The 121,896-nt window shown below is 43.5% G+C and overlaps 2 protein-coding genes, 1 non-coding gene and 1 pseudogene across 3 annotated transcripts; 2 read left to right on the plus strand and 2 right to left on the minus strand.

Moving 5' to 3' along the window:
* Positions 1–3,478: 3,478 nt before the first annotated feature.
* On the minus strand, positions 3,479–30,786 carry ZNF333 (zinc finger protein 333). Its single transcript, XM_052642722.1, has 12 exons — positions 30,727–30,786; positions 24,890–24,933; positions 23,729–23,852; positions 22,668–22,763; positions 17,209–17,291; positions 15,945–16,052; positions 14,371–14,458; positions 9,534–9,622; positions 8,664–8,790; positions 8,153–8,248; positions 7,384–7,460; positions 3,479–6,297 (listed from the first exon to the last, which is right to left on the minus strand). The coding sequence occupies exons 2-12, from the start codon at positions 24,890–24,892 to the stop codon at positions 5,200–5,202; spliced, it is 1,989 nt and encodes a 662-aa protein (XP_052498682.1). The 5' UTR covers positions 24,893–24,933; positions 30,727–30,786; the 3' UTR covers positions 3,479–5,199.
* A 4,820-nt stretch (positions 30,787–35,606) lies between these two features.
* LOC128050474 (group XIIA secretory phospholipase A2-like) lies at positions 35,607–36,103 on the minus strand (annotated as a pseudogene).
* Positions 36,104–50,367: 14,264 nt separating this feature from the next.
* Positions 50,368–113,481, plus strand: ADGRE3 (adhesion G protein-coupled receptor E3). The gene is made up of 16 exons (XM_052642724.1): positions 50,368–50,392; positions 59,284–59,334; positions 61,376–61,498; positions 65,769–65,924; positions 71,688–71,725; positions 81,610–81,775; positions 87,680–87,796; positions 100,286–100,470; positions 102,565–102,729; positions 104,187–104,384; positions 104,655–104,890; positions 105,607–105,673; positions 106,088–106,179; positions 108,918–109,086; positions 111,140–111,235; positions 113,419–113,481. Exons 1-16 carry the CDS (start codon positions 50,368–50,370, stop codon positions 113,479–113,481), a joined length of 1,947 nt encoding a protein of 648 aa, XP_052498684.1.
* Positions 89,498–89,570, plus strand: TRNAR-CCU (transfer RNA arginine (anticodon CCU)). The gene has a single exon. It is a non-coding gene; the product is annotated as a tRNA-Arg (tRNA).
* Positions 113,482–121,896: the final 8,415 nt, after the last annotated feature.

Here is a 121,896-nt window from a genome sequence, read left to right on the forward strand (position 1 = left end):
AGACACGTGTATGATAGAGAATCTGGAAGCCTCACACACAAGGCAAGTTCTAACCCACTCGAGATTCTTCTTGCACCACCAGGCACTCATAAGGAAGATTATGGAGAGGGCTAGAGATGGGGAGAAAGTCTCCCTCCTCAGGCAGATCCACATCACTATGTTCTATCTTCTAAGTTACTACAGACATTACCACCAGTGGTTTCCCTACCACATAATCACAAAGCCTTTTCCTAACCCTCTAGCAGCAGTTTTCTCACCATATTTCCAGCCACTAAGTTTCCTCACCCTTCTCATCTGCTTTCTTGCTGCAAAGTTCTGAAGTCAATGCCACACTTCAAGCTTTTGTTTCAGCCACATCCTATTTCTGATACAAACGTCTGTGTCAGTTATGTATTGCTGCCTAACCAGCTTATATGTCACAATTCTTTGCGTCAGCATCTGAGATGAACTCAGCTGGGCAGTTCTGATACCCAGGGTCATTCATGAGACTTAAGTCACCTGATGGCTTGTCTGGAGTCAGATGGTCTAAGAAGGCCTCACTCACCTGTCTGAGGATTGTTGCTGACCATCACCGAATCCTCTCTCTCCATGTGGTGTCTACTCCTGGAGGAGGCTGGCCCAGGCTTCATCACACTGCCAAGAATCTAATCTTGAGCTAAAAGATGGAAAAGCCTCATGTGTTTTTCCTCTTTTTTTAATTATTTACTTTGGCTGCATTGGGTCTTCACTGCTTACTCTCGTTGCAGTAAGCAGGGGCTCCTCTCTAGTGCAGTGCACAGGCTTCCCATTGCGGTGGGTTCTCTTTGTTGCAGAGCACAGGCTCTAGGATGGGCAGTTTTCAGTTAACTGCAGCTCCCGGGCTCTAGAGCGCAGATTCAATCGTTGTAGCTCACAGAGTGAGTTGCCCCATGGCCTGTGGGATCTTCCTGGACCAGGGATCAAACCAGTGTCCCCTACACTGGCAGGTGGATTCTTAACCATTGGACCACCATGGAAGTCCCTCAATGTGTTTTTCTAGCTTCTCTCATGTTTGATAATGTTTCACTGACCAAAGAAAGTCATGTGATCAAGTTCATCTTCAAAAGGTAGCGAAATAAACTCCACCTCTTGATAACAGGAGCATCAAAGTCACACTGAAGAGAAGTGTACATAAGAGAATGGATGAAATTACCATGTAGCAATCTACAACATCACTATTCACACACACAAAACAAAGCAAGACAAAACATAAGAAATCACTTACCCACTAATACAGCTATAAATAAATTGACAGTAGCATGTGCTGTCAAGGATATGAAGCAAATGAAACTTTAATCTACTGATGTGGTGGTTGGCTGTTTAGTCAGTCATGTCCGACACTTTCTCAACCCCATGGACTGTAGCACACCAGACTCCTCTGTCTATGGGATTTCCAAGGCAAGAATACTGGAGTGAGTTGCCATTCCCTTCACCAGGGGATCTTCCCAACCCAGGAACTGAACTGGCAGCTCCTCCACTGCAGGTGGTCTGCTCCTTTACCACTTCACCACTGAGTCACCAGGGATTCCCAATTGATGATGGAAGTATGAACTGTTTCAACCACTCTGGAAAACTGTTTAGCAGTTATCTACTGAAGCTAAAAAATATGCCTATGCAATGACCCAGAAATTCCATGTCTAGGTTTTATACCCAAGAGAAATAAGATATGTTCACAATAAGATGTACACAAGAATACTCATAGCAGCTTTATTCATAACAGCATTGGGAAAGAACCCAGATGTCCATGAACAGAGTGAAACTTTTTAACTGTAGTGTATTCAGACAATGGAATATTACACAGCAATTTTAAAAGAGATCTACTGATAATGTGACAAAGTTCATAGGCACTATACTAAGTGAAAACATCAGACACAAGAAGGTGTACTGTGTGGTTCTATTTTTCTGAACAGGAAAAACAAATCTACGGTGCCAGAAGTCAGAATACTGGTTAACTCTGGAGATGGGGCTCATTGACCTGGGTCGGGCCCAAGAGAACCTTCTGGGAAGATAGAATATTTTCTTTTTGATGTGGGTGCTGTGAAAGTGTCACTCAATCATGTCCAACTTTGTGACCCTGTGAACTGTAGCCCACCAGGCTCTCTGTCCATGGACTTCTCCAGGCAAGAATACTGCAGTGGGTAGCCGTTCCTTTCTCTAGAGTGGTATAGATATACATATAAAATTCACTGAGGTGAACACTGAGACTTACGGACTTTTATATAAGTTATGTCTCAATTAAAGAACTTTAGGGGAATTCCCTGGCAGTCCAGTGGTTAGGATTCTGCACTTTCACTGCCAAGGGTGTAGGTTCAATCCTTTGTCAGGGAACTGAGATCCCACAAAGCCTTTCAGTGTGTGGGGAAAAAAAAAAAAAAAAAAAAACAAGAAAACTTTAAAACACAAAAACAGAACTCTGAGTACAGGGAAAAATAGAGAACAGCTCCCTGTAGTGAAGTTCTGTAGAGAGAGCCAGACTGTCACTTACCACCTGCAGGACCTCAGTTAACTCAACTTATCAGGCCTCAGTTTCCTCATCTGTGAATTGGGGATAATAACAGTACCTTCCTCAAAGTGTCATTGTAAGGACTAAATAACTTAAAAGATACAAAGTTTAGGGTAGTAGCTCTAATACTATCTAGCAATAATAAGCACTAAATAATCATTTGCTATTATGATGATGAATGGCTGAATACTCATTGCTAGGGGGAAAGATGGCCACTATAAGAATAAAAGGAATAATTAACTGAAAGCTTACAAGATGTCAAAAATCTTTTAATTCCATTGCTTCAAAATATATGAAATTTAAAACTAACAGAATTAAAAGACTCATTCAGCAACTCATACATATGGTGGGAGAGTTTAATGTAACTTTCTCAGTAAATGATAGACTGGAAATTGCTAAGGACTGAATGTTGGTGTTTTGACATCTCCCAAGGGGATGGTGTTAGATGAGGCCCTTGGGAGGTAATTAGGTTGTAGGGATGGAGCCCTCATGAATGGGATCAGTGCCCTTACAAAAGAGACCCCAGGGAACTCTCTTGCTCTCCTTCTGCCATGTGAGACATGGCAAGAAGATGGCCATTTATGAACCAGGAAGTGGGGCCTCCCCAGACATAAAATCTGCCAGCCATGATCTTGGACTTCCTACCTCTAGGAACTGTGAGAAATAAATTTCTGCTGTTTGTAAGCCACCCAGTATTTTTGTTATAGCAGCCTGAGCTAAGACAGAAACCAGTATTTTTAAATGGGTAAAAGACTTTTATACACAAAGAGCATGCTCCATCTAGTGGACATTTGTAGTATACAATACATTGATTTCTACCATCCAAGAAGCATTTATAAAAATGAACCATATATTAAGTGCATCCGTTAGAGACTGCATTCAGCCACAATAAACCCATCCCTGCCCTCCCCCAGACTTCCCTCCCCCAAAAAAAGACAATGTCATGTACCAGTAAGAAGTGCATCATTTTCATGTAAACAAGATGTCCAGAAACAAACAACCCAGGGCTGGTACACCCACACAAGGATACCAACTGGGGAACCAGGATGGTTGTAGCTCTGGCCACAGTCTCTTCTTTTTTAATCTATTATTTTTATATGTTTAATTTGGCAGCACCATACAGCTGTGGGATCTTAGTTCCCTGACCAGGGATCAAACCCTCAGCCCTGTATTGGAAGCTCAAAGTCCTAACCACTGGACCACTAGGGAAGTCCCCCACACTCTAGACTGTGGCTTTCGCCCTCATGGTCACAGAACGCCTCCTCTAGCACCAGATATGGTGCCCGCTTGTACAAAAGGCAAGGAGAGAAAGTGAAAGTGTTAGTCACTCAGTCGTGTCTGAAGACTCTTTGTGACCCTGTGGACTATAGTCCGCCAGACTCCTCTGTTCATGGAATTCTCCAGGCAAGAATACTGGAGTAGGTAGCCATTCCCTTCTCCAGGGGATCTTCCTGACCCAGGGATTGAAGCTGGGTCTCCCACATTGTGGGCAGATTCTTCACTGTCCGAGCCACCAGGGAAGGAGAGGGATCTGGCTAAATGAAACCATTCCTTTCTGAAATCTTCCCCAGGACTCACACTCAATGATGTCTCTTGCTGGCCAAGAGAGCGTGGCCTCCCCTGCCAGCAAGGACAGGGAGGTGGAAGTATTTTAATCACGCACATTCCCTGATGGTGTAGTGGACTGAATGCGGCCCCCACCACCACCATCACCAAAAGACATGTCCACCCAGAAACTCTGGTTGTGAACTCAGTTGGGAAAGGGTCTTTGTAGATGTCATTAAATTAAAGATCTTGAGATGAGGCCATCCTGGATATCTGGGTAGACCCTAAATCCGATGATGTGTCCTTATAAGAGACACTTAGAAGACACAGGAGAGGACACAGACACACAGAGGAGAAGGCCATTTGAAGATGGAGGCAGCGATGGGGACGATGCTGCCACAAGGCAAGGCACACCTGGGGCCACCAAAAGTGGGAAGAGGCAAAGAAGCCTCCTCTCCTAGAGACTTTAGAGGGAACGTGGCCCTGCAGACACCTTGATTTCAACTTCTGCCCTCCAGAAGTATGAGAATAAAATTCTCTTGCTTTAAGCCACAAAATATATATATACATTGCATAGTCCCAATCTGAACAAATAAAACCTAGGTGATTTTGCAGGTAAGAAGGGGAAGTTTTGGCAGGCAACTACCAAGACATGCCATTTTCCAGGCAAGAGTACTGGAGTGGGTTGCTGTTTCCTTCTCCAGGGGATCTTCCCAACCCAGGGACTGAACCCAGGTCTCCCGCAGTGCAGGCAGACGCTTTACCGCCTGAGCCATCAGGGAAGCCCTAGCCCTAAAAGCAAATCTTCACAAATACTTAACATTCAACAACATAAAGATCACACACTCTGCTTGTGGTGTGTTATGTGTGTGTGTGCACGTGCTCAGTCATGTCTGAGTCTTTGTGACCCCAGGGACTGCGGCCCACCAGGATCCCTGGGATTTCCCAGGCAAGAATACTGGAGTGGATTGCCATTTCCTTCTCCAGGGGATCCTCCCAACCCAGGGATACACCCCTCCTCTCCTACACTGGCAGGCGATTCTTCACCACTGAGCCACCATATAGGATGTCGCTAAAGGAGTACTGTGAGAGATGATTACGTCCCCAGATGCTGAGTCTGTAGAAACAGGAAGTTAATCAGCAAGGGGCCCTTCCATGGGAAGAGACACAGGTAAAGGCAGGTCGCCACTCCTGACGTTTTCTCCCCTGGCGTGAATCCTCTTGTGTACGCTGAGTGAAGAGCTGTGTCGGAAGGCTTTGTCACACTGAGTGCATTCGTAGGGTCTCCCTGTGGTGTGGGTTCTCACGTGGACGATGAGGTGCGAGGACTGGCCGAAGGCTCGCCCGCACTGCGGGCAGACGTAGGGCTTCTTGCCGGTGTGGGTCCTCGCGTGTTTCCTGAGGGAGGAGGGCTCCCCGAAGGCTCGCCCGCACTCCGGGCACGGGTAGGGCTTCTCGCCGGTGTGGATCCGCATGTGACTCTTGAGGGTGGAGAGCCGACTCAGGACCTGCCCGCAGGTGGCGCACTCGTACAGCTTCTCACCAGTGTGGATCCTCTTGTGCACGTTCAGGTTGGTGCTCGTGCGGAAGGGCTTCCCGCAGTGGTTGCACTGGTAGGGCTTCTCTCTGGTGTGGGTCCGCACGTGCGTCTTCAGCGACGAGTGCTCCCGGAAGGTCTTCCCACAGTGGCAGCATTCGAAGGGCTTCTCTCCGGTGTGGGTCCTCATGTGGCTCCTCAGGGAGGATGGCTGGGTGAAAGCCTTCCCACAGTCCTTGCATGAGTAGGGCTTCTCACCCATGTGGTTCCTCTGGTGCAGGATCAGGTTGAAGTTCCTCGTGAAGGTCTTCCCACACTGGCTGCACTCGAAGGGCTTCTCGCCGCCGTGGGTCTTCAGGTGGCGCCGCAAGTTGGAGAAGTACTTGAAGGCCTGCCGGCACTCCTGACACTCGAAGCACTTCTCCGCGGTGTGCGTCTTCTCGTGACGGATGAGCTCAGAGCTGTACCTGAAGGATCTTGCACATTTGTCGCACGTGTAGGTTTTATCCCCGCTAGGGACCTTCTCAGGCACGATGAGGCGGGTGGTCCGGAGGAAGGATTTTCGGCTCTCTCGACCTTCAAACGGGTTTCCCTCAGTAGGAAATTGCGGGTACTGAAAAAGCGGTTTGATGCTGTCAAAGGGCTTCCCAAGCTCATCATATTTATAGAGGTTTTCTCCGACCTGAGGTGGCTCCTGTCAATTGAGGAAAATGGGAAGACCAGAGGCTTTACTTCAGTCACAGGTATTCTCCCACAAGCAAACTGTGTGTAGGAGAGAGGCGGTCCTATAGCTCAAACGTTTACCGGCCTCGTGTATCTCTGCCATTGCTACCCTGAGTTCCTTCAAGAGGTTTCTCTGCCACAAACAGCTATCATTTTCATTACCTTCATGGGACTTCTTAGAAAAAGATTTTTTTTTTAATTGTTCAAGGCTAAATTAAGTCTTGAATGTTCTACATTTATGTCAGATTTACAAAAATGGTAAACTTTGCACTGTTTACAACAGCCAAGACATGGAAGCAACCTCAATGTCCATCGATAGAGGGATGGATAAAGAAGATAAAGTAATGGTCTACTATTCAGCCATTAAAACGAATGAAATAATGCCATTTGCAGCCACACAGATGGACCTAGAGAGTGTCACATGGAGTGAAGTAAGTCAGAGAACTATCCTATGACGTCCCTTATACAAGGAATCTAAAAAGAAATGATATAAATGCCCTCACTTGCAAAACAGAAACAGACTCATAGACAACAGTACAAACTTATGGCTGCTGGCTGGCAGGGGGGTGGGGGGGACATGAAGGGACAGTTAGGGAGTCTGGGTTGGGATGGACATGTGCACACTGCTATATCTAAAATGGATAACAACAAGGACCTGCTGTATAGCACAGGAAACTCTGCTCAGTGTTATGTGGCAGCCTGGATGGGAGGGAGTGTGGGAGAGAATGCAGACATGTCTCTGTATGGCTGAGTCCCTTTACTGTTCACGTGAAACTGAACATTCACCTGAAACACAGCACTGTTAATCAGCTATACCCCAATACAACATACAAAGGTTTTAAAAACGGCTAGCTTTGGGGACTCTGTGAAGATACATCTTGATCTACATTTAGAGTTTTTTTCCCCCAATTCATGACATTCACAGACTCCCAACAAACTGCTTTCTCCTAGGTGAGTGCCACTTGCCTTGAATCTCTCTCTTCTGGAGTTTCTAGCCTACAGCAATCCCAGGCTTTTCCTACTGCAGATGACCAAGAATAATCCCTTTATGTCTTACCCTTTTCATGCCAATGGATGGAATTGCCGCCAAAATATCTTGATTAGGAATTGAGTCTTGGTATTGAAGATGAGGACCTGGAATGAATTAAGGGGGAGGAAATATCAAGTGCACAGGGAAGGAAACTCTGGGATCAAAAGGACCAGTAAGCTAGCTACATGCAGATTTTTTTTTAATATTGATCCTAAATATGTGAAGAAACTGAATAAGAGGAACATATCAGGACTTCCCTGGTCCAGTGGTTAAGAAACCACACTTCCAATGCAGGGGGTCAAGGTTCGATCTCTGGTTGGGGAACGAAGATCTCACATGCCACATGATGTAGCCAAAAAATAAAATTTTTTTTTAAAAAGGAACATATTAAGGAGCAAAAAAAATTTTTAAGGTGTTTGGCTATGTGAAGAGTTAAGTAATCACAGAAATAAGGAGTGGAAATAGTAGATAATTTTCTAAGAAAAGATTCCATGAAGACTGAGCCTGATGTGGAGAGAAAGTTTTAGTTAAAAACAGAGTGGGGAGGAACTGGATGAAATATACACATGAAAGTGCTAAATGTAAAAAGGAGGTAGGATAATTTAGTCTATGCTCTATGAAGCCAGAGTAAAGTATCAGAGGTAAAAAGGCAAGGGAAAGAGGAAAGAAAGTGAAATTTACTGAGGAAGCTCAACCCAACAGCCTTCCCCATCAAGGATACTGAAAGTGTTTCTAAATCTAACACACTCATCTTAGCGACCAGAGCTGGTGCTCCCCTCGCCTGCCTGGTGCTCACCTAAGTGGGCTCCTGGGAAGATCCCTCTCTCGGTGACGCAGAGCTCTTCTCTTTGCTCCAAACGGGAAGACATCCTGGTTTTGCAGAGTTGATCACCTGCTCATGGGAAAAGATGCAGGGTGTGAGCAGACTGTGCCTGCCACGCAACAGGGGCTGATACTCTGAAGTCTTCAGGGTCATTGGAGATGGGAACAGCAAAAAGGGCATGCCTACATTCTGATGTAGGCTTCCTTCACAAAGAAACTAAAGTACAAGCTCCCTCAATGGATCCCGAAGAACGGTAGAACTCTCTAACGCCCGCAATCCAGGGCCTGGCTCAAGAAGGCACTTAAGAAGCCCAGGAAGGGCAGACAGGCCTTTCATTTCCATGAGGAAGCCACAAGACTATAACAAGCACCATGAGGGCAGGACCTGTCTGTCTCTTCACCTCTGAATTCCCCAGACCAGCACAGTTCTGGGAGCCCACAGTGGCTGCAAGAATGTGTGCATGAAGCAGCAAGGCTGGCCTTACCCACAGAGGCCAGGTTCCTGTAGTTCTCCAGCATCACATCTCTGTAGAGGCTTTTCTGGGAAGAGTCTAGAAACAGCCATTCTTCCGGTGTGAACAGCACGGCCACATCTGCGAAGGTGACTGGCTCCTAAAATGCACATCCAGGGGCTCAGCCAGAGGCCAGCTCCCCCCCAGGACTTGAGAGGACAGTGAGGGGTTTGCAGGCCTGGGGAAGGGAGACTCCTGTGCACAGGATGTTCAGATATGGTTCTAAGGTCCCTCAGCTCAGGCCTCAGAACTGGAACTTTTCTCCATCTATTCTTCCCTCCAAAAATGAGAGCATCCCGAAGTGTGGCAGCTAAGGACCTCAACTTCATGACAGGACTTAGCTATTAACAATTAGCCAGGACTTCCTGGTGTCATCTGCCTGCCAATGCAGGGGACACAGGTTCGATTCCTGATCCAGGAAGATCCCACATGCCACAGGGTGACTAAGCCCACATGCCACAACTACTGAACTCAAGTGCCACAACTACTGAAGCCCGTGCACCCAGAGCCCATGCGCCACAAGAAGAGACGCCACTGCAATGAGAAGGCCGTGCACTGCAACGAACAGTGGCCCTTGCTCACTGCAGCTAGAGAAAGCCTGAGCGCAGCTACAATGACCCAGTGCAGCCAGAAGAAAATAAATGATTTACAATAAAACAACTACTAGCCTGGAAATCCTTGCCCTTAACCCCAGGGTCCAGCAAGTGAGGTCACTGCTCACCCACCACTAGAGGCCCAGTGCCTGGAAGCCTGGACACCAGCCCTGTGGGGTTGAGAAGCTCCCAGACAGGGGGAGGGGACAAGGAGGCAAAGCAGGAAGAAGAGCAAGGAGTTCTTGCTTACCTGTGGACAGGTGGTCAGTCCCCCAGGAGTCATGGCTTCTTCTTCTGTGCTCCGCTTCTGGAGCCAGGCAGGGCTCTGAGCGGACAGAGCTGCAGGAGAATAGGAGAGCCATGAGGGTCTCAGCAGCAGGGCTGAGACTGCACACCTTGACTGTGAGTGACCACAGGTGCACACACTCCCTTGGACAAACACACACACACACACACATACTGTACACTGAGACGTGCATGCACATATGCTTGCACACACCCACAGCTACTTGGGCACGTGGGCACACTCACTCACACCAGTACACACACATGCATACACTACGTGCAGAGACACATACACAAGAGATGCACCACACATACACAAGCACACACACAAACACACAGAAATATACAAAAACACACACAGCTCTTTCATCTCAGCAGCCAGTATGCCATCCAGACTAAGGAAGACACGAAAACTTAGGGGCCACATGAGCCACGGCCACATCATGGGAAACACCCAGGAAGCTGAGCTAACACTGCTGGCCTGTTTCACCACAGGATCAACTTGAACGAATATCATGCAGGAGACTTTGGGAAGTCAGTACAAGGCATTACCACTTAAAGAGGAACTAGAGCCTCTGTCCAACTGTCAAACTTGATAAACAGTTAACCTTGGTCGGTGAGAAGATCCAGATAAGTGCTGTTGAGAACAAGACTGAAGCTGTCCCTATCACTGATGTGATGTGATCAGAAAGATCTGGGGAACAAAAAGCTCCCAAAGCAGCCTGTCATCATGAAGGCCAAATTCTACAGCAGAAGAGCTGAGAAGACTAAGGGTGTGGGAGGGGCTTGCAGAGAAGGAAATGGCAACCCACTTCAGTGTTCTTGCCTGGGAAATCCCAGGGACAGAGGAGCCTGGCAGGCTACAGTCCATGAGGGCAAGAGGGGTTGGACACGACTTAGCAACTGAGCAGCACCACGCCAGCTTGAAGCCACATGGTGGGAAATTCATTAAATGGCATCAAGTACTTCCACATGGAACTCTGTTCAATGTTATGTGGCAGCCCGGATGGGAGGGGAGTTTGGAGGAGAATGGATACATGTATACGTGTGGCTGAGTCCTATATATATATGACTCAGCTTCACTGTTCACCTGAAACTATCACAACATCATTAACTGTCTATACCCCAATAAAAACTAAAACGTTTTGATTTTTAACATTAACAAGTGCTTTAAAAAAAAAGAAAAGAAACACACACACATTTCCTCCATTCCAAATCTCTGGAGCCACAGTCTTGATTCACCAACAGACTCTGAGGTTTCTACAGCGCTGCCTCTTGACTCAGCCCTGGGTCAGTTGTTCCTCCCTGATTGCAGGGGCCCTTCCTCTGCCCTGACTCTGTAGGGTTGGTACCGCCCAGGACTTACCACAAGCCGAGCACAGAGAAACCACCACTTCCCTGGGAGCCTGCCTGAGAAGGAAGTGTCCTTCCTTTCCTGTCTTCAGATCGATAACATTCCTCCCCCACACCAGGCTCCTTACTCTGGCCTGTTACAGAAGAGAAGTGATGCCCCGCCATCCCATCTCTCTATACCCCCACTTCCTCTCTCAGTGGGACCTTTCCCTCGGTCATTAAATCTGAACCATGTCCAATCCTGATCCCATGTTATTAGTTTCCCAGAGCAGCTATTAAAAAAATAATAATAATACCACAACTGGGTGGCTTAAAACAACAGAATTGTATTCTCTCAGAGTTCTGGCAGCCAGAAGTCCAGGATTAAGCCATCAGTGGGGCCACACTCCCTCTGAAACTCCAGCTGAGTCATTCCTTGCCTTTTCTTGGCTTATGGTTGTTGTTGTGATTCAGTCCTTAAGTCGTATCTGACTCTTTGCAACCCCATGGACTGCAGCACACCAAGTTCCCCTGTCCTTCACTACCTCCCGGAGTTTGCTCAGATTCATGTCCATTGAGTCGGTGATGCCATCCAACCATCTCATCCTCTGTCATCCCCTTCTCCTCCTGCCCTCAATCTTTCCCAGAATCAGGGTCTTTTCCAGTGAGTCAGCTCTTCACATCAGGTGGCCAAAGTACTGGAGCATCAGCTTCCGCATCAGTCCTTCCAATGAACATTCAAGACTGATTTCCTTTAGGGTTGACTGGTTTCATCTCCGTGCAGTTGAAGGGACTCTCAAGAGTCTCCTCCAGCACAATTCAAAAGCATCAATTCTCTGGCACTCAACTTTCTTTATGGTCCAACTCTCACATCCATGCATGACTACTGGAAAAACTTTGGCTTCTGATGATGAAGGTCAATCCTGGGCTTGTAACTGCGTCCCTCAAATCGCTGCCTCTGTTGTCATATGACCTTCGCCCCCACGTGTCCCTGTCTTCACAAGGCATCTTCCCCTTCTTAAAATGGCACAATTCATATGGGATTAGGGTCTACTGTCATGACCTCATCTTAACCTGATGTCATCTGCGAAGACCCTATTTCCAAACAAGGTCACGTTCACAGGTACCAAGGGTTAGAACTTCAATATAGATAGTCTGGTGGGAGGGGGGCTCACAATACAGCTCTAATACTCCACCTTTCCCTCTGGCTACTGTTTTATCTCTTTGTTCCCCATCATGGGCAATCTCTGTATTCATTCCCTCACCTTGTATTCAGTTCCGAAACACTACCATTCAACAACCAGCACCTCACTAGGGTCCCCTGTGACCTCCATCTACAGGGAGGATCTAGTAGAAATGTTCAGTCATCCAATCCCTCTATCTTAAAACCCACCGCCCCGGGCTTCGGAGGGCTTCCTTGGTGGCTCAGTTGGTAAAGAATATGCCTGCAATGCGGGAGACCTGGGTCAGGAAGATCTCCCTAGAGAAGAGAATGGCAACCCACTCTAGTATTCTTGCCTGAAAAATCCCATGGACAGAGGAACCTGGCAGGCTACAGTCCTTGGGGTCACAAAGAGTCGGACATGAATGAGTAACTAAACACTTCCACTTTGCTGGGCTTCAGCACCCAACCCCCAGCCTCCTCCTCCACTCCTGTTCAAGTTCCTGCCCCGTCACTTGCTGGTGTTCCATAGGGATGCCAGCATGCTTCTCCTGCATTGGCAGGTGGGTTCTTTAATGGTGAGCCACCAGGGAAGCCCCCAGTCCCCCTCCCATAAGTGCCCCCAATTTTCTGGTAAATGAATGTATACATGACCCACCAAACTATCTCAACTTGACCTCCTGAATACATTTTACATAGTTCCATGCTTCCCTCCTGTGCAGACAAAAGTTAACATAGCCCTCCTGACTGCTCTCCTTAGCAAGGCCAGCTGGCAAAGCTGGCCCTTAGCTGGCCACACAGCATGTGGGATCTTAGCTCCCCAACCAGGGATTGAACCCATGCCCCCTACATTGGAAGCATGGGGTCTTAACCACTTGACCGCCAGGGAAGTCCCAGAACTTGGATTTCGAGACAGCTCCCTTGACCCTAACTGGTAAGAGGGGCTCCCTCTGCCTAAACTGTCTGTACAAACAACGCAGTCCATGCTGGATGGCTGCTTTCTTTCCAGAAGCCTGGAGTTTAGGTATGTGCTGGGCAGATGGTGCCTACATGACCAGCCCCCAGGGAAAACCCTGGGCTCTGAGTCTACAATGAACCTCCCTGTAAATTTCACTGTGCACGTGTTGTCACGGCTTGCTGCTGAAGGAATTAAGCACGTCCTGTGTGACTCCACTGGGAGAGGACTCCGAAAGCTTGTGCCTGGGTTCCTCCAGGCATCACCCCAAAAGCCTTTTCCCTTTGCTGGTTTTGCTTTGCATTCCTTTTCTGGACAAAATCAGAGCCATGAGTACAACTGTAAGCTGAGTTTGGGGCGTGGCATTAGGGACCCCTGTCACGCCTACTCCATACACACTCCCCAGTCAGACTGTGAGCCCCCAGTGGGAGGGTGTCAGGGGTTTGTCTGCAATTGCTTCCCAGTGCCCTTCTCACCACGAGATGACAGTCTAGAGCACTTCCAGGGTACTTTAAGAGCCAAGAGTACTCCAAGTACTCCATGAGTACTTTATAGCACAGATGGCCAAAAAGCACTTGAAAAGAGGCTCAACATCGCTAGTCATTAGAGACATGCAGATCAAAACTACAGTGAAGTATCACCTCGCCCCTGTCAGAATGGCCATCATCGAAAAATCTACAAACAAGAAATGCTGGAGAGGGTGTGGGGAAAAGGGGACCCTCCTTCACGGTTGGTGGGAACGCAAATTGATACAGTCACTATGGAGAACAGTATGGAGGTGCCTAAAGAAACTAAAAATAGAACTACCATATGACTCAGCAGTCCCTCTCCTGGACATATACATGGAGAAAATCATAACTGAAAAAGATACATGCACTCCAGTGTTCACTGCAGCACTATTTACAACAGCCAGGATACCAAACCAACCTAAATGTCCACTGGAAGAGAAACGGATAAAGAAGACATGGTACTTATATACGATGGAATATTGTATGTGCTACATTTTCAGTTGTGTCCAACTTTTGCGATTCCACAGCCTGTGGCGTGCCAGGCTCCTCTGTCCATGGGATTCTCTAGGCAAGAATACTGGAGTGGGTTGCCATGCCCTCCTCCAGGGGATCTTCCCGATCCAGGGATCAAACCTACATCTCTCTTGTCTCCTGCACTGGCAGGCAGGTTCTTTACCACGAGTGCCACCTGGGGAGCCCACAAAAAATAAGATGACTTTATATATTCTCTCCCTAAAACAACGACTGCAGTCAGAAGAAAGGAAGGTGGATCCAAGTTCCCAGACACAACAGAACACAACACAGCAGGGCCCTCAGGCTGTAAGTCCACCAGGCGCTCACTCACCAGCACCCCCAGCCCTCCACAGTCTGGGGAGGCCCAGCGCAGGCTCCGGCGTGGCCACCCTCTGCATCTGCACAGCCACCTTCAGCCCCTGGACAGAGTGACAGGCACAGATTATAGAGTCACAGCGTAGGTGGGATCCGCTCACACCTGCTCACCCAGACTGAACTGGTGTGACTGGCCCTGCTTTGGGAAACATGCTAAGAGGAGGGACAAGGCTCATTCACCATGTCCAGGTTTACAACTCCTCAACACAAAGCTACTCAGTGTCATGGAATTTCAAGTCCAAGACGGGACACAGAGAGGGGGCCTGGGTAAGGAAGGGCTCATATAAGCAGCCTCTGGGAGGGGGGGACATCCTGGGGCACAGAGGAGCAGTGGATGGCCAGTAGACTGAGGGGTGAGGCAGGAGGCATGGGTGGAGCCCTGCAAATGAGAGGGTGTTAGTAAACTATTCCCAAGGGGAAAATCCCTGCTGTGGGAGAAGGGACGGGAACCCTCCTACACCAACGGCCACTCCCTCAGGAAAGGTGTTTAAACCAACTTGTGTATTTTTTTTTTATTTCTATTTACGTTTGGCTGTGCTGGGTCTTCATTGCTGTGCCTGGGCTTTCTCTAGTTCTGGTGTGCAGCACTCTCTAGTTGTGGGGAGGGGATTCTCACTACAGTGGCTTCTCTTTTTGCAGAAAACAGGCTCAATAGCTGTGGCTCTTAGGCTCTAGAGCTCGGGCTCAGTAGTGGTGGTGCACGGTCTTAGTTGCCCCGTGGCACGTGGAATCTTCCTGGACCAGGGATCGAACCCGTGTGCCCTGCGTTGGCAGGTGGATTCTTAAACCACTGGACCACCAGGAAAGCCCCTGACTTGCTTACTATAGGATGTCTCTGGCCTCCATGTCCAGCAGGAGGCTGGGTCGAGAACTAACAGTGGCTCTGGGCAAGGTGGTGGCGCTAGGGCCAGGAGGAGCAGTCAGAGGCAGGTTTATATTTCGGAGGAAAAGATGGCAGGACTTGGTGGAGGATGGGAAGCAAATGTGGCTGGTCCCTCAGGGCCGGTGATGGGTGGGAGACAGGGGAGAATAGGCCCCTTCTCCTCAGGGCAGGGCTCCAAGCACACCTTAAAGTGTCCTTCTCTGTAACTCTCTCCACCTCAGAACCAAAACACAAGGCCCCAAGCCCAGAGCATGGTTACCAGCCTGGACACTCTCCACAAAGCCCTTGGGTCACAGGACCTGCTCATTCCTGCAGGTTTCCTGGCCGTGGAAAGGATGGAAGGATTGAAAAGGAAATCTGGACCCAGAGAGGCAAGACCTGGACCCTGGGTGCAACCCCCTCCCCTAGGACTGCCCTGGGCCTGACACCACACTGGGGATAATTACACTCAATGCAGAAACACCAAGGCCTGGTCAGTAGTTCTCACCAGGAGCTAAGCCTGAGCCTCCAGCATGTTCCCCATTTCCAATCTAGTTGGTCTTCCATTCCTCCCTCCCTCCGGCCTCCCCACTTACAGACATATCCTGAACCTTGGGCCTTCTTGGCAGGGGCTGGGACCCTCCTAGCAGACCACCTCCCAGACTTACTGCATATTCAGAAGACTGCTGGAGAGCTGACCAGTCCTCTGGAGCCGGAGGCATCACCTCCTCTTCCATCTCAGACTTGATCTCTATCTTCAGGTCCAGCTCTGGCCCCTGGGAAAAGGAATGGAGGGTGCTAAGCAGGAAGAGGTGGTATGGAGGCCGTCCTCACCATAAGAGACCCAAAGTTTGGGGGTAGTGCCATCAGAATTTGGGGTCCGTGGGACTTCCCTGGTGGTCCAGTGGCTAAGACTCTGCACTCCCAATGCAGTAGGCCTGGATTCTATCCCTGGTCAGGGAACTAGATCCCACTTGTCACAACTAAAGTGTTAATTGCTCAGTCATGTCTGACTCTTTGCGACCCCATGGACTGTAGTTCGCCAGGTTCCTCTACCCGTGATTCTCTAGGCAAGAATACTGGAGTAGGGTGCCATTCTCTGCTCCAAGGGGATCTTCCCGACCCAGGGATTGAACCTAGGTCGGTCCCACATTGCAGGCAGATTCTTTACTGTCTGAGCCACCAGGGAAGCCCATGTCACAACTAAGACCCAGCCAAATTAATTAATTAAGAAAAGAATTTGGGCAACGTGGTTCTGGCAGTTTCAGACCTGGCAACTCCCCTACTTCACTGTGGGCACCAGCCAACAAGGGTCTCTGAGGACCAATTGCACCAAGGACTTGGATGCACACACCTGATCCTTTTCTGGTTCTGGGGGACCCGTGGCTGGAGGGTAGACCACCAACCCTCAGAGGCACTGCGAGATATTTTACTACAAAGATTTTTGCTTTGTTCCGGGCAGCACTGCACAGCTTGTGAGATCTTTGTTCACCAACCAGGGATTAAACTTGAGACCCTGGCAGTAAAACTGCAGAGTCCTAACCACTAGACTGCCAGGGGAGTCCCTAAAAAGGTTTTTACAGAAAAGTTGGGAGCACTTAGTTCTGAATATGAACACTGTTCTGTGTTTTCCTAGGTTCTGTATCTGCCTACCTGGCATCTGTCAGTCACAGGGCCACAGTCAGTTATCCACATCTCCCGTGACCCACAGTCCACACTCTGAACCACCTCCTTTATGCAATTCTCACACATCAAGCCAATATTCCCTCCACCCTAAATCACCCAAGATGGGCGCTCCCTCCAGATACTTCATGTCCTGGAGGAAACACCTTGGCTCAAGTGTCTGCCTGGCCCTGGTGTGCACATCCAACTCAGCTACTCCTCACCTTCTCCTATGACAGGGAATGAAGAATCGTCCCCCATGAGTCTTACCATTTGGAAATCATAGGATGAGTTTTCCTCTGAAATATCCTGCAGAGGAGTAGGCTCTTTCGGTGTCAATTGAGATTCCCAGTCTAAAATGAATGGGGGAAAAAAAAAACTATCTTATTTCAGAAAGAAGTCATGGTATGAAACTGACACACACCTTTTTTTTTTTAATACTGACCCTAAACTTGGGACAATACTGAAAGGTAGAAGGTATCAGTGAGCAAGCTTGTGTTGTGCTGTGTGCCCAGTCGTGTCCAACTCTTTGTGACCCCCTGGACTGTAGCCCGCCAGGCTTCCCTGTCCATGGGATTCTTCAGGCAAGAATACTGGAAGGGGTTGCCATTTCCTCCTCCAGGGGACCTTCCCGATCCTGGGGATAGTCTCTTGTGTCTCCTGCATTGGCAGGTGGATTCTTTACTGCTGCAGTGAGCAAAGGGAGATTCTAAAGAGTAGGGCTGTGTGTAGAGCTGGGCAGTGACGGGATGAGGCGGAAACCAGAGGCTTTTCCTGGTAAAAGAATTCATGGAGACTTTTTTAATATTTATTTATTTTTGGCTGTGCTAGGTCTTCACTGTGGCCCGTGGGATCTTCACTGCAGCATGCGGGATCTTTCGCTGCCGTGCGTGCGCCTCTCTAGTTGTGGTCCACAGGCACATGGGCTCTGCAGCTCAAGGGCTCTCCAGTTGTGGCACTGGGGCTTAGTTGCCCCTCGCTATGTGGGATCTCAGTCCCCTGACAATGTATGGAGCCCACATCCCATACACTGGAAGGTGGATTCTTAACCACTGGACTACCAAGGAAGTCCCCTCCATGGAGATTTAGACTGATATTGCCAGAAAGAGTGTTATCAGAGAAACAAGATGTAATCAAACAAGAAATATATATATAGAAATGTTCAATATAAAGATGAACCTGGTATACCTCAATACAAAATTAAAAGTTTGAAGAAGAAAAAAATTTTTTTTAAAAAAAAGACAAACTTGTGACTTCCCTGGTGGTCCAGTGGTTAAGGCTCCACACTGCCAATGCAGGGGACCTGGGTTCAATCCCGGGTCAGGGAACTAAGATCCCATATGCCACTGCAAGTAAAGACCCTTTGTGCTGCAACTAAGATCTGCCACAACCAAATAAATAAATAAATATTTTCAAATTAAAAAAAAAACTAAACAAAAAGTGTGTGTGACATGCAGAAATCAGAATCCTCACCCACCACTGGGGGAAAGGTAAATTAGTGTCCTTAATCTCAAAAGAGGGTAACAGAGGATCAGAGGTTGGATGGCATCACCAAAACAATAGACATGGACTTGGGCAAACTCAGGGATATCGTGAATGACAGGGAAGCCTGGTGTGCTACAGTCCATTGGGTCACAAAGAGTTGGACATGACTTGGCGACTGAACAAGAACAACAAATCTCAAAAGCAGTTTGACTGAATTGAAGCTGTGATCAAAAATCTCCCAAAAAACAAAAGCCCATGACCAGATGGTTTCACAGGAGAATTCTATCAAACATTTAGAGAAGAGATAATGCTTGTCCTTCTAAAACTCTTTCAAAAAACTGCAGAGGAAGGAACATTTCCAAACTCATTCTACGAGGCGACCATCACCCTGATACCAAAACCAGACAAAGACAACACACAAAAAAAGAAAACTACAGGCCAATGTCACCGATGAACATAGATGCAAAAACCCTCAACAAAATTTTAGCAAACGGAATTCAGCAACACACCATAAAGATAAACTTGTGACTTCCCTGGTCAAGTTGGGTTTATTCCAGGAATGCAAGGATTCTTCAATATACACAAATCAATCAATGTGATATACCATATTAACAAATTGAAAGATAAAACCATATTATCATCTCAATAGATGCAAAAAAAGCCTTTGACAAAATTCAGCACCAATTTATGATTAAAACTCTTCAAAAAATGGGCATAGAAGGAACTTACCTCAACATAGTAAAGGTCATACATGATAAGCCTACAGCAAACATTATTCTCAATGGTGAAAAACTGAAAGCATTCCCCCTAAGATCAGGAACAAGAAAAGGGTGTCCACTTTCATCACTATTATTCAACACAGTTCTGGAAGTCCTAGCTACAGCAATCAGAAAAGAAAAAGAAATGAGGAATCCAGATCAGAAAAGAAGAAGTAAAGCTCTCACGGTTTGCAGATGACATGATACTGTACATGGAAAACCCTAAAGATAGTGTCAGAAAATTACTAGAGCTAGTCAATGAATTTAGCAAAGTTGGAAGATACAAAATCAATATACAGAAATCAGTTGCATTTCTATATACTAACAATGAAAAATCAGAAAGAGAAATTAAGGAATCAATCTCATGCACCATTGCAACAAAAAGAATTAAAAATCTAGGAATAAACTTACCTAAGGAAACAAAAGAACTGTACAAAGAAAATTATAAGACACTAATGAAAGAAATCAAAGACAGCATAAACAGATGGAGAGATATTCTATGTTCCTGGGTAGGAAGAATCAATATTGTAAAAATGACTAGACTACCACATGAAATCTACAGATTCAGTGCAATCCCTATCAAACTACCAATGGCCTTTTTCACAGAACTAGAACAAAAAAATTTCACAATTCATATGGAAACAGAAAAGACCCCAAGCAGCCAAAGCAGTCTTGAGAAGGAAGAATGGAGCTGGAGAAATCAACCTTCCTGGCTTCAGATTATACTACAAAGCTACAGTCATCAAGACAGTATGGTATTGGCACAAAAACAGAAATATAGACCAATGGAACAAGATAGAAAGCCCAGAAATAAACCCATACACGTATGGGTACCTTATTTTTGACAAAGGAGGCAAGAATATACAATGGGGAAAAGACAGACTCTTCAATAAATGGTTCTCAGAAAACTGGACAGCTACATGTAAAAGAATGAAATTAGAACACTTCCTAACACTATACACAAAGATTAAACTCAAAATGGACTAAAGACCTAGGTAAGACCAGAAATTATAAAACTCTTAGAGGAAAACATAGACAGAACACTCTCTGACATAAAGCAAGATCTTCTATGGCCCACCTCCGAGAGTAACGGAAATAACAAGAGTAAACAAGTGGGACTTGATTAAACGTAAAAGCTTTTGCACAGCAAAGGAAACTATAAGCAAGGTGAAAAGACAACCCTCAGAATGGGGAAAATAATAGCAAATGGAAGAACTGACAAAGAGTTAATTTCCAAAATATATAAGCAGCTCATACAATTCAATGCCAGAAAAACAAACAATCCAATCAAAAAGTGGGAAAAAGACCTAAACAGACATTTCTCCAAAGAAGACATACAGATGGCTAACAAACACATGAAAAGATGCTCAACACTGCTCATTATTAGAGAAATGCAAACCAAACCACAATGAGATATCACCTCACACCAGTCAGAATGGCCATCAAAAATAAATGCTGGAGAGGGTGTGGATAAAAGGGAACACCCTTGCACTGTTGGTGGGAATGTAAATTGATACAGACACTATGAAAGACAATATGGAGATTCCTTAAAAACTAAGAATAAAACCACCATATGACACAGTAATCCCACTCCTAGGCATATACCCTGAGGAACCCAAAATCGAAAAAGACACATGCATCCCACTGTTCATTGCAGCACTATTTACAATAGCTAGAACACAAAGCAACCTAGATGTCCGTTGACAGATGAATGGATAAAGAAATTGTGGTACATATACACAATGGAATATTACTCAGCCATAAAAAGGAACTCATTTGAGTCAGTTCTGATGAGGTGGATGGACCTAGAATCTATTATACAGAGTGAAGTAGGTCAGAAAGAGAAAGATAACTATCGTATTCTAACGCACATATACAGAATCTAGAAAAACAGTACTGAAGAATTTATTTACAGGGCAGCAATGGAGAAAGAGACATAGAGAACAGACTTATGGAGATGGGGAGAGGGGAGGAGAGGGTGAGATGCATGGAAAGAGTAACATGGAAACTTACATTACCACCCGTAAAATAGATAGCAAACAGGAATTTACTGTATGTCTCAGGAAACTCAAACAGGGGCTCTGTATCAACCTGGAGGGATGGGTTGGGGAGGGAGATGGGAGGGAGGTTCAAAAGGGAGGGGATATATGTATACCTATGGCTGATTCATGTTGAGGTTTGACAGAACACAACAGAATTCTGTAAAGCAATTATCCTTCAATAAAAAAATAAATTAAAAAGAAAAAAAAATGTTTTAAAAGCAAGTTGGCAGTTCCTCAGAAAGTTTAACAAAATGACCCAGCAATTCCACACCTAAGTGGAATTCTCACACTCAAGGGAAACGAAAACACATCCACAAAACTTCTTGCTCGCAAATGTTCAGAGTGGCACTACTCACAGTCACCAAAAGTGAAAACAAACATCCACCACCTGATGAATGGATCAACAGAATGTGGTCCTTCCACAAGGAGGACTGCCATTCGGCCTTAAAAAGCAATGAAGCCTCTCATGCTATGACATGAAGGAGCCTCAAAAAACATGATGCTGAGTGAAAGAAGACAGATATGGATGTATGAGTCCATCTGTGTGAAATGTCCAGGACAGGCAAATCCAGAGACAGAAGGTGGATTAGCGGTTGCTGGGGGCTGCGGGAGGAGGGATGGGAAGTGACCGCTAATCAGTAAAGGGTTTCTCTTTGAGGTGATGGAAGTGTTCCAGAGCTGGATAGTGGTGATGGTTGCACAACTTTGTGAATATACTAAAAACCTGTGAACTGTACACTTTAAAAGGGTGAAGTCTACAGTGTGTGAATATCTCAATTTAAAAAAAAAAAGACAAGTTGATTTGCAGGGCAGGAATAGAGACACAGACATAGAGAACAGACTTGTGTACACAGCGGGGGAAGGAGAGGGTAGGACGAATTGAGAGAGGAGCACTGAAACATATACATTACGTATGCAAAACAGATAGCAAGTGGGAAGTTGCTGTGTAACACACGGAGCTCAACCAGTGCTCTGACAACCTAGAGTGGTGGCATGGGGTCGGGGGGGTGGGACGGAGCTTCAAGAGAGAGTGGATGTGTGTATACTTGTGGCTGATTTGCATTGTGGAATAGCAGAAGCCAACACAACACTAAAGCAATTATCCTCCAATTTTAAAAACAGTATACACTTAAAAAAACCTTAAAAAATAGAAATTGAAACAGATCTTTTTTTCAACTCTTTTATTTATTTTTAATTGGAGGATAACAGCTTTACAACGTTGTGCTGGTTTCTGCCATACATCAACATGAATCTGAAACCAACAATTAGAGGAGAGTCAGAAAGTGAAAAAAGGAAGAGTTAAAGGAACTCACCCCAAACAGTCTTATTTCCCCTCAGAATAAAGAATCTTACAAATACTCTCAAACTGACACTTCCCAGCAGCACCCACCCCTCAACCCCAGTCTGGGTGGGTCACGACACCCTATGCCGCCGGGGAACTTACCCACACCCGTGGCATAGAGAACACCGTGCTCTGCTGCTTTCAGCTCTTCTCTTGGCTCCACCTGGGAGACAAGACTGGCTTTGCATGGTGGAGTCCCTGCTGCTGGAGAAGGACATATGGGCCAAGGGAGGAAGGGCTTGCAGAGGAAAATAAATGCTTCCCCAGCCTGCCCACTCTCCACCTGGGCCTTAGCTCCTGAAGCCAAGCAAGTAGGCGGGGACCTAAGCAATCACATTCAATTGTTTTTTAATGAATTCAATGAGGTTCCTTTACAAGGGCCCAAACCACAAACACTCTCCTCTCTGCCCTTCCGAACTGAGGTTCTCTAAGTTCCAAGGCCAAACTCAAGGAGACCCATGCAGGTCCTGACCATGGAGAAAGTATCAGTCGCTCAGTCGTGTCCAACTCGTTGCAACCCCTATGAACTGTAGCCCGCTAGGCTCCTCTGTAGTTCCTCTGTCCATGGAATTCTCCAGGCAAGAACACTGGAGTGGGTAGCCATTCCCTCCTCCAGAGGATCTTCCTGACCCAGTGACTGACCCTGAGTCTCCCGCAATGCAGGCAGATTCTTTACCATCTGAGCCACCAGGAAGCCCTGACTATAGAGAGAATGAAGTCCACTCGGTGCATGCAGCTGTTATCCTATGAAAGCCCATGAATGACGAACCTTATGAAACCCACATCGCATCACTGTGGCCACATGGCAGGCACTTAAAGGGCATTTGCAGGGTTCCCCGCCTACCAATGCAGGAGACGTGGTGGGTTCAGTGTCGAGTCCAGGAAGACCGCTCATGCTGTGGGGCCACTAACCCCATGCACCACAACTACTGAGCCAGTGCTCTGGAGCCAGGGAGCCACAACTACTGAAGCCTGCGCATCCCAGAGCTTGTACTCCACAATAAGAGAAGTGGCTGCAGTGAGAAACCCGCGCACCACAACCAGAGTAGGTCCCCCTCGCCCCAAGTAAAGAAAGACCCAGCACAGCCATAAATAAATAAATAATTTTTAAAAACAAAAAGAGCCTCTGCATACAGGAAGAACCAGAGTAGCGAAAGCCTTACCCCTGGCCGCTGGGGTCCTGCAGTTGTCCTGCAGCACGTGTCTGCACAGGTTCCTCCCAGCATCGTCCAGCAACGTCCACTCCTGGATCAGCTCCATCGCCACATCCTCTAAGGTGACTGATTCCTAAGGCAGCGCATGTATTGTGGCTCAGCAAGGACCACCCCCACCATTCTACAGAATGAGGGTTTATCCCTTGGGGAAGGCAGACCCAGTGAGAGAATATTCAGTGTTCTCTGCAAAGCTGGGCTCAGCAAACCTGGCCTGCCTCCTGTTTGTCTAAATAAAGTTTTATTGGCACATGGCCACACCCATCTGTTCATCTCTGTGGTTGTCACTGTGCTACTAGGGCAAAACTGAAGAGTTGCTGGGACAGAGCTCATATGGCGTACCCAACCAAAAATAATTACTTTCTTTTAACATTTGGACAAATCTGAAAGTATAAGCGTTGGCTCTCTGCTGCTGCACTATCCAGTGATGACAGAGCCTGTTCTTCTCAGCTTTACTGAGGTTTTCCTGAACTCTTTATTCAAGGCATCAGAAGTTTGAGCTTGCTCTTTTCATTTTCAAGAAGTCCCTAGGACGAGTCATTGTTTTATCCCTGTTAAAACTGGACTTCCATTGCATCTGGGAAACGTGATGGCCTTTTAATCTCGGAATTCTCTGGAACAGCACTGACTGGTAAAGCTCTCTGTCATGAATGGAATGTTCTATGCCTGCACTTTCCAAAAAAAGGCAGCCACCAGCACGTGTGGCTCCTGAGCACTTGAGAAATGTGGTTTGGTAACTGAGAAGCTAAGGTTTAAATTTTGTTGGATTTTAATTAACCTTAATTTTTAGAGCCATGTGTGTTTTCGGTAGGTCTCACAAGCGATGGCAGGGATGGCCGTGGAGGAGTTCTGTGGCTGCCGGCTCAATCTGAGCCCCCTCACTGCCATTAGACTCCGGAATTAGGTACCAAACCCCAGGATTGCTTTGGGAACCCTCCATCCAAGCCAGTTCCCTCTGGAACTGCAGGTCATGCACTGAAAGAGGCTAAAACGTCCCGGGGATGGGGCTAAAGATGCTCCACACTTCCCTCCCCTTTCCGAGAGAGCAGACAGGGCCCCCAGTACAAGATTATCCCACCCCTACAACCATCCAGACTCAATCTTCCCCCTCACCATGATACCAGCGCCAGGGTATAAAGTTTCAGTGTGTGTCCTTCCTGCAATAAGAAAGACGGAGGTAAGAGGAGAAACGAGAGGAAGCAGAACACCAAGCAGGGGTTTGGCCCGGGTGATTAATTCCCTTTCTGTGGACCATGAGCAGGGCGCCAAGCCAAACAGCCAAATTACTCAGAAATTTACTTCAATACGCAACATATTGGGCCCCTCATCATCTTTCACACCACAGGCCCTGACCATTTCTACCGACTCCTCTCACGTAATAAAAGGACCACCTCTCGTCTTTGTTGTTGTTGTGCGGTCACTAAGCTGTGTCCGACTCTTTGCAGCACCATGGACTGTAGCCCACCAGGCTGCTCCTGTCCGTGCGATTTCCCAAGCAAGGATACTGGGGTGCATTACCATTTCCTCTGAACTTGAGTCTCCTGCATTAGCAGGCAGATTCTTTACCACTGAGCCACCTGGGAAACTCCCTTAAAACACCTCAAGGGACTCCCCTGACAGTCTGGTAATTAAGACTTCGCCTTTCAATGCAGGGGGTTCGAGTTCTATCCCTGGTCAGGCAGCTAAGATCCCACATGCCCAATGGCCAAGAAACCAAAACAAAACAGAAACATCATTTTTAACAGATTAAATGATTATAAAAAGTCCACATCAACAACAACAACAAAAATTTTTTTAACAAAAAAACCTCTAACACTTTCTACTTTTCCTCCATTACCCTTATCAAGTTGGGATTTTTATATGTATTTGTTTAGGTGAGTTTGCCTCTCTCTCCAACAATAACGTAAATCCTCCAAGTACAGAACTGTGTCCTTAAAATTAAAAGACGCTTGCTCCTTGAAAGAAAAGCTGTCACAAACCTAGACAGTGACCTAAAAAGCACAGAAATCACTTTGCTGACAAAGGTCCGTGCAGTCAAAGCTACGGTTTTTCCAGTAGTCATGTACAGATGTGAGAGTGGGACCATAAAGAAGGCTGAGTGCCAAAGAATAGATGCTTTCGAGCTGTGGTGTTGTAGAAGACTCTTGAGAATCCCTTGGACAGCAAAGAGATCAAACCAGTCAATCCTAAAAAAATTCAACTCTGAATAATCATTCGAAGGACTGATACTGAAGCTGATGCTCTAATACTTTGGCCACCTGATGTGAAGACCTGACTCACTGGAAAAGACCCTGATCCTGGGGAAGATTGAGGGCAGGAGGAGAAGGGGGTGACAGAGAATGAGATGATGGATGGCATCACTGACTCAATGGACATGAGTTTGAACTAACTCCGGGATATGGTGAAGGACAGGGAAGCCTGGGGTGCTGCAGTGCACAGGGTCACAAAGAGTCGGTCACAACTTAGTGACTAAACAACAACCACCACTTTCTTCAGGACTCCAAATCCTGCCACCAGCACAGCACTTGATGTGTACTTTACATATTAGAGGTTGGCAAACTTTTTCTATAGATGGCTAGATAGTAAATAGCTTAGGATTTGTGGGCCACAGGACTTCCCTGGTGGTCCAGTGGCTAAGACTCTGCACTCCCAATGCAGGGGGCCCAGGTTTGATCCCTGGACAGGAACTATATCCTACATGCCACAACTAAGAGTCTACATGGTGGGCTTCCCTGGGGGCTCATGGTAAAGAATACACCTGCCAATGCAGGAGACACGGGTTCGATCCGTGATCAGGGAAGATCCCACTTGGCTCACAGCAACTAAGCCTGTGCACCACAACTATTGAGCCTATGCTCTGGAGCCTGGGAATTGCAACTACTAAGCCCACGTGCTACAACTCTGAAGCTCACATGCCTAGAGCCTGTGCTCCGCAACAAGAGAAGCCACCACAATGAGAAGCCCATGCACCACAACTAGAGAGTAGCCCCTACTTGCCACAACTAGAGGAAAGTCTGTGCAGCAACAAAGACCCAGCACAGTTAAAAATAATAAATAAATAATGAAATTAGGAAACTGAGGAAAAAAAGTCTGTGGCCACATGTATGGCAACTATTTAATTGTGACTGTAGCACAGAAACAGCCATAGGGAGCATGTAAACATATGGGGAGCATGTAAACATATGTGTTCCAATGAGTGAATGAGTGAGTCACTCAGTCGTGTCCAACTCTTTGTGACCCCATGGACTGTAGCTTGCCAGGCTCCTCTGTCCATGGAATTCTCCAGGCAAGAATATTGTGTTTTCTCGTGTTCAAATAAAACTTTATTAATAGAAACTAGCACTGGAGCAGTTTTGGCCCACAGGTCACAGTTTGCCAACCCCTACTCTGTATCATGGGCTTCCCTGGTGGTTCAGATGGTAAAGAATCTGCCTGCAATGCGGGAGACCCGGGTTCAAAACCTGAGTTGGCAAGATCCCCTGGAGAAGGGAATGGCAACCCACTCCAGTACTCTTGCCTGAAGAATTCCATGGACAGAGGAGCCTGCCGGGCCCCAGTCCATGGGGTCACAAAGAGTCAGACACAACTGAGCGACTAACTTATACACTTACTCTATATCATGTGGTAGAGAGAAAACATCAAACACCAAATACTCTAATTCTACCTCCTACACATCTTAAACATGCCAGCCTTTCCAATTTCACCATCATCACCAAACCCCAACTTTTTCAGCTCCAAAATCATCTGAGTTCTGAACTTACAAAAGCTTCTATACATGTGGACTCTGCATTCATTCTTATCCATCCTAAACTCCATGCTGAATCCAGAAGCTAGTGTTTTGTTTAAATTATCAACAAAATCATATTACTCCGTATTTAAAACTCTGATTCAACGGCTTCCAAATGGCCTTAGAACAAGGTCCAAAGCTTACCATGATCTTCCATGCCACTCAACACTTTCACTCCACACTTGGCTTTCTGTTTTAACTTTCTCCATCTTTTCTCAGCTCCTGGAACACACCAGGCTTTGTACTGCCTGAGAGATTATGCTTCTGTGGTTCTTTCAAATCTCCTCCCTACTCTGATTCCACAGCCTCTTTGTCTAGCTATATACAACGCATCTTTCAGGTTCAAACGTTTGTCTGTTTTAAGATACTTTTCCTGACTTTCTTAAGTTCTCCTGATTTGTGTTTTCTATTGGTTTGGCCAAAAAGTTCAAAAGGAATTTTGTGTAACATCTTACGGGTGTGTCAACTACAACTGGCACTTGTCAAGGGCATCAGCCATCTGCCTCTCCTGGGACTGTATCCTGTGATGCTGCTGGGGCTGCCACTGACTTTTGACATGCCCTGAAGAGAGTTCAGGGTGGAGAATACATGAGGTGATATGCCTCAGGAAAACTGGTGGGACAGGTCTTCAGATAAATATTTTTAGGAACTGGTTTTATGAACCCAATCTTTTCATCTCCTCATATCTAGTAAAGCACTAACTCCCTTCATGGTGACATCAGCGCCTCATGACTAGCAGAAAACTTTCTGTAAAGTAAGTACCTGGTTGCACTGAACTCTCCCTTCACCAAAATCTTATATATTGACCTTCCTCCCCTACCTCTTGGGAACAGTTTCTCAGAACTATCTGAGGTGCTATCTCCTGGGCTGCAGTCCTCAATTTTCCCCCAAATAAAACAATGCACAACTCTCAAGTTGTGCAATTTTTCACATTATGCAATATTTTTAAGTCGCCACACACATCACCCTTATTGTTAATTTAAAATCTATCTTCCCAGCCAGACTAAAACGTCTGCAGGGGCAAGTGCTAAATCTATTTGGGTCACATTGTTTCCCCTGTTCAGGGTCCAGTTCATCGGCCCCCCTCCAATGAAAATGTGCCCAAAAAATCAACTCAAGAATAAATCAGTATAGCTAAATTAAAAAGGCACGTGCCTACATCACACACACACAAACCCACCACCACCACCACCACCACAAAAATAAAAATAATTTTAAATGCCTGATATAAAATCACACCACCAAATTTTAGGTATCTTTAAGAAACATTGATTCTTTCTAAAAAGACACAGTGGGACATGAATTCTCTGAAAAGAAATACCTCACTCATTAAATCAAAATCTGACATTTAATTTTCCTCCAGAATTAATTTCTTCCTCATTTCTTATTAGAAGTGAGTCTTAAATGCAAATCAAAACCACAATGAGGTACCATCTCATGCAGGTCAGAACGACTGCCATCTACAAACAAAAGTCTACAAATAATAAATGCTGGAGAGGGTGTGGAGAAAACAGAACCCTGTTACACTGTTGGTGGGAATGCAAACTAGTACAGCCAGTATGGAGAACAGTGTGGATTCTCTAAAAAACTGAAAATAGAACTGCCATACAACCCAGCAACCCCACTGCTGGGCATACACACCAAGGAAACTAGAATTGAAAGAGACACGTGTACAATGTTCATCGCAGCACTGTTTACAATAGCCAGGACATGGAAGCAACCTAGATGTCCATCAGCAGATGAATGGATAAGAAAGCTGTGGTACATATACACAATGGATTATCCATTAAAAAAAACGCATTTGAGTCAGTTCTAATGAGGTGGATGAAACTGGAGCCTATTATACAGAGTGAAGTAAGTCAGAAAGAAAAACACCAATACAGTATATTAAAACATATATATGGAATTTAGAAAGATGGTAACAATGATCCTATGTGTAAGACATCAGAAGAGACATGGACATAAAGAACAGACTTTAGGACTTAGTGGGAGAAGACGAGGGTGGGATGATTTGAGAGAATGGCATTGAAACATATATATTACCATATGTGAAACAGATGACCAGTCCAAGTTCAATGCATGAAACAGGGCACTCAAAACTGGTGCACTGGGACAACCCAGAGGGATGGGATGGGGAGGGAAGTGGCGGGGGGGGGGGTTGGGACAGGGGACACGTGTACACCTGTGGCTGATTCATGTCAATGTAGGGCAGTATTGTAAAGTGATTAGCCTTCAGTTAAAATAAATTAATTTTAAAAAGTGAGTCTTAACCTATTATTTAAAAAAGACATTCAATTTACTGCCAACTCAACTTCAGTTCACAGGACTAACAAACCTTATGTTCTTTTTCCTGGCATCGCAAGTTTTGAAGCCTTCTGCTGATTTACAGGCTGGAGCCAACTTGGAAAGAACTAAATAACCTTAGTTTTCATTGATGTTAGTAAGACTTGTGACATAAGTGAAAATAGCTTTTATTAAGACTCGCTTCCTTTGCAGTAAGTAAAACTGATACAAAGTAAAAGTCACAAATTTAAAGCGCTTTTGAAGGAAAGAAAGGAAAGAAGGAAAGAGAAAGAAAACCAAAGGGAAAGGAAAACTAACAGGTCCTAAACTAAAGAACTGCAAATTATCAGTCGCAAAAAAAAAAAAAAAAAAAAAAAAAAATCATCTAATTCATCCTTCGATAGAAAGTACATTCCATTTTTCAAATCCACATGCCAAGTCACTCAAACGAATTTGCACAGGTAGACTCAGCCCTAAATTTCCTTGGGCAGAGCTGGATAATCTGAAACGCAATATGCAACAAACAGTGGTTAATTAATAAAAAAATTCTCCTGCATAAAAGAGATACAGTAGGCCTACAAATCCGGAAGGACAAGTGAATGCTGGAGCCAGCTGGTGCCCCACTCCTTCGCTGCGGGACCTGGACTATACTTCGTGATTTCCCGCGCAATAAGTGGATGACAGTCCTGTCTCCCCAAACAAGGAGTACCTGAGCGCGACAGACGGGAGAGGGGAAGCTCAGCTGCACAGCCAAGCTATGCGGTAGCCGCCCCAGCCCCAGGCGGACCGCGGGGAGGAAGTCCCTTGGCCAGCTAGTGCGTTCTAGACTCTGAGACCCCTCCCCGCTCCCGCCGAGCATTCCCGAGGGGATGGGCCGCACCTGCAGACTGGCCGGAGACACTCCCACCGCAAGGCGCCGCGCGGTCCAGCACAGCCACCTCCGTCCGCGACCGCAGTGCACTTCCGCTTCCGGTGTCAGGGCCCCCAGCAGCGGAAGTGGCCGAGGCACTGGCTCTCAGGGCCAAAGGAGCTGCGGACTGTGGCGGGGAGGTTGACTCCTCTTTTATGACCTTGGAGGAGAAATTCTAGTTTCTTTCCCCTGGTTGGGGGCAAGGTTAAGCTCTGGGGTGGGGTCTGACCGGACCTAGAGGGTGGAGTTAGGGGCGGGGCGTATGCCACATGGTCCGGGCTAGTTGTTATTGTTGTTTGTTCAGTTGCTAAGTCGTGTCCGACTCTGTGACCCCATGGACTGCAGCGCGCCAGGCTTCTCTGTCCTTCACTGTTTTCCAGAGTTTGCACAAATCTATGTCCCAGTCGGTGATGCTATCTAACCATTTCATCCTCTGCCGGCCCTCCTTCTTCTTTTGCCCTCAGTCTTTTCCAGCATCGGGGTCTTTTCCCAATGAGTCGGCTCTGCGCATCCGGTGGCCAAAGTATTGACGTTTCAGCAACAGTCCTTCCAATGACTATTCTGGGATGAGCTTAAGCCTGTGGAGTGGGGATTGGGGCGGGACCTAGGCTTGGTGGGTGGGGCGGCGCTTCGCTGGCACTTTGGGATGCTCAGTGTTTGACTTTCCTCTCCCCCTTCCTTCCGCTCCCCTCCCCTCGCCTGCCCCGCCCTGCCTTTCTCCTTTGTGTTTGGTTTGGTTTGGGGGTTTGGGGGGGTCTGTTGTTTTCTTTTTGGCTTTCTTAGAAGAGAATAGAGTTTTTTAGAGCGGGAGAGGATGTAAGAAGGGAGAGCCGACCTTTTTCGCTGGATAGTAGCCAGTTGTTTGGGGGAGGGTTTTTTTATGTTTTGATGCTTTATACACAGGAATGATATATTTACAAACTAGTCAGTTGCAACATTAGCCTGTAAAATCAAAAACATTTCTTAATGTGTCTCAAAGGGAAAGGGAACTTTATAATGACACGCTTTCACATTAACCAGTATGACAAACCATAAGAAACTTAACACCATGTTCAAAGTAAAATATACAGAACAAGCATTTTGAAGTCAGCTATTGTGTTTAACTCACGGTTAATATTATGTGTACACGTCTCATTATTTCCTCCAAGGTTATCAACCAATGAAGAAAATATTCCTTTGATGCAGAAGCACAAACACATATTTGTTTTTTAGTTGAGCAAGTTTTATTGTCTCATCACAATAATTTGGTATCTAAATGAAACATATATTTGCCTTTTTTTCCCTCCACATTACAAAAGAAAAACAGACTGAAAAAAACTTGTGAAAAAAACCCAAACTATGTATTACAATCACTTAATACCTGTTTTGAATTGTATCATTTCTTCCAAAGCAATTTTGGCTTACTAGCAAAAATCATTTTTTTTTAACTTTTTTATTTATCTGTAACATACATGTAGAAAATTGCTTTGCAGTGTACCTACAGAAACATACAGGAATATACAGAAATCGACATAGCTCAAAGAATTTTCACAAAGTGAACACACTCAGAATGTTCCCTCATGTCTGTTTCATTTACTGTCTTCTTCCTCAAAGGGAAATCACTATCCTGATTTCTACTACTATAGGTTGGTTTTGTCTATTTTATTATTTTATATAAATAAACATACTGTATAAATTCTTTTTTCTTTGATTTCTTTGGCTCAACATCATGTTTGTAAACTTTGTTCATGTTATTGCACGTTGAATAAATAATTCCATACAGTGCAATGTGGTGAAGTCATTAAAGTTTAAGTGGTATATAGGTTACAATAGCTAATCAAAATATGTCAGTGTTATGAGTTAACTACACAACAATGTCTTTATTTTAATCCCCTGGTGTTTATCTATTCCCAAATTTAATCTGCACCATCTGATTTTATTGCCTAGAATTATTTGCATGAAAAAAATATTTTTTAACAAGTAAAATCAAATTTTGTTAGTGCCATAAACATCTTTCCCCTAACAAGTAAATGATTTGGCAAGATTAACCTCACTTGAAATGTGATAAAACTGAGAGTGAATAAAATCAATCACCTTGACATAAAATCACTGAGCACAGAGAAGGTATTTCTTAACCATTTGTTGGATGGATGAGAAGATGATGGGTGAATGGATGGGTGGGTGGGTAAATGATGCATGGACAGATAGGTGGGTGGGTTACAGCTGGGTGGATGATGCATGGATAGATGGATGGATGGATGATGATAGGTGGAGGGATAAATTAATGTGATGACCAGGTTCCTAAATTCCATTTTAATGCACTTGTTACAAAAATTAGTATCCTTAGACCTGGATTTTCAAGGGCAATAAGAATATATTATCAGATTTTAAATGATGTGAAAGTCGCTCAGTCGTGTCTGACTCTTTACGACCCCAAGGACTGTGGCCCACCAGGCTCCTCCGTCCTTGGGATTTTCCAGGCCAGAATACTGGAGTTGGTAACCATTTCCTTCTCCAAGGGATCTTCCCAATCCAAGGATTGAACCCAGGTCTCCCGCATTGCAGGAGGATTCTTTACCATCTGCGCTACCAGGGAAACCCAAAGGAACTAGTTAATATATCTGTATGATTTTCTTCAGTTCCTTATACCCCAAGATTTAGACCTTTCATACCTCAATCCTGCTTCATAAACCCAGCTGCTTTGAATTTCTTATTCCTTAGTTTCCCCAGAAGATGGCAGTAGGGTGTAAAGACTAAGTGGGCTTCTCTGGTGGCTCAGCCGATAAAGAATCTTAAGTATTAACGTCCAAATAGGATTCAACCATCATTATTATCAATAAAATAATATTAATAACAAGGGATGGTTTTCCCAGGTGGCTCAGTGGTAAATAATCTGTCTGCCAATGCAAGACACATGGGTTCAACCTCTGGGTTGGGAAGATCCCTTAGAGGAGGAAATGGCAACCCACTCCAGTATTCTTGCCTGGAAAACCCCACGGACAGAGGAATCTGGCAGACTGTAGTCCATGGTGGTGGCAAAGAGTCTGATATGACTTAGCAACTGAGCACTTACACAGATAACAAGGGATCTTATTTGCACCCTGCCATAATCCAAGTACAGTATTTCTTTTTTCCAGGCATAAATGTATATTAAAATTTTTACAGTAAATAAACTGACTTCCTTTTTTGGAAGGCAGTCAAATTCCATTTTTTTAGTTCCCTGACAGCTCAGTTGGTAAAGAATCCACCTGCAATGCAGGAGACTCCAGTTCGATTCCTGGGTCGGGAAGATCCCCTGCAGAAGGGATAGGCTACCCACTCCAGTATTCTTGGGCTTCCCTTGTGGCTCAGCTGGTAAATAATCCGCCTGCGATGTGGGAGACCTGGGTTCAATCCCAGGGTTGGAAATATTCCCTGGAGAAGGGAAAGGCTACACCCTTCAGTATTCTGGCCTGGAGAATTCCATGGATTGTATAGTCCATGGAAAGTTATGACCAACCTAGACAGCATATTCAAAAACAGAGACATTACTTTGCCAACAAAGGTCCGTCTAGTCAAGGCTACGGTTTTTCCAATAGTCATGTATGGATGTGAGAGTGGGACTGTGAAGAAAGCTGAGCGCCGAAGAATTGATGCTTTTGAACTGTGGTGTTGGAGAAGACTCTTGAAAGTCCCTTGGACTGCAAGGAGATCCAGCCAGTCCATTCTGACGGAGATCAGCCCTGGGTGTTCTTAGGAAGGAATGATGCTAAAGCTGAAACTCCAGTACTTTGGCCACCTCATGTGAAGAGTTGACTCATTGGAAAAGACTCTGGGAGGGATTGAGGGCAGGAGGAGAAGGAGACGACAGAGGATGAGATGGCTGGATGGCATCACCGACTCGATGGACGTGAATCTGAGTGAACTCTGGGAGTTGGTGATGGACAGGGAGGCCTGGTGTGCTGCGATTCATGGGGTCGCAAAGAGTGGGACACGACTGAGCGACTGAACTGAACTGAACTGAACTGATAGTCCATGGGGTCACAAAGAGTGGGACACAACTGAGTGACTTTCACTAAATTCTATTTTATTACATTTGACCTTTTTTTCTTTTCTCTCTCTCTTTTTTTTTTTTTTTTTGGCCATGCTACATGGCATGTGGGATCTCAGTTCCCCAACCAAGGATCTAACTTGCACCACCTGCACTGGAAGCATGGAGTCTTCACTGGTCCACCAAGGAAGTCCCCTGTTGGGACTTCTAAGTGAAGTCACATACTTCTAAGTGAAGGTTCCCCCATACTTCCAAAATAAGATAATGTTGAAGATACCTTATAATGAATTTCACATTTGACCTTATTTTTTTTTGTAACAACAGTTGTGAAAATTGAGTTACAATCTTTTAAAAAAAAAATTCCTCCTTTAACATGCATCTTTTCTGAAACTTGTCAAGACAAGTAGACACATTACAACAGCAATATTCAGAAAGATAACCTTTTTTTCCTTGACTTTGAAATTTTAATGTCAAAATAAGTTCTTAAAATAACACTTTCACAAAAATAAGGTAGCTTTATGCTGTAAAAACATTAGTTCTTTTGTCAAAGGTTATGTTCATCTGTTTACATGTATGTTCTGCTGTCACCACCTGTCAGTATCATCTTTAATTTTTACGTATTTATTTATTTATTTGACCACCCAGGTCTTAGTTCCAGCACATAGGGTTTGGGGTTTGTTTCTTTTTTCCCACATGTGAACTCTTGGTTGCAGCATGTGGGATCTAGTTCCCCTACCAGGGGTCAAAGCCAGGCCCCCAGCACAGGAAATCTTAGCCACTGAACCACCAGGGAAGTCCCTAGCATCTTCTTTAAAGATCTTTTTTTCTTTTGCATGGAGAGCTACATGGTGGCTCGTTGGCTATCCAGGTATGCTTTGCAGCCTAAAGGTATAATACTGACAGTGAAGAGGTCAACTGTGGTTTCATGAACGTGCTGAGTTGGTCCCAGTGTTGTTTGCACATCTCAATAGATCTTGAAGGAACAGTACTGGTAACTCCTCATCACAGTCCTTTTTAATTTTGCCACAAATCCTATAGCACATACCACATTGGCTGCAGCACTTTGTCAGGGAAGGAAAGCTAATATTGGACACAAAACAGTGAAGAGCCATACCCATTTGGCGGGGAGGATTTATCATCATAACATGGGAAAGGCTTAGATCCATCCCCTCATTTATACTTGCAAAGCTGGTGCTCACCTCCCAGGAAGTTCAAGATAGCATTCAGGCGTTTGTCTGTCTTGTGAATTCCCTTCTGGTTAGTCTGCAAGGTAGCCCTCCAGTCAGTAGCCTGGGCCTGCTCCTGGCACCTGAAAGCTGTGGTCAGGAGAGGGATGAGGAGGGTGGGAGGCAAAGGTCATCAGTGCAGTGCGGATCCCCACGGGTCTCCAGAGCCTGCAAGGTGGGTGCCCCTCCCCAGAGCCCCCAGGCCACCCTCCGTAGCAGCCCCAAACCGGGTTCGATGACCTTGTGCATGCGTGCCAAGCCACTTCAGTTGTTTCTGACTCTTTGCGACCCTACGGATCATAGCCAGCCAGTTTCCTTTGTACATGAGATTCTCCAGGCATGAATGCTGGAGTGGGTTGCCATGCCCTTCTCCAGGAGATCTTCTGAACCAGGGATCAAACCCAGATCTCTTATGTCTCCTGCAGTGGCATACGGGTTCTTTGATCCATATCCATGTGTCCTTCCTGGCTGGAGGCTGGTCCTCACAGCCTCCACTGGGCTTCCACCAGGGAGGCAATCTCACTGTACAGTATTTCTAAATCTTGTTTCAGAATAAAACCAGAAAGAGCTGGAAACTTTGAATTCTGTTTTCCTGTGTTGATGACATAACCAAATAAGGGAGAGATTGTGTTAGGTCAGGTTCCTGTAGTGGGGGGCTGAGTGGTTGGGATTTGTTGGGAATGCTACCAGGAGAGGGAAAGAAGGAAAACAGGATGATGGAATGGAACAAAGATGTAGTTTCAGCCGGAGTCAAAATCACCTTGTGGCTTCCCTGGTGGCTCGGTGATAAAGAATCCACCTGCAAGTGCAGGAGACACAGATTTGATCCCTCTTCTTGGAAGACACCACATGCTGTGGAGCAACTAAGCTGGAGCACCCACAACTACTGAGCCTGTGCTCTGCAACAAGAGAAGTCACTGCAGTGAGAAGCCGGCGCATCACAGTTAGAGAAAGCCCATGCACAGCAATGGAGACTGAGCACAGCTAAAAATACATAAATGAATAAATAGACCAATTTAAAAAAATAATAAAAATTTAAATGTAATGAAAGAGGAAATGGCATTCATATTCTGTGTAGCAACTTTTGAGGCAGTGGGCAAACATTACCAGACAAAGGTTTGATAAGAGTAGTGGACACCCCTGATGCTCTGCCCAGATCCCATCCATCACTTTACCTGTCAGGTTATGTCCCCACCCCACCCCAGGGGCAGCCCACGGTCAATGACTGACACAGGGGGATAAAAGACCTCACCTCAAGACAGGTCATCTCCATGATGACATACTGGAGTATGACAGTACATACTCCAGAGCTCCCCCACAGAATTAGCTGCGGTGACCCCTAGCCTCCCTAAAAAAAAAAAAAAAAAATGTACATCCCAACCCCTCCTCCCCCAAACAAACCATACACATCCCAAGATACCCTCAACAAATTATTTGCATGCTAACTATTACTCCCCTCAACATAGCATGTGCATTCTAATCCTTACTCAAAAACAAAAACAAAAAAAAGATCATTTGTATGCCAACACTTAACCGTCCAACAAATTATGTCGTCCTAACCCTTACTACCTCAACAAGTCATGTGATCACAACCCTAGCACCTCTGACAAATTATGTACATCCGAGCTCTTAACCTCCCTCCCCCAACAAAGCATAGGCATCTTAATTCCTGTATCAAGATCTGCTGAAAGGCAACTGGCCAAACATGGCCACCTTATGAAAAGATCTCTATCAATGAGCAGAGGCTACTTTGGGAGCTATTCTAAAGGCTTTGTGAGAGGAAATATTTTTCCTGGGTCTGAGAGTTGGAAGGTGAGTTGGAAGAGAGAGAAAGGGAATTTCAGATAGTGGGAATATCATGTGCAAAAAGACTCCATGAGAATGGGGGACTTTTGTCTGTTCAGTTTTATCCCTTGGGCCTGAGAATGGAGAGTGTCCTCTAGGGTGAGGCTGGAGGTTGAGCCTGGACTCTATGATGTGTAGATGCCCAGAGATCTGCATTGTTGGGAGTTACTGGCCCCTACCACCAGGAGACCTCTCAGGAGCTAGACTTCTCTGAAGCAGCTGATAACTACTTTCTGCAAATCTTTATGTTCATGCATTCATTTAAATAAATATTTATGGAACACCTACTGTGTGCTAGACCCAATGGGAAGTGCAAAGATTATAGCAATGCATAAGCTAGACAAAAACCCTTGCATATGATTACCTCAATAGATGCAGAGAAAGCCTTTGGCAAAATTCAACATCCATTTATGATAAAAACTCTCCAGAAAGCACGAATAGAAGGAACATACCTCAACATAATAAAATCTATATATGACAAACCCACAGCAAACATTATTCTCAATGGTGAAAAATTGAAAGCATTTCCCCTAAAGTCAGGAAGAAGACGGGGTGCCCACTTTCACTGCTACTATTCAACATAGTTCTGGAAGTTTTGGCCACAGCAATCAGAGCAGAAAAAGAAAGAAAAGGAATCCAAATTGGAAAAGAAGAAGTAAAACTCTCACTGTTTGCAGATGACATGATCCTTTACATAGAAAACCCTAAAGACTCCACCAGAAAATTACTAGAGCTAATCAATGAATATAGTAAAGTTGCAGGATATAAAATCAAGACACAGAAATCCCCTGCATTTCTATACACTAATAATGAGAAAGTAGAAAAAGAAATTAAGGAAAAAATTCCATTCACCATTGCAATGAAAAGAATAAAATACTTAGGAATATATCTGCCTAAAGAAACTAAAGACCTATATATGCTGCTGCCGTGTCGCTTCAGTCGTGTCTGACCCTGTGTGACCCCATAGATGGCAGCCCACCAGGCTCCCCCGTCCCTGGGATTCTCCAGGCAAGAACACTGGAATGGGTTGCCATTATATAGAAAACTATAAAACACTGGTGAAAGAAATCAAAGAGGACACTAATAGAGGGAGAAATATACCATGTTCATGGATTGGAAGAATCAATATAGTGAAAATGAGTATACTACCCAAAGCAATCTACAGATTCAATGCAATCCCTATCAAACTAACAACGGTATTTTTCACAGAGCTAGAGCAAATAATTTCACAATTTGTATGGAAATACAAAAAACCTCGAATAGCCAAAGCAATCTTGAGAAAGAAGAATGGAACTGGAGGAACCAACCTGCCTGACTTCAGGCTCTACTACAAAGCCACAGTCATCAAGACAGTATGGTACTGGCACAAAGACAGAAATATAGATCAATGGAACAAAATAGAAAGCCCAGAGATCAATCCACACACCTATGGACACCTTATCTTTAACAAAGGAGGCAAGAATATACAATGGATTAAAGACAATCTCTTTAACAAGTGGTGCTGGGGAAACTGGTCAACCACTTGTAAAAGAATGAAACTAGAACACTTTCTAACACCGTACAAAAAAATAAACTCAAAATGGATTAAAGATCTAAACGTAAGACCAGAAACTAGAAAACTCCTAGAGGAGAACATAGGCAAAACACTCTCTGACATAAATCACAGCAGGATCCTCTATGACCCACCTCCCAGAATACTGGAAATAAAAGCAAAAATAGACATATGAGATCTTAATTAAAATTAAAAGCTTCTGCACAACAAAGGAAACTATAAGCAAAGTGAAAAGACAGACTTCAGAATGGGAGAAAATAATAGCAAATGAAGCAACTGACAAACAACTAATCTCAAAAATATACAAGCAACTCCTGCAGCTCAATTCTAGAAAAATAAACGACCCAATCAAAAAATGGGCCAAAGAATTAAATAGACATTTCTCCAAAGAAGACATACGGATGGCTAACAAACACATGAAAAGATGCTCAACATCACTCATTATCAGAGAAATGTAAATCAAAACCACAATGAGGTACCATTTTATGCCAGTCAGAATGGCTGAGATCCAAAAGTCTATAAGCAATAAATGCTGGAGAGGGTGTGCAGAAAAGGGAACCCTGTTACACTGTTGGTGGGAATGCAAACTAGTACAGCACTATGGAGAACAGTGTGGAGATTCCTTAAAAAACTGGAAATAGAACTGCTTTATGACCCAGCAATCCCACTGCTGGGCATACACACCAAGGAAACCAGAATTGAAAGAGACACATGTACCCCCAATGTTCATCGCAGCACTGTTTATAGTAGCCAGGACATGGAAGCAACCTAGATGTCCATCAGCAGATGAATGGATAAGAAAGCTGTGGTACATATATACAATGGAGTATTACTCAGCCATTAAAAAGAATACATTTGAGTCAGTTCTAATGAGGTGGATGAAACGGGAGCCAATTATACAGAGTGAAGTAAGCCAGAAAGAAAAACACCAATACATTATACTAACACATACATAAGGAATTTAGAAAGATGGCAATGATAACCCTGTACACGAGACAGCATAAGAGACACAGATGTATAGAACAGTTTTTTGGACTCTATGGGAGAGGGAGAGGGTGGGATGATTTGGGAGAATGGCATTGAAACATGTATAATATCATACAAGAAATGAATCGCCAGTCTAGGTTTGATGCAGGATACAAGATGCTTGGGGTGGTGCACTGGGATGACCCAGAGATGGTATGGGGAGGGAAGTGGGAGGGGGTTTCAGGATTGGGAACATGTGTACACCCATGACGGATTCATGTTGATGTATGGCAAAACCAATACAGTATTTTAAAGTAAAATAAAGTAAAATTTAAAAAAAAAACCTTGCACTGTGGAATTGGCATTCCAGTAGTGGAGAGAGACAATAAACAAAATAAATCAAGTGAGAAACTTCCCTTGTGGTCCAGTAGCTAAGACTCTGCATTCCCAATGAAGGGAGCCCAGGTTTGATTCCTGGTCAGGGAACTATATCCCACAGGCAGCAATTAAGAGTTTGCATGCTGCAACTAAAGATCCCACATGCCAGAACTTAAGACCTGGCACAGCCAAATAAATATTTACTTATTCATTCATAAATAAAGTAAATAAGCAGATTGCTCTGTATATTAGGCTTTCCTGATAGCTCAGTCAGTAATGAATCCACCTGCAATGCAGGTGACCCCAGTTCAATTCCTGGGTCAGGAAGATCTGCTGGAGAAGGGGTAGGCTACTCATTTTAGTATTGTTGGGCTTCTCTTGTGGCTCAGCTGGTAAAGAATCCACCTGTAAAGTGGGAGACTTGGGTTCCTTTGCATATATGCAAAAATGATATATTATAAAACCTTATTTCCAAATAAATCTATAATAGCTTGTTCAATAAGAATAAAATGAAAACTATAAAGAATGAAAAAAACATCATGTCATAGTTTAAATATTACGTTTGGTGGTATGTAAAGTAATGGTGGCTTCCCTGGTGGTTCAGATGGTAAAGAATACACCTGCAATGCTAGAAACCTGGGTTCGATCCCTGGGTCAGGAAGATCCCCTGGAGAAGGGAATGGCAACCCACTCCAGTATTCTTGCCTGGAGAATTCCATGAACAGAGGAGGCTGGTGGGCTACAGTCCATGGGGTCACAAAGAGTCTGACATGACTTAGTGACCGAACAACAAAATAATGGTGCCCCTTAAAGTTGATAATGCTTTGGGTTTGCTTACATATAGAATGCATAGAGAGGGGAAATGTTAACTCTACCTTAGAGTAGAGAAGAAGGCAGAGTAGAGCTCCAGGGGATCTACTTTGGGAGTCAAGGAAGGATGTATTAAAAAAAAAAAAAAGCACACATGGAAGTTGTGGCCAAGGGCAGAGCAGTGGAGGGAAAAGGGAAATTCCAGGTGCAGGTGACCACACGGAGGCTGGACCATGAACGTGTGTGCAGGGGTGCCTAAGCAAAGTTGCTCAGGAAAGGTGGACAGCCTGAGGGAGAAGAGTGGGAAATGAGGCTGGAGAGGTGAACTGGGGCCAGATTGAGTGGGACTTATATACCTATGATGCACATTTAGCCTGCAAAGTATCTGTGGGGCTGTAAGGCACAGTTGTGATGGGCTCAGATTCATGTTTCTGAAAGCTCTCTCAGCTGCAGGACAAAGAATGGGATGAAAGAACAACCATTCTGAAGACTGTTAAAAGTTATTCCAGAACAGAGATGTCTGGGGGACAGAAAAGTGGAATAATTTTCCCCAAGTCACATAGCTAGTAACTGGCCAAGCCAAGATTTGAAACTAGACAGTTTGGCTCTAGAACTACCACTCTGCAACAACATTGGCCTGACAATTAGGTGGCACTGCCTGTCCTTCTTGATCAACTCTTGCCTCCGACTTTCACTCCACCTCCAAGAGGGCCACTTGGAGAAAGAACAAGAAGGCCCACCTCGTGGCTGCTGGGCCAGTGAAACGTTGAGAACCCAACAGTCTTACTGTGCAAGATTCACGGCCTTGTCGACCCCAAGTGAAAAAGTGAAAGTGTTAGTCACTCAGTCATGTCTGACTCTTTATCACTCCAGGGACTCCCACCAGCCAGGCTCCTCCATCCATGGGATTCTTCAGGCAAGAATACTGGAGTCAATAGCCCTTCCCTTCTCCAGGGGATCTTCCTGACCCAGGGATCGGACCTAGGTCTCCTGCATTGCAGGCAGATTCTTTATTATCCGAGCCACCAGGGAAATCAACCCCAAGAGCTGGCTAATTCCACCAAGCTCCAACCACCCAAGGAAGTCCCCCTTCATCTTCTCTCATTCACACTCTAGGCTCCAACTCTGTCTAGAGTTGATGTTGACTGTACTTGGTGTCTTCACTTCTTCACCTCCCATTTTTTCCTCAATCTACTCCATTCTGGCCTCCATCATCACCTCCACCACCACGATCTCTGCCACCAACCTCCACTGTTATCAGTACCATCACCATCACAACCACCACCTTTATTGAAATGAAGCAGGACCCCATGGTCCTTGCCCCCCTACCAATATGTCCTCTCCCTGCCTTTTGTCTATGATAAACTTTACTCAAAGAATAAGTTTAATTAGAGAAGTGAGAAATGTGGAAACCATGGAAAACAGTCAAAGGAGACTAAATAATAATAATATAGTCATTAAGCAGAGTCAATGACCTTTCGTTCTTTCTCAAGGGCTGTAGATAATATTCTGAGCAATATCCTGTGAGCTGTCTTATAGATACTGAAACACCAGGTGGAGAAGTTAACTACATGATGACTAGACTGTACCCAGGACTTGAGCTGCCCCAATTCTGAGAACTGACTGCAAAGAAATGGGAACAAGTGTACCCTGGAACTGAAGATAACTGTATCTAAAACAACCAAGATGATGCTGGTCAGAAAAACTGATGACCAATTTAAAGATAACTGTTAGAGATGACTATGCTGTTTCTGCATGGAGCCCCGGCCACCACCCCCCACCACCCCTGGACGCTATAATGTTCTCACTCCCTGCTTCTCAGCACGGGTGGGACAGGCCTTTGGAGAGATGTCGGCCATCCTCCCCCCAGCCCCAGTGGCCAGCATCTGAAATAAAGCAAACTTCCCTTTCCACCAACCTGGCCTGTTTATTGGCTTTTGAGCTGTGAGCAGCTGGGCCCACATACTCCTTTCAGTAACATTATCACCACCAGCACCACCAATACAATTGTCCCCACTGCCACCATCGTGTCCGCCACCACCTGTACTATCTTTCTCCACCAGTATCCTCATCACCACTATCATCCTCACCACTGGGGCTGCTCTTCCAAGAATAGAACAGCCTCCTTACTGCTCTGCCCTGTGAATGCTTTCAGTCAATTCACTTTGGTCTCTTTCCTTGGTCCTCCATGAAACTGTACTCTACTCGTCTCTCCCCATCTATCTGGCCATTCTTGCCCTGTTTTCTCTATTAGCAGCTCCTTCACGCCCTGATTTTTGGGGGAAGGGGAGCTGTGGTTGAGCTGGATCTTCATTGCTTCTTGTAGACTTTCTCTAGTTGCAGACAGCGGTGGCTATTCTTCATTTCAGCACCCAGGATTCTCACTGCGGTGGCTTTTCTTGCTATGGAGCACAGCCTCCAGAGCACAAGGGCTTCAGTACTTAAAACACATTGCCTTAGTTGCTCCACAGCATGTGGGATCCTCCCCAGCCAGAGACTGAACCTGGGTCCCCTGCTTTGGCAGGCAGATTCTTAACCACTGGACCACCTGGGAAGTCCCTTCACTCCTTGATTTTTAAATGCTTACTCAGGACTCTATTCCCAGTCTACAGTCACTGTCTCAATGATTTACTCTATTATCATGGCTATGATTGGGCTTCCCTGGTGGCTCAGTAGATAAAGAATCTGCCTGCAATGTGGGAGACCTCGGTTCAATCCCTGGATTGGGAAGATCCCCTGGAGGAGAGCCTGGCAAACCACTCCAGTATTCTTGCCTGGAGAATCCATGGACGGAGGAGCCTGGAGGGCTACAGTTCATGAGGTGGCAAAGAGTCCGACACAATTGAGCGACTAATACTTTCACCTTCATGGTTATAATTACCGTCTATTTCTGTAGTAGGTTGTGGCTGGATTAGACTTCCTGGAACATTCCACTCTCAAAAGAACTGATGTCTTTGGATAATATGTGGAGGGTTCTGACTTATAATTTAAACTTTGAGTTGTATCCTGAGGTAACCACAAATTGAATTCAACCTAACTCAGGTCACCAAGTGGTGAAAGGGGTAGGAGGGAATAATCTTGTTTCTTTTAGTAATTTTTTATTTGGGTAGTGCTTTTTCTGTCTTCCATATTAAAGTGTTTTTTTGTTTTTTTTGTTTTTTGTTTTTTTGGCTATCACTTGGAATAGTTCTTTGACAGAGCATATCGCTTAGCTAAATAACCTGAAGTATGCATTGGAATTATGAAATGTCTCGTGAATTTGCAGATCCCTAGAGAGGAACCAAATGGCTTTAACATAAAGAGAAGTAAATGAAGGGGGCTCTAGTTCAGGTGCTGCTAAAGCCTCCCCTAATCAGGTCTAAACTGCATAGTCAGCTGGTGGAAGGAGTTTGTATAGCTTCTGCTCAGGCCAAAGGGGTCACTGACGTGCATTCAAATTCAAAGCAGTGAGAGCAGAACCTCAACTTAAAACACACTTAACTTTCACAGATCTTGAATGATCTTTGACAAGAATTCCGGATGCATTTATACCCAAACATTTAAGGTATTATGTATTCTGTACATGCAGTGGTTGTCCCAGCCTAGCTTTGTTATCAACCTTCTGGGGTGTCTTTACATAGTTCAGTCAGAGAATCAGGGGTGAAAGACAGGTGATGTAGCACTTCTGTTTTTAATAATTACAGCTTTAACTATCCAGTAATTTTTAGTCCTGAAAAGGGACACCAGGATGCTGCCCAGGATTACTGAAAAGTCTTTCCATCTGGTAATTTCCTAGTTTTGTATCTTCAGTTCAATAGAAACATTTCAAAGTGGCATGTGACCACTTGATGCAGAGTCTGGGTTTCTCTATAATAGAAACCCTTTGCTAAATGTAGGAGTTGCCAACTGGCTACTGGCGAGCATGAAGCAGATGGGTGAGTAAAACTATCCTGATGTGGGAGTATCTCCCTCTAGGAGTTGAGTCTTGATAAAAGTGTCAATGCAGGAATCCTCCTCCTGGGAGGCTTACGGAATCACCTGATGGGACCTGCAAACTCTATCTGAGCAACAATGTTGGGGTTATTTGAGGTAGTGGGCAGATGTCTACATTCTGATGTGCTTGGGCAAGTAGAGCGTGTCAAGCCAAGGAGAAGTTGGATTATTGAGAAACAAAGGATTCTTGGTTAATCTAAAGACTTCATTTGGGAACCAGAAATCTTTTAACAAATAATCTGTTGGACCTTGAGTCACATATTTCTCCTGAAAAGTGCATTTTTTTAACAGCAAAATTTTGTCAGGGATTATTTTATTAAGGAACTGAGATGAATATGTTATTTAATGGCATAAAGATCTGAAGACCTGCAGGAGACTTAAAAATTCCAACCCTTGTTATAACTTTTTTAAAGACTGTAGAATTATCAAAATGCATAAGAATCAAGTTTCAAGGTGCTGTATGATGGGTGGATGAGGCTGTTCATTGTACCATTTCTTTGAATTCTTAGGCATGGTTTGGCAGTGCAAATACTCTCTGTCATTAACAAATTCAATAAAAAGTAAATATATGGAAAAATCTGCAAACAATAAGTGCTGGAGAGGATGTAGAAAAAAAGAAAACCCTCTTGCACCATTGGTGGGATTGCATATTGATACAGCCACTATCAAGAACATGGCGATGTTCTTGGAGATTCCTTAAAAATCTAGGAATAATAGCAAATGAAGCAATTGACAAACAACTAATCTCAAAAATATACAAGCAACACCTGCAGCTCAGTTCCAGAAAAACAAACGACCCAATCAAAAAATGGGCCAAAGAACTAAATAGACATTTCTCCAAAGAAGACATACGGATGGCTAACAAACACATGAAAAGATGCTCAACATCACTCATTATCAGAGAAATGCAAATCAAAACCACAATGAGGTACCACTTCACACCAGTCAGAATGTCTGAGATCCAAAAGTCTGTAAGCAATAAATGCTGGAGAGGGTGTGGAGAAAAGGGAACCTTCCTACACTGTTGGTGGGAATGCAAACTAGTACAGCCACTATGGAGAACAGTGTGGAGACTCCTTAAAAAACTGGAAATAGAACTGCCTTATGACCCAGCAATCCCACTGCTGGGCATACACACCGAGGAAACCAGAATTGAAAGAGACACATGTACCCCAATGTTCATCGCAGCACTGTTTATAATAGCCAGGACATGGAAGCAACCTAGATGTCTATCAGCAGATGAATGGATAAGAAAGCTGTGGTACATATACACAATGGAGTATTGCTCAGCCATTAAAAAGAATACATTTGAATCAGTTCTAATGAGACGGATGAAACTGGAGCCGATTATACAGAGTGAAATAAGCCAGAAAGAAAAACACCAATACAGTATACTAACACATATATATGGAATTTAGAAAGATGGCAGTGATGACCCTGTATGCAAGACAGCAAAAGAGACACAGATGTGTAGAGTGGACTTTTGGACTCTGAGGGAGATGGAGAGGGTGGGATGATTTGGGAGAATGGCATTGTAACATGTAGACTACCATGTAAGAAACGAATCACCAGTCTATGTCCAATGCAGGATACAGCATGCTTGGGGCTGGTGCACAGGGATGACCCAGAGAGATGTTATGGGGAGGGAGGTGGGAGGGGGGTTCATGTTTGGGAACGCATGTACACCCGTGGTGGATTCATGTCAATATATGGCAAAATCAATACAGTATCGTAAAGTAAAAATTAAAATTAAAAAAAAAATCTAGGAATAAAAATACCATATGACCCAGCAATCCCGCTATTGGGAATATACCCTGAGTTAACCATAATTCAAAAAGACACGTCTACCTCAATGTTCATCGCAGCACTACTTACAATAGCAACCTAGTTGTCCATCAACAGATGAATGGACAAAGAATTTGTGATACATATATACAATGAAATATTACTTGACCATAAAAGGAACAAATCTGAGTCAGTTGAACTGAAGTAGATGAACCTAGAGCCTATTATACAGAATGAAGTAAGTCCGAAATAGAACAACAAATATGGTATATTAATGCGTATACATATATATAGATATATATGAAATCTAGAAAAATGGTACTGATGAACCTATTTGAAGGGCAGGAATAAAGATACAGAGAGAGAACAGAGTTGTGGACACAACAGGGGAAGAAGAGGGTGGGACAAACTGAGACAGTAGCATGCAAACATACGTACTACCATATGTAAAATAGATGGCCAGTGGGAAGTTACTATATAACACAGGGAGCTCAACCTGCTGCTTTGTGATGACCTAGAGGGGTGGCATCACTCCAGTACTCTTGCCTGGAAAATCCCATGGACAGAGGAGCCTGGTAGACTGCAGTCCATGGGGTCTTGTTGGGAGCCAGCGTGAGGAACTCCGCCCATGGCAAAGGTCATGAGGAAGGAAGCTTGGCATACGCAAAGGCGTGATCAAGCCTCAGGAAACCCCCTGTTCCCGAGCATCTACCCCCGAAACCAGAGTACTTTATGGGGGGCTCTCCGCCATAACCATTTCTCTCAGAGAAGGAGTTAACTTGCAGCTCCAAGTTAATAAAAATTCCTGGGTGTGACAGGAGTGTTTCAACTTACAAACTCTGAAGGTTCTCTGGCCTGCCTGATCAGGCTCGTCCAGCCGCATGTGATTGTTTACAGCCTCCCAACTGTGAGAGGCACGGGATGTTTTAAAACTTTCTAAATACAGACTCTTTTGAGAAGTTAGAAGATCATTAGTATAGTATTAGTGGGTTGATTATGAATTATATTGGTGAAGGGTTTTTTCTTCATTTGTCGTGCCAATAATTACTGCTAATTCCCTGCCCTGGGTGTGACAAGGATGTCTCAGGTCAAACCTCTCTGCTGACAGACTAGCTTGTGCAACAACCTCTCAACCATAAACAGCACAGAGAGTCTGGAGTATTAGCATAGGGCTTTTTTCATTGATGAGTCAATGATTGCCATCAGGCCTCCATATTCTTAGGCACCTGGGAATATATTAATCAATGTATCTGGAATATAGAAAAGGAAATATAGTAGTTTTTTTATGTTAGCAATACTAGACTTTTTGAGTTAATGAATTTTCTCTTTTGTTATAGATCACTGAACTTTGTTATAAATCACTGTGTCCTTGCTATGCAAAAATGTAACTTTATCACTATCTTAAGACTAAATAGATCATAAAGGGAACATTGGTGAAGGGTTTACATTTGTTAAGCCAATATTTGCTGCTAAACCTCCATATTCCTGCCCTTATAATGAATATAACTAGCATATAAAAGAAATAAGTATTAACCTTTAAGATTAATCATGTTAAACCTTAGGTTAAGTAAATTCCTTTCTTGATTGTAACTCACTACACCCTCACCTTATAGGAATGCAACTTTATTTGGAGGGTGGTGCCTGATTTAAGAAAAAATCACCCCTGGAAAAATAAGTTTTCTGGTTAACTGACCAGTATCAGAAAGGACCATAAAATGTCAGCAGACCTCATGGCCAGAAGATGATGAAACTCATAAGACCTTTGTATAATTTTATATGAAGCACCTGATTGTGACAAGGGTCAGGTCTGCTGACCCCTGTGTGACTCTGTATTCATCCCTGTGTATAACAAAAAGGTATATAAACAAACCTGAAAAATAAATAAATCAGATCAGCTTCTGGAAAGACTGATTCCCCCATGTCGTTTCTTTCTTGCTCCCCATTTTCCTGGCTGAATTCCCATCTGGTACGAGGGTACGCACCAAGCCTACCGACTTTACCGGGGCTTCTAAGGTTGGACCGGGGAGGCCTCAGTGCCTCCTCTCCCTCAGGAGAATGGAAAGACGCCTGTGGCCTAAGTAGGTGGTGATTAGTATTCCACGTAAACCAGTTATTCAGCCTCTTTTCTCCATTAATTCTCCTACTACACTATCTGTTTCTAATCTCCCTCTATATCTGTAATTAAATAAGTTTTTTCCAGGACGCCGATTCCATCCCCACCTTCGAATTACCCTGGATCCACCGGGGCTGGACCCCGGCAGTCACTAAGAGTCGTACATGACTGAGCAGCTTCACTTTCACTTTTCACTTTCATGTATTGGAGAAGGAAATGGCAACACTCCAGTGTTCTTGCCTGGAGAATCCCAGGGACGGGGGAGCCTGGTGGCTTGCTGTCTATGGGGTCACACAGAGTAGGACACGACTGAAGCGACTTAGCAGCAGCAGCAGAAGGGTGGGATCGGGGCATGGGAGGGAATTTCAACAGATATATGTATACTTATGGCTAATTTCACATTGTTATACAGCAGAAACCAAGACAACATTGTAAAGCAATTATCCTCCAACTTAAAATAAATAAATAAAAAGAAATACGCTTTAGCTGCATTAAGCTAGGAAAAAATGACTCTTTCAGAAACTTCAGGCAACAATAGAGACACTCTAAATTCTGGTTTATCCAGCTCAAAACCACAGGGTTAAAGTTTATTTTGACACCAAAGTCACTTCCTGCTCCTCAGATGATGCTCTGTAACTAAAGGGCATTCCTTTCCTAGGATCAGTTGATTCTGTAATCCCAAAGATGATTAACAATATCTAGGAGAGTCTACTACACAGACAGCATATGAAAATGTATATAAAGGTGAAGAAAAGGTATATAAAATAAACAGATGAAAAGCAGAACCATGAGTCTGATGGTGAAAGACAGAAGTTCACTTTTCTGATAGTGGTTTCCTAAGTCAGCTGACGTAGGATATGTGTCAAGACTCATGAAATTTCCTTGAAATAGGATAAGTGTCGAGAGCCCAATAGGGAGCTTCGAGAGCCGTGGTGAGCGTTACCTGCACACAGGAATGCGAGGGTCATCACTTCTTCCAGGTAAGTGTAACCTTGACAATGACTGTACCTTAACCTGCCCCATATCAGGGGCTACTTAGTTGAATAATTAGTTGTCTTTCCTTCTCCTTTATCTTCTGTTCTCTTTGAACATTCTTCTTTCCCCCTTAGATTATGGTTTTCTTCTTCACCACCCTATTCAAACTGTACTCTCAAATATCCCTAAAATTTTCCTTATGGTCCAGTCCAATGAATTGCTCATCTTCCTTTTCATGGGTCTTATTTTCTAATTGATATCCTCTCCTCCTTGATAAGTTAAATAAACAGAGTGACAATATACAGCCTTGACATACTGCTTTCCTAATTTGGAACCAGTCCCTTGTTCCATGTCCAGTTCTAACTGTTGCTTCTTGACCTGCATAGAGGTTTCTCAGGAGGCAGGTAAGGCGGTCTGGTATTCCCATCTCTAAGAATTTTCCACAGTTTATTGTGATCCATACAGTCAAAGGCTTTAGTATAGTCAATGAAGCAGAAGTAGATGCTTTTCTGGAATTCTCTTGCTTTATCTATGATCCAGTGAATTTTTGCAATTTGATCCTTGGTTCTGCTGCTTTTTCTAAATTCAGCTTGTACATCTGGAAGTCCTCTGTTCTTATACTATTGAAATCTAGTTTGAAGGATTTTTAACATGACCTTACTAGCATGTGAAATGAGTGCAATTGTGCGGTAGTTTGAGCATTCTTTGGCATTGCCTTTCTTTGGAATTGAAAGAAAACTGACATTTTCCAGTCCTGTGGCCATTGCTGAGTTTTCCAAATTTGCTGGCATGTTGAGTGCAGCACTTTAACAGCATCATCTTTTAGGATTTGAAATAGCTCAACTGGAATTCCATCACCTCCACTAGCTTTCTTCATAGTGGTGCATTCTAAGGTCCATTTGACTTCACACTCTAGGATGTCTGGCTCTAGGTGAGTGATCACACCATTGTGGTTATCCTGGTCATTTAGAATCTTTTTTTGTATAGTTCTTTTGTGTATTCTTGCCACCTCTTCTTAATATCTTCTGCTTCTGTTAGGTCCATACCATTTCTGTCCTTTATTGTGCCCATCTTTGCATGAAATGTTCCATTGGTATCTCTAATTTTCTTGAAGAGATCTCTAGTCTTTCCCATTCTATTGTTTTCCTCTATTTCTTTGCACTGACCACTGAGGAAGGCTTTCTTATCTCTCCCTGCTATTCTTTGGAACTCTGCATTCAAATGGGTATATCTTTCCTTTCCTCCTTTGCCTTTTGCTTCTCTTCTTTTCTCAGCTATTTGTAATGCCTTCCCAGACAGCCATTTTGCCTTTTTGCATCTTTTTCTTGGGGATGGTTTTGATCACCACCCCCTGTACAATGTCACGAACCTCCATCCATAGTTCTTCAGGCACTCTATCAGATCTAATACCGTGAATCTATTTGTCACTTGCACTGTATAATTGTAAGGGATTTGATTTAGGTCATATCTGAAAGGCCTAGTAGTTTTCCTTACTTTCTTCAATTTGAGTCTGAATTTGGCAACAAGAAGTTCATGATCTGAGCCACAGTCAGGTCCTGATCTTGTTTTTGCTGACTGTATAGAGCTTCTCCACCTTCGGCTGCAAAGAATATAATCAATCTGATTTTGGTATTGACCATCTGGTGATGTTCATGTGTAGAGTTATCTCTTGTGTTGCTGGAAAACGGTGTTTCCTATGGCCGGTGTGTTCGCTTGGCAAAACTCTATTAGCCTTTGCCCTGCTTCATTTTGTACTCCAAGGTCAAACTTGTCTGTTACTCCAGGTATCTCTTGACTTCCTACTTTTGGAGAACTCTGGAAGATGGTGAAGGACAAGGAAGCCTGGCATGCTGCAGTCCATGCGGTCACAAAGAGCTGGACACAACTGTGCAACTGAACAATAGCCTCCTTGATAGGGCATTCCAGGTGGTTCATTGGAAAGAATCCTCCTGCCAATGCAGGAGACCCAAGTTCAATCCCTGGGTCGGGAAGATCCCCTGGAGCAGGAAATGACAACCCACTCCAGTATTCTTGTCAGGGAAATCCCATGGACAGAGGAGCCTGGCAGACTATAGTCCATGGGGTTGCAAAAGAGTTGGACATGACTTAGCAACTAAACAACAACAACCACCACCACCTCCGTGATAATTTCTGTGACCCAGCACTGCCCTGACTTTTCTTCTGCCTCTCCTGGTATTCTTTTTCCCTCCTCCTTTTCCCTTTTCCTGAATATTAACAATAATAACCAACATTTTCAAGTACTCACTATGCACCTTGTATGTTAACCCATTCACCCCCCCTAATGGGCTCATTAGGTGAATACTAATATTATTTCCATCTTGTGGATAAGAAAACTGGAGCACAGAGAGGTTATGGTAATTGTCCAAGGTTACACAGCTTGTAAATGGCAGAACTGGGATTTGAACCCAAGCCACCTCACTCCAGATTTTTGTTAATATGCCTTTGGTTGTTTTTTTTTCTCTCTCTCTCTTTTTCTACTCTTTCTCTCTAGAAGTATTTCAAGACTCCTTGACTTCACCTCTTCAGATGGTTCTCCAACTTCAAATAACAATATCCATAGCTGCACTATCAGCCCAAACTAACATATATTTTAGCACCTACTTTAGGCTGGTATCAGGCTAAGATTGTTCTATATACATTATCACACAGTACCTCCATATTATAGATACAAAATGGCACCACAGGGATGTTGCTCAAAATCTCACAGTTATTTAGTTGCAGAGGCAGGTAAGAGACCATAAAGTCTATCAAAATAGTATAATATTAATATAAGCTACTTGAAGGAAAATGCCAGGTCCCCTTGCCCTTCTTCTGCACCATCTTCCTTGTAAGAGGTATCTGGTATATATCTGTGGAGTCAAACTGAAGTGAAAGAGTGTAGTTTTTTATATATCAATTATGCCTGCATGCATGCTTTCTAAGTTGTTTCAGTCACGTCCGACTCTTGCCGGCCCCATGGACTGTAGCCCGCGAGTCTCCTCTGTTCATGGCCTTCTCCAGACAAGAATGCTAGAGTGGGTTGCCATTTCCTCCTCCAGGGCTTTTCCCAATCCACATATCAAACTCGAGTCTCCTAAGGCTCTTGTATTTCAGAAGGATCCTTTACCACTAGCACCACCTGGGAAGCCCATCAATTATGCTTAGAAAAGTTTAAAAGTTATTTTAATGAGAGAAATTCAAACAAGGTGTTTCCTGCTTTGCAGCAACTGTAGGCAGAGTTCTAGAAACTCCTGAGATGGATCATTTGTGAATGTCAATTATCCATGAACTCTCTGCCCTCATCCCTAGATGAAACAGGCAGGATAATAGAATGAGCAGCAAGTGAAGAATTAAAATAGAATTCTACACTTACAGTTACCAGGGGGAAGGATAGGGGGAACTGGGTAGTTAGGGAGTTTGGAATGGACATGTACACACTGTTATATTTAAAATAGACAACCAACAGGGTCCTACAGTATAGCTCAGGGAACTTTGCTCAGTGTTATGTGGCAGCCTGGATGGGAGCAGAGTTTGGGGGAAAATGGATACATGTATATGTTTGGCTGAGTCCCTTTGCTGTCCACCTGAAACTGTCACAATGTTGTTAATCAACGCTGCTCCTATATAAAATAAAGTTAAGAAATAGAAATCTATTGCAAATAAAATGGTAATAGAGGCAGCTAGCCTTTATGGAGTGATTTCAGCCAAACATTGTGCTTTACACATTCCCTCGTTTATGTCATCACCCCAAACCCAGGAGACAGGCAACACTGTCACCCTGTCCCATATATGGAATCTCAGAGAAGTTAAACAACTTGCTCAAATTTGCACAACTGGTGTCAGAAGTACTTGACCCCTAGGCGACCTGTTTCTTCATGAACAGAAAGAGTCAGCTGAAGATTTCTAAAGTCTCCTAGAATTCTGGTATTCTGACATGCTAATGACTCTTTGAGAACTCTTTTTTTTTTTAATATAAATTTATTTAATTTTAATTGGAGGCTAATTACAATTCTGTAGTGAAGTCTCATGTGCATATTACTGAGCACAGGATTGCGAGCTGGGCTGAAAGGAGACCCTTGAAGACTAGCCTTGAGGAAACTCGATGGTGCCCAGACTGCCTGCATTTTAGGAACCAGGAAATACTGTCTTGCCATGTGTTTGACTAGCTGCCTCTGCAAGCTACAGTCGCCACTGGGGCGGATGTGACATTAGTGTTGTTGTTGTTGTTGTTGCTGTAGCTGTGAATGGGAGCTGCTCTCTAGTTACAGCGCACAGGCTTCTCACTGCGGGGCTTCTCTTGTGGCAGAGCACAGGCTTTAGGCGCGCGGGCTTCAGAAGCTGCGGCTCACAGGCTCCAGAGCATGAGTTCCTAGTTGTGGTGCACGGGCTTCATTGCTCTGCGGCATGTAGGATCTTCCCAGACCAGGGATCGAAACTGTGTCCCCAGCATTGGCAGGTGGATTCCTAACCACTGAACCACCAGGGAAGTCCTAAAACGTTCATTATGTTCTTTGGTGGAAATGTTTTTCTTTTCTTCCTTCTTTTTTTTAAGAATGATTAACATGAGATCTATCTTTTTAGCATATTTTTTTTTTTAGTGTATTAAGTGTGAATACTTTTTTTTTAATTTTTATTTTTACTTTATTTTACTTTACAATACTGTATTGGTTTTGCCATACATTGACTTAAATATGTTATTCTGTGTACAACACCGAATTTTAAAGCCTACAAAACTGGGAATGTTATATTTTACAACATATCTCTAGAACGTATTTATCTTGTATAGCAAAAGCAGTATACCTATAGAAAGACAATTCCCTGAAAACCACCTTTATATTCTCTGCTTCTGTGAGTTTGACTACTTCAGATACTTCATATACGTGAAATCACACAGTATGCATTAGGCTTATTTTCACTTAGCATGATATCCTCTAAGTTCATCTACGTTGCCGCAAATGACAGGATCACCTTATTTTTAAGCTTGAATAACATTCCTGTGTGTGCATATCATGTATATATATGTGTGTGTGTGTCTGTGTGTGTGTGTGTGTGTATATATATATATATATATATATATACAGAATATATACACACACACACATATCTTTTATCCATTAATCTGCAGGACCCACTTTCTTAGGGATAACCAAAGTTGCCAATAAAGTTACTAGTTACTGGACCTGAATTTTTAAATTATTATTATTTAATTTTTTTAAGTGAACCATTTTTAAAGTCTTTATTGAATTTGTTACAATATTGCTGCTGCTTTATTTTTTTGTTTTCTTGGTCACAAGGTGTATGGGATCTTAGTTCCATGACCAGGGATCAAACCTACACCTCCTACATCAGAAGGTGAAGTCTGAACTATTTAGACCACCAGGGAAGTTCTGAGACTTGAATTTCAACAAGTGCACACTAGAAGAGCCACACTGGTTGTTCATATTGAAATGTCTCCACATCATTTATAAATAATCATGTCCCCAGACTAATTCCCAGGACACTCTTATCAGTCCAAAACATGCCATGGGAACCCATCAAATGCCTCATAGTTCAGCAGCTGAAAGATTGACACCTGCTGTCTCAGAGAGGGTCTTCAATGTCCATTCTGCTTGGTTGGTTTCTGAACCATTGTTTCTTTTGTTTAGTCACTAAGTCTTTGTGACCCCATGGACTGCAGCACATCAGGCTTCCCTGTCCATCACTATCACCCAGAGTTTGCTCAAACTCATGTCCATTGTGTCAGTAATACCACCCAGCCATCTCATCCTCTGTTGTCCCCTTCTCCTCCTTCCCTCAATGTTTCTCAACATGAGGGTCTTTTCCAGTGAATCACTTCTTCCCATCAGGTAGCCAAGCTATATGGGAGCTTCAGCTTCAGCATCGGTCCTTCCAATTCAGGGTTGATTTCTTTTAGGATTGACTGGTTTGATCTTGCATTTCAAGGGACTCTCAAGAGTCTTCTCCAACACCACACTTCAAAAGCATCAATTCTTCGGTGCTCAGCCTTCTTTATGATCCAATTCTCACATCCATACATGACTATGGGGAAAATCATTGCTTTGATTATACAGACCTTTGTCAGCAAAGTGATGTATCTGCTTTTTAATATGCTGTCTAGGTTTGCCACAGCTTTTCTTCCAAGGAGCAAGCATTTTTTAATTTCAGGGCTGCAGTCACCGTCCACAGTGATTTTGGAGACTAAGAAAATAAAATCTGTCACTGTTTCCACTTTTCCCCCTTCTATTTGCCACTAAGTGATGGGACTGGATGCCATGATCTTAGTTTTTTGAATGTTGAGTTTTAAGCCAGTTTTTTCACTCTCCTCTTTTACCTTTATCAAAAGGGTTTTTAGTTCTTTAATTTCTGCCATTAGAGTGGTATCATCCGCAGATCTGAGGTTGTTGATATTTCTCCTGGAAATCTTGATTCCAACCTGTGATTCATCCAGCCTGGCATTTTGCATGATGTACTCTGCATATAAGTTAAATAAGCAGGGTGACAATATAAAACCTTGATGTATTCCCTTCCCAGTTTTGAACCAGTAAGTTTTCTTTTTCCATGTCCATTTCTAAATGCTGCTTCTTGACCTGCACACAGGTTTCTCAGGAGACAGGTAAGGTGGTCTGGTGTTCCTATCTCTTTAAGAATTTTTCACAGTTCTTTGTGATCCACACAGTCCAGGGTTTTTGCATAGTCAATGAAGCAGTAGATGCTTTTCAGGAATTCCTTTGCTTTTTCTATGATCTAACAAATGCTGACAATTTGATCTCTGGTACCTCTACCTTTTCTATATCCAGCTTGTACATCTGGAAGCTCTTGGTTCACATACTGCTGAAGCCTAGCTTGAAGGATTTTGAGTATTGCTTTGTTAGCATATGAAATGAGGGCAACTGAATGGCAATTTGAACATTCTTTGGCATTGCCTTTGTTTGCTATTGGAATGAAAACTTACCTTTTCCAGTCATATCAGTTGTTAAATATATTGTACTTGCAAATGGAAAATTATTCTAGACATTAGTATATGATAAGAGAATGAAAAGAAGGTAAGGGGAGAACTAATGACAAGAATGGTGTAAGATTTATTAAGAAAGAAAGAAAAACCCCACCTAGCCATCCAGTACCTTCAGGTCTTTGCAGAAGCAGGAACATGGCTGATGATACCACCAGATGTTGGGAAGGTTTGGGGAAGAAAAACAGCACTTTAGCAGCCACAGCAGAAGCAGACTTCACATAGAGGCAGCCTTTATTTTCCAAACAGGCAGAAACAACACTTCCCTTCCAAGATACATTTCTGGAATCTTGCCAATCCTCCATCAAGAGAAAGACTCTGGTTCTGGTCCACAGGAATCTGGGTGGGTATATGACTTGCTTGTAACCAAGAGAATATGGTGGAATGGAGCTGCATGACTTTCTGGACTAGATCTTGAGAGGATTTATAGCCTAATTGGCCTGAAAACTCATGCTTAGAGCGCTGAGGCACCATGGGAGCTACCCAACCAATGCTGCCATGCTGGGATGAAGCCCAACTATCCCAGGCCCTGAAGTTTCATGAAGGGACAGCAATGCTCTGTCAGTTCCCAGCTGCTTCAACTCATTCACAGTGTAGCAGCAACTGCCTAAAAAACCTCAAGCCACAAATGCTCAGCTGAGTCTTTCCCAGATTCCCAAATCACAGAAATCATGAGAGATAATAAAATAAATGTTGCTTTTTATATACATTCTTTGCTTAATATTCTTTGCCATTATGCTTTATCATAGGATATTTTTTTTAATTGGAGAACAGCTGCTTTACAGTTTTGTGTTAGTTTCTGCCATACAATAATGTGACTCAACTATGCAAGCATGCTAAGTTGCTTCAGTCATGTCCAACTCTTTGCAACCCTTTGGACTATAGCCCACCAGGTTCCTATGTCCATGAGATTCTCCAGGCAAGAATACTGGAGGAGGTTGCAATGCCCTCAGGGGATCTTCCTGACCCAGAGATGGAACTCAGGGCTCCTGCACTGCAGGCAGATTCTTTACCACTAAGCCATTGAGAAAGTCCTGGATCAGCTATATGTATACATATATCCCTTCCCTCTTGAGCTGCCCTCTCACTCCTTTCATTTGACCCCTCTAGGTCATCACAGAGCACCAGCTGAGCTCTCTGTGCTACACAGCATCTTCCCACAAGCTATCTATTTTACACAAGGCAGTGTATATATATCAATGCTACTTTCTCAGTTTATCCCCCCTTCTCTTTCCCCTGCTGTGTCCACAAGTCTGTTCTGCATGTCAGCGCCTCTATTCCTGTCTTGCAGATAGGTTCATCAGTACCATTTTTTAAGATTCCATATATATGTGTTAATATACAATATTTTTCTCTTTTTGTCTTACTTCACTCCATATGACAGACTCTAGGTTCATCCACATCACTACAAAAGACCCAATTTCATTCCTTTTTATGGATGAGTAATATTCCATTGTATATATGTACCACAACTTCTTTATCCATTCATTTGTGGATGGACATCTAGGTTACTTCCATGCCCTGGCTTTTGTAAACACTGCTGCAATGAACATTGATGTGCATGTGGCTTTTTGAATTATGGTTTTTCTCAGGGTGAGATTTCTGGGTCATATAGTAGATTTATTCCTAGTTTTTTAAGGAATCTCCCTACTGTTCTCCATACTGACTATATCCATTTACATTCCCACCAACAGTGCAAAAGTGTTCCCTTTCTTCACATCCTCTCCATCATTTAATGTTCGTAGTTTTTTGATGATGGGAATGTTGTTTTTTAAAGCGATAATTATCATTATTCAGCAATCGATAACTGATACCCAGCCCTTGGGGAATATCCTGGAATCTTTCCTCAACCATTTCATGTGTCTCCCTTATGTTTCGCTGTTCCAGGACTCTGCTTTCTGCTAAGCCTTTCAGGAGTCGTGGCTCAGAAAACCAAAGGTGAGTGCTCGAAGCCTTACTTTTCCATAGCCAGAGACCAGTGAATATGTAGACCAACAATGCACCTGAGGCCACTCACATCTTTCATCAGGACAGAGAAAGGAGGCTGCTTCTGGGAACAGAACTGGGAGCCTCACTCCTGTAACTCTTTTTAATTCAACATTTCATCAAATTTAGGTATCTCTTTTTGGCTGCACTGCGTCTTCATTGCTGCCCGAGAACTTTCTGAAGTTGTGGTGAGCAGGAGCTCCTCTCTAATTGTGATGCATGGGCTTCTCATTGTAGTGGCTTCTCTTGTTGCAGAGCATGAGCTTCAGAAGATGTGGTCCCTGGGCTCTAGAGCACAGGCTCAGTAGTTGTAGTGTGTGGACTTAGTTGCTATGTAGCATGTGGAATCTTCCCAGACCAGGGATCAAACCCGTGTCCCCTGTGTTGACAAGTGGATTCTTAACCACTAAACCACCAGGGAAGTCCTCAGTTATGTTTTTTATTTTACTACTATGTGCCCAAGGTAGAAGTAGAACAGTGAATCACACAAGTCTCATGAAATGAACATTCTGGTGGGGAGAGACAGAGCATGATAATAATCATTTCATCCCATTCATAAGCAAGTCAACAAAAAATGAGCAAGGTCATTTCGGGTTAACTTTAATCCCTAGGCCAACTCACTAGATTCTGAGTCACCAAGTCTAGGGTGGGGCCTGAGATTCTGCATTTCTATCCAAAAGCCAGAAGGTGCATTCTGAGTAAAGGCTCTGCACGTTGTCCTCCGTCATTTCCCAGCCTCCACTCCCCATGAACCCTGGCAAGCTCCCAGATTTCTCCACTAGACCTAAAGCTTGAGATACTTCCTCAGCTCCATTATTCCCATTCATTTTCTAAGATCTTTTTATTTTTAAAAAATAATTATTGTATTCATTTTTGGCTGTGCTTGGTCTTTGTTGCTGCACACGCTTTTCTCTAGTTATGGCCAGTGGGTACTACTGTCTAGTTGTAGGTACGCGGGCTTCTCGTTGCAGTGGCTTCTCTTGTTGCAGAGCATGGGCTCTAAGTCCTTCAGTAGTTGTGGCTCACAGGCTCTAGGGCCCAGCCTCAGTAGTTGTGTCACAGGGCTTAGTTGCTCCTCAGCATATGGGATCTTCCCAGACCAGGGATTGAACCCATATCTCCTGCATTGACAGGTGGATTCCTTACCACTGAGCCACTAGGAAAGCCCCCTCCACTCGTTTTCAATGGGCCACAAATAAGATCCTTAGCAATCTCCACCTAAATGAAGTTATACATAGGGTTACAAATATAACATGCACACTTATCAGAATATACCTTCTGTGGTTCCCTACAAATTCAAATTTTTGTAATCATAGCTGACACTGGTCATGTGCCAGGCACTGCCCAAAATATTTTGTATGGATTAATCCATTTATTCCTCACAATAACCCATTTTACAGATGAAATTGAGGCACAGAGAGGTTAGGACACTTGTGCAAAGACACACAGGTGGAGCCAGAATCAAATCCATTGTCCAAGCTCTTAACCAGCTCATCCCCCTTTTCTATATTCTGCAATGATCTTGAGAATAGCATAGTTATATTGCACTGAAACGTTTGTGTCAAAAATTAACTGGTTTAATGCCAACCCCAGTCCTTTGTCATGCACAAGAATCACATGTGCATAGCTTGGGTTTGATGTCTTTCATTCTTTAATGTAGTAGCATTTCACAAAAGGAAAAGGGTGCAGCTTCCTCACCCTTGAGAGGCCCTGGCTCAAAGACAAAACCAAATAGTAACAGGAGAGTTTTTGACTCAAATGTAGTTCAGTTGCTCAGTCCTGTCTAACTCTTTTGCAACCCCATGGACTGTAGCACTCCAGGCCTCCCTGTCCATCACCAACTTCCAGAGCTTGCTCAAACTCATGTCCATCAAGTTGGTGATGCCATCCAACCATCTCATCCTCTGTTTTCTCCTCCTCCTCCTGCCTTCAATCTTTCCCAGCATCAGGTTTGACTCAAATGGTATCTGACCTAACTCTCTTCTCCTTGCAGGGACCTGTACCCGTTGCCCCCAAAATGCTTTCTGTGTCAATGCTACTCACTGTACCTGCAACCATGGATACAATTCTGAATCCAGGGAGAAATACTTCACCTACCGCTTCGAGACATGTGAAGGTAAAGGGGTAATTTGCTTTGCTTTGCTTTTTTTTTTTTTTTTTTTTTTTGGCTGTGCTGGGCCTTAGTTGCAACAGGCAGGACTTTTTAGTTGCAGAATGTAACCTCTTAGTTCCCTGACCAGGGGTCGAACCCAGGCCTCCTGCATTGGGAGCTCAGAGTCTTAGTCACTGGACTACCAGGGAATCCCAGGGGTAATTTTCAAATCACCCACAGGTGGATGTGGAAGGAAGGCAGCATAAAGGCTGTGAGGAAGTAACCATAATATGCAATGCTGAAAACTCTGCCAACTCAACCTTCACCAACAAAAATGCTTTCATGGTATCAGAAAAGTGGGCTTTTCCAGAACTTGCATGTGTCCAACTCTTTGTGACCCCAAGGACTATAGCCTGCCAGGCTCCTCTGTCCATGGGATTTTCCAGCAAGAATACTGGAGTGAGTTGTCATTTCTTCCTCCAGGGAACATTCTTAACCCAGGGATCAAACCTGAATCTCCTGTAGCTCCTGCATTGCAGGCGGATTCTTTACCGCTGAGCCACCAGAGAAGCCCCCTTCCGCAATTTAACTAGGTCTCACTTTTTTCCTCCATATTGTGGGGATAATAATGCTGACCTCATGGGGGTGGAAGGGGAATTGAACAAGGTACTTAATGTGACCATACTTCATGAATTACAAAGCACAGTGCAATTTTTTGTGCAATTTTTAAAACATTTTCTTGGCTGCACAGCACAGCATGTGGGATATTAGTTTCCCAACCAGAGATCAAACCTGCACCCAGCTTTTTTACCACTGAGCCATCAGGAAAGCCCTTGTTTTCTATTTTATTGATTTCAGCTCTAATATCTCCCTGACTTCTTTTTTCCAAGTTCTTAAAATAAATACCTAGGTGCTTTATTTTTCATTTTGCTTCAAAATAAAGATATTTAAGGCCATAACCTTTCCTGTGGTACAAGTTCAGATATATTCTACAGGAAGAAATATTATTTTTATTAACCTGTGAATGGTTTGTAATTTCCTTTTGATGTTTTGTCACTCCAAGAATTATATGGGAGGTGCCTTCTAATTTCTAAACAGTTAAGACTTTTTGTACATGTTTTAATTATATATTCTTAATTTTAAAATTTTTATTTTTACTGACTTACAATGTTGTGTCACAAAAAGATACAATGTTGTGTTACTTTCTGTTGTACAGCGAAGTGAATCAGTCTCGCATATACATAGAGGCACTCTTTTTAGATTCTTTTCCCATATAGGTCATTACAGAGTACTGAGTAGAGGTCCCTGTGCTACACAGCAGGTTTTTATTAGTTATCTAGTTTATATCTAGTAATGCCTGGAGAATCCCAGGGACGGGGGAGCCTCGTGGGCTGCCTTCTATGGGGTCGCACAGAGTCGGACACGACTGAAGCGACTTAGCAGCAGCAGCAACAGCAGCAATGCATACATATCAATCCCAGTCTCGCAATTTACCCCTCCCCTCCCTTCCTCTGGTAACCATAAGCTTGTTTTCTACGTTCATGACTCTACTTCTGTTTTGTAGATAAGAATACTTTTTTTTAGATTTTAAATACCATTTTTTAGATACCACATATAAGCAATATCATATGGTACTTGTCTTCCTGTGTCTGATTTACTTCAACTCAGTGTGACAATCTCTAGGTCCATCCATGTTTCTGCAAGTGGCATTATTTTGTTCTTTTCTGTGACTAATATTCCATGGTATGTATGTACCACATTTTTTTATCCCTTCCTCTGTGTTTCCATGTCCTCCCAAGAGGCCCCAAGTCCAAATACAGCCACAACTGGAGTTAGGGCTTCAACATATGAACTGGCCAGGGCAGCTTGGTGGGTGGTGCAAACACAGTCAGTATCCCATTTAATGTCCTTGGCATTTTCCATTCCTTTGTACACGAAGTCTGAAGCTTTCTCTGGCTCCTGGAGACCACTCAGTCCATACTCGGGACAAAAAGAAGTAATGGGGAGTTTATACCACCTATAAACATTCCTCCACCAATAAGTGATAAGATTTAGTGGATAAATACCCCTGTTCCCTCACCTCTCAGTGTCACTTGAAGTGCCTGCTCTACACTGCCTCCCAGAGGTTCCCAGAGGAATTGAGCCTCAGCTGTCCACAGTAGAAATTTGCTAGATAATCAGTTCAGTTCAGTCACTCAGTCGTGTCCGACTCTTTGCGACCCCATGATCGCAGCACGCCAGGCCTCCCTGTCCGTCACCAACTCCCGGAGTTCACTCAGACTCACGTCCATCGAGTCAGTGATGCCATCCAGCCATCTCATCCTCTGTTACCCCGTCTCCTCTTGCCCCCAGTCCCTCCCAGCATCAAAGTCTTTTCCAGTGAGTCACCTCTTCACATGAGATGGCCAAAGTACTGGAGTTTCAGCTTCAGCATCATTCTCTCCAAAGAAATCCCAGGGCTGATCTCCTTCAGAATGGACTGGTTGGATCTCCTTGCAGTCCAAGGGACTCTCAAGAGTCTTCTCCAACACCACAGTTCAAAAGCATCAATTCTTCGGTGCTCAGCCTTCTTCACAGTCCAACTCTCACATCCATACATGACCACTGGAAAAACCATAGCCTTGACTAGATGGACTTTTGTTGGTAAAGTAATGTCTCTGCTTTTGAATATGCTATCTAGGTTGGTCATAACTTTTCCTCCAAGAAGTAAGTGTCTTTTAATTTCATGGCTGCAGTCAGCATCTGCAGTGATTTTGGAGCCCAGAAAAATAAAGTCTGACACTGTTTCCACTGTTCCCCATCTATTTCCCATGAAGTGATGGGACTAGATGCCATGGTCTTCGTTTTCTGAATGTTGAGCTTTAAGCCAACTTTTTCACTCTCCTCTTTCACTTTCATCAAGAGGCGTTTTAGCTCCTCTTCACTTTCTGCCATAAGGGTGGTGTCATCTGCATATCTGAGGTTATTGATATTTCTCCTGGCAATCTTGATTCCAGCTTGTGCTTCTTCCAGCCCAGCATTTCTCATGATGTACTCTGCATAGAAGTTAAATAAGCAGGGTGACAATACTTGACGTACTCCTTTTCCTATTTGGAACCAGTCTGTGGTTCCATGTCCAGTTCTAACTGCTGCTTCCTGACCTGCATACAGGTTTCTCAAGAGGCAGGTCAGGTGGTCTGGTATTCCCATCTCTTTCAGAATTTTCCATAGTTCATTGTGATCCACACAGTCAAAGGCTTTGGCATAGACAACAAAGCAGAAATAGATGTTTTTCTGGAACTCTCTTGCTTTTTTGATAATCCAGCAGATGTTGGCGATTTGATCTCTGGTTCCCCTGCCTTTTCTAAAACCAGCTTGAACATCTGGAAATTCACAGTTCACGTATTGCTGAAGCCTGACTTGGAGAATTTTGAGCATTACTTTACTAGCTTGTGAGATGAATGCAATTGTGCGGTAGTTTGAGCATTCTTTGGCATTGCCTTTCTTTGGAATTGGAATGAAAATTTACCTTTTCCAGTCCTGTGGCCACTGCTGAGTTTTCCAAACTTGCTAGCATATTGAGTGCAGCACTTTCACAACATCATCTTTCAGGATTTGAAATAGCTCCACTTGAATTCCATCACCTCCACTAGCTTTGTTCCTAGTGATGCTTTCTAAGGCCCACTTGACTTCACATTCCAGGATGTCTGGCTCTAGGTGAGTGATCACACCATCGTGATTATCTTGGTCATGAAGATCTTTTTTGTACAGTTCCTCTGTGTATTCTTGCCACCTCTTCTTAATATCTTCTGCTTCTGTTAGGTCCATACCATTTCTGTCCTTTATTGAGCCCATCTTTGCATGAAATGTTCCTTTGGTGTCTCTAATTTTCTTGAAGAGATCTCTAGTCTTTCCCATTGTGTTGTTTTCCTCTATTTCTTTGCATTGATCATTGAGGAAGGCTTTCTTATCTCTTCTTGCTATCCTTTGGAACTCTGCATTCAGATACTAGATAATACCCCCTTTATTTTCTGCCTTCCCCTCTCTGTTTCATTTCACCATTTCCCTTCCAGTGATTTCTAGGATTATTTCCTAAATAAAATACTTGCACTAGAATCCTTGTCTCAAAGTCCACTTCTTGGAGAACCCAACTAAAGTGAGCAAAGAAAGGAAAGAACAAAGACAACCATTACCTTAACCAAGTTGCTTTGAAAAGCCAGGATAGACTGATGGAAAGGATACAGTTTCTGACACATATTAGATGCTCAATAAATCTTTGTCAAACAAACGACCAATTTTCTCCTATGTGTTCCAGATATTGATGAATGTAAACCACCTGTTAGCATATATTGTGGAGTGAATGCTGAGTGTCAGAACACCATTGGAAGTTTCTACTGTCACTGTATTGCTGGATATAAACTCCTCTCTGGGAAAGCACAATTCAACAATTCCAATGAGAACACTTGTCAAAGTAAGAAAATTTTTTGTTTTCTTATCTCCCCTCCTAATTTTTAAGTGAGTCTAACACCAGCATGTGTGTGCTCAGTCATTTCCAATTTTTTGTGACCCCCATGGATTATACCCCACCAGGCTCCTCTGTTCATGGAATTTTCCAGGCAAGAATACTAGAGTGAGTTGCCATTTCCTCCTCCAGAGGATCTTCCCAACCAAAAGATCGAACGTGGGTCTTTTGCAGCCAGAATTTTTTTTACCACTGTAACATCTGGGAAGTCAGAAAATATATATTTGTGGTGGGGCCAGTGAATATCTATTCTCTGGAAGGAAATGGATGATGTAAAGAGGAGGTGAAAAGAAAAGGAGGAAATTTAGATAAATGATAGGGTTAAGAATGCAAGTGAACTTTGGAGGTGATATCACAGGTCACAGGATGATGGTTGAGACAGGATTCTTTGAATTGCAAAGTAGAGAAACCCACTCAGGTTAACTTAAGGGAAAATATGAGTTTATGATAAGATTCAGGGGCTTTCCTGGGAGCTCAGTGGGTTCAGTCCTTGGGTCGGGAAGATCATCTGCAGGAGGAAATGGCAACCCATCCCAGTATTCTTGCCTGGAGAATTCCATGGACAGAGGAGCATGGCAAACTACAGTCCATGGGAGTCACAAAAAGTTGGATGTGACAGACCGCTGAGCACACACACACGTATGTGATGAGATGCATGGATATGTCTTGGATAAGAATACAGCTGGGTACTGGAATGAACTGAAGTTGGGGACCCAACACTATCACGGCACCCCAGTCTCTCATACTCTGAATCCACTTCTTCTCTTCCCCTTGCAAACTGTTTCCTCTGCTTCCTAGGCCACAGGATAGGAAATATGGCCACCAACAGCTCCAAACCTTACCGTTGCTACTGATCCAACCACCAAAAGAATGGTAACTGATTCTCTCTCTTGAATATAATTACATATTCTTTGGATATGTAAAAATAGGCCCAGTTTGAATCATATGCCCACCCTTGGATCTGTGATCTTGGATAAGCATGGTAACTGTGATAGAAATCATATAGATAGAGAAAGTCTAGACATAAGAAATACAGAACAAAAAGAAAGAAAGAAAGAAAGACAGGACTTGGCAGACTATCCATGAGGTTCAGTTCCGTTCAGTCACTTAGTTGTGTCCGACTCTTTGCGACCCCATGAATCGCAGCATGTCAGGCCTCCCTGTCCATCACCAACTCCCAGAATTCACCCAAACTCATGTCCATCGAGTCAGTGATGCCATCCAGCCATCTCATCCTCTGTCGTCCCCTTCTCCTCCTGACCCCAATCCCTCCCAGCATCAGAGTCTTTTCCAATGAGTCAACTCTTCAGATGAGGTGGCCAAAGTACTGGAGTTTCAGCTTTAGCATCATTCCTTCCAAAGAAATCCCAGGGCTGATCTCCTTCAGAATGGACTGGTTGGATCTCATTGCAGTCCAAGGGACTCTCAAGAGTCTTCTCCAACATCACAGTTCAAAAGCATCAATTCTTTGGAGCTCAGCCTTCTTCACAGTCCAACTCTCACATCCATACATGACCACAGGAAAAACCATAGCCTTGACTAGACGGACCTTAGTCGGCAAAGTAATGTCTCTGCTTTTGAATATGCTATCTAGGTTGGTCATAACTTTTCTTCTAAGAAGTAAGCATGGCTGCAGTCACCATCTGCAGTGATTTTGGAGCCCAGAAAAATAAAGTCTGACACTGTTTCCACTGTTTCCCCATCTATTTCCCATGAAGTGATGGGACCAGATGCCATGATCTTCGTTTTCTGAATGTTGAGCTTTAGGCCAACTTTTTCACTCTCCTCTTTCACTTTCCTCAAGAGGCTTTTTAGTTCCTCTTCACTTTCTGCCATAAGGGTGGTGTCATCTGCATATCTGAGCTTATTGATATTTCTCCCGGCAATCTTGATTCCAGCTTTTGTTTCTTCCAGTCCAGCGTTTCTCATGATGTACTCTGCATAGAAGTTAAATAAGCAGGGTGACAATATACAGCCTTGACGTACTCCTTTTCCTATTTGGAACCAGTCTGTGGTTCCATGTCCAGTTCTAACTGCTGCTTCCTGACCTGCATACAGGTTTCTCAAGAGGCAGGTCAGGTGGTCTGGTATTCCCATCTCTTTCAGAATTTTCCACAGTTTCTTGTGATCCACACAGTCAAAGGCTTTGGCATAGACAACAAAGCAGAAATAGATGTTTTTCTGGAATTCTCTTGCTTTTTCCATGATCCAATGGATGTTGGCAATTTGATCTCTGGTTCCTCTGCCTTTTCTAAAACCAGCTTGAACATCCGGTTCATGTATTGCTGAAGCCTGGCTTGGAGAATTTTGAGCATTCCTTTACTAGCATGTGAGATGAGTGCAACTGTGCAGTAATTTGAGCATTCTTTTGCATTGCCTTTCTTTGGGATTGGAATGAAAACTGACCTTTTCCAGTCCTGTGGCCACTGCTGAGTTTTCCCAATTTGCTGATATATTGAGTGCAGCATTTTCACATCATCATCTTTCAGGATTTGAAATTACTCAACTGGAATTCCATCACCTCCACTAGCTTTGTTCATAGCGATGCTTTCCAAGGCCCACTTGACTGGCTACAACTGAAGTCGTAATAGAGTCTCTAAATCTGAATGCTAGGAAACTGATTCATGGAGAAACAGTAATGCTGATTGACATGTATATACATACGTATACATATACACACACACACACATACACACACACACACACACTCATACATGAGTGCTCAGGCGTGTCTGACTCTTTGCAACCCCACAGACCGTAGCCCACCACGCTCCTCTGTACATGGAATTTTCTAGCCAATAATACTGGAGTGGGTTGCCATTTCCTACTCCAGGGGATCTTTCTGACCCAAGGATCGAACCCACCTCTCTTGTGCTTCCTGCATTGCAGGCAGATTCTTTACCACTGAGCCACCAAGCAATAATATTGATAGACAATATTTATTTCAATTGTACGATGTGCCAGAACAGAAGAACCTGACGGGCTACAGTCCATGGGGTCACAAAGGGTCAGACACAACTAAGCACAAACACACACTACCAGGTACTGCACTAAGTACTTTACATTCTTTGTTCCATTTACAATAATTGCATGAGGTAAGCACTGTTATTACAGATAAAGAAACCGAAGCACCCAAGATTTAAGTAACTTGTGCTCCTGCCCATCCAGCATTAAAGCCATGAAGTTGGAGACTCCACAGTAGAAAGAGCTTAGAGGAAGACTAACAAGGGTCATTGTATCCCACTCACCCCGCCAAGATCCCCTAAGGGGCTGGGGGTCATAAGCAGCATAAGCTTCAGCTTTGATATCAGGAAATCTCATATCAGAATTATCAGGCCATCTTTATAGCAATAGGATTCATACCAGGTCAGTTCTGAGATTCCTTCCACTGGGAGGGTCCAGGACCCCACGATCCTTCCGCAAAACTGAGTCTCAGGACAAAGAGCAACAATTATGCCAAAGGGAAGCGAGCCACAATTACTGAAGCCCACCCACCCTAGAGCCTGTGCTCCGCAACAAGAGAAGCACCACGAGAAGCCTGTGCTCTGCCGTAACTAGAGAAAGCCCCCGTGCAACAACAAAGACCCAGTGCAGACAAACACTAATAAATGAATAATTTTTTTAAAAGGGAAGCAGGACTATTCAGGGACCTAAGACCCAAACTCCCTTTAAAAAGATTAAAACAGGATTCCAAGATCAAACTGGAAAAGAACAGTGGTACAAAAGCCCCCACAGGTACAGAGATGCCTTTTCCAGAGACCTACATTGAATTGCAGAGGCTTGGCTATTTCACATCAGGGTTCATAGGTAGCGAAGGGGCCACAGGCAGTCTTCATCAAGGTTGCCTGTGAATGACTGAACTTGCTTACACCTCCTTCTGATTCTTGCGTGTGCAGGCTCTGCACATGTGAAGCGGTACGAGATTTGCTTCCCATGTGCCTCAGCAGTAAAACTCCACCTGCAATGAAAGAAACGCAAATTTGATCCCTGGGTCGGGAAGATGCCCTGGAGAAGGAAAAGGCAATGCACTCCATATTCTTGCCTGGAGAATTCCATGGACAGAGGAACCTGGCGGACTATAGTCCATGGGGCCACAAATAGCCACAACTTTACAACTAAAAAACAACCACCACAATGAGCTTTACATTTAGACAAGTATGAATTTAAATCTGGGCTCTACTGCTTACCCTCGCATGACTACAGACAATTCCTTAACAACCTGTGCCTATTTCCTCATCTGCTTAAATAGCAGAACCTGACTCATGAAATTATTTCAAGGATTAAATGAAATGATGCATGTGAGGAGGCATTCAGCAAGTGGTAGCTGTGATTTTTGTGCATGGTGCATTTTTCTGCCAGATGCAGCCACATCTTCAAGAGACAGTAGAGCAGAATGGTTAAGAATACTTTCCAGGTGGACTTCCGTGGTATTCCAGTGGTTAAGAATCTTCCTGCCAATGAAGGGGACATGGGTTCAATCCCAGGTTGGGGAACTAAGATCCCACATGCAACAACCACAAGTTCTCATGCTGCAACTAAAAAGATCCCACATGCTGCAAGGAATTTCGAAGATCTTGCATGCCACAACTAAGCCCTCAGTTCAGTTCAGTTCAGTTCAGTCACTCAGTCGTGTCCGACTCTTTGCAACCCCATTCACTGCAGCATGCCAGGCCTCCCCGTCCATCACCAACTCCCAGAGTTGACTCAAATTCACGACCATCGAGTCAGTGATGCCATCCAGCCATCTCATCCTCTGTCATCCCCTTCTTCTCCTGCCCCCAATCCCTCCCAGCATCAGTCTCTTCCAATGAGTCAACTCTTCAGATGAGGTGGCCAAAGTACTGGAGTTTCAGCTTCAGCATCATTCCTTCCAAAGAACACCCAAGACTGATCTCCTTCAGAATGGACTGGTTGGATCTCCTTGCAGTCCAAGGGACTCTCAAGAGTCTTCTCCAACACCACAGTTTAAAAGCATCAATTCTTCAGCGCTCAGCCTTCTTCACAGTCCAACTCTCACACCCATACATGACCACTGGATAAAACCATAGCCTTGACTAGGCGGACCTTTGTTGGCAAAGCAATGTTTCTGCTTTTCAATATGCTATCTAGGTTACTGAAGCCAAATAAATAAAATAAATACTTATTTTAAAAAACAGCTGATGGTTATAAACTGACATTCCTGTCTTAGTTATAATTCCCAGGCAGACTGAATTTTAAAACGTAACGCATCTAGTCTTCTGTTTGCTCAGCCATTTCAGTTATAATGGTCAGCCAGAGCCAGATCTGAATGAAAGAGCTTGGAACTTACAATTTTCTTCTTCCTCTATGCCATGGTATCTATATCACAGCAATGCTGACACTTGGGGTCCCAAAATTATTTGTGATCAGAAGCTGTCCTCTGCGTTAAAAGGTATTGAGCAGCATCCACCCACTAGATGCCAGTAACATCCCACTCAGGGTCATGAGTGACCTCCAAAAATGTCTCTAGCCAATGTCACCAGGAGGCAAAATCACCCTAAGTCGATAAACACTGCTGTCCATGACAACAAGGAATTTGGACTCTGATCCCCCTAAAGAGCAAATAAACTCATCAGAGAACATGAAGTGTATGATTTCAGACCTCCTAGATGCAAAGTTACCCACCTTACCTGCCAACTTCTCTACACTTTGATTCTTGGTTCCAACAGTAACTTCTCTTGATGTCTTTTTCAGAAATCACTCCCTCAAAGACAACCAACAGCACAAAAGAGGTGGAAGCTGAGTCCTGGAACCTGTGTAACAAATATTTACAAATCTCAAAGTTAGCAAATAGAGGTGAATACTATGTATGTGATATATGTCATATATCATATGCATGATAATATAAAATACATGATATAATTTATAACAAATATTGTGATATGTGCTAATTATAATATGTTTATTAAAATATTATATTTTGATATAATATGTATTGTATAACTGTGATATATACATATATATATCATTATCTTTATCACTATTATATCTCACTATAGAGATAGATGATAGATCAATACAGTGTGTATGTATACATGGGTGTGTGTGCGTGAGTGTGGGTGTACTACCCCCTGAAGAGAGGGTCTATCCCAGATCAAGAAAGAGACTAAGTAAGACTGTATTAAGATTCTCTGAGCTGTTGCAACAAAGAGACCCAAATATCCAATGGCTTTAAAAACATGGATCTTTATTACTTTCTGAGTTATTAGTCCAGAGGTGAACAGTCCAGGCTGGTGAAGGAATTCTGCTCCATGAGGTCATTCAGGTGCCCACATTCTTTCCATACTGCTGCTCCACCATCCCCTGGCATCTTGTCCTCAACTGCATAGTCAAAGCTGAGTTGCTGCAATGCTGCATTTCATACTGGTGGGTAGAAGGGAGGGGAAATCCAAGGCAAGCTGTCTGTTGTACAAGATGAAAGAGGAGAGTGAAGAGAGGGCCTCTCTCCTCATCTACTCACTAAAGTGCTGATAAGTCAGGAGAACTTCTTTGGAGACATGTCTTAAGGTGACAATCCAGGAGTTGCATGTATCACAGTGAAACCTAGCTGCAAGGAAGCTGGACAATACTATCTATGATTGGGTGGCACAGCCCAGATAAAATTTGACAAATTTATTCTATTATTAAAAATAGGATAGAACTTCCCTGGTAGTCCAGTGGTAAGAGTCCACCTGCCAATGTAGGAAACATGGGTTCTATCCCTGGTCTGGGAAGATTCCACATGCTGTGGGACAACTAAGCTTGCATGCCTTAGAGCCCATTCTCTGCAGCAAGAGAAGTGACCCTAATGAGAAGCCCACACACCAAAACTAGAATGTAGCCCCCCACTTGCTACAACTAGAGAAAGCCCAGGTCAGCAATGAAGACCTAGTACAGCAAAAAAAATCACACACACACACAGGAAGGGAATGGATACTGTAGGATAATTAAGAGAGACAAGAAAATGATTATAGGTAGTAATCATTAGTGTCTGTAAATTGACTCTGAACTTTAGCAAAGAGAATGATACATGTCTCTGAGCATCTATTGTCTAACAGAATGAGCTCATTCCTCCCTCTCGCACTCCCCAACTTCACCCTTCTCTACTCCCAAGGAACTCTTCATGCCTTGCCCTCCCAAGCTCCAGGTCTCAGATACACACCATTCTCTCTACCTAAAACTCCTTTTTTCCAGTTCCTCACCTGGCTGCTTGCTTCCACTCTTCTTTACTCAAGACCCAATTCACGTGTCACCTCCTTCTGGATGGCCTCCATCACTCCCTCCATCTGAGTGAATATCCCCCCAGTATGTTCTTATTTATTAATTTATTTGGCTGCACTGGCAGGAAATGGCAACCCACTCCAGTATTCTTGCCTGGAAAATTCCAGGACAGAGGAGACTAATGGGCCACAGTTCATGGGGTCACAAAGAGTCAGACACAGCTGAGCAGCTGAGCACACACACACTGGGTCTTAGTTGCGGCCACTGGGATCTTTAGTGGTGGTGTGTGAAGTCTTAGTTGAGAGAACTCTTGGTTGCAGCGTGTGCGATCTAGTTCCCTAATCAAGGATCAAACCCAGGCCCCCTGCACTGGGTGAGCAGTCTTAGCCACTAGACCACCAGGGAAGTCCCCACCAGACTATGCTCTTACGGTAGGGATTGCAAATCCTAATAGTGACTTGGGTAGATGATGACCTCACAGCATTAGGGTTCTCCAGAGAACAGAACCAATAGGAGACAAGCTATAAAGAGAGCTATATAAGGAACTGGCTGACAGGTCCCAAACTCTGCAGTCAACAAGCTGGAGACCCAGAAGAATTGATGATATAGTTCCAGTTTGAATCCAGAGATCTGAGACCAACTCAGGAAGAGCTGATGTTTCAGTGTGAGTTTGAAGAAAACAACAATGTCCCAAAATTGAGTCGTTTGTAGAGATGTGGATGGGCTTCAAGAGTCTGTCACACAGAGTGAAGTAAGTCAGAAAGACCAAAACAAATATTCATGTATTATATGTGGAATCTTAAAAAAAAAAAAAATGGTACTGATGAATCTATTTGCAGGCAGGAATAGAGACACCAAATGTAGAGAACCGACATTCGGACGTAGTGGGGTAAGGGGTGGGTGGGATGAATTGGGAGATTAGGTTTGACATAAATACACTGCCATGTGTGAAACAGATCGCTAGTGGGAAGTTGCTGTAAAGCACAGGGAGCTCAGCTTGTGCTCTGAGATAACCTACAGGAGGGTGGGTGGGCGGAGGGAGGTTCAGGAGGAAAAGATGTATGTCAGAAATAGCTGATTCACTTCATTGTACAGCAGCAACTAACAACATTGTAAAGCAATCACACGCCAATAAAGTTTAAAAACAATGTCCAATTAAATAAGTAAATAATTTAAAAAATAAGCTAAAAAGCAATGTCTCAGCTCAAGGCTGGCCCAGGCAGTCAGACAGGAGGAAATTCCCTCTTACTCAGACTTCTTGTTCTAATCAGACGCCCAAACTGTCTGGATGAGCCCAACCACATCAGGAAGGGCAATCAGCTTTACTTCCTCCATCCATGCAGATGTTAATTTCATGTCAGACCCAGAATGACGCTTGGCCAGACATCGAGGTAACCCATGACTCAGTCTAGCTGACACATAAAATTAACCATCACACTTTTGAGAAGAATTTCCTCATGGACAGGGAGGCCTGGCGTGCTGCAATTCATGGGGTCGCAAAGAGTCGGACACGACTGAGCGACTGAACTGAACTGAACTGAAGATGAGGGTGGTGATGGCGCCCTTGGATAATGATGAGCAGGTTAAATGAGATAATACATCTATAGTATTCAGCACAGTGCCGGGTCCAGAGTACACGTTCCATCCATGTTACCTATTGTTATCTCCTCCAGACTGATGACATGTAAGTGGTGTGCTGTCACTCACTGGACAGTGAGCTTCTTGAGGAGGGGAATCAGACCAAGCCAGCCTTGGAAGTTCCACATCTGTTCACTGCAGTAATGAACAAATAATCGTGTTATCAAAGGGAACATTTCATTATAAAAGTCACTGTCAAGTTTCTCCAAAAATTAAACATCGAATTATCAGGTGACTCTACAATTATCTGAGCTTCCCTGGTGGCTCAGATGGTAAAGTATCTGTCTGCAATGCAGGAGACCCAGGTTCGATCCCTGGGTTGGGAAGATCCTCTGGAGAAGGAAACGGCAGCCCACTCCAGTAGTCTTGCCTGGAAAATCCCATGGACAGAGGAGCCTGGTGGGCTACAGTCCACGGGGTCGCATAGAGTCGGACACGACTGAGCGACTTCACTTTCTTTCACTTTCTGCAATTCTACTTCTAGGAATATACCCAAGAGAATTGAAAGCTGGGACCCAAACATATACTGGACAAAAGTAGAATTCAAAAAGATACATGCATCCCCATATTCACAGCAGAACTGTTCACAATAGCCAAGACATGGTACAACCTAAATGTCCATTGACAGATGAATAGATAAAGCAGATGTGGTACATGCATATGATGGAATATTACTGAGTCACTTTAGTCGTGTCCGACTCTGTGTGACTCAGTGGACTATAGCCCGCCAGGCTCTGTGCGTGGGATTCTCCAGGCAAGAATACTGGAGTGGGTTGCCATGCCCTTCCTCCAGGGGATCTTCACAACCCAGGGACTGAACCCACGTCTTTTATGTCTCCTGCATTAGTAAGCATGTTCTTTACCACTAGCACCACCTGGGAAGCCCAGTGGGATATTATTCAGGCATAAAAAAGGTTGAAATAATGTCATTTGCAGCCACATGGATGAACATCGAGATTATCATACTAAGTGAAGTAAGTCAGAAAGTGAAAGACAAATACCATATGATGTTGTGTATGTGAAATCTAAAATGTGACACAAATGACCTTAGTTACAAAAGAGAAACAGGCTCACAGACACAGAGAACAGACTTGTATTGCCAAGGAGGGAGGGGGTCAGAGAGGATTGGATTGGGAGTTTGGGATTAGCAGATGTGAACTATTATATATAGAATAGATAAACAACAAGGTCCTACTTATAGCGCAGGGAGCGACATTCAATGTCTTGTGGTAAACCATGATGAAAAAAATATGAAAATGTGTATATAAAACTGAAGCACTTTGCTGTACAGCAGAAACTAATACAACACTGTAAATCAACTCTACTTCAATAAAATAATTTAAAAAAAAAAAGAGGGAGAGCAGGGACCCAAATATATACTTGCACAACTATGCTCTTGGCAGTCCTATTCACAATAACCAAAAGACAGAAACAGCCCAAATGTCCATGAATTGATGACAGGATGAGTAAAATGTGGTATACCTATACAGTGGAATATTATTCAGCCATAAAAAATGAAGTTCTGATTCCCAGTACAATATGGATGAACCTCAAAAACATTATGCTCCGTGAAAGAAGTCAGACACAAAAGATTACACAGTATATGATTCCACTTACATAAAATGTGCAGAATAGGCGAATCCAGGGAAACAGAAAGCAGATTTGCACTTTCCAGAGGCTGGGGGAGGGGAGAATGGGAAGCAATTGTTTAATGGGTTTCATTTGGAAATGATGGAAATGTTTTAGAACTACATAGAGGTGATGGTTACACAACATCATGGACATTCTAAATTATTACTGACTTGTTATTGCCAAATTCAGACTTAAATTGAAGACAGTAGGGAAAACCACTAGACCATTCAGGTATGACCTAAATCAAATCCCTTATGATTATACAGTGGAAGTGAGAAATAGATTTAAGGGACTAGATCTGATAGATAGAGTGCCTGATGAACTATGGATGGAGGTTTGTGACATTGTACAGGAGACAGGGATCAAGACCATCCCCATAGAAAAGAAATGCAAAAAAGCAAAATGGCTGTCTGGGGAGGCCTTACAAATAGCTGTGAAAAGAAAAGAACTGAAAAGCCAAGGAGAAAAGGAAAGATATAAGCATCTGAATGCAGAGTTCCAAAGACTAGCAAGGAGAGATAAGAAAGCCTTCCTCAGCAATCAGTGCAAAGAAATAGAGGAAAACAATACAATGGGAAAGACTAGAGATCTCTTCAAGAAAATTAGAGAGACCAAGGGAACATTTCATGCAAAGTTGGGCACAATAAAGGACAGAAGTGGTAGGGACCTAACAGAAGCAGAAGATATTAAGTAGAGGTGGCAAGAATACACGAAGAACTATACAAAAAAGATCTTCACGACCCAGATAATCACGATGGTGTGATCACTCACCTAGAGCCAGACATCCTGGAATGTGAAGTCAAGTGGGCCTTAGAAAGCATCACTAGGAACAAAGCTAGTGGAGGTGATGGAATTCAAGTGGAGCTATTTCAAATTCTGAAAGATGATGCTGTGAAAGTGCTGCACTCAATACGCCGGCAAATTTGGAAAACTCAGCAGTGGAAAAGGTCAGTTTTCATTCCAATCCCAAAGAAAGGCAATGCCAAAGAATGCTCAAACTACCACACAATTGCACTCATCTCACATGCTAGTAAAGGAATGCTCAAAATTCACCAAGCCAGGCTTCAGCAATACATGAACCGTGAACTTCCTGATGTTCAAGCTGGTTTTAGAAAAGGCAGAGGAACCAGAGATCAAATTGCCAACATCCACTGGATCATGAAAAAAGCAAGAGAGTTCCAGAAAAACATCTATTTCTGCTTTATTGACTATACCAAAGCCTTTGACTGTGTGGATCACAAGAAACTGTGGAAAATTCTGAAAGAGATGGGAATACCAGACCACCTGAACTGCCTCTTGAGAAATCTGTATGCAGGTCAGGAAGCAACAGTTAGAACTGGACATGGAACCACAGACTGGTTCCAAATAGGAAAAGGAGTACGTCAAGGCTGTATATTGTCACCCTGCTTATTTAACTTCTATGCAGAGTACATCATGAGAAACGCTGGGCTGGAAGAAGCACAAGCTGGAATCAAGATTGCCGGGAGAAATATCAATAAGCTCGGATATGCAGATGACACCAGCTTTATGGCAGAAAGTGAAGAGGAACTAAAAAGCCTCTTGAGGAAAGTGAAAGAGGAGAGTGAAAAAGTTGGCCTAAAGCTCAACATTCAGAAAACGAAGATCATGGCATCTGGTCCCATCACTCCATGGGAAATAGATGGGGAAACAGTGGAAACAGTGTCAGACTTTATTTTTGGGGGCTCCAAAATCACTGCAGATGGTGATTGCAGCCATGAAATTAAAAGATGCTTATTTCTTGGAAGAAAAGTTATGACCAACCTAGATAGCATATTCAAAAGCAGAGACATTACTTTCCCGACTAAGGTCCGTCTAGTCAAGGCTATGGTTTTTCCAGTAGTCATGTACAGATGTGAGAGTTGGACTGTGAAGAAGGCTGAGCGCCGAAGAATTGATGCTTTTGAAATGTGGTGTTGGAGAAGACTCTTGAGAGTCCCTTGGACTGCAAGGAGATCCAACCAGTCCATTCTAAAGGAGATCAGTCCTTGGTGTTCTTTGGAAGGTCTGATGCTGAAGCTGAAACTCCAGTACTTTGGCCACCTCATGTGAAGAGTTGACTCTTTGGAAAAGACTCTGATGCTGGGGGGGATTGAGGGCAGGAGAAGGGGACGACAGAGGATGAGATGGCTGGATGGCATCACCGACTCGATGGACGTGAGTTTGGGTGAACTCTGGGAGTTGGTGATGGACAGGGAGGCCTGATGTGCTGCAGTTAATGGGGTCACAAAGAGTCGGACACGACTGAGCAACTGAACTGAACTAATACTTTAAAAGGGTGAGGAACTTCCCTGGTGGTCCAGTGGTTAGGACTCCATGCTTCCAACTGCAGGGGATGTGGCTTTGATGCCTGGTTGGAGAACTAAGATTCCACATGTTATGCGGCAAAAAAAAAAAAAAAGAACCTACTTTAAAAAGGATGTATTTTATGTTACGTGAATTTCACTTCGAAAAAACAAAATGCTTTGCCAAAAAAAGACAGGTACAAAGTCATCATGTTAGATCAGACACTAAAACAGCAATTCTGACAACCCAATACTTTGGCACCTACTCTGTACAAATGAGTTTAAACCAAGAAGACTTCTGCGGCCATGCAGAAGAGAGAGAGGCATTTTACATCAGGTGTGGCTGAGGAGGGGGGCTGCCCTTTCACTAGAAAACTCAGCTCAGAATTTCCACCAACACTGGTTAGACTGAAAGAGTAGACCATAAAAAAGGCTTATTTGAACCTGATTCTGAAAGTCCCTGCAATGATAGTTTCCTATTAAAAATATCCATTTAACCCATGAACACTTACTGAGCCCCTGCTATTCACCAAAGGGCTTCCCAAGTGGCACAGTGGTAAAGAATCTGCCTGCAATGCAGGAGAGACAGGAGATGCTGGTTCAATCCCTGGGTCAGGAAAATCCCCTGGAGGAAGACATGGCAACCCACTGTAATATTCTTGCCTGGAGAATCCCACGGACAGAGGAGCCTGGTGGGCTATAGTCCATAGGGTCGCAAAGAGTCAGAAACGACTGAAGCCACATAGCACTATTCATCAAGGACTGTCCCAATGGGACTTACTGTCTAGTACTTTGTGTGCTGCGCTCAGTCATTCAGTCGTGTCTGACTCTTTGCAACCCCATGGACTGTAGCCTGCCAGGCTCCTCAGTCCATGGGGATTCTCCAGGCAAGAACACTGGAGTGGGTTGCCATTCCCTCCTCCAGGGGATCTTCCCAACCCAGGGATCGAACCCAGGTCTCCCACATTACAGGCAGATTGTTTACCGGCTGAACCACTAGGGAAGCCTATGAATACAGGAGAGGGTAGTCAATCTTCTCAAGGGGCTCTTCCCTACCCAGGAGTCAAATCGGGGTCTCCCGCATTGCAGGCAGATTCTTTACCACCCGAGCTACCAGGAAAGCCCCCTAGTACCTTAACATACCACAAATCCTTTAGAAGCTTGTTACAGTGCAGGTTTGGATTCAGAATATGTGGACTGGGACCTAAGAGTCTGAATTCCTCATAAGCTCCCATCTGATGCTGATACTGCTTGTCTGAGGACTATACTTTGAGTAGAAGCATGTAGAGATCAACATAAAAATAATTTTTCAAATCACATATGCTACAATTTTTATTGAAGCACAGTTTTTTTTAATTAGAGTGTAATTGCTTTACAATGTTGTGTTAGTTTCTGCTGTCCAACAGCGTGAATCAGCTATGAGTATACGTATTCCTCCTCCCTCTTGAGCTTCCCTCATACCGCCCCCATCCAACCCCTCTAGGTCATCAGAGGGCACCAAGCTGAGTTCCCTGTGCTACACAGCAGCTTCCCACTAGCCATCTATTTCACACAGGGTAGTGTACATATGTCAGTGATACTCTCTCAACTTGATGTATTGTTGTTTTACTGTTTCAGGTGTACAGCAAAGTGATTCAGTTACGCATAATCTTTTTCAGATTTTTTTCCATTATAAATTATTACAAGATATGGGAATAGACATTCCTGCGCTATACCATAGGTCTCTGTTGTTTATCTATTTTATATATAGTAATGTGTATCTGTTAATCCCAAATTCCTAATTAATCCCTCCCTGCCCTTTCTCTCTATGGTAACCATGAATTTGTTTTCTATAACAACAGTTTTAAAATTTCACCTTGACCCTTCACTCTTCTTCAGCCACTGGCCCTTCATCTTTTTTGCTGTTCTTCATAGAACCACTATATTGTATGGCTGAAACTAATATAATATTGTAAATCAACTATATTTCAGTAAATCAGTAAGATAAATAGATAGATTAAATGAGTTTAATATAGCTTTTAAAAAACAATGCATTTCTAGATACAAAAAGGCCAGTTAGAGTTCCTTCTGAGCTATGATACTACTAAATGATTTCTCAGCTTTGGCCGTATTGACATTTGAGACTGGGTCGTTCTTTGCTGTAGGGCTGTGACATCCATTATAGGATGCTGAGTAACATCTCTGGCCTAATTATCAGTAGAAATAGCACTCCGCAGTGGTGACAATCCAAACGTCTTCCCATCTGGGGAATGAAAATTGCCCCCAGTTGAGAACCACTGGTCTATTTCTAAAAATTTTATCACTTCCCTGTTGGTAAAAGATGCTCTTAATAACTAACACTTATATGATGTTTGAGCTTCCCTGGTGGCTCAGTTGTAAAGAATCTGCCTGCAATGCAAGAGACCCAGGTCCAATCCCTGGGTCAGGAAGATCCCCTGGAGAGGAAATGGCAACCCACTCCAGTATTCTTGCTTGGAGAATCCCATGGACAGAGGATCCTTACGCGCTACAGTTCATGGGTCACAAAGAGTCAGACACAAATGAGCGACTAACAGTTCTACGGTGTTTACCAGGCTAACACTGTTCTAAAAATAAAGTCTCTTCATTAATTTAATCTTCCCCCAAACTTTATGGGGTCTTAGTACCATCCTCATCCTAAATGGAGAACCTGAAGCACAGAGTGACTGAGTGACTTTCCCAAGGTTGCACAGCCAGTGAGAGGTGGAGTCAGTATGTGAACCAGTCGTCTGACCCCACCGCCTTCTTTCTTGGGTTTTCTTCTGACCCTTGGGATGTGGGACCTATCGTTTGGATTGTTTTTTTAATTCTTTCTCTCTTCAAAGATGCAACGGATTATTGAGGATATCGAGTCTCTTCTCACCAATAAGACTGTATTGGAAGAGAAGAGAAACGTCACAGCCATTCTCCAGACAATGGAATCAGATGTTCTAAACACTGCCTTGAAAGCACCAGACCAGGAAATCCAGAAAGTCCAAAAGAGCACTGTAGGTAAGAAGACAGTAAGACCTGAGACACACAGGGGGGTGGTTACTAACTGGGGTCCACATCAGGCAATGAGAGAAGTAAATAAGGACTGTGTTTGTCCATTTATACGGCTTCCCAGGTGGCGCTAGCAGTAAAGAACCAGCCTGCCAACGCAGGAGACATAGAGACATGGGTTCAATCCCTGAGTCGAGAAGATCCCCTGGAGGGGCGTATGGCAACCCACTCCAATATTCTTGCCTGGAGAATCCCCATGGATAGAGGAGCCTGGGGGGCTACAGTCCTTGGGGTCACCAAGAGTCGGACATGACCGAAATGACGGAACACACACGAACACATCCATTTATATAAAATTCTAGAAAATGCAAACTAATCTCCAGTGACACAGAGGGTAGAGCCAGTGAGGGATGGAAAAGGGATGTGAGAAAATCTGGATAAATTGTTGGTGGTGACAGAAATGTTGTCTACCTTGACTGTGATGGTGGTTTGACAGAGGTACACACTGGATGAAACCCATCCAATTGTACACGTTAATATGTGAGATTTGCTGTACATCAGTTACCCCTGCATAGAGCTGTTTTTAAAAATTGCCAATGGGGGAATTCCCTGGCAGTCCAGTGGTTAGGACTTGGCACTTTCACTGCTGAGGTCTGAGCAGGTCCAGGAACTAATATTCCACAGGCCTCCTGGTGTGACCAAAAAAATTTTTTTAATAAAAATAATGTTTTGTTGTTGTTCAGTCCCTCAGTCATGTCCCACTCTTTGCAACCCCATGGACACCAGCATGCCAGGCTTCCCTGTCCTTCACCGTCTCCCAGAGCTTGCTCAAACTCATGTCCATTGAGTCGGTAATGAAATCCGTTGAACCATCTCATCCTCTCTCGATCCCTTCTCCTGCCTTCAAATCTTTCCCAGCCTCTGGGTCTTTTCTTTGAATCAGGTGACTGAAATATTTGAGCTTCAGCTTTAGCATCAGTCCTTCCAATGAATATTCAGGATTGATTTCCTTTAGGACTGATTGGTTTGATCTCCTTGCAGTCTAAGGGACTCTTGAGAGTCTTCTCCAACACCAATTCTTCACCAACATCAATTCTTCGGGCAATCAACTTTCTTTAAGGTCCATGCTCACATCTATACACGACTACTAGAAAAGCCACAGCTTTGACTAGGTGGACCTTTGTGGGTAAAATAATGTCTCTGCTTTTTAATATGCTGTCTAGATTTGTCATAGCTTTTTTTCCAAGGAGCAAGCGTCTTCTAATTTCATGGCTGCAGTCACCATCTGCAGTGATTTTGGAGCCCAAGAAAATTAAGTCTGTCACTGTTTCTCTTGTTTCCCCATCTATTTGCCATGAAGGGATGGAACTGGCATGCTGCAATCCATGGGGTCGCAAAGAGTCAGACACAACTGAGCAACTGAACTGAACTGAACTGAACTGATGGGACTGGATGCCATGATCTTCGTTTTTTGAATGCTGAGTTTTAAGCCAGTGTTTTCACTCTCCTCTTTCACTTTCATCAAGAGGCTTTTTAGTTCCTCTTCACTTTCTGCCATAAGGGTAGTGTCATCTGCGTATCTGAAGTTATTGATATTTCTCCCAGCAATCATGATTCCAGTTTGTGCTTCTTCCAGCCCAGCATTTCTCATGAGGTACTCTGCATATAAGTTAAATAAGCAGGGTGACAACATACAGCCTTGACGTACTCCTTTCCCGATTTGGAACCAGTCAGTTTTTCCATGTCCAGTTCTAACTGTTGCTTCTTGACATGCATACAGGTTTCTCAGGGGACAGGTCAGGTGGTCTGGTATTTTCCACAGTTTGTTGTGATAATATTTAGAATTAAATAAATACCTGCATGCTAAGTCACTTCAGTCATGTCTGACTCTTTGTCACCTTATGGACTGTAGCCCTCCAGGCTTCTCTGTCCGTGGGATTCTCCAGGCAAGAATACTAGAGTGGGTTGCCATGCCCTCCTCCAGGGGAATTTCCCAACCCAGGGGTCAAACCCATATCTCTCATGGCAGGTGGGTTCTTTACCACTAGTGCGACCTGGGAAGCCCAGATAAATACATGAATAAACAAAAATTGTCAATGGTTTCTAATCCTGAGTCTGGGATTCTGGCTTAAAGGTAGTTTTTTTTTTTTTTTTTTTTTAATGATTCAGTGCTCACGGAACCTAACAGCACATGTCACGGTGATGTGACTTAAACCACCCCAGAAGGAGCACCTTACTACATATTTTTAAAATAGAAATACTTTTTTTTAAGGAACTGAAAGCAAACTTTTATTTAAAGACCCCTTTGGGTCATGGTCATTTGGACTCATGGCTTCAATTTGCTGCTCAACTCTCTGGTGATTCAAATAGTAAAGAATCTGCCCGAGACTCAGGTTCAAGTCCTAGGTCGAGAAGACCCCATGGAGAAGGGAATGGCAACCCATCTCAGCATTCTTGCCTGGAGAATTCCACGGACAGAGGACCCTGGAGAACTATAGGCCATGGGGTCACAAAAAATTGGACATGACTGAGTGACTTTCACTTTTGCTAGCAGAGCTCTGGCAACAGTGAAACAAACGTGCTGAATTCTTTCTAAAACAGAAATAATTTTATTAAGGAATCCCCTAGCTGTCCAGTGGTTAATGCTCAGCACTTTCACTGCCTTGGATCTGGGTTCAATTCCTGGTTGGAGAACTAAGATCCCACAAGCCACATGGCATAGCCACCCCGTCAAATAAATTTTTTTATATCAGTCATCAGTTCAGTTCAGTTTGGTTCAGTCATTCGGTCATGTCTGACTCTTAGTGACCCCATGACACAGCACGCCAGGCCTCCCTGTCCATCACCAACTCCCAGAGTTCACTCAAACTCATGTCCATCGAGTCGGTGATGCCATCCAGCCATCTCATCCTCTGTCGTCCCCTTCTCTTCCTGCCCCCAATCCCTCCCAGCATCAGAGTCTTTTCCAATGAGTCAACTCTTTGCATGAGGTGGCCAAAGTACTGGAGTTTCAGCTTTAGCATCAGTCCTTCCAAAGAACACCCAGGACTGATCTTCAGAATGGACTGGTTGGATCTCCTTGCAGTCCAAGGGACTCTCAAGAGTCTTCTCCAACACCACAGTTCAAAAGCGTCAATTCTTTGGCGCTCAGCCTTCTTCACAGTCCAACTCTCACATCCATACATGACCACAGGAAAAACCATAGCCTTGACTAGATGGACCTTAGTCGGCAAAGTAACGTCTCTGCTTTTCAATATGCTATCTAGGTTAGTCATAACTTTTCTTCCAAGGTGTAAGCGTCTTTTAATTTCATGGCTGCAGTCACCATCTGCAGTCATTTTGGAGCCGAAAAAAACAAAGTCTGACACTGTTTCCACTGTTTCCCCATCTATTTGCCATGAAATGATGGGACCAGAAGCCGTGCTCTTCATTTTCTGAATGTTGAGCTTTAAGCCAACTTTTTCACTCTCTTCTTTCACATTCATCAAGAGGCTTTTTAGTTCCTCTTCACTTTCTGCCATAAGGGTGGTGTCATCTGCATGTCTGAGGTTATTGATATTTCTGCCGGCAATCTTGATTCCAGCTTGTGCTTCTTCCAGTCCAGCGTTTCTCATGATGTACTCTGCATAGAAGTTAAATAAGCAGGGTGACAATATACAGCCTTGACATACTCCTTTTCCTATTTGGAACCAGTCTGTTGTTCCATGTCCAGTTCTAACTGTTGCTTCCTGACCTGCATATAGATTTCTCAAGAAGCAGGTCAGGTGGTCTGGTATTCCCATACCTGGCTTACATATTCATTATATATCCATGTGCTGCAGATATGTCAGTTAGCTTGACTGCAGTAATCATTTAACTATATATATGTGTGTGTGTGTGTGTGTGTGTGTCAGACACAACTGAGCAACTGAGCACACACACACACATGCACATGTGTCAAGTCTTCATATTGTACACCTTAAATATATTTAACTTTTGTTTTTGAAAACAAAAAATAAAATACCATAGCAAAGCCAAGTATTAAATTTTTAATTAGGAAAAAACACATACACAAAACTAAACTGAGACCAGCCAAATCTGCCCACAATTCAGTGCTCCAGTCCAATACCCATGCAGGTACATGTCTGATGAAGAGACACATATTTGTTATGTATGTTACACTTACATTGCTTGCCAAACTTGCTTTCTCACTCATTACGTGACTAACATCTTTCCATGTACGTCATATATATCATTAGCTATGTTATTGTCTTCAATGGTTTATATAGTTGCATTGTACATATAATTTATTTACACAATAATTTATTTCCCTTTTCTGAGAAATGTGGGTAGTTACAAAACAACCCTGTGACAAAGACCATTAAAGGTTCATCTGTATCTATTCGTTAAATGTTTTCTTAGGATAAATTCATAGAAGAGGAATTGTTAGACCAAAAGGAAGAAAGCATTCTATGAACTTTTGATACATATCACTATATTGGCCTCCAGAAATGCTGTTTACTGTGCTTTTTATTAACATTCAGCTCAGAGCTGCTAATGTGTTTGTGTATGCCTAACTAATCATTTCGTTTTACTAACCTTCATGATAAAATACTTCATAAAAATAATCAATTTTTATAGTTTTTAATAAGATAAAATCCAGTGCCTAAACTTCTCAGGAAACCGGAATCTGGACACTTTTATTTAAAATTAAACCACATTCCAAGTAATTCTTATATTTTCTGATTTGGCCAATTCCTAATTGATTTTTGGTTTGGTTTTGTTTTTGGCCAAGCCAGGAGTCATGTGGGATGTTAGTTCCCTGACCAGGGGTCAAACCTGCAGCCCCTGCATTGGAAAGGCACAGTCTTAACCACTGGACTACCAGGGAAGTCCCCTTCATTGTTTAATCAGTGATATAAAGTACCCTTTCCTCAGTGAGCTTTCATCACCTCACCTATAAAACGAGATAGTAATGCTGCACTCAACGCACTTAGAACCAAGGCTGGTAATTGCCATAACTTCCCGCTCTCTATAATTGCTTTCTTTAACTTTTTTAACACACTCAAAAGGAAACGTAATAAGACCACTGCACACCTCATCTACCTTCAATAATTTCCAACTCATGACCAGTCTCAAATATTTTCATGAACTTATTGTTTGTTATTCTGTGACTTCATTTTTATTGGAAGCATGGTTCCCCATTATAAAGACAAACCATAAGTTATTCAACCAATTTCTTCTCAAACTTTAGGTCATTTCTCATTTTTACCTTTATCATCTTTACCGCCATGGACTTTCTCGTAGCTAATTCTGCCCTCTTAGTCATTATTGTTTTTCAAGAATAAATTCCTAGAAACAGAATCGTTGCTTCCAAGACAATGTGCTAAAGAATGTTAGTTAAGAATATGGTTTCAGGGGACATTCTTGATAGTCCAGTGGTTAAGACTTCACCTTCCAATGCAGGGGGTGTGACTTCAGTCCCTGGTCAGGAGACTAATATACCACATGCCTCTCAGCCAAAAAAAACAAAAACATAAAAAACAGAATCAATATTGTAATAAATTCAATAAAGAATTTTAAAATGGTCCACAGTAAAAAAAGAAGTCTTTAAAAAAAGAACACAGGACTCAGTCAGTTCCTACTCTTCGCCACCCCCATGGAGCCTGCCAGGCTCCTCTGTCATGAGATAGTTTCTTAGCAAGTATACAGGAGTTAGAGTCCTACTTAAATTCTGAATTTCAGTTTGCTCTTCTGAAAGGTCCTTCATTGTGTTACATGAGGCTGCTATAAGATGGCAATGTATCAATGTGAGGCTCTTAGCCCAGTGCCTGGCACATTCTAGACACTCAGTAAAGTTAAGCTATTCGTGTAACTATGCACATTTTTAAAACTTATAATAATGGTAAGTTTGCCCTTTGTTTTTCTTACCAGCTGTTGAAACTCGAGTTGTTACAGACAACTGCTCCAAGGGAGTCATCTTCAGCTTGAATGCCCAAGTGAACTCCATGAAAATCCATTGCAATGATGTCATCCAGGGAAACATACAAGGTACGTGGGGTGGCTGCTTTCAGAATCCCTAAGACATACAGAGCAGCATCACTGTGTAAGTAGTGAGGAAAATGTCCCCAGTAGGCTCCTCTCTAATGGGTCTGTTACCCTGATGTTACTGAACCCAAGTCCGGCTACTCTCTGCTCAAAAGTCATTAAAGAGGCTAGGTTAGTGGAAAGGAAAGTTTGCTTTATTTTGGATGCTAGTGACCAGGGAGGAGGGTCACTAGCATCCAAACCTGTCCAAAGGCCAACAGCCCCCACTCCAACAACCAGGGGGCTAGAGCTTTTATAGACAGAGAGAGGGGGCTACGTGCAGAAACAGCAGAGTAGCTCAGACAGTCATCTCAAAATTGGTTGCTGGTGGTCAGTTCTAAGCACAGTTAGTCTTGGTTCCAGGGTTGGTTTGTCCCCATTTCCTGGAGGCCAGTTCTTGGAAATGCGACAGTTTATGTCGTGGCTACAGTCTGGTAATCATGTAGTTAATTTCTCCACATGGTGGAGGTCTCTACCTATAAGACAGCTCAAAGAATATGGCTCAGAATATTACCTATAGCCCTTGAGAAGGAACTAAAGGTCCTTGACTTTGCTTACTGACTAAACTATTATCATTTGATCTCCTTTAACTATTTTCCTTTGTTTCTTTATGTTCTCACTTCTCTGATTAAACTAACTTTTGGCTAGTTTATCCACAGACAAAAGGTAGGCTGAGGACTTGGAGAACAAGGACTGTAGGATAGGGTTCTGCTCTGTTTCACTAAGATTGTGCCATTTGAGTCTTTCCTTAAAAAAAGTTTTTTGTAATAACAAAAAAGACATCTTCCTACCTACAATGGAGGTTTTTTTGTTCTTCAGCATGAAAGAGAGACTTCTTTGTAATTTAGGGGCTTTTCTATCTGGTTCTCAGTTTGGGTTCCTTAGAAGCAGTGCATGGATAAGTGTAAGGGGAACAAGTGTGACGATTTTATATGGGAGATGATCTCAGAAAGAATCAGTAAGTGTATCAATCAGGATTCTCCAGAGAAACAGAACCAATAGGCTGTGTATATGTAGAGAAAGAGAAACAGAGATAGAGAGACATGGGCAGGGACAGAGAGAGATTTAAGAATTTAACTCATGCGATTGTGGAGGGCAGCAAATCTAAAATCTAGCCAGCAGGCTGAAAGATACTCAGGAAAAAGCTGTTGCCGCCTGAGTCCAAAGGCAGTCTCTTCCTAGGGGGAGGTCAGATTTTTCTTAACACCTTCCACTGATTAGATGAGGCCCACCAACATTAGGAACTGCAATCTGCTTTATTCAAAATCTACTGATTGAAGTGTTAATCTCATCTAAAAATACCCTCACAGCAATATCCAGACTGGTCTTTGACCAAATATCTGGGTCCTGAGGCCTATCCAAGTTGACACACAAAATTAATCATCCCAACAGGGAAAACAGGAAGTGAGACAAGGAAGAGAGGGCAGCCCATACAGGGATTATTACGTTAGCGAGCAGGTTACTGCTGGTGGTGACTGGGGTTCAATCCCACTGAGTTACCCCATTCAAAGAGAGGTAGCTAGAGGACTTCCCTGGCGGTCCAGTGGTTAAGATTCTGTGCTTCCAGGGCAGGGGGCAGGGGTTCAGTCCCTAGTCAGGGAACTAAGATCCCACATGCCACTTGACATGATAAAAAAAAAAATTTTTTTTAATAATAAACGGGCTTCCCTTGTGGCCCAGTGGCTAAGGCTCTGCACTCCTAATGCAGGGGACCTGGGTTCGATACCTAGTCAGGGAACTAGATCTCACATGCTGCAGTGAAAATCCCGAATTCCAAATCTAAAATAATAATAACAGTTAGGGAGTGGGAGCTGAGCTGAGCTCTTTATCCACTTGCTCTGATCCATCACTGGTTAAGAGCCCTCCTGGAGGTTGTAGGCACAAGTGAACTTCAAGGCTCTTCCAGCCTGCCTTGTGTACAGATCAAACATGTTCACTCCAGGGAAAGCTCCCAGACAGAGTCGCAGCTGCTTGCAGTAGAATCCATCAGCATGTTAAAAAAAAAAAAAAACAGAAGTGCCAAAGGAATAAAGCTAGGGTGCCTACAGCATCTGCTACAGCCTGTGTAGAGAGAGAAATTGTTACTATTAACTGTCCCAGCATTGCCAGACTGTCTGATTTTTCAAGAGAAACCAAAATTTGGGTTGTCTGCATGAACACCTCCAATATTTTTTTTGATTTGGCAGGAAGACTTCTGTTATAACTGCCATATGTTACAATTGCTGTAGCACAATAAATGAGGGTCTTAAAATCCAATTACATGAATGTGGGGTCTGCACAGACAGCTGGTCTGTGCTATCGCCCAAAGTTCCAAAGAAAAGATGATAAAACGCAGACAACTAAGCACATGCTGAACTGAGAAAATCTCATGTGGCAATTAGTTTCTCACTTCCTCTCCTCCCCCAAGATAAGAACTTGACTCTGCCTTCACTGGAGGATGGGCCAGGAGGAGGATGGAAGCCAAATTCCAACCATGTGATTTCATGCTTGCATGCTCACCAGGTTCCCCCATGACAGTGTGGTGAGGGAGCCTGAAAGCTTCCAAACATATCTGCAATCCAGTTTGTTCCTTGGTCACATTGTGGGGTACTAGGAATTAGGAAGTCAACAATTTTTTTTTTTTAATCAGGATATAATTGCTTAACAATATTGGGTTAATCTCTGCTGTCCAACCATCATGAACCAGAACACACACCCCCTCCCTCTGGAGCCTCCCTCCTGCCACCCCGCATCCCAGCCCTCTCGGTCATCACAGAGCATTGAGCTGAGCTCCCTGAACTGTACAGCAGCTTCCCACTAGTTATACATATGGTGATGTATATGCTTCGATGCTATTCTCTCAATTTGTCCCATCCTCTCCTTCACTCTGTGTTCACACGTCTATTCTCTATGTCTGTGCCTCTATTCCTGTCCTGCAAAACGGTTCATCTGTACCATTTTTCTAGACTTCATATATATGCTTAATATGCAATATCTCTTTTTCTCTTTCTGACTTACCGCACTCTGTATGGCAGGCTCTAGTTTCATCTACAAAAAGGTACGACCTCACACGGGTCAGAATGGCCATAATCAAAAAATCTACAAACAACAGATACTGGAGAGGGTGTGGAGAAAAGGGAACTCTCTTACACTGTTGGTGGGAATGTAAATTGGTACAGACACTCTGGAGAACAGTACGGAGGTGCCTTAAAAAAACTAAACATAGAACTGCCATATGACCCAGCAATTCCGTGACTGGACATACACACTGAGAAAACCATAACTGAATATATGAATTTGAGGAGAACAGAGCTCAGTCCGTAACAACTGTCTAGGCTGAATTCTTTACATGAACTGCAGACTTCATAATGTGAAGGCACGTGCCTCGGGGAGCACTTGCATAGACATGCCCGTGCATTCATGCATGCTCAGTGATGCCTGATTCTGTGACCCTATAGACTGTAGCCCACAAGTCTCCTCTGTCCATGGAATTTCCTAGGCAAGAATACTGGAGTGCGTTGCCATTTCCTCCTCCAGGGGATCTTCCCGGCCCAGGATTAAAATCTGCATCTCCTGCATTGGCAGGCAGATTATTTACCATTGAGCCACCAGGGAAGCACCATTTACATGCGCAGTAGCAGGCTATTTATTTTTCCCTAATGACCCTTGCAGTCTCATCTTGAAGCATTGCCCTGGCTGTCCCTCTGCCAGTAATGTTAACCAACACTCCACAGGGTGGACTTTTATTCTTTCAATCCAGCTCAACTTTTTCCTCCTCCATGAAGCCTCCCGGGCCTGCTTCCATCACAGCACTAGAGTCAGGCTTTCCCTCGCCTGTGCTCCGCCAGCACTTTGAACCTACCTTATCCCGGCATCTAATGTGTTAACATCTGTTCATCGACATGTCCCCTCCCCCACCTCGCCCCTCCCCTCCACCACCACCATAGCTTCAGGGTGAAAACTGTGAATTCTTTCTCTGTGCAGTCCTTTACCAGCAGAGAATCTGAGAACAGAAATGGTCATCGAATTAAATCCACATCTAGGTTGAGGACTGAACATTCCTAAAGAGAGAAAAGAACACATTGATGGGTTCATGACGAACTCATTAAGGGACATTTTTCTGTCCCTCAGGTTCTGTCTTGGACTGGATCATTCTTCATTGTAGGGAGTCATCCTGTGCCCTGCAGGATGTTGAACACCATCCCTGGCCTTAGACTAGACGTCTATAGCAGTTCCCCAGTTGTGACAACCAAAAATTCCTCCAGACACCACCTAGTGTCAGCTGAGGTGAGAGGGCAGGATAGCCTGCAGTTGAGAACCTCCGGTCTAAAGCAACCTTGTAATTTATCTCCAAAAGGTGGATAATTTTAATACCAGAAGGGATCCTATTAAGTTACACCGTGACACCAAGTATTAACTGGGACTGTCACAGGTAACCCAGGACATAGAATCACATGATTCCTCTCGCTATAAACTATCTCAGAGAGCAAACCCTGGCAACAGAGGTCAACCTTGGAAGCCTCATTAGCCATTCTTTGCTTTTCTACATGTGATTTGCTCTTACACCAGAATATTTCAGCTCAAAAACAAGCAATTTCCGAGCATCGGATCAGGTAGACTGATCACCTGCTGATGCCTTCCAACCACCCACAGCTGTTTCTTTCTGATGAACAGAAACTGCCATCAACTCAGAGAAGCAGAAGTGAATCTCCTGCTTCTCATCCCTCGAGAGAAGCCAGAAAAATCTGGTTAGAGACACCTGCTAGGGGATTTATCCCAGTAGGATGAACCACACAGCTTGTTTCTTATTGTTGCTCAGTCGCTAAATTGTGCTCTTTGTGACTCCCATGGACTGTAGCCCGCCAGGCTCCTCTGTCCATGGGATTTCCCAGGCACGTATACTGGAGTGGGTTGTCGTCTCCTCCTCCAGAAGATCTTCCTGGACCAGGGATCGAACCCGCGTCTCCTGCATTGGCAGGTGAATTCTCTGAGCCACCTGGGAACCACACAGCTAGTATGTGGCAAAGATGGAGTTTGAATCCAGAAACATGGTTCTTATCTCTAGGTCCTTAACCACTCATTAGATATGACCTCTTTGTCATGTGGACTTCTCAGCAGCTACAATAGTGAATTCTTATTGATGTGGGAATACTGACATCTTGTTAGCATCTTATCACATATGTGCGTATACATATGCATATAATTGATATATAGTATATGTGTGTATATACATTATGTATCTTATGTGTGTATGTGCATATGCTGTGCTGTGCTTAGTTGCTCTGTCGTGTCTGACTCTGCAACCCCATGGGCTGTAGCCCTCCAGACTCTTCTGTCCATGGGGATTCTCCAGGCAAGAATACTGGAGTGGGTTGCCATGCCCTCCTCCGGGGAATCTTCCCAACCCAGGGATCGAACCCAGGTCTCCTGCATTGCAGGGGGATTCTTTACCAGCTAAGCTACCAGAGAAGCCCATGTTATATGCTAGGCTGTCGTAAAAAACCAGACTGGTGGCTTAAACAACAGAATTTTATTTTCCCCCAGTTGTAGAGGCTAGGGATAAAAGATGAAGATGTTGGCAAGGTTGGTCTCTCCGGAGGCCTCTCTCCTTGGCCATCTTCACACGATGTCCTCATATGGCCTTTCCTCTGGGGGCATGTGTCCCTAGTCTGTCTTCATGTGTCCAAATTTCCTTTTATACGGACACCAGGAAGACTGGATAAGGCCCACCCTAACAGTCGCATTTTAATTTCATCACCTCTTTGAAAGCCTTATCTTCGAATACAGTCACATTAGGAAGTACCATTAAGACTTCAACCCATGAATTTTGGGGAGGAACACAACTTGGCCCATAACACTATTGATATACAAAATGTCCACTACATGTAAGTCTTCAAGGTGGGAACCTGCATTCCATCAACATCAGGCCTGAGTGCAACTGCAGCTTGCCCTCCAACTCCTATTGCTGAAGATCCTTCAGCTCCATCATCTCACTTCCTCTCCCTCCTCCAGTCAGTAACTCGTCTTGCCTGTTCACTAGATGCCAGCCCCTGCATGTCAGCTATTGTACTGTTCTACTCTACTTTTCAAGGTACTGTACTGTAAGATTTCAAATGTTTCTTTTATTTTCTTTGTCTGTTTTTTATGTATTGTTCATGTGAAAAGTATTAGAAACTTATTACAGTGTGATGCAGCCGATCATGTTAGTTGGGTATTTTGGCTAATCTTGTTGGACTTAGGAACAAATTGGACTTGCAAAATTTATAATTTAGTAATAAAATTATAAATGTATAATATAAACATATCATGTGCATATATATTTTTAGCCTACCAAACTGTGTTAAATTATGCCATTCCCTTGCTTAAAACCCTCCAATAGTTTTCCCACTGGCTTAAAATAAAAGCAAAATTCTCCCCAAGGCCCTACAAGCTCAACCCCCACCATGCTCTCACTTCCTCCCACTGTCCCCCTCACTCATTCGCAGCCATACTGGCCTCCTTGCTGATTCCTGAGCAGGTGGGCACAGTCATGTCTCTGGGGGGTTTTCCTCTGCTATTTTCTCCTCCTAGAGCACTCTCCTCTCAGATATCCTCCTTCCTTCCACCCTGCTGTCTGAAAACTGTCTAAAATAGCATCCTCCACCTCTTGCTGTCCCCTGGCATAAGTGCTAAGTCGCTTCAATCGTGTCTGACTCTTTGCAACCCCATATACTGTAGCCCACCAGGCTCCTCTGTCCATGGGATTTTCCAGGCAAGAATAATGGAGTGGATTGCCATGTCCTCCTCCAGGGGATCTTCCTGACCCAGGGATCAAACCCACATCTCCTGCACTGGCAGGAACCTTCTTTACCACTAGGGCCACCTGAGAAGCTCCACTGTCCCCTACTTCACTTAATTTTCTCCATAGAATTGAGCACTAATCCTATATCAGAGCAAGGTGTCTTTGATATATACTTTTGTTGAGTGGGCTCCCAACACTTAGAAATGAGTTGTCCAAGGAGACCTGTGCCTGGACAGCAAGAGACTCTATTGGAAAGTGGTCCCCAGGCAGAGAGCAGCAGGAAAACTGCTTTGCCACATGGCTCATAGTCTCAGGGTTTATGGTAATGCGATTAGTTTCTAGGTTGTCTACGGTCAGTCATCATCCTTGGCCCATAGTCTGAGTCAGGGTCCTTCCTGGTGGCCCGAGCATCTCAGCCAAGACGGATTCCCGTGCAAAGGATTCTGGGAGGATGGTTGTCTCCTCCCTCTTTTGGCCCCTCCCAAATTCTCCCAGTTAGTTTTTGGGTGGCAGTACCAAGTTCCTCATTGGGACCTCCTGTTGTGAGACAACTCACCCAAGTGGTTATCATCACGCATGGCCTAGGTGGGCGGCTTTAGGCAATGATTATCTAACACCTTTATTTGCTTGTTTATGTTTGTTTCCTGTACCAGAAAGTAAGATCAATAGGAAGAGAAATTCAGGCTATTTTGTCCCCGACTGTATCCCCAGAATAATGTCTGGACACAGTAGGCACTAAAGAAAAAAAAAAAGGTGGATAAATAGATAGATAGAGGGCTTCCCTGATGGCACAGAAGGTAAAGAATCTGCCTGCAATGCAGGAGACGCAGGTTCAATCCCAGGGTGGGGAAGAGCCCCTGGAGGAGGAAATGGCAACCCACTCCAATATTGTTGCCTGGGAAATCCCACGGACAGAGCAGCCTGGTGGGTTACAGTCCATAGGGTTGCGAAGAGTTGGATACAACAGAGCAAGTAAGCACATAGGTAATGATTTCCGTATGTTATCTATATCTGGATTATACTATATAATATGTACCGGTTCAGTTCAGTCGCTCAGTCATATCCAACTCTTTGAAACCCCATGGACTGCACAGCATACCAGGCTTCCCCGTCCATCACTAACTCCCAGAGCTTGCTCAAATTTATGTTCATTGAGTCAGTGATGCCATCCAACCATCTCATTCTCTGTCGTCCCCTTCTCCTCCTATAACTTTATTATATATATATATAATATATATGGAAAAGAAATAATTAGATTTCTATCTAAAGAGATAGAAATACTTGTACCAACTACAAATGGATTTCCTTGGGTCCAGCCTCAACATTTTGTTTCATACAAAAGAAGCACAAAACCAGTTCTAAAGGTCTTGCAAAACAAGTTTGTCATTACTGAAGTCTTCAAGAGACAACAGGGGAAGTGGAATGATATCACACAAGTCTTACCCAATTTCCTTTTATAGCTGTCCTTTAGTCTCCAAGAGGGATTGGTTCCTGGACCCTTCAGACATGAAAATCCACGAATGCTCATGTTCCTATATAAAATGATTTATCAATAGTATTTGATATAGATGTGCATATAACCTTATGCACGTGCTCCCTTATATTTTAAATCATCTCTAGATTACTTATAATACCTAATACAATGCAAAAGCTAAGAAAACAGCTGCAGATGCAAAGCAAATTCAAGTGTTGCCTTCTGAGACTTTCTCGATTTTTTTAATGTTTATTTATTTATTTGGCTGCACCGGATCTTAGTCACAGCATGTGGGATCTAGTTCCCTGACCAGGGATTGAACCTGGGCCCCCTGCCTTGGGAGTGCAGAGTCTTAGCACCTGAACCACCAAGGGAGTCCCTGGGATTTTTAAAAATATTTTCAATCCAAGGTTCATAGAATCTGTGGATACAGAACCTGCAGATATAGAGGGTTAATTTTACTTTCCTTTTCCTCTTTATGACTGACCCAGTCTCTTTCCTCTCTTCCTCCTGCAAAATTCCACCTGCCTCTTCTCTACCCCTCCCTCCCAATTTTTATACTGTTCATGGAGTTCTCTGGGCAAGAATACTGGAGTGGATTGCCATTTCCTCCTCCATATAGTGGAGATAGTGGAGGACAGAGGAGCCTGGCATGCTGCAGTCCATGGGGTCACAAAGAGTCAGGCAGCACCTAGCGACTGAAAAACAACAATAACACAACTTTTTTTAATTGAAATATAATTGCTTTACAGTATTGCATTGGTTTCTACCAAATAGCAACAGGAATCAGCCATCAGTTCAGTTCAGTCGCTCAGTCATGTCCGACTCTTTGCGACCCCATTAACTGCAGCACGTCAGGCCTCCCTGTCCATCACCATCTCCCGGAGTTCACTCAGACTCACGTCCATCGAGTCAGTGATGCCATCCAGCCATCTCATCCTCTGTCGTCCCCTTCTTCTCCTGACCCCAATCCCTCTCAGCATCAGAGTCTTTTCCAATGAGTCAACTCTTCACATGAGGGGGCCAGAGTACTGGAGTTTCAGCTTCAGCATCATTCCTTCCAAAGAAATCCCAGGGCTGATCTCCTTTAGAATGGACTGGTTGGATCTCCTTGCAGTCCAAGGGACTCTCAAGAGCCTTCTCCAACACCACAGTTCAAAAGCATCAATTCTTCGGCGCTCAGCTTTCCTCACAGTCCAACTCTCACATCCATACATGACCACAGGAAAAACCATAGCCTTGACTAGATGGACCTTAGTCGGCAAAGTAATGTCTCTGCTTTTCAATATGCCATCTAGATTGGTCATAACTTTTCTTCCAAGGAGTAAGTGTCTTTTAATTTCATGGCTGCAGTCACCATCTGCAGTGATTTTGGAGCCAAAAAAATAAAGTCAGCCACTGTTTCCACTGTTTCCCCATCTATTTCCCATGAAGTGATGGGACCAGATGCCATGATCTTCGTTTTCTGAATGTTGAACTTTAAGCCAACATTTTCACTCTCCACTTTCACTTTCCTCAAGAGGCTTTTTAGTTCCTCCTCACTTTCTGCCATAAGGGTGGTGTCATCTGCATATCTGCGGTTATTGACATTTCTCCTGGCAATCTTGGACAGCCCAGCTTTTATGTCCTTTTCTCCTAAGGGTAGATTCATATCCTTTCTCACGTAAATCAGCTTAGCCTCTCTTAGTTTTTCTAGTTTCTCTTGTCCCTCCAGTCTTACCCTATTCAATACAACAAAGGAATCAGGTCCAGAAATACTTTGTATGCCTCAGAATATGAGAAGAGACACTGAAAATCTTTTATTTTGACACTCATATGTGTGAGTAAGTGTGCCTATGTGCGTGTATATAAGTTTGTGTTTTTGTGTGTGTATGTGTATACATCTATATACCATTTTCAAAGAGATAAATAATGAAAAGGTAAATACCATTTTCAAATATAAACGAAGGTACATCAAAGATCATATGAACTCATGGGAAGTCCATGGTGGTCCAGTGGTTAAGACTTCGCCTTCCAATGCAGGGGGTGCAGATTCCATACCTGGTCTGTGACCTGAGATCCCACATGCCTTGGGATGGCCAAAAGACCAAAATGTAAAAAACAGAAGCAATATTGTAACACATTCAATAAAGGCTTTTTCAAAATCATGAAAAAGACTACATCAGCTCATTAACTGATGAGGGAATCTATGAAATGTTAGGACACGCTCAGAGGCAATTCAAAGAGCAGACACATATGTACAGAAACATATTTCTATATAAATCAGTCACAAATTCTGAAATGATAAGCTAACTGATGCAAAAGCTGGTTAGTACTCTATAGGGCAATACTATAATGCAATGTTCAGAATTATATTCTCTAGAACAGAAAACTACACATCTACCAGACAAAATGCATCTCTGTCTAGGGAAAGAACCATTTCCACTACTGTCAAGGTTCTACATGTTATCTTCTATGGCTACAGAGTTGTGAAATTGCTTGGCAATAGAAAGTCCATAAAAGGTGAATCACAACGCCCCATAGAATCAGAGAATCCTTGATACTCAGCTCTCCATAGAAGGAAACTCGGTCACATTGTTACTGAATCCAGGCTCGCTCTGCTTACCACACAACCAGCCAATAAATTTGAGAGACGAGGTGTTGAGGCAAGGAAAATGACTTTATTTGAAAGCTGGTTGATTGAGAAAATGGCACATTAATGTCTCAAAATAACTATCAGGGTCTAGATTCCAGGTTCTTTTATAGAATAGAGATGTGGGGTGGGGGGTAAGGAAGCAAAGTAGAAAGCCCATCGCGCGTGTGTGTGTGTGTGTGTGTGTGTGTGTGTGTGTGCGCGCGCGCTCAGTGCAGGCTTCTCTCTCCATGGGATTTCCCAGGCAAGAACACCAGAGTGGGTTGCCATTTCCTCCTTCAGGGAATCTTCGCAACCCAGGGATCAAAGTAACATCTCCAGCATTGCAGGCAGTCTTTTACCACTGAGCCATCAGGGAAGCCCTAAAAAAGTCCCTTAATCTTGCAAATATCTCCTGGAGGATGTGTTAATTTCTTCCTTCCTGTAGCCATCCACAGGTGGACAGGGTCTTGAACAAAGACACTTTAATATTCAGGCAGTAGGGCAGGGTTCCCTGAGGCAGGCCATTATGCACAAGCAGTGAACAGAAGCAACAGGAAGCAAAGCTTAAAGGAACAGATCCAACCTGGAGTCAGAATTGGCCCTTCCTTGCAACATTATCTTTTGTCCATTAACAAATCTTGGACATGAGGTGTATTTGGATGCAGATATTTATACCTAGAAAAAAACATCCAGAACTTAAACAGCAGTTATCTCTAGGTGTGTATTTTCATAAAAATTTCACTTTCTTTTTTGTCCTTTTCTCGTCAAAATTGCAACATTTACGTGTACAAAAAATAAATTGCGGCATTGTTGCAGAAACCAGTACTCGAAAAACCAAGCACCACACTCAGAGAGTTGGAAAGCTGAGGTCTATTAGGCTGGCAGGCCCAGAGGAGTTAACACTCCAAGCTCTGAGCCCCGAACAAAGGGATTACAGAGTGTTTATAGACAGACTATAGTGGGCAACACTAGCTGTTAATAGGCTGGTTTAAACCAAGGGGTTTCGTGCGCTCAGAACAGTGGTCACGATGGGGAGGGGGATGCCTGACCTGGACAGGCATGATTAAGCAGGTTTTCAGGGGCTGGGTGACTGCAAAGAGCAGGTCAAGGGTGAGTGAGATAAACTCCAGTACCTAGTATTGCCTGTCCCCACTTTCTGAGACTATGTGACCTATGTGACCTACGTGCCCTAGACTTTGCAAGAGGCAAGCTGAGTTACAGAGGCAGAAGGAGCAGGAGGTTATGTAAAAATTTAACTATTCCTTTTCAGCATAACATATAATGTGATGCTCGACATCACATTAATTGACTTCAACAAACTAAATATATATGTATTAATATGACTAAGAGCTTTCCTGGTGGCTCAGTGGTAAAGAACCCACCTATAATACACGAGACACAGGTTCAATCCCTGGGTCAGGAAGATCCCCTGGAGAAGGAAATGGCAACCCACTTCAGTATTCTTGCCTGGGAAATCCCGTGGACAGAGGAGCCTGGTGGGCTACAGTCCATGGGGTCACAAAAAGTCAGACACAAATGAGCAACTGAGCCCGTACCACGAGTGTATATCTGTCGATCCCAATCTCCATGTTTCTGTCTCCTCAGGAGCTAGTGCAGTTGCCTTTATTTCATACTCTTCTCTTGGAAACATCACAAATGCAACTGTTTTTGAAGACATGAATGAGAAAGATCAAGTTTACCTGAACTCACAGGTAGTGAGTGCTGCTATTGGACCCAAAAAGAACACACCTCTCTCCCAGCCTGTGATTCTAAGTTTTAAGCACATGAAGGTGGGTCAAAGCTGCAATTTGTACTTGCTTGGGATTCATGGATGTTAGACCAAACAATTTGCATATACTCCCTGTCAGTGGTTCTGGACCTGCACTGTCCAGTATCATAACCAGGAGCCAACTAGTTATTAAGCATTTGAAGTATGTGAGTCTGAATTGAGATTTTTGAAGGGTTAGCATTTCCAGATTTAGAATTAGTATTTCCAGACTTGGAAGACTTTGTAAGAAAAACAATGTGTTAAGCATCTCAATAATTTTATAGTGATTACATATATTGATTTATATTGACACATTAAATGACATCATTTTGAATATGCATGCATGCATGCTAAGTCACTTCAGTCATGTCTCACTGTTTGTGACACTATGGACTATAGCCTTCCAAGCTCCTCTGTCGATGGGACTCTCCAGGCAAGAATACTGGAGCGGGTTGCCATGCCCTCCAGGGGATCTTCCCGACCCAGGCATCGAATCTGCTTCTCGTTTGTCTCCTGCATTGGCAGGCAGGTTCTTTATCACTGGTGACACCTGGGAAGCCCTATTTTGAATATAGAGAGCTAAATAAAATAGGTTCCTAAAATTGATTTGATCTGTTTCTTTTCCTTTTTTAATGTGGTAGAAAATTTCAAATTGTTAATACATAAGTGATTTACATGATATTTCTCTTCAGCAGCGTTATTTTAGTACATGGAATTATTTTAGTTGTAGGTTCCTCCTACATCTGTGAAATCTGAATTGAGACATAGTATTTATTCTTGCATAGACACGTGGAATTAATTACTAAGACTGCATAATTCAATTAGAAGGAAAATTTTTATATAATCCATTGCCTTCTCGCATTCTCTGCCCAAACTCTTAAAGGCAGGTTTCCAACTCTGTTTAGAAAGTAAGAGTTGAAAGAAATGCTGCCATTGTTTCACAACATAGATGAACCTTGAGGGCACTATGGCTAAGTGGAGTAAGTCAGACAGAGAAAGACAAATACCAAATGATCTCATCTATACGTGAAATCTGAGAAAACCAAGCTCACAGAAACAAAGGACAGATTGGTGGTTGCCAGGGATGACAGGTGGGAAAAACAGGTAACCATGATCAGAGGTTACAAGCTTCCAGTTATAGATGAATGAGTTCTGGGGATGTGATGGAGAGAATGATGACTCCAGTTTAACAATACTGTATTGTATATTTGAAAGTTGCTGAGAGAGTAGCTTTTAAAAGTTCTCACCACAAAATGCAAATTGTAATTATGTGAAGTGATGGACATTAACTACCTTATTGCAATAATCATTTTGCAATAGATACATATATCAATCATTACATTGTATACCTTAAACTTACACAATGCTATATACCAAATCTCAATAAAACTAGAAAAATTAATATTTTTTACATTTTAAGAAAACAAGAATGAAGTGAGGGAAGATGAAGAAACATAGATTTTCTCCATCTGATGCATGAAATCTAGGTATGAAATTTTTGATGTAGGGCATGGGACAGCAGGAATGGAGTAAGATATCTAGGGATGGTCCAGTGGATTATCAAAGGAGATATAGCCCCCAGATAGGAGAGCATCCAACTCATCTCCTTGGCCCAATCAAATGATGCTCTCGACATCCTTGAGACCAAAAAAAAAAAAAAAAAAGAGGGAGAGAGAAACTGAAGGCTGACTCTCTTCTCTCTCCTGGTGATGTCTCTTCCCTACACTAGCCCTGTCATGGCAAGAGTAATTATTGTGCTGCAAGAGGTCAAGGCAGAATTGATGTAGAAATCAGGGAAATTTCACTTAGAGAGTACTTGGAAGAAAACTTTAGGTGGGTCTTTTACTCTTTCTCTATTTGACTCCCATGGTGGAGGACAAAGTCCTGAAACCGGTAACATCTTGTAAAGTTCTGACTCCCAGAGAGATAAGCTTGTTTTCTATTATGTGGAATCCCAGTAGAACTGGAACTCTGGGGGCAGGTATACTGGTGGTCATCCTCTTTACTTAAAATAGAAATCACCTGATCCTTCTTAACCCATGGTGTCACGAGCCAAGGCTGACACTCAGAGTTGTCCCTCCCAAGGAATGACATGATGAGCCTGTTCTATTTTCAGGTGAAGCCCGGGGTCAAGATCTTCTGCGTCTACTGGAAAGGCACAAAGGAGGGCGGCCGCTGGTCCAAGGATGGCTGTGCTCTGAGACAAATGAACGAGACTCACACGATATGCAACTCCACTCACCTGTCCAGTTTCGCTGTTCTCATGGCCTTGCATGGCCAGGTAGGATGTAACTATTGAATTCCTCCAGCTAACCCCTTTTGAGGCCCTGCTAGGTGGCCCTAGTGGTAAAGAACCTGCCTGCCAGTGCAGAAGATGTAACAGACGTGGGTTCGATCCCTGGGTTGGGAAGATCCCCTAAAGGAGGAAATGGCAACCCACTCCAATCCTTCCCTGGAAAATCCTATGGACAGAGGAGCCTGGCAGGCTACAGTCCACAGGATTGCAAAGAGTCAGACACAACTGAGCGACTCACACTATTATACTACTGGGTGGCCATAACTGCTATAAAGAAAAGTTTAACAGACCAAGTCTGGAGTGATAAGAAAAGCGTACTGCTTTGGATAGAGTGATCGGAAGAGAATGAGCTACTCAAGCTGAAATCTGAATATTAAGTCAGTAGTGTTACAATGTGGATGAATCTCAGAAATATCACGCTGAGTGAAAGACGTTAGACACAAAGGACCATATACTGTAGGATTCCACTTACATGACATGTCTAGGATAGGCAAATCTGGCCTTCCCTGGTGGTCAGTGGTTAAGGATCTGCCTTATACAAGGGACACCCTTGGGCATAAGACACTCTTATACAGAGTTTGATCCCTGGTCTGGGAGGATCCCACATGCTGAGGAGCAACTGAGCTTGTGCACCACAACAAATGAGCCTGTGCTCTGGAGTCTACGCACCGCAACTACTGAGCCCACGTGCCGCAAGTACTAAAGCCGACTCGCCCTAGAGCCCGTGCTCTACAACAAGGGAAGCCACTACAGTATGAAGCCCTCACCCAGCAACAAGAGAGTCGCCCCCACCCGCCACAACTAGAGAAAGCCCACAAGCAGCAGTGAAAACCCAGCACAGCCAAATATAAGCTTTAAAAATAAATATTTGGAATAGGCAAATCCATGAGACAGAGCACACAAACCCAGGGGGTTCTAGAAAGAATAGAATGAATGAGAGGAAAGTGGGAAAAGTCAGGTTTGGAGAGAAGGAAGCAGAAGAAAAGTGTCAGACCACAAATGCCAGTCAGGAGTTTAGATTTCATTCAAATTGCAATGGAAAAAATAAAAAAAAAAAAATTGCAATGGAGAGACAATACAGGATGTGCATCAGGGATGCTACAGATTTATGTTATTAGAAAGTATCTCTGGCCCCTGAATCAAGAATGGTCAGTGGTGCAGAAGAAGTAGCCCAGCAGAGAGATGATGGTGGTCAGGATTTGGATGGCAGCTGCAGAGTTGGTGGGAAAAGCTCAGATTGACACATATCCTGAATCCTGTGGGTTCACAGGACTTATTGATGACATAGGCTGGCTGACAGCACACAGAAAGTCTGCACCCCTCCCCTCATTGCAGAGATACAGGTGGTCTGCCTATGTGGGGATGCCACATTCCAAGCGGTGGGAGAATAAAATCCCAGGGCAGGAAAGCGTGACTGTGGTCTCCTCTCTGCTGGCTCCCAGGAGGAGGATCCCGCACTGACTGTGATCACCTACGTGGGGCTGAGCCTCTCTCTGCTGTGCCTCCTCCTGGCGGCCCTCACCTTCCTGCTGTGCAAAGCCATCCAGAACACCAGCACCTCGCTCCACCTGCAGCTCTCACTCTGCCTCTTCCTGGCCCACCTGCTCTTCCTGACAGCCATCGACAGAACTGAGAACAAGGTACTTATACTGTCCCAGAATGTGCCTGCCTCAGGGTGTGCTGAATTCATGGGGCCATGCTGCCTCGGTCCCCTCAATAAAATAGCCTAGGGTCCTAGATCGAGGATGCATGGTGAGGTGAGCAGTGCTGGCATTATCAACCACATTTACTTTCAATGACCGTGATCAAATAGCAGTGCTTCTGAACTCAATGCCAGTATAAAGGAGAGGTCCCGGGGCTGTGCTCCACCCTGACAGTCCCTCCTGGTGACACCTTTCTCCTCCTCGCAGGTGCTGTGTGCCATCATCGCAGGTGCCTTACACTATCTCTACCTGGCCTCCTTCACCTGGATGCTGCTGGAGGGTCTGCACCTCTTCCTCACTGCACGCAACCTGGCAGTGGTCAACTACTCCAGTGTCAACAAGCTCATGAAGTGGCTTATGTTCCCAGTGGGCTATGGCGTCCCGGCTGTGATCGTGGCCATTTCTGCAGCCTCCAGGCCTCATCTTTATGGAACACCTGATCGGTAAGATTGACTCTCACCCTGTGCCATGGACAGATTTGAGGGCAGTGTTATTGGCAATGATTCGGATAAACACAACAAATGCACTCTACTTTCCCTTTGAGTGTAAGGGCTCTAACTTCTTTCCCAGTGAGGCAGGGAAAGATGATGTGGAAATTCTGGAAGGAGGAAATTTTGCAGTTAGGTCCCAGCTTTATCCTTCCCATAATTTGTGACCTCAAGTCCTCAAGTCTCATGCTCAGTTGCTAAGTCATGTCCAACTCTGTGATCCCATGAACTGTAGCCTGCCAAGTCTCCTCTGTCCATGGGATTTCCCAAGCAACAATGCTGGAGTGGGTTGTCATTTCCTCCTTCAGGGCATCTTCCCAACCCAGGGATCAAATCCATGGCTACTGCACTGCAGGCAGATTCTTTACCACTGGGCCACCTGGAACACCCCCTAAGTCTCAGTGCCCTCGTTAGTGAAATGGGGATAATAGTCATCTCCATGGTTCCCACCCTCGAAATACTGGTATGAAAATTCAACAGGTCTGTGCTTGTAAACTGTTTCATGTACCAGTAACACATGGAAGCAGCGAACAACCAAAGCCTGCATTGTCATCAGCTGACATTTTCAAGAAATATTGGAAAAGTTCTCTGTTAGAAAAAGATGTCATTTCATGTCCATTTCATGTGCTTTCTTTGATCTCCCTTCGTGTCCCTTTTCCCATTGTTCCCAGATGCTGGCTTCACCTGGACCAGAAATTCATCTGGGCTTTCCTTGGACCTGTCTGTGCCATTATCTGTGTGAGTGAATACGTGGCTCCAGTGTTCCTGACCTAAGCAGAAGCACCAGACATGCTGGGTGCAGGATAGAACAAGGGACACACAGTTTCTCAATTATGTAGTTTGATTTTTCCACCTGCTACCAATTCAAACCCACATGCAGGGCGGTAGGGGTTGTGTGCAATTTACAGCAGACATGACATTTTGTTTAATGGCTTTTCCATTTTTTTTCAGTATAGTTGCTTTACAATGTTTTATTAACTTCTACTGCACAGCAAAATGAATCAGCCATATATATATATATATATGTCCCTTCCATTTTGGGTTTCCTTCCCATTTAGAAAACCACATTGTGCTCTACAGTATGTTACCATAAACTGAATAGACACAGTACATTTTAACTTGTATTCTCCATGGTCTGTGTCACTCTTGCAGGTGAATTTTGTATTTTTTCTCATGGTTTTTTGGATTTTGAAAAGAAAACTTTCCTCTCTCAACAGTGAAGTGTCTACCATCCGGAACATAAAGTAAGTTATGGTATTTTCTAAGTAAAATGGTATTTTCTAACCCTTTTTTCTTCTACTCACTTCTTCCTGGTCCCCCCTACATATCCACAGAGACATATATGCACAGTCAGCCTCTAGGAACTAGCAAGGTCACTGCCGCCTTCCACTGCCACAATGAGAAGCTGTATTCAATTGCTGGGACTCTAAAAAAGAAAGTGAGATAGAAGTTTATTTCATTCTCATACCACAGAACAGAGCTCCACAGAGTGATCCAGGCCTCAAGCTCTATTTTGTTGCCCCACCAGCCCATAGGATGTTGTATCCCGTCCATGGGAAGGAAGTAACATGGAATTTGCAAGTTCCATATTTACTCATATCCCATTGGTTAGACTTTGGTCATGTGATGACACCTAGCTGCAAAGGAGGCTGGGAAGTGTAGTTTCTAACTGAGTAGGCATGTGTCCTTGATGAATCTCAGAAAGGAAAAAGATCTAACTCTAAAAAGAAGAGGAGCTGCAATGCAGGAGACCCAGGGTTGAACCCACTTCAGTGGTCTTATTAAAATATAAAGAACTACCAAAAAAATTAAAAAATAAAAAATAAATAAAAAGAAGAGGAGGAACTTACCTGCTGCAAAACACAAGAGGCAATAGTACAGGAAGGATTTAGGTTAAAATATATTTTATATAATACTGTTTTAAAAAACTGGGATCGAACCCAGGTCTCCCGCATTGTAGACAGACACTTTACCATCTGAGCCACCAGGGAAGTCCTAAAAAAACTGGGGACTATGAGTATTTTTTTTATTTTGCAGCATCCATCTTTTTTTTTTAATTTATTTGTAAGTGGAGACAATTGCTCTACGGTGTTGTGTTGCTTTCTTCTGTACAACAATATGAATCAGCCATGAGTATACATATATCCCCTCCCTCTTGAACTTCCCTCAATCCCCCCATCCCACCCCTCTAGGTCATCACATTGAGCTGAGCTCCCTGCGCTATACAACAGCTTCCCGTTAACACATGTGTAATATGTTACACAGGGTAACATGTATGTTTCAATGCCACTCTCTCATTTGTCCCACCTTCTCCTTCCCCTGCTGTGTCCACAAATCTGTTCTCTATGTCTCTGTCTCTATTCCTGCCCAGCAAATAGGTTCATCAGCACCATTTTTCTAGAGTCTATATGTATGCATTAATATACAATATTTGTTTTTCCCTTTCTGACTCACTTCACTCTGTATAACAGGCTCTAGGTTCATCCGCTTCAGTTCAGCTGACTCTCATTTGTTCCTTTTTCTTGCTGAGTAATATTTCATTGTACCTTTGTTATGTATGTACCACAAATTCTTTATCTATTCATCCGTCAACAGGTTGCTTCCATGTCCTGGCTATTGTAAATAGTGCGCACCATCCATCTTAATTTGAACTTGTAGTTTGCTGAGGTTTTCATTGTAATCACAAAAATAGCACATTGGTTACTTTTTTTATTATTTGTCAAAAGTTTTCAAAATGTATAAGGTTAAAAATGACAGCCACTTGCTCCCAATTTTCCTACTGCTTTACCAACCAGGAAATCTAGAGATAAGAAACTGTATGATATGATGTGTCTGATATTTTCCCAGGCCTTTTTCTGTGCATTTTCTATAGGACAGACAGGCATACATACAATAGCAATCACACTACACAAATTTTTCCTCAACTAGCTTTTCTCAGTTACATATTATATTTTAAAATTAGAGATATATAGATATCTAAATAAGGTGACCTTACAGTTTTCCTGGAATGGTCCCAGTTTATGTTTGCTGATGCATTATGTTTATTAATAACATCCCTTTTTTATTGAAGCATAGTTAATTTAAAATGTTCTGTTAGTTTCATGTGTACCACAAAGTGATTTGGTTACACACACATATATATATATTCTTTTTCAGATTATTTTCTATTATAGATTATTACAAGATAATGAATATAGTTCCCCTGAATTGCACCCCTTTTGATCTCAAAAGCCTTCCTGCTTGAATAACAAATTATAAGACCTCCCCTATCTGTAAGTGATATAGACAGAATAAGACAAAGAACTTTATAGTTAGTTTTAGAATGTTCTGCATGTGTATGGTACTAATTTGGGGCTTCTCAGGTGGCACTAGTGGTAAAGAACCCACCTGCCAATGCAGGAGACACAGGTGATGCGGATTTGATCCCTGTGTCAGGAAGATCCCCTGGAATAGGAAATGGTAGCCCACTCCAATATTCTTGCCTAGAGAATCCCATGGACAGAGGAGCCTGATGGGCTGCAGTCCATGGGGTTACAAACAGTCGGACACAACTGAAGCAACTTTGCATGCACAATTTTGTTCTACGTACTGTCCTAAATATTTCCCATATGTTAAGTCTCAATATTTGCAGCAACCCTATGAAACAGGACTATTACAAATATTAGGGAACTGAGTTACAGGAAAGTATGAAAATTCCCTGGCAGAGCAGGGGTTAGGACTCATCGTTTTCACTGCTATGGCCCAGCTTTGACCCTTGGTCAGGGAACTAAGATCTCCCAAGCTGCATGATATGGCCAAAAAAAAGGTGGGAGGGGTGGAAAGAAAGCCAGAGAGTAACTTGCCCAAGGTCACAAAGTTAGTGCTGGCTTGGATTTAAAACACAGGTATTCTAGCTCCAGAGTGCTCACCCTTAACAACTATGCTGTAGGAATGGTCACGATCATTATCAGGTTTTTTTACATTATCGATTATTCCTACCCAGGATGCTGACACTCAAAGCCGCAGCTCAGCTCTTCATCTTGGGATGCACGTGGTTTCTGGGACTCCTGCAGGTGGGACCGGCTGCCCGCATCATGGCCTACCTCTTCACCATCATCAACAGCCTGCAGGGCGTCTTCATCTTCCTGGTGTACTGCCTCCTCAGCCAGCAGGTAAACAGTGGCCTCTTTCTTTATATATATATGAATTAGTTCTGTCTATTCATTTTTTTAAGTCTATTTATTTTTGGCTGCATTGGGTCTTCACCGCTTTGTGTGTGTGTGTGTGTGTGTGTGTGTGTGTGTGTGTGCGTGTGTGTGTGTGTGTGTGTGCAGGCTTTCTCTAGTTGCAGAGAGCTGGGCCAGCTCTACACTGGAGGAGCTCCTCATCGCGGTGGCGTCTCTCATTGTGGAGCACAGGCCCTAGGGTGCTCGGGCTTCAGTAGTTGCAGCACGTGGTCTCAGTCGCTCTGCGGCATGTGGGGTCTTCCCAGACCAGGAACTGAACTGATGTCCCCTGTATGGGCAGGTGGATTCCCATCCACTGTACCACCAGGGAAGTCCAGCAGATGCTGCTGATGGCCCTCTCAGAGCCCTTTGGCACTCGACTCTACATGCCCACGGTTGTTTATTATAAACACCTGTGACTTTGTGCCAGTGGGCTTCTTACTGCCCACAAGACAGGCCTGGTTCATGCGCAGGGCAAGCTGGTATTTTCAGAGAACAGTGACCCTTGAAAGCAGCCTCAACCAATGACTGATGGGTGCTAGTAGATGGATGCCCCAGCTCCCTTGTCTCTGAGGTGAATAACCCTGAAATCTGTTCTATGCTCTCTCCAGAACCCCCCAGTGACACTGAACCCCAGCTGTCCACAGTGGAAACACAGAATGAAGGATTATACATCTTTTATTAGCTGTCTTTCTTTTTCTGTCTCACTTTTGCAAGGATCTACTGGTGTTTCTTGGGCGTACCTTTATTCTCAGTTATTCAGTTGTGTCTGACTCTTTGCAGCCCCATGGACAGTAGCCCACCAAGTTCCTCTGTCCATGGGATTATCCCACCAAGAATACTGGAGTGGGTTGCTATTTACTCCTCCAGCAGATCTCCCAACCCAGGTATCAAACCTGCATTGACAAGGGGATTCTTTACCACTTAGCCACCTGGGAAGCTCCTCTGGGTGTTCGTGTTCGTGTCCATGTTCAGTTGTTCAGTTCTGTCTGACTCTTTGGGACGCTATGGACAGTAGCCTACCAGGCTCTTCTGTCTGTAGGATTTTCCAGGCAAGAATCCTAGAGCAGGTTCCCATTTACTACTCCAGGGGATCATCCCAATCCAGGAATCAAACCCCTGACTCTAGTGTCTCCTGCATCGGCAGGTAGATTCTTTACCACTAACGCCATCTGGGAAGCCCTCAGAGCTAGACTGAGGAATTTTCTTCCTCAGTTTTCTTCTATCTTATTCCGTTGGATATGCATGTTTTGTTAATTTTCTGTGACAAATGTGTATCCTGTAATGTGAAAAAAATTATTGTGGTAAATTATACATAACAAAATTTGTCATTTTAACCTTGTTAATTGTACAGATCAGTAGCATTAGGTTCTTTGACATTGTCATGCAACAATCACCACCATCCATTCTAGAACTTTTTGATCATCCCAAACTGAAACCCTGTGTCCCTTAAACAATAAGGCTGTATTCTCCCCTGCCAAGCTCCTGGTAACCACTACTCTACTTTCTGTCCCAGTTAATTTGTGGAATCATACAGTAGTTGTTCTTTGGTGTCTGGCTTATATATTTCCTGATGGTTCAAATGTTAAAGAATCTGCCTTCAGTGCAGAAGACCCAGGTTCAACCTGTGAGTTGGGAAGATCCCCTGGAGACGAAAATGGCTACCTACTCCAGTATTCTTGCCTAGAAATTCCCATGGACAGAGGAGCCTGGCGAGCTACAGTCCACGCGGTCTCAAAGAGTCAGACACAACTGAGTGACTAACAGTTTTTTTAACATGTATATTTCACTCAGTGTAATGTCTCCAAGGTTTATCCATGTTGTAGCCTGTTTCAGAATTTTATTCCTTTTTAAGGCTAAATCACATTCCATTGTATGCATATACCACATTTTGTAGGAGAAGGTTTTTCATAATGTTCCCATCCTCTTCCTAACTCACTGACTTTTCTCTTCTCCAACATTAACAAAAATAATCCTGGTATTTTCTTCGATGTTCCAGGTCCAAAAGTGGTTTGGTGAGATCATCAAATCTAAATCTGAGTCGGAGGCTTACACACTTTCCAGCAGGTTTGGTCCTGACTCAAAACCCAGTGAGGTAAGACTTGCGATTTATTCTAACGTGCCATGCCTTGACACGCCAAACTTCCCTTCCCTTGTCTTAGCACAAGCTCCCTTTCACGCCGAGTGTGGGGAGGAGTCCTTTTCCTGATGACTTGGTTTGCATTCCTCATTCCCATCATATTGTTTCTCACTGTTTCTTTCTTGCTCACTAATAGTGCCTAACCTGGCTGTTGTATTAATATATATTCTCATCATTCCAAGTATGGGATAGTTAGGGAATTTGAGATTGACATGTACACACTGCTATATTTAAAACGGATAACTAATAAGGATCTACTTATTATACCACAGGGAACTCTGATCAATGTTATATAATAACCTAAATGGGAAAATGATTTGAAAAAGAATAGATACATTCATATATATAACTGAATCACTTTGCTGTACACCTGAATCTAACACAACATTGCCAGTCAACTATGGTAGTGGTGGTGGTTTAGGGCTAAGTCATGTCCAACTCTTTGTGATCCCTTGAACTCTAGACTGCCAGGCTCCCCTATCCATGGGATTTCCCAAGCAAGAATACTGGAGTGGGTTGCCCTTTCCTTCTCCAGTTGATCTTCCCAACCTAAGGATTGAACCCGCGTCTCCTGCTTGGCGAGTGACTTCTTTACCACTGAGCTACCTGGGAAGCCCCAATATAAAATTAAAAGCTTTTTTAAAAATAAATAAAATAGATAACTAATAATAACCTACTGTATAGTACAAGGAACTCTACTCAATACTCTGTAATGATTTATGGGAATAGAATCTAAAACAGTGGATACAGGGACTTCCCTGGTGGTCCAGTGGGTAAGACTCCGTGTTTCCAATGCAGGTTCCACAGATTCAATGCCTGGTCAGAGAGCTAAGATTCTGCATGCCGCGTGGTGTGGCCAAATTTTTTTTTAAGTGGATATATGTATAACTGATGCATTTTGCTGAACAGGAGAAATAAACACAACATTGTAAATGAACTATAGTCCAATAGAAATTTTTTTTTTTTTAAGTATGGGTAAAACATATCACCAGCACCACTACCATCTAAAGTAGACTCCTTTAGGGGGAGACTTACAATCACAGACATAGCAGAGTGGTCATCGTCCCCCGAAATATGGCTGTTTCAAAGAGAGGTGGGCTTGAGCCCCGTGGAGGTGGTGGATACTACAGAAAGGGATCCAGAAGAGGAAGCCCACCCCAGATGTTCTACATAATTATAGAGGAGGAGTGCATCTAATAATGGGACCTTCCCGGGAGAGGAAATGGTCCTGTTAGAAAGAGAACCTCTCTAGGTTGGTTTTGTTTGTTCTTCCATTGAGCTAACTCAGGATCGATGGCATCAAGGAATGCGCTCCAAGTACCACCTGAGACTTCTCTCCACAGTTGTCCCCTAACTGATCTCCTTTAGAAATGAGAAGACATACTTGTAAGAAGGTATGTCACTAGACAGGCTCCAAAGATTCTAATCCATAAAAATTCTCCCAATCTCATTTGGCTTTATGTCTGCCATGTACATGCCTACCACATCTGCTAACCAAAAAGCCTTAGAATGTGTTACTTTTAAGCTAACCAAAGTTGAGAAATTTCTGAAACACTGTTTCTACATTTCTTGAGAAAATATGGAATTTTCTTCAGCAGTGGAAATATCGAGGTCACTGAAGAAACAGTGACCTCCAAATTCCTTCTTGGAGGAAGGGAAGGGGAATTCATTCTAAATCTTTCCAAAAGGACCAAGAAGAAACTGGAACCAGAAAAAAGTGTTAGGGCAGGCATGTCAAATGATCAGAAATTTTCTTTTTGGAAAAAATTTTTATAAATATTAAGCTTACAGAGAATAGAGCCAATCTAGTCATAAGAAAAAATATTAAGCTTAATATTCTCAATAAGAGTAAAATTGTTATAGGTGCTAACCACTGGCTGTGACCTTTGAAATGTTTCCCAGATAACCCAAAAGAATTCCCAAAGCTGCCAGCACTCCAACTACTAGTTTCCCACAGTGAATAAGGAAACGTTGTGATTATTATTATTATTGCTTAACACTGTGGAAATTGAATGAGTGTATCTTTAAAAAGGAAAGAATACATGATATATTTATATATTATATATTTATGATATATTTAAGGAATACAATTGCTTTAATTAGAAGAATTTCTGAAGTTTTTCCTTTTTTATGCACAGAGTAAAAAGCTAACAAAACCTTTGTCCTTTATGGACAAACTTGATCTTGGGTTAACTTTCTAGCTCTGCTCCCCACAAACTTGATAACATTGGAAGGTCGGTTGTATAACCAGGGAATACTGCTTATGGGAAAAGCCATGCTCGAGGACAAGAAATTGCAAATGAACAATAAATACCAGGAGGGAAGGCATAGCTTTGGACTTCCTGTAATAACTGAGTCAGGAACTCCTATCTTCGTGGGCAGCTGTAAGGAGATATTTGTTCCTCTGTGGAGCCTGAAACTTCTAAACCAAGCTACAACTTGTAGGGGACAAAGAGAATATTTATTGAGTTCTATAATATGTTCAACAGTATGGTAAGCAGGGAATATACAAAATGCAACAATACCAACACAGTAGCTGCCTTCAAGGCAAAGTCTAGCTTTTCTTTATGGACAAAAAAACCAACATCCCAGGGGCTGAAATTCTAGAGTGGGATACTATATCCACACTTTTTTCCAAAAAAAGAATTCTTCATCCTGTGAGGAGAATTTGGGGGAGAATGGATACATGTATGTGTGTGGCTGAGTCTCTTCACTGTTCTCTGGAAACTATTACAACATTTTTAATTGGCTATACCCCAATACAAAATGAAAAGTTAAAATTAAAAAAAAAAAAAAACAGTACGTGAATCTGGGTAAAAGATTTTAAAAAAGAATTCTTCACCCTGGGTTTTTGAGAAGTCCTCCCATTATAATCTAAAAAAGCACAAAATGCTAGGATTTCAAGCCATCCTTGCCTGCTGAATGGAGCTTTCTGGCTCTAACCCACTCCAACTGATCCTGTCTGTTTTGTTGCTCATTTCTTTGTTTTTTATCCTGACACCTAGCTTTAATCTAAACATCTTTGTGGTGGGATGTTTTCTAGGTCAAGTGAAAAGAAAATACTAAAACTAGAACATTCAGCTCTACATGTCATGTATGTGGATCTGGTTGGCATCATGAAGAATGAAGGTGCAAACAAGGAGAATCATTATACATGTCATTCCTGGAGAGGAAAAGTTTAACCTTTACTTCCTGAAGTGTTTGTTCTGCATAATGGGATCTCAATAAATGTGCATTCAATTGGATTTCTCTTCACTATTGTGTTTTCAATCAATGCTTATTTCTGGATACCCAAATCATGACCATTGCAAATACTCCAAGGAATTTTGTGAATGAGGGAGCCATTTTCAAGGCCTTTTTCTCAAGTTCTTTCTCTCATCCTAAACGTGCTTTTTAAACTCAAGCCATCAGCTTCTTCTGAACCATCACCTTCACCTCCTTTCTTATCCAGGCTAAATCTCATGATCACCCAAGTCGAATGATTCTCCCCCATACTTTCAACACCTTTGCTTCCTCATTCTGATTCCGTACTTAGTTTTGCTGTTCAGTCCCCAAGTGGTATCTGACTCTTTGCAACCCCATGGACTGCAGCACTCCAGGCTCCTCTGTCCTCCACTGTCTCCTGGAGTTTGCTCAAAGTCATGTCCATTGAGTTGGTGATGCTATTGAACCATCTCATTCTCTGTCACCCACTTCTCCATTTGTCTTCAATCTTTCCCAGCACCAGGGTCTTTTCCAATGAGTCAGCTCTTCACATCAAGCGGCCAAAGTATTTGAGCTTCATCATCAGTCCTTACAATGAATATCCAGGGTTGATTTCTTTTAGGATTGACTGGTTTGATCTCCATGTAGTCGAAGAGACTCCCATGAGTTTTCTCTAGCACCATAGTTTGAAAGCATCAATTTTTCAGTGCTCAGCTTTCTTTATGGTCCAACTCTCATATCCATACATGACTACTGGGAAAACCGTAGCTTTGACTATATGTACCTTTGTCGGTAAAGTGAAGTCTCTGATTTTTAACACACTGTCTAAAGAATGTTCAAACCACCAGACAATTGCACTCACTTCCCATGATAGTAAAGTTATGGTCAGAATCCTTCAAGCTGGGTCTCAGCAGTAGATGAACCAAGAACTTTCAGATATACAAGCTGGGTTTAGAAAAGGCAGAGTAACCAAATTACCAACATTCACTGGATCATAGAGAAAGCAAGGGAATTCCAGAAAAACATCTACCTCTGTGTCATTGACTACACAAAATCCTTTGACTGTGTGAATCATAACAAACTGTGGAAAACTGTCAAAGAGATGGGAATACCAGACCATCTTACCTGTCTCCTGAGAAACCTGTATGCTGGTCAAGAAGCAACAGTTAGAATCTTATATGGGACAACTGACTGGTTCAAAATTGAGAAAGGAGTATGACAAGGCTGTACACTGTCATCTTGTTTATTTAAACTTATACAAGGAACACATCATGCAAAATGCTAGGCTGGATGAGCTACGAGCTGGAATCAAGATTGCCAGGAGAAACAGCAATAACCTTAGATATGCAGATGATACCATACTTACGGCAGAAAGCAAAGAGGAAGTAAAGAGCCTCTTGATGAGGATGAAAAAGGAGAGTGAGAAAGCCGACTTAAAACTCAATATTAAAAACTTAGATCAGAGCATCCTGTCCTATCACTTCATGGCAAATAGAAGGGGAAAATGTGGAAGCAGTGACAGATTTCCTCTTTTGGAGGCTCTAAAATCACTGCAGATAGTGACTGCAGCCTTGAAATTATAAAGCTATGACAAACCTAGACTGTGCTAAAAAGCAAAGACTTCACTTTACCGACAAAGGTCCACATAGTCAAGGCTATGGTCTTTCCAGTAGTCATGTACAGATGTGAGAGTTGGACCATAAAGAAGGCAGAGTACTAAATAATTGATGTTTTCAAACTGTGGTGCTGGAGAAAACTATTGAGAGCTCCTTGGACAGCAAGATCAAACCTGTCGATCTAAAAGGAAATCAACCCTGAATACTTGTTGGAAGGACTGTTGCTGAAGCTGAAACTCTAATACTTTGGCCACCTGATGCGAACAGTCAACTCATTGTAAAAGACCCTGATGCTGGGAAAGATTGAAGGCAGGAGGAGAAGAGAGCAACAGAGGATGAGATGGTTGGATGGTATCACCGATTCACTGGACATGAACTTGGACAAACTCTGGGAGATAGTGAGGGACAGGGAGGCCTGGTGTGCTGCAGTCCATGGGGTCACAAAGAGTTGGATACGACTTGGCAACTAAACAACAACTAGTTTTGTCATAGCTTTCCTTCCAAGGAGCAAACATCTTTTAATTTCATGGGTGCAGTCACCATCTGCAGTGATTTTGGAGTCCAAGAAAATAAAATCTGTCACTTCTGCCACTTTTTCTCCTTCTATTTGCCATGAAGTAATGGGACCAGATGCTATGATCTTAGTTTTTTCAATGTTGAGTTTCAAGTCAGCTTTTTCACTCTCCTCTTTCACCCTCATCAAGAGACTATTTTCTCTTCACTTTCTGCCATAAGGATGGTGTCATCTGTATCCAGGACTGATCCAATCATAGCAGGCACTGTGGATTATCTACTCAGCAGTCATTGCCACCATTACATGTTCCTTTTTAACAGAACCTTGATTATTTTAATATTTAGGGCAGCAACATACCTGGTCCCAAGGGTCAGTACAGATTGATCTCAGCCAAGTGATTCTCAACTGGAGATGATTTATCCCCACCATTAGCGACATATGGGAATGTCTGGAGACATTTTTGATTGCAGTAACTTGGGCAAGGGGGGATGCTACTGGCATCTAAGCAATAGATGTCAGGGATGCTGCTAAACAGCTGCTAGACAGCACTCACATACACAGCAGAGTCATCCATCCCTAAATATTAGTAGTGATGAGGTTGAGAAACCCTGGTATAAACTAGCCATAGTGGTCTCCTTCCCGTTTGCTAGAAATTGGCTTAGGATAGATATTTGGACGAGTTCTAGCCACTGAAATGTAAGCGACACCTGCTGGAACATACTTTTTCTCCTTGATAAAAAACAAAGACAAATTCAAGGAGAGCTTGCCAATTACTCCCTAGTTTTAGCTGCTATCATATAATAATATGATGCTTACAAAGGAGATAGCATGGAAATACTAAGGATGAAAGAGTGAAAAGTCAGAATTAAGCTGGGCTTTATGATGTTGTTAGGTTATGACTGTAACCAACCCTTGAACTTTTCCATATGTAAGACAAATGAACTCCTTTTGTTAAGCCACTTTGGGTCAGGTAATCTGTTACTTGTAGCCTAAAGCATTTTTCCTTATGAACCAACCGTGTTTCTTCTCCACTCTCCGTCAAAGCAGTGAGATCCCAGAATCATTCATCTAGGAGCCATTACAAATGTGTGCTTTCTGATCTAAACAAGACCTCCCAGGCTACCTGGAACTCACTCTTCCTATCCCTAGCCAACTTCCCCATGTGGGGAGTTCCAGTTTCTCAGTTCTTTCTTCAATCTGCATCCCCTTTCTCTATATATGGTAGAAGACCTCGTTTCCTGCTTCTCAGAGAAAATAAACACCAGCTGATGAAAACACCCTCAGCCTTCTGACATCTCTTACAGATATACCTACGTCCATACTCATCTTTGATTCCTTCCCCCATTGATGCTCATCGTCTCCTCTCTTCTTCCACAATGGCAGAGGGGTCCCTCCTCTTGTTTAAAACTAACCTCCCCCTCTGTGCTTTGGACCTTGTCCCCCTCATGCCTCTTTGGGAACCTTTCTCCACCGATTGTCTCCCCTCTGTCCTGAGTCTTTCACCTTCCTCACCTTCCTCGGGTGAGGAAAGATGCTCTTTGCTCACGCTAAAGATTGATGTGCAAACTTTTGCTAGATTTTTCAGGCTAGATCCAGTGACAGATAGATGATAGAATCGTGCTTGTGCTAAGTCACTTCAGTCGTGTCTGACTCTTTGCAACCCTATGGACTGTAGCCCGCCAGGCTCCTCTGTCCATGGGATTTTCTAGACAAGAATACCGGAGTGGGTTGCCCTGCCCGCTTCCAGGGGATTTTCTCAACCCAGGGAAGAGACCCCTGTCTCTTATGTCTCCTGCGTTGCAAGTGGGTTCTTTACCACTGAGCCACTGGGGGAGCCCAGATGATAGCATAGACAGACGTGGATCCGTTTGTGTGATGTACATATAAAGGGTTATATGTGTACATCTCTTTAGAAACGCAAAGACTTTCTCTAGCTCACCAGCCATATAAAAACAGGTTGTGGGAAGGATTTGACAGCCCCATCCCAAGCTATGGGCTTCCCTAGTGGCTCAGACAGTAAAGAATCAGCCTGAAATGCAGGAGACCTGGGTTCAATCCCTGAGTCGGAAAGATCCCTGGAGAAGGGCTGCTGCAACTAAGTCGTTTTAGTCATGCCCAACTCTTAGTGACCCCATGGACTGCAGCATACCAGGCTCCTCCGTCCATGGGATTTTCCAGGCAAGAGTACTGGAGTGGGGTGCCATTGCCTTCTCCAATGCATGAAAGTAAAAAGTGAAAGTGAAGTCACTCAGTCATGCCCAACTCTTAGTGACCTGATGGACTGCAGCCTACCAGGCTCCTCCGTCCATGGCATTCTCCAGGCATGAGTACTGAAATTGGTTGCCATTCCCTTCTCCAGCAGAGAAGGCAATGCCACCCCACTCCAGTACTCTTGCCTGGAAAATCCCATGGACAGAGGCTACAGTCCATGAGGTCACAAAGAATCAGACATGACTGAGAGATTAATGTTTTCACTTTCACACTTTCCCAGGCTATAGCTTACTGGACCCCATGATAAAGAGAGAAAGATGGCAGATTGTAGGAAAATGGCCACCTGCACTTGTCTCAGTTCCCCTTCATGCTCCACCTTAATATATCTGCCTCTTTGAACCCAAAATCTGCTGGGACCCATAGCAGATGGGTGGGCATGAGAGAGATATCTCAGGGGGAAGCCCCAAAGGGAAATCTGGGTTTGAAATGTCTCCCCCCATGCACCAGGTGGAAAGATTCAAGATAAACTGAAGAGAACTCTAGGTGAAAATTAGACATAGTTCATCCTATGAAGAGTTTGACTCTTAGGCGCCATGAACCTCCTGGATAAGGTCAGCATCATTCGTGTGTGTGTGTGTGTGTGTGTGTGTGTGTGTGTGTGATCATTCCATGTGTGTGTATCACTGATCCATCTGGATCCCAAGAACTTCAAGAGGAGCTCTGCTCCTGAATCTAGAAGAAAGCAAGGAGACTGGGGAGCATGGAGGTGCCTCTGCACACCTGTCTAGTACACACAGGGACCCCCTTGGGTGAAGAATCCATCTTCTTTTGTCACTTGGGAAACTGTCACCACTCAGAGTTCTCAATTCCCAAATCTGAGTCCCTAAGAAAAATGACAGCCCTTGAAAAGACTCAACAGGTGGAAAGAGTATGGTCAACATAATAGTCACCCAGCAAAATTGAGCTGCTGGAGTAGACAAACAACAACATTAAAAAATAATAATAGGGCTTCCCTAGTAGTTCAGTGGTAAAGAATCCTCCTGCTAATTAGGGAGACACAGGTTTGATCCCTGACCCAGGAGGCCCACGTGCCACAGAGCAACTAAGCCCGAGCACCACAACTCCTGAGCCTGTGCCCTAGAGCCTAGGCCCACACTCCACAGCAGGAGAAGCCTCTGCAATGGAAGCCCACGCACCACAACTAGAGAAAAGTCTGAGCAGCACCAAAGACCCAGCACAGGCAAAAAATAAAATGTGTAACTGAATCAAACTATTTTTTTTTAAAGAAGGTTAAAAAAGAAGAATGCAAAGAGATTCAAGTTCAGCACCAAATGTTCTATGGAAATAAATAGAATTAAAAAAAAGAGTAATTTTACTGGATGAATCAAAGAAGATGATCATTGTTAAGAGACAAATTAATGAGTTAAAAGACCATGTGGAAGAAGCATCCCAAAAAAAAAAAAAAAAAAAAAGGCAGAACAAAATGCAAAAGATGAAAACCATGAGGGGAAAAAATCAGCCTTGAAGACCCAGGAGATCTGCTATGGGAATAATTGGGAGAAGGAGTTGGAAGAGTATGGGGCACCCATGTTCAGGTCTCTTCTACCGCAGAAGTTCTCCCTGCTACAATACATTCTAGTCCTCTTCGTAGCCAAAATTCTAGAAAAACTGTTTACACACTGCTGTCCCCACTTCCTCCTACCCCCTCACTGCTCAGCCCACTGTAGTCGGATTTCTGTTTCCAACACATCCAAGAATGGCTCAGTGTCCCAAATGCTCCCTCAGTACCAAGTCCACTGACTGCTTCTCAATTTTTCTAATTTGACCTTTGGGTCACATTTCACTCTGTTCACCCTCATTTCTACTTTTTTTTTTTTTGACAACCAAAATTTTTAGGGGTTTTTTCCAGCTTTATTGAGATTTAATTAACAAATAACATTTGTATATATTTAAGATGTACAATATGATGATTTATCTATATATGCCTTATCCCCTTTCCTTCTTTTTTTTGTTTTTGCTTTTGTTTGTGGCTGTGCCGGATCGTTGTTGCTGCCCACAGGCTTTCTCTAGTTGTGACAAGTGTGGGCTACTCTCCCGTTGCGGTGCCTGGGCTTCTCATTTCAGTGGCTTCTCTTGGTGCAGAGCACAGGCTCTAGGTGCATGGGCTTCAGTAATTAGTTGTGCCTCTTGGCTCTGTGAGTATGGTTTCAGTGTGTCTGCCCTCTGATGCCCTCTTGCAACACCTACCATCTTACTTGGGTTTCTCTTACCTTGGGCGTGGGGTATCTCTTCACAGCTGCTCCAGCAAAGCACAGCCGCTGCTCCTTACCTTGGATGAGGGGTATCTCCTCCCGCCACCCTTCCTGACCTTCAACGTGGGATGGCTCCTCTAGGCCCTCCTGTGCCCGCACAGCCACCACTCCTTGGGCATGGAGTTGCTCCTCCCGGCCGCCATCCTGGCCTCGGACACGGGGTAGCTCCTCCCGGCCGTCGCCCCTGGCCTCGGACATAGGGTAGCTCTCAGCCATGCTTAGTGCACCGGCCCGCCGCTGTGGGGCCACCCAAGATGGGCGGGTCATGGTGGAGAGGTCTGACAGAATGTGGTCCACTGGAGAAGGGAATGGCAAACCACTTCAGTATTCTTGCCTTGAAAACCCCATGAACAGTATGAAAAGGCAAAATGGTAGGATACTGAAAGAGGTACTCCCCAGGTCAGTAGGTGCCCAATATGCTACTGGAAATCAGTGGAGAAATAACTCCAGAGAGAATGAAGGGATGGAGCCAAAGCTAAAACAATACCCAGCTGTGGATGTGACTGGTAATAGAAGCAAGGTCCAATGCTGTAAAGATCAATATTGCATAGGAACCTGGAATGTCAGGTCCATGAATCAAGGCAAATTGGAAGTGGTCAAACAGGAGATGGCAAGAGTGAATGTCGATATTCTAGGAATCAGCAAACTAAAATGGACTGGAATGGGTGAATTTAACTCAGATGACCATTATATCTACTACTGTGGGCAGGAATCCCTCAGAAGAAATGGAGTAGCCATCATGGTCAACAAGAGTCCGAA

Source organism: Budorcas taxicolor, chromosome 7 (assembly GCF_023091745.1).
Source record: "Budorcas taxicolor isolate Tak-1 chromosome 7, Takin1.1, whole genome shotgun sequence".
NCBI classification, from domain to species: Eukaryota; Metazoa; Chordata; class Mammalia; order Artiodactyla; family Bovidae; genus Budorcas; species Budorcas taxicolor.

Excerpts from the sequence above, each read along its gene's own strand:
- ZNF333 (XM_052642722.1), bottom strand. Across the intron at positions 9,623-14,370 it reads GTGGAGGGCTGGGGGTGCTG|CTCTGTCCGCTCAGAGCCCT; the intron begins GTGAGTGAGCGC and ends ATTCTCCTGCAG. Across the intron at positions 6,298-7,383 it reads CATCCATTGGCATGAAAAGG|GAGCCACCTCAGGTCGGAGA; the intron begins GTAAGACATAAA and ends CTCAATTGACAG.
- ADGRE3 (XM_052642724.1), top strand. The coding sequence starts at position 50,368 with ATGCGAGGGTCATCACTTCTTCCAG. Across the intron at positions 65,925-71,687 it reads CAATGAGAACACTTGTCAAA|AAATCACTCCCTCAAAGACA; the intron begins GTAAGAAAATTT and ends TGTCTTTTTCAG. Across the intron at positions 100,471-102,564 it reads TAAGTTTTAAGCACATGAAG|GTGAAGCCCGGGGTCAAGAT; the intron begins GTGGGTCAAAGC and ends TTCTATTTTCAG.